We start from the raw sequence: 127635 nt of genomic DNA, 5'->3' as shown, positions 1-127635 counted from the left end.
TTATGGACCTTATTTTGTACAGTAAATATATATGGGGAACTGTGTCAAATGCTTTTTTTAAATCCAGATACACCACGTCCATTGGTGGCAGAATAACACACTCAGCCCCAGTGCAATGAGAGAACTTGTATTAAAGGGGTTGTAAAGGTTCATTTTTTTATTTTCTAAATACTGTAGGTTCCTTTAAGCTAGTGCATTGTTGGTTCACTAACCTTTCCCTTCTAAATGTTTTTTTTCTTTGTTTTCTTTGTCTGAATTTCTCACTTCCTGTTCCTCCTCAGAAAGCTGTTCTGGCTGACTAATCCCCAACCAGAACAGCTCAGATGATGGGGGCAAGCTTACTGAGGAGGAACAGGAAGTGAGAAGTTCAGACAAAGAAAAAAAACATATAGAAGGGAAATTGAAGGAAAAGGTAAGTGAACCAACAATCCACTAGCTTAAAGGAACCTATTTAGAAAATAAAAAAACAAACCTTTACAACCCCTTTAAGCATCATCTTGAATGCTAACTCGTGATCATAATTAATCTTTAAACTTGGCAATCCTAGTCAGACATAGAACTCTTAACTTTTACATTCTTATTGAATTACTTCATAACGAAAATGACTTCTACCAATCTCTAACTGTGACACTAACCCCAATCATCAATGTTACCTTTATGTATACATTGATATAAAAAAACATATAGCTGTGGTCTGTTAGCCAGTAACCTATGCCAGAACAAATTACAAGTTAAAGGTTGACCCTGACACAAAATATGCCAATAAAGCTGGTCCTGAAGTACAAGTGATCCGGGAACACGAAAAGTAAATACACAGTTCTGTTTACAGAGTGCATTTTCATTGGCATACCTTGTTTGAGAAAATGTACTTTGTATTTTACGTTTCGCTCTGATAATGACAGAAACCAGCAAACGGGATTTCTTTCTGCTGCAGGTTTTCTCACATATTTCAGTTCCAAGTATTTAAAATATACACAGCCGATAATGTATGTAATATTTATTTCATAATATTGCACTGAATTCCTTCCCACCGGATGCTGTTATAAAAATGTTTATTGAGTTTCCTTCTGGTTAATATTCTGAAACAGTAAAATCTTCACGAGTGGGAAAACATGTCATCCTGATGTTGAATGAAAAAGGCCACATTTAAATGGACCTGCTTTTAAATAATTTCTTTATTGTCATACATGGCATACATAACAATGTACGAAACAGCAATCATACAGCTTCCATCGCAGTTCTGCACATATATCTTCTTATGGTATTGCCCCAAAAAGTGTTCAAAGTGGGGTGTAAGGGGGATGAAGGGAAAGACCTTTAGTTCTTGAGCCTTTCTTTGGAAGGATTAAGGTAAGATAGGGGCAAGTGCAAAAAAGAAGGTATGATGCTGAATTTTACTGTCCCGTGCATGGCAACCAGACCTTATTAAATTTCTTCAGACAGTTCCTACTCATATAAGTAAGTTTAGGGAGGATTACGGTCTTAAATAATTTAATACACGGGATACCAGCAAATTACAACCTGTAACATTTTTAACACGTTTTACTTATTTATGTCTAGCCAAAACCATATTTTTCGGTTTTGGATTGAGCCCTGTAAGACAGGGTTCACCTTACTCACTGTCCCAGAGACAACAGCTTCAAAAGATGGAAAATTAGACATTCTCCACCAGAATCCAGGTGAAAATGCTATTTTTTTGTAGAGTAGGAGGTGTGTAATGGATTGTTGGTCTCCACCCATGCTCAGTACAGTATATATATATATATATATATATATATATATATATATATATATATATATATATATATATATATATATATATATATATATATACAGTCAGGTCCATAAATATTGGGACTTCTAATCTTTTTGGCTTTATACACCACCACAATGGATTTAAAATGAAAGGAACAAGATGTGCTTTAACTGCAGACTTTCAGCTTTAATTTGAGGGTATTTACTTCCAAACGAGGTGAACGGTGTAGGAATTACAACAGTTTGTATATGTGCCTCCCACTTTTTAAGGGACCAAAAGTAATGGGACAATTGGCTGCTCAGCTGTTCCATGGCCAGGTGTGTGTTATTCCCTCATTATCCCATTTATAAGGAGCAGTTAATTTCAAGTGTGCTATTTGCATTTGGAATCTGTTGCTGTCAACTCTCAATATGAGATCCAAAGAACTGTCACTATCAGTGAAGCAAGCCATCATTAGGCTGAAAAAAAAAAAAACATCAGAGAGATAGCAAAAACATTAGGTGTGGCCAAATCAACTGTTTGAAATATCCTTAAAAAGAAAGAGGGCACCGGTAAGCTCAGCAACACCAAAAGACCCGGAAGACCACGGAAAACAACTGTGGTGGATGACCGAAGAATTCTTTCCCTGGTGAAGAAAACACCCTTCACAACAGTTGGCCAGATGAAGAACACTCTCCAGGAGGTAGGTGTATGTGTGTCAAAGTTACCAATCAAGAGAAGACGTCACCAGAGTGAATACAGAGGGTTCACCACAAGATGTAAACCATTGGTGAGCCTCAAAAACAGGAAGGCCAGATTAGAGTTTGCCAAGCAACATCTAAAAAAGCCTTCACAGTTCTGGAACAACATCCTATGGACAGAGGAGACCAAGATCAACTTGTACCAGAGTGATGGGAAGAGAAGAGTATGGAGAAGGAAAGGAACTGCTCATGATCCAAAGCATACCACCTCATCAGTGAAGCATGGTGGTGGTAATGTCATGGCGTGGGCATGTATGGCTGCCAATGGAACTGGTTCTCTTGTATTTATTGATGACGTGACTGCTGACAAAAGCAGCAGGATGAATTCTGAAGTGTTTCGGGCAATATTATTATCTTCTCATATTCAGACAAATGCTTCAGAACTCAATGGACGGCACTTCACAGTGCAGATGGACAATGACCCGAAGCATACTGCAAAAGCAATTAAATATTTTTTTAAGGGAAAGAAGTGGAATGTTATGCAATAGCCAAGTCAATCACCTGACCTGAATCCATTTGAGCACACATTTCACTTGCTGAAGACAAAACTGAAGGAAAAATGCCCCAAGAACAAGCAGGAACTGAAGACAGTTGCAGTAGAGGCCTGGCAGAGCATCACCAGGGATGAAACCCAGCGTCTGGTGATGTCATCACGTTCCAGACTTCAGACTATAATTGACTGCAAAGAATTTGCAACCAAGTATTAAAAAGTGAAAGTTTGATTTATGATTGTTAATGGCATGGTATTGCATGCCATTGAAGTCAATGCAGAAATTTTTTTTTCTCCCTTCCATTGACTTCTATGGGGGAACTCGCTTTGATATGTAAGTGCTTTGGATTACGAGCATTCTACGGATTATGCTCGTAATCCGAGGTTCCACTGTATTTAAAATGGTTGTAAAAGCTAAAGGTTTTTTTACCGCCTTGTATTGTAAGCAGTAAGGTAAAAAACCTTCTGAATGCAGCTCCCCCACAGCCCTACCTAAATACATAGCTGAACACGATCTTGATCCATCAATGTGCATGAAAGCTCTCTCACTCCCCATTGGCTCATATACAGCAGCTGGAGCCATTGGCTCTCGCTGCTGTCAATCAGAGCCAGTGACAAGTAATAGGCACACAGAGCGGAGCTTGGGAGCAAACATGTAAAAGTGCCCCCATAGCAAGCAGCTTGCTATGAGAGCACTTGGCGGCGGGAGCCAGGAGTGCTGGCGGGGGCCCCGGAAGAGACGAATCAGGGCTGCTCTGTGCAAAACCATTGCATAGAGCAAGTAAGTATAGCATGTTTGTTATTTTAATAAAAATAAAAAGAAGCTTTACAATCACTTTAAGCTTCTGTTTTCACTAGATGCAAACATCAACTAGACCTTTCTTGTACATACAGTGGGGAAATGTACAAATCTTTTTACTGCTTAGTGGGGGGAAACGAATTACTTAACTACAAATTAGCACATTTTCACAGTTTTTTGGCCAATGAAAATGAAATTAATAATTATTAAGCTTGCAGTGAATCCAAAGATAAATGATTTTTATTTTCTGCAAACAGCTGATGTGAAAAAGAATGTAGCTAACAGCTGTTGGTCAGACCCTTCATGATCTTTAATATGCTTTAATACTTTGTAACTGACATTACTGGTGTAATCAATAGCTATATACAGGGCCGCTGATAGAAATCATGGTGCCCCGTACAGCCTACCTGATGGGGTTCCCTTCAGCTCCACCCCTGGTCCCTCCTTCTGCCCAACCCATGGCTCTGCCCCGGCTGGGGGATTTTTTCCCCCTACATTAGTTATCTGTTCAGGTTGCAGGCCCCCCCTGCTGGCAGGGCCTGGTACAACATGGCCAGTCGGACTGGCCTATCAGCCGCCCTGGCTATATAATGTGCACATTTTGCTTGTCATGATGTAGTAATGCAATCTTAATTTCCTGGAAAATACTTGTAATCTCTTGTAACACCAGCTAGCTGTTATGTGTAAAAGAGATCAGCTGACATGGGCCAAGGTTATACCGTAAATGCGTATGTTCTATACAGGAGATTTCCTGGATCTATTTTATAAAATGGATGATAAAACCAGAAATAATTCTGTTAAGCGCATCTGTACTAAATGTAATGCATGTGGCTATAATATTAAAATAAATAAACTAAACAATTCCATTTCATGGTGTCTTCTGCTTGTGACAAATTCCTTTTTTCCTGGGTTTGGTCATTCTTTTTCAGATATCATAGTTCAATCAGGAAAAAAGATTCATATGGGGCTTTCTCTGCCCTGCTCCTGCATGAACCGTGCTTCCAGTCAGCATAATGAAGTGGAGATGGTGGGGAGTTTGTGAGTGCTCTCAGTACTGAATAGCTGATATTGCAAGTTAGGAAGGTTACATTTGCTTTTGATAAAACATTATCCTGCTTTGTATTTATACTAGAGTGCGTCTTTAACCACATGGTGACCTTTGATGGTATATGCCCTTGAAGACTTAATTTAAGAATCCTGTGTGTATACACATACAGTATATACAGGTACAAGATAAATGTCCAAACCAGCTAACTCTCCATATGCTGTCATTGGAGATAGATTTGGGGTAGATGATCTACACTATATTGACAAAAGTATTAGGATGCCTGCCTTTACACACACATGAACTTTAATGGCATCCCAGTCTTGGTCCGTAGGGTTCAATATTGAATTGGTCCACCCTTTGCAGCTATAACAACTTCAACTCTTCTGGGACGGCTGTCCACAAGGTTTAGGAGTGTGTCTATGGGAATGTTTGACCATTCTTCCAGATGCGCATTTGTGAGGTCAGGCAGTAATGTGGATGAGAAGGTCTGGCTTGTAGTCTCCACTCTAATTCATCCCAAAGGTGTTGTATCAGATTGTGGCCAGGACTCTGTGCATGCCAGTCAAGTTCCTCCACCCCAAACTCCATCATCTATGTCATTATGGGCCTTGCGTTGTGCATTGGTACAAAACATTTGGTGGCACGGGATTATGGTGTGGGGTTGTTTGGGCTTGGCCCCTTAGTTCCAGTGAAGGGAACTCTTAAGGGGTCAGCTCACCAAGACATTTTGGACAATTTCATGCTCCTAACGTTGCGGGAACAGTTTGGGGTTGGCTGTTCCTGTTCCAACATGAATGTGCACCAGTACACAAAGCAAAGTTAATGAAAACATGAATGGGCTAGTTTGGAGTGGAGGAACTTGACTGGCCTGCGCAGAGTCCTAACATCAAGCCGATAGAACACCTTTGGAAAAACACATGCATGCTCAAAATCAAGTTGACACAGAAGCATTGAACTTCATTCTCTCGGCTCGTCGTACGTGTTGTACATCACCGCGTTTTTGACGGTCGGAATTTGGTGCGACCGTGTGTATGCAAGACAGCTTGAGCAGGATTCCGTTGGAAAAACCCGTTGATGTGTGCCTGGCTGCCTCTACACTGTTTTGGGAAAGAACCATTTCAATCTAAGTAGCTCCTTCAGGGGTAGGACTACAATAATTTTACATAAAATAATTCTAGCATAGGTGTCTGAATTTGTCTTGAGGTTGGCCTTTGTGTTCCCATGCATTGCAGTAATGGCGGGCAGCAATTAGAGTCAATGAAGCCCTGTACACACGATCAGTCCATCCGATGAGAACGGTCCTTCGGACCGTTCTCATCGGTTAACCGATGAAGCTGACTGATGGTCTGATGTGCCTACACACCATCAGTTAAAAAACCGATCGAGTCCAACGCGGTGACGTAAAACACAGCGACGTGCAGAGAAAAATGAAGTTCAATGCTTCCAAGCATGCGTCGACTTGATTCTGAGCATGCGCGGGTTTTTAACCGATGCTTTTGCGTACTAACCATCGGTTTTGACCTACCGGTTAGGCATCCATCGGTTGAATTTTAAAGCAAGTTCTAAATTTTTTGACAGAAGGATAACTGACCAATGGGGCCCACACATGGTCGGTTTGGATCGATGAAACGGACCTTCAGTCCGTTTCCATCGGTTTTGACCAACCGTGTGTACATGGCCTAAGACCTTGAATGTACATGTTTTGACTGGAGGAGAGCAGAGTGAGCAGAGTTGTCAAAGGAACAGTTTTTGATTCTCCTGCAGGTTTCTAGATAACATTACTATATTCCTTCAGTTTTTTTTTGTTTTGTTTTTTTTAAAGTGGCGTCACCCACCTGGTTATTCTGTCTGCCAGAGGTGAATAAATCACTAAAGTCAATGGACAGATATACAAATCCTTTTATCATAAAATAAAGTTTATACATTTATTTCAACTGTGTTAAGTGTTAAGTGTTAAGATACTTATGTACATTTTTATGCTACACTATTAAGATTGCAATGTCTTTAGTGCAGTGGTTCTTGAAGTTATTACTTGTATTTCATTTTTTAAAGGAAGTCATTCTTCAAACCTCTCCAATACAATTACATTGGAGCACACTAGTCAAAACAGCTCCACAAGCATTGCATCTTTCCTGTGCACCATTCTGCCAGTTTGAATAGGTGCCCAAAACCACTGCTGAGCTTTGTTCATGATACGATTGATGCCCTGGCTACCAACAATGGAGTAGAGTAGAGGGAGGTGCAATGCAATACTTCACATAGACTGCAGCGTAGATTTGGAAGATGGCTAGCAACCACCTTCTGCATGCTTGTGGACCATCAATGGTTTGTGAACCACTATATGTTGGAAATATGACTTTAAGGGGGACATTTTTTATGCATCTCTTAAATTACTATATAATCCTGCACAGATATTTCATTTCCCAGATACATTGTTCATCTAGTAAACTCTAATTTAGTATTATTTATTTTATTTATTTCAGGTTCTTTATATAGCCCTGTCAAGTTATGCATCGCTTTACATATATATTGTACTGTACGCTTACATCATTATAGTATTATAAAATCTTTGCTTGTTAAATCAAAGTCCATCAAAACAAGGCAGTGTCAGAACACATGAGAACGCAGTTATCCCCCAAAAAATATGTCACTATGAGAACATATGTATGTCAGTATACATAAGTATGAAGCATGGAAGATATAATCAGTAACAAATATGTTTCTTCACAGAATCTCTAAACACGTCATATGTCTCTGCCACAATACAGTGTGCAAGAACACATCACCTATTACACAGTTACCATATAGAGATATCCATTAGAGGACAAAGAACATTACGTTTCAAGTGTCCAGGAGGTAGGGGGTGGGTTCTGGGTACCAAACATTTATGGGTGGGACATACTTTGGGGAACACTGAGTGGCACAAAGACAGGTTAATATGTATAATGTTAGACTGGGCTTGTTCTATTAGATGTATAGCTATACAATATATACAATACATGTAGTAAGCCTCTTTACCCTAACTGCCTCCAGATGCCAGGCACAACCACAGAGAAAATCATATTATAAGAAAATAGAATGTTATGAAGTTGCTTGCCAGTCTTCAAGGTGTATGTCATAGAGGCTCTACATCATGAGGGTAGTTTGTGGATTAGACACTTGTCAATATCTGGTGATGTTCAAGGTCATGAGTGAGGGGGAATGAGATGAATTGCATGTGTTAGCCCATCTCTTGAGAGAAAGTGAACCCAAACAAATACATATTTCCCTGATGCTGAAGCTCCCTGTCAACTGAAAAGCCTCTCTATCAATGTGGATACAGAACACAGAAGAACAGATTTTCTCTATAAAACAAATTCTCAAGCCAGCAATGGCCCATTCATTGGTTGACGGATACCTGTTAAAATGGTAAATGGCTAGAAACATGTATATACATGCGAAGGCTTCTCCCTGGCGCATACCTGCAGATTTATTTTCCTGGGCAAAATATGGCAGATGCCAGATGCTGTTTCCTTCTGGTTACCACTATGGATGCCTAAATCAGTGGCAGAATAGGAAACCCACACCCAACATTAAGAAATGATTCTACACATGTATGACTTCTTGGCCTATTCATTATTCAGAGCTCCTTTGTACAAGACCTGATCTTTTTACTTTTTAAATTACCATACTCATGTGTCAGAATCCTAAAACATATCTTTTATGCTTTGTATTTTCTGAATCATTAGAAGGTAGTTATGTGTACTATACACATTGATAAATGGTATTTTCTCATTTCCTTGTCGTGACTTATTTTTAGATATAAATGTATTTTTGGATATTATTTCCATGTGGTAAGAGGATTGTAGAGATTGTCTAGAGCTTGTGTTTATGCTGCTTGCAGACATAGTAGCAGCTGCAGCCTGGAGTCTGATATCTGAGCATGGAATGACTGTATGATCTTGGTTTCTGCCTGGTCATTGCTGGGACGCCTTTACGGACTCTCTAGGTGACAGCTGGCTCATTTCAGTCTCAGTTACATAAATCCAGTTCATAAAGGGATTAACATAACTTCAGTAAAACCACGTAGGATCATATTGTGAATATGCCGTACCACATTACATTGCATCATAAATATGCAGTGAAAAATATAAACCATCTGGTGGTCTGAACAATGTTATTTAGAGTTAAAATGTTTCTGGAAAGAGTACAGTCACCTGCTCTTGTCTATTGTGTCAAGGTTGACGTATTAATGTTATAACTTTAAAGGAAGGAAATACCATTTTTACAATGTGCATTAAAGGTTGACATCATTCAAGCCATGGGAAAACACGATGCAGTTGCGCAGTCATCAGCACACATGTAGCACGGTCTCTTGAGGACTGCTTGGATTCACCTGCTCCTCTGCATTACCATGACCCTATGAACCTTCCAATCCACCTGACACTCTGGGTTTCCGACATCTTTTCACAAGCACCTTTAAATGACACATCACACAAGTCAATATATTTATGTTATCTCAGCTTTTACTGAAGTAGCAAGTAGTATTAGTTTGTCAAGAAGGGCATAAGATCAACCGAGTTCTGAATAACAGCACAGACTCAGTAAAGGAATTTCTCCAAGATAACTTAAGAACATTTTAACAGTAGGACCAGGGCTCAAGTCCTGCGGGAACGCGTGGGAACGGAGTTCCTGCACTTTTTTCACAGCAGGAACGCAGTTCCCTTTGCAGGACTAGAGCAGCCGAGCCGCCCGAGCCAATCCTTCACTAAGCGGGGCGATGCCCAGCTCGAGTCGCTATCAGGGGCATGCAAACCTTAGTAATCCTTTATGTTACTGGCCGCTTCCTGTATATGGATTCATCAGGTAGTGTGCGGGCATTCCATCACTTCTTTGATGTCGCAATGTCCCCTGGGAGCTTTTGTTATTGTTCCCAGGAGATATTGGGGAGGTCTGCCGCGAGTTATCGCGGGAATTAAAAAGAACTTTGCTTGATCGAAAAGAAAAAAAACATGCGGTTTAGTAATTATGCATATGAGCGTATCTTTTTTTTTTTTTGGTGGGGAAGTGGATCTTGGGTGGGAGTTCCCACACTTTTTTCCCCAGGACTTGACCCCTGAGTAGGACGATGCAAGATACATATATTTACAATGGTATACCACCTGTAGCATGACCTGAAGGACAATGAATGATTACGATTATGTAGTTACTCTCTAAAGGGGAACCCCAGGCCGAACTATTCAACCTTTAAATCCTAATGAGGGATCAGACAGAATAAGGATAGTGTAGGGCCCTTTAATTAGTGACAGCAGCAATGTTAGACCTGATAGTCTTCACCGGCAGTTGGTGAAAATACCCAATTATGTATATCCAATAAGGCACAGTGATGAATGAACAGACTGACTGGCTTAAACAGGATAATGGTATGTCTTGAAGCGTTTATAGGTAAAGGTGTCTATGTACAGTGTTCTAATAGAAGTGCAGTAAAGTGTTCCAGAGGTAAAGGTGTCTGTACACAGTGTTCCAATATAGAAACCAGGGAAAATGACCAAATTCACCAATGACTGGTCTGAACTAGATGTCTTGAAGTCAGCAACCCATGAAGAGACGTCCCTCGATGGAGCCGCCAGCAATAACACACAGATGCGGAGAGTGAATGAGCGTGGTGTCGAGCTGCTGAGTTGGTGCCGTGAAGATGTCTGGTGAACAGCCACAGAGATGGGCCCCACGAGGCCGGGCTTGAGTTTCTTGACACCGTGTGGTAGGCCACAACCTCTCTCTCTCTCTCCGTCACAAAGAGGTATTCATTACACCAGGCCCAGGAAGAAGAGACCATGTGGCGGAACTTCTATCTCATTTATAGTCTCTTCCAGAAGTCCCCTGGATGGTAGAAAAGATCCCTGGGATATGTAGTTCTGTTGTATAGTTATGCAATGGAACCACCGGCCACACAGACTACTAGTCCCACAATCCAGTGGGTTGGCTTGTAAATATGATCACAGTCACTGGCGTCCAACTTAATGGCTGCAAATATAGATGATGAATGACGAGGAGAGCACATAATGTTACCCTATAGTCCGCCATCGCTACACACATAAGGGAAGAATTCATCTCATTATATTTGATATATCTGCTGCCTATAAACAGTTTTAATTTGTCCAACTGAGACGTCACCTCTCTTCGATGGAAGCTGGGCTGATCTGCCACCGATTTGGTTATTAACAATGATAAATGTAACTAAAGTATGTGCCCCCCTATATTATTTAAAAAAAAACAATGGAAACAGTCACTGGAGAGCGACATGTTTGTGCAAATTATGTCTTCAGACAATTAGATCTACCATCTCACCCAAACAATATTAAACGGTGTATTGCTGGGAAAATAGGCAGCCCATACACAAGCTATTATTGGTAGAAAAAAATCTAAACTGAATCACAAATTTAGCAAATGAAAGGACAGACATGCTAAAATAAGCACTCATAAGCAATTGTCATGGCTTTTGCAAGCACTGTTTTCTTCATACTTTTTTGCCTCTCAGTGTTGCTGATCTTCTGTAGCTTCCTTAAACCACTTCCTGTCTACATGCCTGTGCTCCGATGTTGGCTGCATATCATTGTTCAAGACTGTGTACCACTCCTGCACAGTCTGTGTGTGTTTGCATGATTGCTTGTAGCCTCTTTGTGACAGGGTGACGTCTCTAGTGATGCTTAACATCCCATAAAAGAAGTGCCTTGGCAATTTTATGAGAGAAGCACCAGGCATTATTTAAAATCCTTTTAAAGCTGTGGATTTAAAATGGTTAAAACAACTTTTGAATCTACAAAATATTTTTATTTTATTTATTTTTTATTTATTTTTGTTCTCTTTAATAAAGTATTTCATAATACATATAAAAACAAATACATTTATCACCTACCAAAGGTGAACTCTCACATTAGCCTCAATACAAAAACTCTTCTAAAACATATACAGAAAGAATCAATAAGAGCTTCACCTATACCAATTAAAACCAGTACTATGGTGTGGCTTATATACCTATCCTCTCCATTAATCAAGAATCAAGCCTCGTACACACAACCGGTTTTCTCAGCAAAAGCCTCGTACACACAACCGGTTTTCTCAGCAAAAGCCTCGTACACACAACCGGTTTTCTCAGCAAAAGCCTCGTACACACGACCGGTTTTCTCTGCAAAAAACGGCAAGAAAACTGCTTCTTGCCGAGAAAACCGTTGGTGTGTACGAGGCTTTCAGGTTTCTCGTCTGGAAATCTGACCAGAATCTCGACGAGAAAAAAAGAGAACCTGCTCTCTTTTTTCTCATCGAGATTCTTGTCGGCCGGTTTCCTGACGAGAAACCCGAGAGTGTGTATAAAAAAAGAAACCTCTGGGCCCTTTAATAAAAAATAAATTGTAAAAAATATATAAAAAAGTAATAAATAAACATTTATATAAAAAAAAGGGGTTGCCATCCAGGGCCCTGGGGACCTCTGGGCCCTTTAATAATAATAATAATTGTATATATATATATATATATATATATATATATATATATATATATGAATAAAAAATAAAAGAAATAAAAAATATATAAATAAATATATCAAAAATATATAAAGGGGGTTGCCATCCGGGCCCCTGGGGACCTCCGGGCCCCTTACAGGAGTACTGCCTGTACCCCCCTGATGGCGGCCCTGCTCGTCATACGCGATGACATCACCGTGTTCTTGCCTTTCAAGAGAACCACGTTTTTTTTTGAAAGGTCAGTGTGTACACTCGGGCGGCAAGAGATTCTTGCCAAGAATCTCGTCAGGGAAAACAACATTTTTTTCCTGACGAGATTCTTGCCCGTGTGTACAGGGCCTCACTCCTTATACTATATACTTTACTAAAAAATTGAGGAAGGCTCCAATTAATCATTATCGATTCTCTTTAATGCACCTTATATATGAACTCGTAGACTATTCTAAGGCAGGTACAGGCTCTGCTAACCAACTAGACCATACCCTTTTATATTTCTTTGGACAGCCTCTATTAAAATACATATCATTATACAATAGTAGACTACTATTTACTAGATACTTCCAAAAGGCCAATAAAGGAGGGGAAGGCTTTCTATGAAATGTTAGTGATTGTGTTCACTGCACTCTAACTGGGGAAATATAGTCTGCTTCATTTAAAAATATGCTGATTTTTGTCCAATTTAATATGAGCTAATTATTAAAGACAGTACATAGAATTGTGTATTCATAGACTTGTGTTTGATTATTCGTGGAAGAGCGAGTCTTGTGATGAAGTTCTTTTTGTTCACTACATTTACACTAGAACTATACAAATATTCTTAGCTATGTAGCACTGTGTGCTGCTAAAAACCCTCTTGTACTGGTAAGTCACAAAATGGAGAAATATTTTTTTCCTGCGGGCTGGATACTGGGATGTTGCGATGTGCCTTGCAATAAATAAATGTTGGGTCCTTGTGCCTTTAGCCCTAATTTGGGAAAAAAGAAGTATATATTAACCTTGTATGACCCTGGCTAGGTCACAAGGTATATTGTTGATGAGTCCTGTCAGGCCCAAGGATGGACAGATGTCTTGTCACATTTTCTTCTCAGTATGGGTAGGCTAAACTATATTCCATAAGGAAACCAATTACATAAATTAGCTGTTGACTAGCCTACTGCTTACCCTCCTTTCCTTGGTAATCTATAAAAAGGCTAATAAATTCATCACTTTTATAAATGATGTTCTCAAACTTCAGAACTGAGATGGTGAACTCCTGTTTTTATTCAGCGTGATGACAAATGTATGTGAATAATACAGAAATGGTGTGAGAAGCTGAATGGATTGTGACATGCCAAGGGTGTGCCATGCTGTGCAAGTCCATGATCTCTTCATAATAGCTGTCTTCATATACCAGATTTGAATGTGACAGTACTGTGAAACAGTTGAAAGGCAGTAGGTAGGAAAGTCACAGTGCTGACTGAAAGTTGGTCTGTACTCTGCAATGTGTTTATTTTGGTGTGCTGCATACTTTCCTACTGATCGTCAGACTCCAGGTATTTCTAATAGACTTGTAAATATTGCCCAGCATAGTTAGGTGACATTAAAGTGAAGGAGATTACAAAACTGTAACCGGAGATTGTATTGTGATATAATAAGGCAGTGGATAGCTGAATAAATAAATAAATAAATGATTCAATGCTTTGTTTTAATCTGATCCTATTCATAATTGTATAAAATGGTTTCGGATAGCTATGCCATACAGACTTGTACATTCCCATGGTACAGCTATTCAGGCTGCAGCATTATTTTTATTATTTAATTATTGCTTTTTATATTATTTTTAAGTAAATTCTTATTTTTTATTACAGATAAAGATGTTCCCACAAGTATTGGATTCAAGCTTTCATGCAAAAAGGCCTTTCTTCCATAAATGTTTTATTTATCGTTAGTATAGGGCCCTACAAAGTGTTGTGGCACTTGAAATTTGCAAATTCCAACTGTTCAGCATCTGAAACCTGGGATTAAAAACAACTTGAACATGAGTACTTTTTGTTATGGAATGTATTTAAATACTTTTTATATGTCACTGATGTATTATGTATACGTATATAAGCTTTCAAGGTTTAATGCTAACTTCATTGCTTACCCATAATCCTAATTTATGGCGTTCCTACACTTATCCTTGGTAACTAGCCTTATGGTAACTCATAAACATGATGGGCCAGATTCAGAAAGGAGTTACGACGGCGTATCTCCAGATACGCCGTCGTAACTCTGAGTGTGAGGCGTAGTATCTTGGCGCCTGATTCAAAGAATCAGATACGCCAGAATTTGTCTAAGATACGACCAGCGTAAGTCTCTTACGCCATCGTATCTTAGTTGCATATTTACGCTGGCCGCTAGGGGCGCTTGCGTAGATTTACGTGTAGAATATGCAAATGAGCTAGATACGCCGATTCAGAAATGTACATACGCCCGGCGCATTGATATACGTCGTTTACGTAAGGCTTTTTTCGGCGTAAAGTTACCCCTGCTATAGGAGGTGTAGCCAATGTTAAGTATGGACGTCGGGACAGCGTCGATTTTTCCGTCGTTTACGTAGTTTGCGTAAGTCGTGCGCGAATAGGGCTGTGCGTAAGTTACGTTCACGTCGAAAGCATTGACTATTTGCGAAGTGATTTCGAGCATGCGCACTGGTATACGTTCACGGACGGCGCATGCGCCGTTCGTTAGGAGCGTCAATTACGTGGGGTCAAGGCTCATTATAATACAACACGCCCACTGCCTGGACAATTTGAATAAGGCGGGCTTACGCCGGCCCATTTACACTACGCCGCCGTAACTTAGGACGCAAGTTTGTTGTGAATACGGTACCTGCCTCACTAAGTTATCTGAGATACGCTACGCCCGCCTAAAGATAGGCAATTCTATCTGAATCTGGCCCCAAGACTTTTGCTAGATTTAGCTTAATCAGGTGACAAACGATTTAATAGGGTAAAAACCTATTCCAGTTGCGGAAACTTACTTCTCCACTTCCCTCCCCTCCTCATGGTAGCTGTTTGTAAACTCCTCCAATTATACCTTGATAAAGTGCTCTATAGTACTTTGATGATAGCTTGTCCTAATCAGATCAGAGATCAGATCGGCACAGTTTATCACCCTCTAAATTCTATATAAACCTTTACCGTACTAACTATAGCTAAACCTATCCTGTTTGGTGCATATAGATTTTAGAGGGTAATAAACTGTGCCGATCTGATCTCTGATCTGATTGGGACAAGCTATCATCAAAGTACTATAGAGCGCTTTATCAAGGTATAATTGGAGGAGTTTACAAACGGGATAGGGTTAAACCCTAACCCTATCCTTAACCCTGCTAGCCACTCTCACCCTAAAGCTGGGTACACACTACAGTTTTTTTTATCTATGCATGGTTTGAACGGCGATCTCCCCCACTGAGCTATTGTGTTCTGACAATTGGACAGCCATTGGCGGAAAGCGCTGATCTGGAGTCAGTCGGTCGGTCGGCTGCAGTGGCATGTCATCAAACGCAGCCACTGTGCCATCAATTGTCACCACTGTGCCATGCCATCAAACGCAGCCACTGTGCCATCAATTGTCACCACTGTGCCATGCCATCAAACGCAGCCACTGTGCCATCAATTGTCACCACTGTGCCATGCCATCAAACAAAGCCACTGTGCCATCAATTGTCACCACTGTGCCATGCCATCAAACAAAGCCACTGTGCCATCAATTGTCACCACTGTGCCATGCCATCAAACGAAGCCACTGTGCCATCAATTGTCACCACTGTGCCATGCCATCAAATGCAGCCACTGTGCCATCAATTATCACCACTGTGCCATGCCATGAAATGCAGTCACTATGCCATCAATTCGCACCACTATGCCATGCCATCAAATGCAGTCACTGTGCCATGCCATCAAACGCAGCCACTGTGCCATGCCATCAAACGCAGTCACTGTGCCATGCCATCAAACACAGCCACTGTGCCATCAATTGTCACCCTGTGCCATGCCATCCAACGCAGCCACTGTGCCCCTCAATTGTCGCCACTGTGCCAATTGTCACCACTGTGCCCTTTAATTGTCGCCACTGTGCCCATTGTTGCCACTGTGCATGTCACTGTGCCCTTTAATTGTTGCCACTGTGCCCATTGTCACCACTGTGCCCATTGATGCCACTGTGCATGTCACTGTGCCCTTTAATTATTGCCACTGTGCCCATTGTCACCACTGTGCCTTTTGTCGCCACTGTGCTATTTGTCACCACTGTACCCATTGATGCCACTGTGCTCTTTGTCGGCTCTGTGACCATTGTCGCCGCTGTGCCCTGTAAAATGCACTTACCTTTCTGCTTCCACGTCCCTCGATGTCTTCTCCCGCCCTCGATGACGCTTCAGCCAATCAGGTTACCGATAACCAGAATCAGTAAACCTGATTGGCTGAGACGGCCGTCAATCTTATCCAAGGAACGCACCCCCGTACATTCCCTGAATAAAGCATCCGGGAGATGAGGGCTGTACTCGGAAAGCCGCTGGCTCTGATAGGCACTTCCGCACAGCCAACCAGCTGCCGTTATTCAGGTATCCGGCGCCCAAGGTCCGGCCATCTGAATAGACCAGCGGAAGCTGGCAACAATAACATACATTCATGCAATGCATGAATGTATGTTATTTGTGAGAGCCAGAGGGGGCGGCGCTGCAGTCAATAGTAGTAAAAACGACATTCTTAAATTCTTAAAGGGCCCGTTTTTTTTTTATGACTACAGGAGGGGGGGGGGGCGGCACCCGGGCGCCCCCTATGGACGGGCCGCCACTGGTCGGCTGCTGTTTTTCTAGCATGCACGTCTGAATGGCCGGCTTCTGTCGGACAGAACGACATACACACTGACCGAATGTCGGCCATTTTTTGTGTACGGGGCTTAATTCTCTGGAACATACCAAAACATAATTTATGCCATTGTGCAAAGTAATAAGTTATCAGTGCCAAAAATATGTCAGATTTTTTGTTGTACAGTACACAGTATATCTGGACCAAAAGGAGCTATTTGAGGGTCTAAGTCCTGCAACATCAAGGCAGAACTCTTCTGCTGTAAAAGTATTGTTAAATAGTGTGAAACTAATTTCCCTCATTGTTTTAGCCAGTATGCTAAAAGTATTGTTGATTTTTAGCAGTTCAATCAACACATCAATAATTAGGATATGTTGAGCTTCATGAACCGACTTTAAACTCTGCTGACCCTACCTTTAGGAGGAGGACCAAAAAATATAGAACCAAGATATCATATGACTGACTTCAAGTAGCCTTTTGTGCAAAAACACACACATTGAATAATTTGAAAACTGCCCTTAGATGTCAGGGGACTGGTGCTGCGGTGGCTCAACACGATTGGCACTGCGCTGACAAGCCATTCACCTCTGCAGCTAGGGGTTGGGATCCCGGTCTCGGCTACATGTGAATTGAGTTTGGTGGTCTCAGCCCGGCTCCCGGTGGGTGTGCTATGCGAGGTAAGCCTGCCCTTAGTACGCCCACCCCCCTCCCACAAAAACCACCACACTTACACGCACTCGAAATTGGGTTAACATGCACGCACTTTGATCACGCGGTCTCTAAAAAGAGAGGCGAAGGACTAACTGGGCTGGTTGAGCAGGCTAGATCCTCTCACTCCCTTATAGGAAGTCCCTCTGCCCCGTTGGGCTTCAAAGCGGAGCAGGTAGGGTGGGCTGTGTGGGAGGACCCCCTCACACACCTGCCATTGCCACCCGGGGCATGGAGAAAGGTGGCAGATTGCCTCTGGGGGAGGCCTGCCTACTCCCAACTCCTGCAGTCCGGCTCCTCTCTCGAGTACACGCACAAAATACACTTTAAAAAAAAAAAAAAAAAGATGTCAGGGGACTGTCAGATGTGCGGCCACAATTCATCCATCTTCAGGGAAACCATAGGGCTCTTCAGGGTTCTTCAAAATTGTAATGGCTGGTGACGCTTTTCCCTTGGGAGAATAGTAGTTATTGAAGCTGTTTTACATGGGATGTTATTTCACAAAAAGAAATGAAAAATAAAAGCGTTCTTTTCAATAGAAGGTTACTTTCAAGGACAACCAACCAAAATACACAAGGTTAGTCTAGTTAGCACTTCATTAAAATCTCTCATGGAATGTATTTACATTAGTATCTGGTGCAGCTGTCCCTGCGGAGTCAACTTTTGGAAACCTCTTGTGTTGTTTCAAAATAACAGTCACTGTGAAGGTTTTAATGGTCCCCAACTTCAAACATTTTACTAAATGTAGAATTTGATGACCTGGCTAAGGGCTTATGAGTGGATCTAAATGCAATGCTTTTTTTGGGTACCCAAAGATGGGTTGACATCTTCAAGAGAATAACAAAAGATGACAAAGTATCTTTCCTTGTCATGCAAGCACAAGGACGTGTTGGACCTGATTGCTCCTTATACTTCTGACAGGCAGAGGCCCTCATTATTACCAACAGAAAGGTCAGAAGTGACCAATTATAGGAACAGGTGCACAAAAGTAGAATGGGATTGTAAATACTGGACAGTTTTAGTATATATTAGCATTACACTTCTTCCAGTGCTGAAAAAAATTAGCATAGACCTGAATGGGGGTCAAAAAAACATTATAGTGAGGAAATATTTATCCAATAACTCATTGTTTTCCCTTTTCACAAGTCAGAAAAGTACCACCAGTTCCAAAATTAACCACTAGCCGACCAGCCACCATCATTATACGGCGGCAGGTTGGCTCTCCTAGGCGAGAGCCCGTTGCTATACGTCCGCCTTTCTAGCGGCCACTCGGGGCGCGTGCGCGCCGCCGGAGGCGTGCGCGCGCGCCCCCCGCTCGCCCCCGACTCCCGTGCGTGTGCCCGGCAGGCTCGATCGCCACCGGGCACCCGCGATTGCTCGTTACAGAGTGGGGACCGGGAGCTGTGTGTGTAAACACACAGCTCTCGGTCCTGTCAGCAGGGGAAATGTTGATCTTCTGTTCATACAATGTATGAACAGAGGATCAGTGTTTCCCCTAGTGAGGCCACCCCCCCCCCCCACAGTAAGATAACACACAGGGACATACTTAACCCCTTCCCCGCCCCCTAGTGTTAACCCCTTCACTGCCAGTGGCATTTTTATAGTAATCCAATGCATTTTTATAGCACTGATCGCTATAAAAATGCCAATGGTCCCAAAAATGTGTCAAAAGTGTCCGAAGTGTCCGCCATAATGTCGCAGTACCGAAAAAAAATCGCTGATCGCTGCCATTACTAGTAAAAAAAATATATTAATAAAAATGCCATAAAAATACCCCCTATATTGTAAACGCTATAAATTTTGCGCAAACCAATCAATAAACGCTTATTGCGATTTTTTTTTTTACGAAAAATATGTAGAAGAATATATATCGGCCTAAACTAAGGAAAAAAAATGTTTTTTTATATATTTTTGGGGGATATTTATTACAGCAAAAAGTAAAAAATATTCATTTTTTTCAAAATTGTCGCTCTATTTTTGTTTATAGCGCAAAAAATAAAAACCGCAGAGGTGATCAAATACCACCAAAAGAAAGCTCTATTTGTGGGGAAAAAAGGACGCCAATTTTGTTTGGGAGCCACTTCGCACGACCGCGCAATTGTCAGTTAAAGCATCGCAGTCCCGAATCGCAAAAAGTGCTCTGGTCTTTGACCAGCAATATGGTCCGGGGGTTAAGTGGTTAAAGCTAAAACTTGGCTAAATTTTAATTTTTTTTTCTTCTACAGCTCTAGTCACAATACTGTAATGAAGTATGTCCCACAATGATCAGGCTGTAGGATACTGTAGAAATCGTCATTGTCGTGCTGCCTGTCCTCTTCCTGCTGCTACTCCTGGCACTGTGGGAGCTAACAGCTTCGGGTCAGTGAGCTCAGCAGCAGTAAAGATGGTATGCCAAGAACAAGCTCCCTCCTGCCCTCTCCTCTCTCTGATTATGCTTTCTGGAACACGATCTGCGAATGGGGAGAGAATCATGTGACCAATCAAACTCCCACATTCTCAGATCCAAAAATCCCAGATTACAAGCAGCAAAATCATTAAAAGAATGTTTATAAATATAGGAGAGATTAGGAGGGGGCTGTGTTCTTGTCAGATAACCTTTAGTGCTGCTGAGCCCAAGGAGACCCATAGCTGTTAATGCCCACAGCACTGGAAGTTCAGCATCAGGAAGAGGACAGGCAGCCCTGCAAACACGGGACATCCCTTATTACAGGTAAGTAATGTGATTAAAAATTAAAACCTGCACTCAGTGCCCAATAAAAATAAAAATAAAGCAATGAAGCCAAAAAAAATATAAAAGTGAATAAGAATTGAAAATATGTGCCAAGTAATCACAGACAGCAGCACTCACTGGCATCACAATACAATACCTCAAAAAGCATAAAGAAAAACATGTTTTAATGTCTCTTTCAATATAAAGTGTCATAATAATACAAAATCCAAGTGAAAAACAATATCACAAAAATCAAAATAGTTTGAGGGAAGTATCTATAAAACACCAATTGTGTAAAATTCCAGTGTGGGGTGCTCTTGGACAACGTTGTTGTGACAAAAAGTATCGGGCGTAGCTTAGTAGAAATATCATCACGCTTGCTTGGTGATGGTGGTTTGATATTGACATGCTGTTTTCTTAAAAATATATTTGAGTACCTTTCTTATACAAATAAATGATTTACTCTACATGCTACATTATGAAGTTCCTCTGCTATATCCCCTATTCTGTCATTCATCTGGTTTGAGCCTTATGGAGGTGTGAATGACTAAGGCCTCGTACACACGACTGAGTTTCTCGGCAAAAACCAGCAAGAAACTTGCTGGGAGATATTTTTTTGCCAAGGAAACCGGTCATGTGTACATTTCCGTTGAGGAAACTGTCGAGAAACTCGACGAGCCAAAAAGAGAGCAAGTTCTCTATTTCCTTGACGGGAATGGAAAAAATTGGCTTGTCGAGTTTCTCGACGGCTTCACAAGGAACTCGACGAGCAAAACGATGTGTTTGGCCCGTCGAGTTTCTCGGTCGTGTGTATGAGGCCTAAGACAGGGTGTACATTGGCTGTGTGAAGCGCTGGTGTATTTGAGGGTTACAAGACCTCCTATAATTTGGGGTCTTAGCATCTGGTAAGATGCTATTGTGTGTCATTGGAGGTGGTCACACCGAAGTAAGATATTGAAGATTCACATTATTGATTTAATGAGTTTGCGTTTATTTGCAGATGGTCAATATTCATGTTTTATATACTGTTGTGTTCATAAGTTTACATACCCTGGCAGAATTTACGAATTCTTGGCCATTTTTCAGAGAATATGAATGATAACACAAAAACTTTTCTTTCACTCATGGTTAGTGTTTGGCTGAAGCTATTTATTTTCAATCAACTGTGTTTGCTCTTTTTATATCATAATCAAAACAGAAACTACCCAAATAACCCTGATCAAAAGTTTACATACCCTGGTGATTTTGGCCTGATAACATGCACACAAGTTGACACAGAGGGGTTTGAATGGCTATTAAAGGTAACCATCCTCACCTGTGATCGGTTTGCTTGTAATTAGTGTGTGTATATAAAAGGTCAATGAGTTTCTGGACTCCTGACAGACCCTTGCATCTTTCATCCAGTGCTGCACTGAGGTTTCTGGATTCTGAGTCATGGGGAAAGCAAAATAATTGTCAAAGGATCTGCGGGAAAAGGTAGTTGAACTTTATAAAACAGGAAAGGGATATAAAAGGATATCCAAGGAATTGAGAATGCCAATCAGCAGTGTTCAAACTCTAATCAAGAAGTAGAAAATGAGGGGTTCTGTTGAAACAAACCCACAATCAGGTAGTCCAACTAAAATTTCAGCCACCACTGCCAGGAAAATTGTTCGGGATGCAAAGAAAAACCCACAAATAACTTCAGGTGAAATACAAGACTCTCTGAAAACATGTTATGTGGCTGTTTCAAGATGCACAATGAGGAGGCACTTGAAGAAAGATGGGCTGCTTGGTCGAGTTGCCAGAAGAAAGCCATTACTACACAAATGGCACAAAGTCATTAGGAGTGATGAGACCAAAATTTTGCTTTTTGGCCACAACCATAAACGCTACATTTGGAGAGGAGTCAACAAGGCCTATGATGAAAGGTACACCATTCCTACTGTGAAACACGAAGGTGGATCGCTGATGTTTTGGGATGTGTGAGCTACAAAGGCACAGGAAATTTGGTCAAAATTGATGGCAAGATGAATGTAGTATGTTATCAAGAAATACTGGAGGAACACTTGCATTCATCAGCCAGGAAGCTGCGCATGGAACGCACTTGGACATTCCAACATGACAATGATCCAAAACACAAGGCCAAGTCGACCAGTCATTGGCTACAGCAGAATAAAGTGAAGGTTCTGGAGTAGCCACCTCAGTCTCCTGGCCTCAATTTTATTGAGCCACTCTGGGGAGATCTCAAACATGCAGTTAATGCAAAACAGCCCAAGAATTTACAGGAACTGGAGGCTTTTTGCCAAGAGGAATGGGCAGCTTTACCATCTGAGAAGATAAAAAACCTCATCCACAAATACCACAAAAGACTTCAAGCTGTAATGGATGTTAAAGGGGGCAATACATGGTATTAAGAACTGGGGTATGTAAACATTTGATTAGGGTCATTTGGGTACTTTCTGTTGCGATTATGATTTAAAAAGAGTAAACACAGTTGATTGATAGTAAATGGCTTTAGCCAAACACTAACTATGAGTGAAAGAAATGTTTTTGTGTTTTTGTGTTATCATTTGTATTCTCTGAAAAATGGCCAAGAAATCATACATTCTGCCAGGGATTACGTTTAGTAAGGCCGCGTACACACGATCGGTTTAACCGATGAGAATGGTCTGATGGACCGTTTTCATCGGTCCAAACCGATCGTGTGTGGGCGCCATCGGTTATTTATCCATAGGTTAAAAAAAAAGCAATCTTGTTTTAAATTTAACCGATGGATACCTAACCGATAGAAAAAAAAAAACGATCGTTTGTAGGCACGTCCATCTGTTAAAAATCCACGCATGCTCAGAATCAAGTCGACGCATGCTTGGAAGCATTGAAATTCGTTTTTTTCAGCACGTCGTTGTGTTTTACGTCACGTTCTGACACGATCGTTTTTTTAACTGATGGTGTGTAGGCACGACTGACCATCAGTCAGCTTCATCGGTTAACCGATGAAAACGGTCCATCAGACTGTTCTCATCGGACGGACCGATCGTGTGTACAGGGCTTAAAACTGTCTCTGTGATAGCGCTATCTATCTATTTTAATAAAATGTTTTTATCTGCACTTATCAAACAAATATAACAAAATGCTTTCAATGGTATATTTACTGCACAAAAGGGGAGAAAGAATAAAAGTCCATTGTTAGGGTTTGCATGCACTTTTATTATTTACTTTTTTTATATAACATTTTTAAGCAGCCCTTTGACCTGCTTTAGCAAACATAAAGGAGGTGAAAACAGCCAGCCAGCCAGAAGAACTTTCTTGGATTCAACATTAGCTGTATGTCAGAAAATAATACCCACCATGACAAACCCTTTACTTTACATTTTTTTTTTTTGCTCAGGTGTATTCAGTGGTAGGCTGATGGGGAAAATGCTGCTTGGGTCTCGCTTGAGTTTGGCTGTGTATCTAACTGAAATCCGTCCCTCTTTAGATCCATTAAGCTAGATGTGGAATTTGATCTCTTGCTAGATCTTGTCAAAACACAGGACATTTACTGCATAGCAGTAAATAACTTTGCACAAATGCTGACTTCATCATGCCACCTGCTATCTGCAAGTGCTAAATATAATATATACATAGAATTATTCTTATTTTCCAGACTAAAACAAAAGCAACGTTAGAAAAAAAAATTGGGTTTTACCAACAACAAAAAAATTGAAAATATAGGATTCCAATTCTATACTTTCTCTAAACTCGGAATATGTAGCAATAAATAATACTAAAACATGCATAAACGTATGTGCACCATAAAAGTAAGTACGCATGGTGGTTAAAAAAAAAGTAAAAGCGAAACCCGCATTGTGAAGTTCCAGCAGATTGTACATGTAGACTCTACGGGCTAGATTCACATAGATCAGCGGATCTTTAGATCCGCGTGATCTATGTGATTTAAGATACGCTGCCGCAAGTTTGAGAGGCAAGTGGGTAATTCACAAACCACTTACCTCCAAACTTGCAGCAGCGGATCGTAAATCACCCGGCGGAATTCAAATTCCGCAGCTAGGGGGAGTATACTATTTAAATCAGGCACGTCCCCGTGCCGACTTAAATGAGCATGCGCAGTCCGTGAATTTTCCCGGCGTGCATTGCTCCCACTGACGTCGCTAGGACGTCAGTGGTTTTGACGCTTACGTAAATGACGTCCATCTGTATTCGAGAACGACTAACGCAAATGACGTGAAAAAAAAAGAAATTGACGCGGGAACGACGGATATACTTAACATTGGCTGCGCCTCATAGAAGCAGGGGTAAGTATACGCCGGAAAACCGCTACGGAAACATCGTAAAACCACTGCGTCGGGCCCGAGTACGTTCGTGAATTGGCATATCTCGCTGATTTACATATTATTCAGCGTAAATCAGCGAGAACGCCCCCCGCGGCCATTTTTAAATTGCATTTAAGATCCAACGGTGTAACACAGTTACACCTGTCGGATCTTAGTCATATCTATGTGTAACTGATTCTGTGAATCAGTCGCATAGATACGACTGGCCGAAATCAGAGATACGACGGCGTATCAGGAGATACACCGTCGTATCTCTTTTGTGAATCAAGCCCGATATGTACAATCTGCTGGAACTCCACAATGCGGGTTTCGCTTTTACTTTTTTTTTTTTTTTTAACCACCATGCATACTTACATTGTAGAGGAAAGAAGAAAACTGTTAGAACCATTTATTATGGTTGTAAAGAGAATATTCTCCCATCATATATACAGTATACATGACATAATTGAGCATGACATGATTTTTTTCCCAAGAATAAATCAACATTCCTTTCTCAATACATTCTTCTGTAGATTGGTGGCTGCCCCTACACTTTATTCCACACACAAGACAATATGCTATACACAATGTACTAACAGAAATAAAAACTCCGTACTGTTTCCATGGCGACAAAATTCAGCATTTGAAAATAACTGCATGCAGTCAACATGACTCACTTTAAATGCTCCATTTCACCAGTTATTTATTCTTATTTTTAATACAGCGTTGCATATATACTTTAACAAGGCAGATTATCCTTTATTACTGTATATCGCCAACGACTTTTCTGTCATACTGTAATATGTTAAGTATGACATCACTTGCATCACTGAATAAGTTTTGTTTTTTTTTGTACAAAGTTATTTTATATTTTTTGTTTCTACTACAGTAATTATCTTAGAACAAGAAATAGATGACTCAAAGAGGAATTAGGAACTGCAAAGTAACTTATAAGGCTGAATGTACACTAACCTACACTGACAAAACTTGAGTTTAGGAGCTTTTAGCCTCATACACACGATCGGATTTCCATCGGACAAATACGTGGATTTTTGACCGAAGGGCGTTGGATGTGAACTTGTTCTGCATACAGACGGCAGAACTTTTTCAGCCAACATACACGAAACTGCGTGATGTTTCAGCTCTTTAGCGCCATCCTTTGGGCAACTTTTGCTAATGTTGTCTGATGGTTAGCATGGTTTGGAGCATGCGTGTTTGTACTTTGGATTTTAGTCCGATGGATTTGTGTACACACGATAGGATAATCCAACGGAACACATTTGTTGTTGGACAATTTGAGAGCATGGCTATCCAACATTTGTTGTCGGAAATACCCTTCCATCACACAGATGTTGCCGGAATATCCGATCGTGTGTATGGGCCTTTAGGCGTGTTTTTTTTGCCAAAGCTCCTAAACTCAACACCATAAAAGCCTATGGGGTTTATTTACCAAAACTGTACAGTACAAAATCTGGTTCAGCTCTGCATAGAAACCTATCAGCTTCCAGTTGTTTTGCCAGAGATTAATTGAATAAGCTAAAGCTGATGCACAGCTGCACCAGATTTTTCACTCTCCAGTTTTGGTAAATAAACCCCTATGCTTCCAAGTACACAATAGGCTTTTAGCAGAGTTCAGGAGCTGCCACAATCAGAAAAGGAAAGTTTTGACTACCAGCTGTGGAAAACGGAAAACGTGGCAAAATCACAGTGTTATTTTGATGCATTTTCCCTCAGCTGTGGTAAATGTAGGCCAGTGTACATGAAGCCTTGAAGTGATTGTAAAGTTTTTGTTCATATAAAAATAATAAACATGTAATACTTACCTGCTCTGTTGCAGTGGATTTGCACAGAGCAGCCTGGATCCTCCTCTTCTGGGATGTCTCTTTGGTGCTCCTGGCCCCTCCCTCTTGTTTAGTGCCCCCACAGCAACCAGCTTGCTATGGGGGCACCCGAGCGGAGTCACAGCTCCCTGTGTCCATTCGGACATGGAATCCTGACCTGCCCGCCCTCTCACTCCACGGATTGGCTAGCTGACTTTGATTGACAGCGGGAGACTATAGCACCACTGCTGTGTCTCAGCCAATCAGGAAGGAGACTCTCGGACGGCTGAGACACTCATAGACATCGCTGGACAGCGAGGGAGCTCAGGTAAGTATTAGGGTGGTTGCTGCACAGAAGGCTTTTTATCTTAATGCATAGAGTATATTAAGATAAAAAAAAATGCCATTACAACCCCTTTAAGCTGGCTAGTAGAATTTTTTTTTAAATTGTTTGTTTTATGGATGATCGTCTAATATTCCAATCATTAGTAGGGTCAAACTGACGGTCTTTTTTGATTGTGTATGTAATTTTCATTTGGGAAAGTCTGTTTGTTCCAAAATGTTATATTGACAGCACACAAAATTGAAGTACTTTTGAATGACAGTCATCAAGTCATCAAATGTACTGAGAATATTCATACACATTTTCATATGAATTATTGTACCTTTGTTTGAAAATCTAACGTATTGCCAGCTTTAAAGTGTATCTAAAGCTCAAACTTTTTTTTTAGTTTTGGATAGTATGTGGATGGGTTGAAAATGTTGTCAGGTTTAAATAAAAGGCACACCTATATAGTGCTTACCCCTGGGAGATATTGGCAAATGAGCCCAACATGCGGTCTGCTGGCCCTTTTATGTGTGGCCCACTGGCTATTGGGCACCATTCAGATTGTAGAGTGCCAGCGCGGTGCTGAGAACTCAGTTGCTCTCTGTAAGTCTGTGCACTTTTTGAGAGGCTGTACTGTGGGCGAGTTATCTCCATTCACAGTACAAAAAATATACTGGAGTGTCACAGGAACCTGTGATAGGTAATTGATCAACAATGGGGCAGGGGCAGGGATTAACACTTCCACTGCCATGACCACCAATACAGAAGAGGAGGATGGGAGGGGGGGGCTAGTACTTTCACTGCCATGACACCCAATACAAGGGGGGGTCAACACTTTTATGGCCATGACCACCAATACAGGGGGGGGGGTCAACACGTTCACGGCCATGACCACCAATACAGGGGGGATGGGGAGGTTAACACTTTTACTGAGATGACCACCAGTATGGAAGAGTTGACTTTCACTGCCAAGATCACCAATGCAGGGGGGGAGAGGTGTTAACTATTACTACCATGATGATAAACAATTAAGGGGGCGATGGGGGGGTTAACACTTTCACTACCATGGCAACCAATGTTGGGGGGGTAACATTTTCACTGGCGTGACCACCGCTGCAGACGGGGCGGGGATTAACTTTTATTGCCATGACCTCCAATACAGGGGGAAGGATGTGAGGGACAAGTTGTCACAACGCCCAATGCAGGGGGGGGGGGATAGGATGGTTAACTTTCACTGCCATAACCACCAACATGGGACGGGGGTGGGGGTTATGTTTCACTGCCACTGACTAGCAATGCAGGGTAGGTGGGGTTTCATTTCAATGCCACTGACCACCAATGCAGGAGAGAGATGGGTGTTACCTTTCTCTGCCACTAACCACCAATATTTGATAATGTTAACAGCACTTATATCAATGTTAAGAGTTATTATTGCGCCAACTAAAACCAATGCTTTGGGTTTATTGTGCTTCAGCTTCTTCATTGTGCATTGTAAAACACTGCAAAAAAAAGTAGCAGGACCAAAATCTTTGAGGGTTGAGCTGAGAAAATCTGCTGCTATTGTGTGGCCCTCTGGAAGTGTCAGGGGCCACACTTCAGACTCTATAATTTTCCACTTGACCACCGATTAAGAGGCTAACTGTGCTATGTTAGTGAGCAATCTCTGCCAATCATCGGATATCACAGTAGTCCACTACAGCTGGGAATGTCTAACCTCTGAACTGTGTCTGTTCTGTTAGTTTGGTTATTTTAAAATCTTCCTAGAGATCTCCTTAAAAGTGGCTAGGAATATTAATCTGCACTGGAATTGGAACTTCAGCCAAAACATATTTTTAATTTGTGATAGCGTGGTTAATTATTCAAACCGTTGTGAGATTTTTTTGCCTATACTAGTTGGGGAGAGTTCCCATTGCTTTCTGTCTATGAGACAGGTGTAGAGGGGAAATCTCCCAATGGTTACACCTATCCTGATAACAACTGTGCTTGGAATTCTCCCATACTTCCTGTTCTGTAGCTGGGGCAGGAAGTAAAGGGAAATCTCTCCAGTGGGACCACAGACAGCAATTTCAGCCAACATACAGGCCAATGAGAGTGCCATAAAAGTCCAAGGTTTTTAATGATCAAATTGATTTATAACAAAAAAACTCAACATATTTTTGGGGCAAAACGCATTCTCCCTTCATCAAGGCTTTGGGATTTGACTGTGCTTAAATGGACCCATGTAACCAGATTCGAAATTGATCTACCTTGTGATTTACTAAGTTGGAACGGTTTCAGGAAGGCAGGTTAAGCCAATGTTGTGCATGCAGCAAGGGAGCAATTAAAACCTGACAAAGTTCTCACTTTCCCACACTCTATTCTAAGCAAACAAACAAACAAAATATATGCCAGATATTTCACTTTGAATAAAGGCATCCTCTGAATAGTGGGTTCTGGACATTTGCCATGGAGTATGTTTAATTGTCTACACCTGGGTGGAGTAATACTTTCAATCTAAATAATGTTTAGCTACCAAACCTAAAATAATACTTAGTTTAGTTGCATCCTTTGAAGGTAATGAAAGAGGTTCTGTCACTTCTCCTCTCAGGGAAAAATGGGGGAGTCTATTCAAAGGCCACCCCTTGACCAACCTATGATTATACCTACTCCCAACATCTCTAGATTTGTGTTTGGAATTATTGTATTTCTATGGAAGGCATTGGTGACCACAAAGTACCCTTAGAGGAGAATTTTGACAACTATGGCTTCTTGGCTCCCAAACAGTAGTCATTTATTGGGTAAAATCTTGCGCCATACATTATCATGCTCCAATGTAAAAAAAAACTCGGAAACCCGGACACATGTCTCCTATACCTGAGAGAGAGCACTATGTGTCCCAGCATTGTGGAGGCAGCCTCAATCACCAACCAGCGTCCTGTGGTACTCCAAAGTCAAGTATATTCTCCGTATTGAGGAATTGACAGCTACTCTCCATAATAGGGAAGAACAATTTCGAGATAAGTGGAGGCCCTGGAGACATTTCACATGCGTGGATGCTTACCTGCAGCTGCAGGAAGTGGCCCGCACCGAGTCCCAACGGAATTAAATTGTTTGCCGCACAGAGCAGTTTGCTGGGGCTTTTGTTAACTTTGCAGGAGTATGACCCTTCCGTTTTGTATTGCTTCCCCCCCATCAATTTATTTTCTTCGTTTGTCTCTGCTACCTTTCTGCACCTCAGCCATTGTTACAACAGTTATAAAATCATAGTGACCAAAGAAATTTGTGGACTTATGTTTGTTATGTGATATCATTGGATTCACTCTCTCAGTTGATGAAACTGCAATGTTTGATATGTATGGTATGTGTACTTACGGGCCCTTTAGGCCCCTTAGTGCCGGTTCACACTACAGCGACATGAAAGTCGGCACGACTTTGCGAGGCAACTTGAGGCAACTTCCAAGCAACTTCGAGGCAACTTCGAGTCACCCCCAGGACAGGCAACTTTGCCAGTGGCCAATTAAACAATAATCAGCTCTGTGGGAAGTAGGGGTTTGCCTTAGAAAATCATTTTCTCTTCCTGTAAAGTTGCTTCAGTTAAGACAGTGATCTGACTTTGGAGGCAACTTCCATTGAAATCAATGGGTACAAGTTGCCTAGAAGGCGCCTTGAAGTAGTACAAGAACCTTTCCTGAAGTCGGAGCGACTTCAGTAGTGTGCATTAAGACGGCTCTCATTCACTTCCATATGATTTGTCTTGTCGCGCGACTTGGGGCGACACAAGTCGCCCCCAGGTCACGGTAGTGTGAACCAGCTCTTAGTTTCACTGTTTATAAATACTACTGTATATGCAAAGTAATTCTTAAATTGTCAACAAACGCTTTCATATATCTTGTTTGTTTTTCGGTTCTTGGTATATGCCGATTGAGTGTTTTCTTATTTGTGAAAATGATGTGACTTGTTGTATCTGAGAAACTTTGCCATACTTAAGGAATTAAAAAAAAAAAACCTCTAGCAGCTTTTAAATTATACGGAAAATCACATAAACCTTTGCGGTACCTCATCTGAGAGGGACAACCAGTGATTTAGTGCTGGAGTCCGGGCCAATTTTTTTTACCCATTGCAGTCTTTTGGACCCAGAAAAACCCCACCAAGAGAAAACCAATGGTAAGTGCCCATCTCACCCAGGCAGAGATGTGGGTACCCAATAAAGGACCATCCTCCTCTGTAGTAAAGACATAGAAGACTGCAGAGACTGCGTGTTTGTGTGACTTTGAATTTGGGTAATTTAAAGGGGCTTCTAGATTATATTTGCTCTTTTTAACTCAGTGATTATTTGGAGTGGGTAAAGGGTGGGCTTGAGTGTGTTAACAGTCCAGACACTGACAGGCATTTGTATTTTCAAGGTTTCTTTAATTGATTTTGGGGGGGAGTTGTGTTTGGTCTACACTTTATGGGCCAGATTCACATAGGTTAGCGTAACCTATGTGATTTAAGATCCACCGCCGCAAGTTTTAGAGGCAAGTGGGTAATTCACAAAACACTTACCTCAAAACTTGCGGCGGCGTAACGTTAATCCTCCGGCGGAATTCAAATTCCGCGGCTAGGGGGAGTGTATTATTTAAATCAGGCACGTCCCCGCGCCGATTTAACAGCGCATGCGCCGTCCGTGAATTTTCCCGGCGTGCATTGCTCCCAATGACGTCGCTAGGACGTCATTGGTTTCGGCTTGAGCGTAACTTGCGTCCATCGGTTTTGTGAATCGACGTACGCAAACGACGTAAAATTTCAAAATTCAACAGGGAACGACGGCCATACTTAACATTGGCTGCGCCTCATAGAAGCAGGGGTAACTATACGCTGGGAAAACCCTTACGTAAACGGCGTAAAGTGACTGCGTCGGGCCTGCCTACGTTTGTGAATTGGCGTATCTCGCTGATTTACATATTCTCTGCGTAAATCAGCGAGAACGCCCCCAGCGGCCATTTTTAAATTGCAGTTAGGATCCGACGGTGTAACACAGTTACACCTGTCGGATCTTAGGGATATCTATGCGTAACCTGATTCTATGAATCAGTCGCATAGATACGACCGTCCTAACTCAGAGATACGACGGCGTATAAGGAGATACACCGTCGTATCTCTTTGAGAATCTGGCCCTCTGTTTTCTGAGGATTGCATGAATATATACTCATACAAGTTCCTGATTGATGCTACAATGTTCTACATTGTAAAAAGCAAAACAACAAAAACAGAAAAACGTGTGTTTGCAAAAAGACAAGAAAGCCAGCTGAACGAGTCTTATTTTTCTTTTGTTCAGAATGCTCCTGTTATTATAGACTTTTTGGAACAAAGCCTAGCGTTATACATACACTTTTGCATCTATTATTAAATCGGTGCTCTGCAATTTATCCTTCATCCCTTATTGATGGCTATATAAACACATACTGTAAAACACAACCTACTAGAATCAGTGTGATGTAACGCAAAAGTGCACGGGGGAAATACAATATCTTTGTACTTAAGTCAAAGAGCTGACAGCTTGTTAAGATAGGAACTTGTGCTGTGTGTCATTGCTGCCTGTCAGTAAAGCCACCAGTTATGTGAGAGGCTGCCTGTAGAGCACACCCTTCTCACATGAGCCTGCCTGGGCTGATCCATTCAGACTTGCTTCAACCCATTAAGAAAACTCTCCACTTCTCTCCACATTAATAGATCTCTCTTGGAACCTGCGGCTGCTCTCTTCCTTTCCTTCACTTGTGCTGCAGTTACTCTCCAGCTTGTCAGATCCTGAATGTTTTCTGTGTAACTTTACAGGATGGAAGAAGCAGAATTGCTGAAAGAAAGGCTCCTGGCCATTACTGTAAGTTATTTTATTTATTATTTTTTTTACACTATATAGAATATCATTGAAAGTTTGTATGATGAGTTGGTATATTAACTTGTTATAGCAGCTGTGAACATTTGTCAGGTCAAGTGTTACGCTGTTTACAGAGAAATCACCATTAGCGTAACACAGCGTGACACCCTGGCCACTTTGTACTCCATTCAAGGGCACTGGGTCATAGGCTGATAGGGTGACACTTACATTGAAAGAATGAATGGCATTGAAAAAATGTTTTTAAAATGTTCCTGTTAAAGATTTGGACTTGCAAGTGATTAAAAAAAAAAAAAAAAAAGTCTCCACACCTTATATGTTCATAAGATAAATGCTAATTCAGTATGTTTATGTCAGTACAGTATGTACCCTTAATTGTTGCAAAGACTAATACCCTGGCATATAGCCAACGACTGTCGTCGATACAACGGCTATTGTTGACATTGTATACTTTAAAAAATGGAATAAAAATCATAAAAAAAGTCTGTTACAAGTGTGCTTGGGCATAATTTTCTAATTATATAGCATTGTAATATCTTAAAAAAAATAACTATGGCTGGCCAGGGTACAACGTCTACAAATATATAGAAACTTTCTAAAATGTTGGGAAGGTCCTAATTATATAGCATATTTTACCGGGTTGATCAGTGTCCAGATTTAGGACAAGTGCATTGGTCATTCATACCATCTCCTGTGCCAACCATGAAGTCATTAGTCCCCCGAGTGCGGGGGGGACCACTTCAAGGGGACATTGAAAGAAACTGGTGCCAAAGCTAGTCAACTCTTCAATTGTTGGTGTCCAGGAAGTGCTTGGTTGGTGTGGTTGGATAGGCATCCAGCACCCTGTTTGATGGTTGTGAATAACTATATGTTACAATTTGATATTATAAGTTTGGAGACAGCTGTTATCAATAATCATATGCAAGGTTAAGAGTTTCCAAATCAAAGGAGCTTCCTGTTAAAGAATCAGAAAAAAAGCACCAAATAATACTTTGCAAATAGGGAATTACATTAGATATATAGTTAGATATATAGTTTGATTTGCTAAAGGAGTATAGGCTGTTCACTTATTGCAAAGTAAAAGGTTAACCAAGCTTAGTAAATAAGGTGAAAGCAGTAATAAATCAAAAAGCAAACATTTATTATATGGCACCTTTCCAATTCTTAAATGTGATGGCTGCATTAGTTTGTTTTTTTGGGCTTTCTTGTATTTTCACTTGATGATCTGACCAGTACATCTGTTTTTCAAAATACCGTATTTATCGGGGTATAGCGCGCTCCTGCGTATAGCGCGCACCCCTAATGTTGCCCCGAATTCCTGTGGAAAAAAGTTTTTTTGTACTTACAGTTTTGGTGTTTTGCGCGGCGTCCATCAGCGGCCTCGTCGGGTCCGGCATCCGTCTGCGGCTTCGGGTGTCCTCTTCGTCGGGTCCGGCGTCTTTCTGCGGCGTCCTCGCGTCTCCCCGCTCGTTTCCCGCGCCGAGTTTGAATACTGCGCCGACATATACAGAGCGCAGTACACTTGTGTATCGTCAGGCAGGCTCGGCAACTCTCGCGCTGACGTCCTGTACGTCCAGGACGTCAGCGCGAGAGGACCCGAGACTGCCCGACAATACACGAGTGTACTGCGCTCGGTATATGTCGGCGCAGTATTCAAACTCGGCGCGGGAAAGCGGGTATCGGCGTATACCGCGCACCCACGATTGCGGTATACGCCGATAAATACGGTAATAAGATCTTCCAGATCTATCAGTTTGCAGGGATGATACAAACCATTAAACGCTGTCAGGGGTGATTACAGCGATCAGCTTTTTTTTTTTCATGTAAAATCTATATCTCAAAAGGAAAAAACTGTTTGCTGTAAGTGCTTACAAAGTGTGAACCAAAGTTTGGCTTATTAGTGTAGCTGAATGTGCTAGTACATTTAACACTCCCCTTTCCCCCAGACTGACAATGCTGCTGTCTGCTGTGCCACTTGTGCTTCTTCATCTAGAGTGGGGGCACTTTAATACAGGAGGTGTGTTACTGGTCAGATCGCCAGGTGAAAACAGGGAAAAAAAAGAAGACGAATGCAACCACAACATCTAATGATGAGTAGGTTACAATATATAAACTTTTTGGATTATTACCACTTGAAGCTGTTCACTGCAATCAACCAACCACGTTGTAGCAAAAATTCCGTTTTTTAAATTTCCCTTACACAAGGACTAGATATTGAAAGTGAACATGAGTTCTTATTTTTGCTTGCATTTACTTTGCAGAGAACATACACTTTCTAAAATGAGCTTTGGCTTTTCATGTGAACAGTTTCCATTGTTTTAGTGAATGTTGAACATTGCACCTTAAAGTAAAAAAACAAGGTCCTGCCCAATTTTTGCAGAGCACGTGCACCTGTATGCTGCGGTGTACTACAACACAAATGCAATACAATGTATTGTGGGTGTGCATTGGTGTGCAATTAACTTTAAATGGCAACACCCTGCACATCTACAATGTGTTGCAATGTGTTACAGTAATAAATCTTTTCATGATGCATATTATGTGTGGTTAGGCAACCTCGGCCCTCCAGCTGTGGTGAAACTACAAATCCTATCATGCCTCTGCCTCCAAGAGTCATGCCTGTGATTGTTAGGGTCTTGCAATGTCTCATGGGACTTGTAGTTTCAAAACAGCTGGAGGGCCGTGGTTGCCTGCCCTAAAGTAAATCTACTTGTATCCACATTGGACAAGATACTGCAGATCATATGATTGTTAGAAGGTCACAGGTGTTTGTTCCGCATGCTAATGATTTACATAGGTGGATGTTTTCTGACCACTGTCATCCAAATTCCCATTTCACAACTATTTCATGTTTCTACAAATTTTAGAAGCAGAGGAAAAGTGTACACATGAGCCATAGATTTACTAAAACTGGCACAGTCAGAATCTGGTGCAGTTGTGCATGGTAGCCAATCAGGTTCTAACTTCAGCTTGTTCAATAAAGTTTTGACAATAAAACCTGGAAGCTGATTGGTTTCTATACAGAGTTGCACTACAGTAGGATTTGCACTAGCCATAGCGTCATCCTCTTCCAAAGTGAGAAAATTTGCAGATGTAGTTGTTGATTTGATCAAAACAACTTTAATTTCCTGCAGTTTTTATACTGCAGCCCAACAGGAAATGGGGCATTTGAAAAGAACAATGAAGAGAAACAAAGGGCAGTAAGTCCTAGCAGCTATTTAAATTATAGTTTAATGCCCAACTGAATTTTCAGTTTAAATAGGCTAAATAAGGATTGCGTTGGGATCAAAATGCAGGTGAAGCAGCTGCATATCAATCCCTATAGCAAGGGATATCAAAAGAATCCTCCAAACGTATACAGCGCTGACCTGTAGCATCAATATCTAAAGTGCAAACATTCCGTATATACCTAATCTATGTATACCAGTGCAATAAAATATAAAAAAGTGTGGTACCAAAAAGTCCATATAGAAGACAGGTGTGGGGCTTTTAACCACTTCAGCCCCGGACCATATTGCTGGTCAATGACCGGGCCACTTTTTGCAATTCGGCACTGCGTCGCTTTAACTAACAATTGCGCGGTCATGTGACGTGGCTCCCAAACAAAATTGGCGTCCTTTTTTCCCCACAAATAGAGCTTTCTTTTGGTGGTATTTGATCACCTCTGCGGTTTTTATTTTTTGCGCTATAAACAAAAATAGAGCGACAATTTTGAAAAAAAAAATGAATATTTTTTACTTTTTGCTGTAATAAATATCCCCAAAAATAGGCCGATACGTTTAGTCCGATACGTATTCTTCTACATATTTTTCATAAAAAAATCGCAATAAGCTTTTATTAAATGGTTTGCGCAAAAGTTATAGCGTCTACAAAATAGGGCATCGTTTTATGACATTTTTATTAATATTTTTTTTTATACTAGTAATGGCGGCGATCATTGATTTTTATTGGTACTGCGACATTATGGCGGACACTTCGGACACTTTTGACACATGTTTGGGACCATTGGCATTTTTATAGCGATCAGTGCTATAAAAATGCATTGATTACTATAAAAATGCCACTGGCAGGGAAGGGGTTAAAACTAGGGGGCGAGGAAGGGGTTAATTATGTTCCCTAGGTGTGTTCTAACTGAAGGGGGGGTGGGACTGACTTGGTGAAATGACTGATCGCTGTTCATACATTGTATGAACAGACGACCAGGCATTTCTTCCCCTGACAGGACCGGGAGCTGTGTGTTTACACACACAGCTCCCGGTTTTTGCTCTGTAACGAGCGATCGCGGGTGCCCATCGGTGATCGCGCCCACCGGGCACGCGCGTCAGGACCAGGGGCGAGCGAGTGCGCCCCTATTAGCTGATTCGCGAGATGACGTAATATTACGTGATCTCGCGCAGCCTAGCCGACCTGGTTGGCAAGCGGTTAAAGCAACTTAGTTAGAGAATCACAGAAGTATATAGAAAAAAATCATACATTTATTAAAGTGTTTATAGGAACATATGTCACCATATAGGACCCAAGAATGACAATAAAAACAGTACAGTTGATATAATTCAGAAATGTAGATCTCCTTTTGTGCTTTGTTATAGATTGTCATGTACATTGATCTCTCCTAAAAGAAATTTCCCTGATGAAGGGATTATACCAAGATCCTGAAACGCATTGGCCAAAACAAAAAGAAGATCTAAATTTCAGAATTATATCAACTGTACTGTTTGTATTGTCATTATTGGGTCCTACATGGTGACATTGTTTACTATTAGATTTTAAACAAACACTTTAATAAATGTATGATTTTTTTCTATATACTTCTGTGATTCTCTCACTAAGTAGCCTTAAAAGCCCCACACCTGTGGGGGGTATTTTGTCTTCAATAATCTACTTTTGGAGTGTTGGCAACAACCCGGTCTCTCTAGGGGAAACTCCCTCTTTCAAAAAGTCCATATACCACCCAATAAAGTGTCCATATACAATAATCTGTTGGAACAAAGATTGTCTCTGCACAGCCGCACTCTGAACAAATTGTAGCCTTTATTAAAAGAAGTACAGCACTACAAGTCACAGCAAAATAAAATAAAATAAAACCTGGCTGCTGACGCGTTTCGCACTGAAACTAGTGCTTAGTCATAGCTTAAAGTGGAGGTTCACCCTAAAAACGATTTTTTAACATTAGAGCCAGCATAGTAAGGGCATATCATTTTGACAGGTTTTTTTTTTTTCTCCGTACTTACCTTTATATTCTGATTTGGTCCAGGGCTTCCGCGTTCTGATGACTCCGGGACTGGGCGTTCCTATCCCTGCCTCAGGGTTCCGATGACTGCGGGACTGGGCGTTCCTATCCTTCAGTTCGATGATTGACGGCTTGTGAATCAGGTGACCTGTCGCACAACGCGCGTCACCAGATTTCCAGAAATAGCCGAGCTGCGAGTCGGCACTATATGGCGCCTGCGCCCGCCGTGTAGAGCTGACTGCACAGGCGCCGTAAAGTGCCGACTTGCAGCTTGGCTATTTCTCGACATCAGGTGACACGCGTTGTGTGACAGGTCACCTGTTTCACAAGCCGTCAATCATCCAACGGAAGGATAGGAACGCCCAGTCCCGCAGTCATCGGAACCCGGAAGCCCTGGACAATAACAGAATATAAAGGTATGTACAGAGAGAGAAAGAAAAAAAAAACGCCGAAAGTAAATGCCCTTACTATGCTGGCTCTAATGTGTGTAATATTAAAAAAAATAAATTTGGGTGAACCCCTGCTTTAACTCAACTCAACTTAATCTGTTGTTAAACAACTGAAAAATTGATATAGTGCTCTGCAAAAAAGTCCATCAAAGGTGTAAAAAAAATTCAAAACCATTAAGGAAAAGTGCCTCAGTGCTGTGCAAACAATATTTTCATAATGTGTCCCCAATCTTTCAAGAAAGTGCTTCGATGCTTCACCATCTTTGCCACACTAGATAACTCACCAGATCACCAGGACCACCCTCTACAGGTAAGTCATGTCTAGCCTGTTGTTATCAGAGGATCCAATGATTCTGATGTTCCTCCACTTCTCACAGAGCTCATTCAGACGTCACATGAAAAAGCAAGGGGGGATCTGCATAGTGTAAAACCTTTAGATGTTTATTTAAATTAAAAACTCAATTTTCCTACTTACATATGGTGGTGCTACATCTTACACCAAGGAAAACTCACAAAATCCACGGCAGTGTATTCCATGGTAAATCAACTGTGTATCGTGTATACCGCTCATATTGTGCATACCGCTCTTGCTGACTCCTGTCCAGACCACACTGAGACACTTTACCTTAATGGATTTTTGACACCTTTGATGAACTTTTTTGCACAGCACTATAGCACTTGTTCAGTATTACTGTATATAGACACTTTATTGAGTGGTATATGGTATATGGACTTTTTGGTAACATGCACTGGTATATATAGATGAAGTATATAAAGTATGTTTTCCCTTAAATCAGCTAAATACATTATAGTCGCGTCAAAACAAAAGGAGTGCAAAGATTTACTATGGGTTTTCTTTAAAAAAAACAGTCAAAGCTTGAGTAGAAAAGCCTGTCCTCTGCCTTGCTTCCAACCCTTGCTCTCTGTGTTGAAGCAGTGGTCTCTCTGATGACACATGACACGCCTTCTGCTGAGTCAGAACTAAGGCCGCGTACACACACGATCAGTCAAAACCGATGAAAACGGACTGAAGGACCATTTCATTGGTCCAAACCGATCGTGTGTGGGCCCCATCGGTCAGTTATCCTTCGGTCAAAAAAAAGAGAACTTGCTTTAAAATTTGATCGATGGACGCCTAACTGATGGGTCAAAACCGTTAGTATGCAAAAGCATCGGTCAAAAGGCCGCGCATGCTCAGGATCAAGTCGACGCATGCTTCGTTTTCATTTTTTTAACCGATGGTGTGTAGGCACATCAGACCATCAGTCAGCTTCATCGGTTAACCGATGAAACGGTCCTTCAGTCCGTTTTCATTGGTTTTGACTGATCGTGTGTACGCAGCCTAATGCCACGTACACAGGGTCGTTTTTTGTGATGAAATAAAACAACGTTTTTCATCATGAAAAAAAACTACGTTTTTCTAACTTCATCATAAAAAACGACGTTGCCCACACACTATCGTTTTCTGAATTCACCACCAAATTTTTTTTGGTCGTTTTTTAGAAGACAAAAAACGATGTGAAGCCCACACACGATCATTTTAAATGACGTTTTTAAAAACATCGTTTTATTTCATCACAAAAAACGACCGTGTGTACGCGCCATAAGAGTCTCCAATCAGCAGGGGGCTAGACTTTGCTGATTGTGGAGTAATAGGTCCGACTTTGCAGGGGGTATGTTGGACCTCTGCAGAAAACAAGGCTCATTCTCTGGCTGCAAACTGTTTTTTCAACTCTGGATGTGGCTGTTTTTTTTTTTTAAGAACAAACAGTAAAACAAATTTTTTAGATATAAACTGGAAAGTTCCTTTGGGCTTTAAAGTAAACAGTTATTAGATGGTTGCTATGGTTATTTTGCTTTGCGTGTCACCAATACTCATTGTGCTGCATTAATTAGCAAGCCCTGTCATCCATTATGTTGTATGTTAATAATTATTGCTTCAGTTAGTGCTGCATATGGCCAGAAAGATCCAGTAATGTAGGATGCTCAGCATTTATTTCTAATATACTGAAGAGAGTAGGCTACTTGTATTGTTCATCACAGCAAGAGACCAAAATAATGGAGTCTTCAAGTGATAACGCCAGCAGCACACATGCTAAGAGACCGTGCAGATATCCTTTGCTCAAAGGCAAAAACTCCAGCCATCTAATGGAACTTGGGTGTCAGGCTTAAAGGCCTCGCGCGCCCCCCAGTGGCCAGGAGGAGCGGAGGCCGTAAAAAGACGGCGGCTCAGAGAATTGCCCGGGACAGTCCCGCATTTTGTAGGTCTGTCCCGGACACCTTCATTCCAGGACAATACATGAAACTGACACAGTCACCCCCCGGGCCAATCTGATGCCCCCAAAAAAGGCCGCCACATCACTGCTTTACTCACTGACAGTACTTGTCCTGGCCGGGAATGCCTGGAGAAGCACAATCCCTGCCCCCTGCTTGTGATTTGAGAAATCATAAATCCCGCCTCTTGTGTCCAATCACTGTGCTGTGATTCGTTACAGCACAAGTTGATTTTTGGGAAGATAGGGTGTCCCTGAATGGTAGTTTGGAAATGTGGTCACCCTAGTCTCTAGTCAGGGGGGCTATGGTTGTTCATTTGTACCTCACTAGTGTGCAGCTGCTTTGCCATGTCCTGATAACAATACTGTCTGGCTAGTGACTCTGTAATGGTGAAGTTCAAAGTTGACGGGGGTTACGCAATGACGCAACGGGTGACCCCGCCCCGTGATGTCACGGGGCGGGGTCACCCGTCCACATCATTGGGTAACCCCCGCTTTTTCCTTACGCAAGGAGAAAGCCGGGGGTTACCCAATGACGTGGACGGGTGACTCCGCCCCCTCTTACGCGTCATGGGGGTTTCGTTCCTCGATGGGAGACTGAGTGCGTGGAGACTGGAGCATTGCTGGAGAATGGATCATCGTTGGACATGGAGAGGCAGGATTACATCACTGGAATAGACAGACATCGAGAGACCGGATTACATCGTTGGAATAATTTTTTTTTTTTTTCATTTTTAATAAAGGACTTTTCCCAAACCGTCTACTGTGATTTTTAACATTTTCACAATTTTTCTTTGTGAAATAATAGGGGTACACTGTACTCCTTACCAATTCACATAGGGGGGGCTGGGATCTGGGGATCCCCTTTGTTAAAGGGGGCTTCCAGATTCTGCCAAGCCCCCCGCCAAAAGACCCCCACAACCACCGGGTAAGGGTTGTGGGGATGAGGCCCTTGTCCCCATCAGCATGGGGACATCCTCCCCATGTTGAGGGCATGTGGCCTGGTACGGTTCAGGAGGGGGGGCGCTCTCTCGTCCACCCCCCTCTTTTCCTGCGGCCTGCCAGGTTGCGTGCTTGGATAAGGGTCTGGTATGGATTTTTGGGGGACCCCACAAAACATTTTTTTTTTGGTTCAGACCTGAAAGGCCTGGTAATGTACTGTGGGGGGAACCACTGCAGTTTTTTTCAAAGACTTTGATCTGTATTGACGGGAACCGAAAAATTCATGAATAGGCGCGAGTAGTTTTAAATTACTTTTTTTCCTTTAGAAATTACATTTTGTGCAGGGACAGTTCTAAACACCGGAAACATGCGCTACTTTACAGGCATACTATAGACACCCCCCAGGTATGAAATTTAAAGGAATATTTCACTTTTATTGTTTCACTTTAAGCATTATTAAAATCACTGCTCCCGCAAAAACAGCCGTTTTTAAAACTTTTTTTTGCATTGATACATGTCCCCTGGGGCAGGACCCAGGTCCCCAAACACTTTTTATGACAATAACTTGCATATTAACCTTTAAAATTAACACTTCTGATTTCTCCCACAGTCTTTTAAAGGGTGTTCCGCGGCTTTTCGAATTTGCCACAAACACCCCAAATTGTTCGCTGTTCACCGAACGGGCGAACAGCCAATGTTCGAGTCAAACTCATGTTCGACTCGAACATAAAGCTCATCCCTATTGGACAGGGTGGACATTGTAACTAAGATGGAGAATCCTAGCAGACATATAATATACATATCTAAGGTCACACAAAGAAATTACTGACATGTAACAACTGGTATTCCAAAAAAACACACTGAGCAGTCTGCTGCTTCATATCTAAAAACATAAAAAAATTACTATATATTCTCTCTAATGAATAAGAGAGTGCTTAACTTACACAACAGTTCAAATCAACATGTCAGTCTAAATTTCAGGAATTAGTAATCTTTATGTGGGTGGAGTAGAAAAGACTGAGAAACGTTGACTAATAATACTTTTGTGTATAGGGTTTCAGGTTAATGTAATTACTGTAAAGATTTATATCATAAAAACCTGGATTTTAAATGGCTACATTTGCATCTCCGACATGTTGCGCAATTTTGAGTATTAAATGTATATCGTCATTTATAAAGCTGTCAACAAAGATGTATAATGATACTCCTTTATTTCCGACTTCTGGCAATAGTGCTGGTTAGGTATGAAAACTGTAGAGGACAAGCTGTTGTCCATTTAAGATTTTTTTTTTTATTCTTCAACCCACAAATGAAAAATGACAGCTAGTATCTTGTTGGTTATTATTAGTAGCAAAGCCTTGTTTAATATATAAGGCCTACTGCTCTTTAAAGTGTTACTAAACCCACAACAGTGAAATCAGTCTGTATATGCAGTAAAGCATGCATGTTATACTCACTGTGGAACATAAGGGGTTAAGCCTGTACATTGTGTAAAAAGGCTGTCAGATCCTGTCTTTTCTGATCCTCCACTTCTTCCACTGTCCCCAATCTATATCCTATAACTACTCTGTATCCTCACCTGAGATTTTTCAACAGAACAAACATGCTGGAAGAATCTATATTGTTTCCATTATCCATTTCTTGTTGATAAATTGAGGTTTGCAGCTGGAGTATAAATGGGAAACAATATAATATTGAGTGTATCATCAGAAGTCTACATGAATCCTTCTAATGAGTTAATGAATAATTAAACAGTTACAGCCATCAAGCAAGCTTTCTTCAAGCACTACCTGAGCCTGTTGAATGCTGAAAAAGCAAAGTGGAGCTATTTATTCAAGTTTGTGCCTGCTCTAATGGGACCATGAAAACCTTACATCTAATTGCCTTAATCCCTCTTAAGATATTCTGTATAATGTTATAAGGAGGAGCCAGCTGGGATTTAAAGATACAACTTTTCACTGCCAGGATAAGTTTCTCTCTTCTTTTCGGCAATGTATTCAAAAGACACTAAACACAGGGCCTTTTATATACCGTATTTATTGCGGTATAACGCGCTCCCGCGTATACCGCGCAACCCCTAAAGTGACCCCCAATCCTGTGGAAAAAAAGTTATTTTTGTACTTACAGTTTTGGTGTCTTGTGCGGCGTCCATCGGCGGCCTCGTCGGGTCCTGCGTCCTTCTGCGGCTTTGGGTGTCCTCTTCGGCGGGTCCGGCGTCCTTCTGCGGCTTCGGGTGTCCTTCTGCGGCTTCGGGTGTCCTTCTGCGGCGGGTCCGGTGTCCTCTTCAGCGGGTCCGGTGTCCTCTTCGGCGGGTCCGAGTCCTTCTGCGGCGTCCTCACGTCCTCCCCGCTCGTTTCCCGCGCCGAGTTTTGAATACTGCGCCAGTATATACCGAGCGCAGTACACTCGGGCAGGCTTGGCAACTGTCGCGCTCACGTCCTGTACATCCAGGACGTGACCGCGGAAGAAGCCGAGACTGGCCGACTATACCCGAGTGTACTGCGCTCGGTATATGTCGGCGCAGTATTCAAAACTCGCGCGGGAAAGCGGGTATCGGCGTATATCGCGCACCCACGATTTGCCCTGATTTTCAGGGCAAAAAAGTGCGCGATATACGCCGATAAATACAGTATATATATATATATATATATACACAGTAACACCTTGGTTTGCGATGAATAACTTGTAATCCAAAGCACTTGTATATCAAAGCATTTTTTTTACAGGGTATAAAAGAGAAGAGAGGCACCTCTAAGTGTAGCAAAAAGTTGCTAAATGTTGTACCTTCATTAAATGTAACCGTATTGCTACACTTAGAGGCTCCTCTCTTCTTTTTTATATTCAGTTGTGACATGACGCTACTCTTATATCAAGACATCGCTTGTATACCAAGGCAAAATCTATTAAAACATTTTGCTTGTCTTGCAAAACACTCTCAAACCGAGGTTTTACTGTATATAAAAGGCTTCTGGAAGGAAATTGCTTGCTATGCACATAGTAACCGCATACAGGCGGTCCCCAGGTTACAAACAAGATAGGGACTGTAGGTTTGTTCTTAAATTGAATCTGTTTGTTTTTTGGAACAGGTACATTTTTTAAGTGTAGCTCCAGCCAAAAAGTAACTCGGATGTTTGTAACTAGGGGACTACCTGTAGTAGTACAATCAGAATGTTAAACTGTAACACAGGAGACCAAGACATCAGACACCCTAGTAAAATGTTTTTAAGATGGGGCTTTACCAGATCCTATTTTGGGGATCTAATCCATTTACTCTTACCACCCTTAATGGAATGTTTTAACCCACTCTGCCTGTCGATCCCAAATGCAGTGTGTTGGGTATCCTAGGTGATTTACAGGTTGATAACAGGTTAATAACAGGCTGATAACAGGAAGCTAATAAAGTGGTAGTAAACCACTATCTTGTTTTCTTTTAACCTTCTAAGACAATGGCATACTGTGCTAGTATGTATGGCATACTAGCACATTAGGAAATGTTTACCTTAGAACGAAGCCTTCCAGTGGTGTAATGTCACTGCTGAAGATGCTTCCATCTTCACCCAGTCTTCCATCCGGGTTCGCATCCTCGCGCAACAACGTCATTCCTATGAGTCTCGGACTGTGGCACGGAGCTCTGAAGGGACAGCACGGGTTTGTTGCCCCTTCAGAGCACATGAGACGGTGACGTCCCAGGCTGCATGCAGTGTGAATATCTCCTAAACCGTGCAGGTTTAGGAGATATTCATTGTACCTACAGGGATGCCTTATTATAGGCTTATCTGTAGGTATAAGATCAAAAAAAGGGTTTACTTCCACTTTAATAGAGCATTATTCAGGCCCGTAGACTGATTCTTATTCTTCTGAAATCTCAGGATCCCCCTATAAATTCCCGAATGAATTACGTCTATAGGTAGTATGCTCAGATTGGAATGCTTCATATAGCAGCACAGGGGCTGCCCAGGGAAATCTGAAAAGGGCTTGTGGTTGCAGACCTCAGGTCTTAGACCCACTGACCCTGTTATGGATAGAATATTATTGTGAGGTTATGGGTCCTAAATGATCTTTATTTTTTTAATGTCCTTTTCCTATTGCCATGGTACTGATGGTGACTTTGTGTCGTGTCAGATGTGAAAATTGTGCTGGATTGTTTTATTGAACTTACTTTCTCAATAAAAATGTATATTTTTTTGAAAAAAAAAAATATCTTATCAGAGGCCTTGTAGGTTGTTCCCCATAGAGAACACAACTGCAAAGTCAATACTTTATTTTAAAGGAGGAACATGAACACCATTGACATTTTGTTTGAGCTGACTGTTGTATTATAAATAATAGCCTTTTTTTCATAAAATAATTTTTTTAATGATTTTTATACTTTTTACCGTCTCAATGTTGCAAATATCCTCAGGCTCTTTCAGCCACTTCCTGTCAACAAGCACTCACTCCAGCCACTTCCTGTCTACAAGCACTCACTCCAGCCACTTCCTGTCTACAAGCACTCACTCCAGCCACTTCCTGTCTACAAGCACTCACTCCAGCCACTTCCTGTCTACAAGCACTCACTCCAGCCATTTCCTATCTACAAGTACTCACTCCAGCGACTTTCTGTCTACAAGCACTCACTCCAGCCACTTCCTGTCTACAAGCACTCACTCCAGCCACTTCCTGTCTACAAGCACTCACTCCAGCCACTTCCTGTCTACAAGCACTCCTTCCAGCCACTTCAGCTCCGGACTGGCTGCTTGATAATGACAACAGTGGACCAATGTGTCAACGATGCCAGTTGTAGTTACAACCAGCGAAGCATGTAACAAGATGACAACACAGGAATACAATAGGGAGACAATTGTTACCCTATTATAGGAGTTGTCTGAACAAATAACTGTATAGCAGGAACAGTGAGTATCCTTTTAATAATAAAAACTGCTAAATTTAAAACGATTGAAAACAACTTTTTAAATCACAATAAATATTAAAGTATAACTAAAGTCAAAACTCTTAGATAGAGTGGAGAGGGATTAGAACTCCTGACAGTTTTTATTGCTATCTGTGCCCCCCATTAGGGACACTTACCCCTCTCTATTTATCCTGTTTACCATTATCACTGAAAGTGAATGTAAAAGAAAATCACAAATTTTGGGTTGTCCCCAGTCCCCAGAAAAGTAATAGAGGGGAAATCCTCCAATGAGGACACTAGTTCTGGTGATCTGGAGTCCCCAAGAAATTCCCTTTGTTTGCAGGGATTTACCTTCACTTCCTGTTTGGCTATAGAACAGGAAGTGAAGGGAAATCTCTGCAATGGGACACAGATGGAGAAAAAATATCTGTCAGGGTCCCTTACTAAAAATAAACCAAAAAATTGCCTATAGTTCTACTTTAACCACTTCCCACCCGGCCACTGCACATATACGTCTGGGTGGGCGCCTCCTCCTTCTGAGTGGACGTTTAGTAACGTCACTCAGAAGGAAGAGGATTGCTTGCGTGCGTGCCTGTGCAGCGGCACGATCTGATACGCTCGTGTCACCCGGACACGGCGCATCGCCGATCGGCAGGAGGGCTCTGTGATTGGCCCTCCTGATCACATGATGGCTGTGTCCAATCACAGCCGTCATGTGATGTAAATAGAGAGCCAGTTGCTAGGCGATCGGCTCTCCTCTCCTCACACAGAAGTTGTTAGTGAGGAGAGCGGATCTCTGGAGCCGGCCGGTGATCAGTGAGAATGAGCTGTTTTTTACAGCTTTTTACAGGCTGATCACCGGCCCAGTGTCCCCACACATGTCCCCACACAGTGTAAGCACACAAAGTCCCCAAAAAAAATGACCCCAAAACACATGTCCCCACACAGTAAAAACACCTGTCCCCCACATATGTAACAGTAAAATCACATGTCCCAATGATCATCTGCACACATATATCCGTGATCACCTGCGCACATCTGTACATGATCATCTGCGTACATCTGTCCGTGATCACACAAACCAATTATTATACACTTAACAGGATTTTTTTTACCAAAGACATGTAGCAGAATACATTTTGGCTTAAATTTATGACAAAATTCGATTTTATTAGATTTCTTTTAAAATAGAAAGAAGAAAATATTGTTTTTTTTCCAAATTTCCACTATTTTTACGCTTATATCCCAAAAAATAAAAAACTGAGTCGTAAATAAAAAGAAAGCTCTATTTGTGTGAACAAAATGATGAAAATTTCATTTGGGTACAGAGTAGCATGACCGCGCAATTGTCATTGAAAGTGCGAGAGCGCTAAAAGCTAAAAATTGGTCTGGGAAGGAAGGGGGTAACCGTGAAAGTGTCTAGTATTGAAGTGGTTAAAGCATATATGAAGCTTTAGTGATTTGGTTGATATATATTCTTAAGAAATATTTTGATATGTATTTCTTAGATTGCTCCTAAGAGCCGGTTTACACAGGGGCGACCTGTCAGGCGACTCAGCCGCCTGACAAGTCACGGTCCGCAGTAGTCAATGGAACCGTTTTAATAGGAGTGACGCAAGTCGCTCCGACTTAGAAAAAGGTTCCTGTACAACTTTGGAGACGACTCGGGGCAACTTGCATTGACTTTAATACAGAAGTCATTTTGCAAGTTGCCTCTCAAGTCACCTTGAGATCGCCTTGCCGAGTCGCCCCCAAAGTCATGCTGCCTGTGTGTGAACTGGCTCTAATAGAAATAAAAAAACTTTGAAAAGTGGAAGCAGAAAAAGGCCAAGTGGTTCATCAAGTGGTCTGCCTATTCTTTCTTATTTTTATTTTATTTGTCTAAGTATGTCCCAAGCATTTTCAAAGTAACCTACTGGTGACTAACTAATGATAACTTTTATACACTTCCAATGAAGTCATTCTACTGGAGATGTGTGATGTTATACTGGCTATAATACATGCTTTGCGCTTGTTAACATGAAGTTCCTTGAATGTGTTTCCACTTGTTGTCCTCATCATAGCAATAAACATGATATCTCCTTTCATTTCCTGATTTCACTGGAGCAATGATACCAGAGCAATGACAATTTGATACCCATGAGTAACACAAAGTCCTACCATTTATTTTGCTGGATATGTTCCAAGTAAAGCTATTTGTTCAAATATAACCCCTTTTCCATTGACAAAAACTTTCCTGCTTGGAAATTGGCTCCCAAAACTACCAGTTTGGCTCATTATTCGATAAAACGTCATCTAACACTTATAACTGTGTTTCTTGCCAAGGCTCAAATGGCATCCTATGAAATTCTACATAGGAAGGAAATCCACTAAGCACTATTTGTATATAACCTACTTTATTCTTGTCAGTGTTTAAGATGTATTACCACACTCAGCAACGGATCATTTAGCATATACTGTAGCTATTGACAAGTGGACAATACCACAAAAACATATAAACCATTGGACTTAACAGATTTACTTGCATGAATATTGCCGTTACATTGAGCATCGCCCAAGGAAGCAACAAACTGTTTATCTATGACAAAATCATGTCTTCATTTAGGCAAAAATCTGCCTGAAAGTGGATGGAGCTTAAAGTGGTTGTAAACCTCAGACATGACATAAGAACAAAGCATATTCCGCTGTAGTGTTTACTTGTCTCAATTAAGAGCACTAAGTGTCACTTTCGTCTGCTGCTTTATTCCTCTATCAGCATGCATCACTTCCAACCAAGTTTTTCTGACACCAAAAGAAAAATGGTGACAGGGGAGGGAGCTCCAGAAGATTGACAGTCTCAGCTTTGTTCCTGTGTGCTGTGTGGATGGGCATGTGTCCCTTCCCTCCAATCAGCTCTTAGGCCTCGTACACACGACCGAGTAACTCGTCGGGCGAGACACATTGTTTTCCTCGACGAGTTCCTTGTTAGGCTTGTCGAAGAACTCGACAAGCTTTCTTTGCGTACACACTGTCAAGACAAAATCTCCTTGTTCTCAAACGCGGTGACGTACAACACATACAACGGCAGGGGAAGTTTGATTCCACTGGCACAACCCTTGGGGCTGCTTTTGCTAATCTCATGTTACTGCATGTTAAGTAAAAGTTTGGTCGGAGACGATTTGCACTTTTCAGTCTGTTACAGCGTGAAAAATGTGTTATCTCCATTACAAATGCTACTTTTACTCCCGTCTCATACTTTATTCTGAGCAAGCGCGGGTTTCTTAGCATACACACCATCATGTTTCTCGTCGAAAACCAGCCCGACGAGGAAATTGAGACTCCCGTTGAGGAAAAAGAGAACTTGTTCTCTTTTTTCCTTGTCGAGTTCCTCGACGGTTTCCTCGATGAAAAACATACACACGACCGTTTTCCTCGGCAAAAAAGCTCTCCCACCAAGTTTCTTGATGGATTCTGTCGAGGAAAACGGTCGTGTGTACGAAGCCTTAGGCCCCGTACACACGTCCGAGGAACTCGACGTGCCGAACACATCGAGTTCCTCGTCGAGTTCAGTGTGGAAGCCGCCGAGGATCTCGGCGGGCCGACTTTCCTCATTGAACAACGAGGAAATAGAGAACATGTTCTCTTTTCGGCCCGACGAGTTCCTCGTCGGCTTCCTCGCTGAAAAGTGTACACACGACCGAGTTTCTCGGCAGAATCCAGCTCCGATCGAGTTTCTGGCTGAATTCTGCCGAGAAACTCGGTCGTGTGTATGGGGCCTCAGAGCTTTCCTCACTGAGCTCTGCAGAGTGTAACTTCAGATCTCCAACTCCTTTTTTCTGACTTCTCAGACAAGCTTCATATTTTAGCACTTTGAACAGATGTAGAAAAGACTGGGCTACAGACAGAAACAACTTATGTAGAAGGATTTGTTTAATCTCTGTGTATGACCTGAGGCCATTGACTTCTCTGGGTATATGTAAGGGTTAACAACTACTTCATAGACAGAGGTTGTCAAGATGGTAGATGGCTATAACAATTACACTCTAAAGCCTCGTACACGCGATCAGATTTTCTGACGGGAATTGTGTGATGGCAGGATTTTGTCGGAAAAATCTGACTGTTTGTATGCTCCATCGGAAAATTGTTGTCAGATTTTCCGAAACAAATGTCTGATAGCATGCTTTAAAATTTTCCGACAACAAATGTGTGATGTCAGATTATCCGATCGTGTGTACACAAGTCCATCAGAAAAAAATCCAAAGTACAAACACGCATTCTCAGAAGCAATGCTAACCATAGCACAACATTAGCAGAAGTTGCCCAAAGGGTGGCGCTACAAAACTGAAAAAACACTTAATTTCGTATTTGTTGGCTGACAACATTTTGCCGTCTGTATGCAGAACAAGTTTATGGCCAACGCTCTTCAGAAAAAAGTCCTACACTTTGTCTGACGGAAACCTGATCGTTTGTACGAGGCTTAAGATTGCACCCTGCTGTGGGACAACAATCTAAGCACCAGCATACTAAGAGTGATTGTTACTGGGGAAGGATAACTACTAGGTTAACTCTTTCCACAGGCACAATAGCTATCAGCATGTTCTTTAATGATAATGCACAATGTGCACAGCATCTGCTGTTTCAATTATGTTTTTTTAAAAGGAATGTCTGCATCACTCACTGCCATGCCCAGAGAGGAATGTAACAGAGTTTACAAATTGGTAGTTTTCTACAGATGCAAAATACTTTTATTTCTGTTTAATGAAAGACAAGAAAAATTGTACGAGAAAATATTTACAGAAGAAAAATATTACAAAACAGAGAATAAGGAACTGTAAAACAAAAAAGGCTAAAAGTAAACTATACTTTAAGCGGAGCTCCACCCAAAAGGGGGAAGCTCTGCTTATCTGCCTCCTCCCCCCCTCCATTGCCACATTTGGCACCTTTTGGGGGGAAGGAGGGAACGGGTACATTATTTTGTACCGATCCCACTTCTGGGTTATCATGCCGCGCCCCCTCCTCCTTCCCCTGCCGCTGGGCCATTCTTAAAGTGCAGAGCGCTTCGCACATGCACAGTAGGGAACCGGCTGTGAAGCCACAAGTCTTCACTGCCGGATTCCCTTACAGGCAATGGCGACGGCAGCACCCGAGAGTCGATGAAAACATTGGCTGGGGTGCCGACATCGCTGGATTCCAGGATAGGTAAGTGTCCTAAAATTGTAGCTGCTGACCTATTGTAGCTGCTGACTTAAATTTTTTTCGTGGGGGGCTGGACCTCCTCTTTAAGCAAGGTTTGCTTGGTCTTTAGCTCCATGCAGAATTCAGTTTGCTTAAAGATTAAGTCCAATGTAATGTATCAGAGTCAGCAGTTTTAATGTTGAACAACAGTGCATATATGCAAATGCAGCCATCTTTTCTGGTCCCTGGGGAGGGCATTTATAGAATTAACACAACCAAGCAAAGAGGGGTGTGTTGAAGGGGTATTGAAGTGTTATTAGGCTCCAGCCAACTATTCCAATTATACTTACTGTATATTTGACGAGGTACCATCTGAAAACCAGAATGAAATTATGATTTAATAGACATAAAATATATGAATCCTATTTATGTCTCTCTTAGTTGGTTTAACGTGTCACATGAGCTTTCTGGACCTTTACTTCTTACATCAACCATTTAAGACTGGGCACATTAAGAATCGTTGCTGACATTGATAGAGGAGGTTTTATGACATATCCGCATTCTATCTTATCTTTCTGAAAATTGTGGCTAGGCTGGCTGTGTTCTGTCACCTTCTCTGGCTGCCAACCACAGGCATGAGATTTGAATCTGACAGTTTTTGTCACTGACTTGCACATTTTGGAGAAATGATGGTAACAATGTGTTCAATATGACTTTCCCATACTCTCTGCACAGTTTTAGCCCGATTCAGATACAAAAGTGTATCTGTCGGCGGGCGTAACGTATCTCAGATACGTTACGCCGCCGTAAATTAGGGCGCAAGTTCTGTATTCAGAAAGAACTTGCGCCCTAAGTTACGGCGGCGTAGCGTATGTGGTCCGGCGTAAGCCCGCCTAATTCAAATGTGGATGATGTGGGCATGTTTTACTTAAATTTAGTGTGACCCCACGTATTTGACGTTTTTTACGAACGGAGCATGCGCCGTTCGTGAAAGAATCCCAGTGCGCATGCGTCGGATAGAATCCCTAAGATACGTCGGCTCAATGCCTGTGACGTGAATGTAACTTACTCACAGCCCTATTCGCGTTCGACTTACGCAAACGATGTAAAAAGATAGGCCTGTTCCGACGTCCATACCTTGCATGGGCTGCGCCACCTAGGGAGCAGCTTTATCTTTACGCCGGCGTATCTCTTCCGTAAACGGCGTAACTAATTGCGACGGGCTTACGTACGTTCGTGAATCGGCGTATCTTGCTCATTTGCATATTCGATGCGGAAAACAACGGAAGCGCCACCTAGCGGCCAGTGTAAATTTGCACCCTAAGATACGACGGCGTAGGAGACTTACGCCACTCGTATCTTAGCCTAATTTAAGCGTATCTGGTTTCCAGAATACGCTTAAATTTACGACGGCGTACATTCAGAGTTACTCCGGCGTATCTACTGATACGCCGGCGTAACACTACCTGAATCCAGCTATGTGAGTTATCAGACTTTACTATCTCATAGTGGCCTTTGTTGTACCCATAGAAACCCTAGTTACAATGTAATTTGTAAAGACAGCAGCAAGTTCTCATATCTAAACCTGCCGATCATACTAAAATCATGTATACAGCCATACATTTTAAGGCAATCCATTCTATGTATGATTACTCTTTACATTTTAAGCAAAAATATTGTAAAAGTATTTAAGCAATAGTATTGCATTCATGTACCTGTAAGGATATAAATAAAAAGTGTATCATATAACAGCTCAAAACTACATACAATTTGTTTGAAAACGACCTAAATAACTAATCTAGACGCCTGAGGCTTGTCTTGTTCTCTTGTTAGAAAGGAAACCATGACATTAATTAACCTTTGTTGTTACAAATGGTATTTAAAGAGCTCTTAAGACATATTGGGTTAAATATTACTGCTGCTGAGGACTACATCTAAGTCATTCTACACTTGCTACAGTCTTAACCTTCAGATATTTGCCATACAAGTGTAGGGTATGTTAGGCACACTTCTGTATGCTAGTAAAACTATCCTGGAGGAACATTTAGATGTAAAACTCAGTGGCGGCTGGTGCTCAAAATTTATGGGGGGGGAGCAAATAAACTGAAAAATTCTGAAAAATACTGGAAAAAAAAATCAATTGCAGCCTCACTGTGCCATCAATTGCAGCCACTTTGCCCATACAATGCAGCCACTGTGCCCCATAAAATGCAACCACTGTGCCCATAAAATTCAGTCACTGTGCCCATCTAGTACAACCTATGTGCTCATCATATGCAGCCTGTGCCCATCGTATGCAGCCTCTGTGCCCATCATACAGCCTCTGTGCCCATCATATGCAGCTTGTGCCCATCATATGCAGCTTGGGCCCACCATATGCAGCTTATGCCCATCATATGCAGCATGTGCCCATCATATGCAGCATGTGCCCATCATATGCAGCCACTGTGCCCATCATATGCAACCTGTGCCTATCATATGCAGCCTGTGCCCATCATATGCAGCCACTGTTCCCATAATATGCAGCCTGTGCCCATCATATGCAGCCTCTGTGCCCATCATATGAAGCCGCTGTACCCATCATATGCAGCCTCTGTGCCCATCATATGCAGCCTCTGTGCCCATCATATGCAGCCTCTGTGACCCCCCCCCCCCCCACTCGCCGTCTGACCAGCACACACTTACCCCATCCTGGTGGCGGGTCAGGCGCCGGGTGACAGCAGCGATCTCCTGTGTCCTCCATGGTTCTCTGTCCTCCCGTGTGTGTCTTCTTCCATTCTATTAGGCTTCCAATCAGGACACCTGTGCCTTCAACCAATCAGGTGATGATATTAGATCCGCGCCTCCTGATTGGCTGAGAGGCACCTCATTGTTAGAAAAGCAAATACTCATTTGCTTTGCTAACACACCTGGGTTCATGTGGTTGTTTTTCAGGGGTTGGGCTTGGCCCTTTAGTTCCAGTGAAGGGAACTCTTAAGACATCAGCATACCAAGACATTTTGGACAATTTCATGCTCCCAACTTTGTGGGAATAGTTTAGGGATGACCCTTCCTGTTCCAACATGACTGCGCAGCAGTGCACAAAGCAAGGTCCGTAAAGACATAGATGAGCGTATTTGGGGTGGAGGAACTTGGCTGACCTCAACCCAATAGAACACCTGAATTAGAGTGGAGACTGTGAGTCAGGCCTTCTCGTCCAACATCCCTGCCCGACCTCCTAAATGTGCTTCTGGATTCTTGGTCAAACAATCCCATAGACACCCTCCTAAACCTTGTGGACAGCCTTCCCAGAAGAGTTGAAGCTGCAAAGGGTGGGCCAACTCATTATTGAACCCTATGTGCTAAGACTGGGATGCAATTTAAGTTCATGTGCATGTAAAGGCAGGTGTCACAATACTTTTGACAATATAGTGTATTAGCAGCCATCTTATACTTGTCTATATCAATGTTTTGTCTATATCAATGTTTTTTTTTTTTTTTTTAAATAATACATTTCATGACAGTTGCTCTTTTCAGTATCAGATAGATAATTTCTGGTTGATAAGGGGTATGACACTTTTACAACATCACTCATTGCACCCTAATGCCGCATACAGACGATCGGACATTCCTACAACAAAGCCGTGGATACATTTCCGACAGATGTTGGCTCAAACTTGTCTTGCATACACACAGTCACACATTTGTTGTCGGAAATTCCGAACGTCAAGAACGCGGTGACGGACAACACTACGACGAGCCGAGAAAAATTAAGTTCAATGATTCCGAGCATGCGTCAAATTGATTCCGAGCATGCATAGAATTTTTGTGCGTTGAATTGTGTACACATGGTCGGAATTTCCGACAACAACTTTTGTTGTCGGAAAATCTGAGAAGCAGCTCTCAAATTTTCGATGGAACATACACATGGTCGGGTTTTCCGACAACAAGCTCACATCGAACATTTGTTGTCGGAAATTCTGACCGTGTGTACGCGGCATAAGATCCCATACACACTATACAACTTTTGTTGTCAGATTTCCATTAGATTTACCAAAACCATGTAGTGCAAGGGCCTGCCTAATTGCATACAAATTTAAACTCTTAGGCCTAGATTCACGTAGGGCGGCTTTACGTTGTGCGGGCGTAGCGTATCTTATTTACGCTACGCCGCCGCTACTTAGAGAGGCAAGTGCTGTATTCACAAAGCACTTGCGTCCTAAGTTACGTCGGCGTAGCGTAAATCGGCCGGCGTAAGCGCACGTAATTCAAAGTAGGCAGGTCGTGGGCGTGTTGTATTTAAATTAAGCATGACCCCATGTAGATGCATGGGCGAACGAACGGCGCATGCGCGCGCATGCTCAGTATCACGTCGTATTTACGCCCAAAGATACGCCGGCTCAATGCCTGTGACGTGAACGTAACCTACGCACAGCCCCATTCACGTACGACTTAAGTAAACGACATAAAAAGATACGCTTGTTCCGACGTCCATACCTTGCATGGGCTGCGCCACCTAGAGACCAGCTTTATCTTTACGCCGGCGTATGTCTTACGTAAACGGCGTAACTAATTGCGACGGGCGTACGTACGTTCGTGAATCGGCGTATCTTGCTCATTTACATATTCGCCACAGAAATCAACGGAAGCGCCACCTAGCCGCCAGCGTAAATATGCACCCCAAGATACGATGGCGTAGGAGACTTACGCCACTCGTATCTTGGCCAAATCTATGCGTAACTGATTCTATGAATCAGGCGCATAGATACGACGGCGGCCATTCGGACTTACGACGGCGAACCTGGAGATAAGCCGTCGTAAGTCTTTGAGAATCTGGGCCTGAAGGTTTGACTTCATATTATATGGTTTTGGTATATCTAAGGAAAAAAAATCGACAGAAATTTGTATAGTGTGTATCCAGCTTTAGAGTAAAAAACTTCCAGAACTTTGGGCCAGATTCACAGAAGAGATACGACGGCGTATCTCTGAAACGCCGTCGTATCTCTCAGAGTATCTATGCGACTGATTCATAGAATCAGTTACGCATAGATAGCCCTAAGATCCGACTGGTGTAATTGTCTTACACCGTCGGATCTTAGGATGCAATACTTCGGCCGCCGCTGGGTGGAGTTCGTGTCGTATTCCAGCGTCGGGTATGCAAATGAGGATTTACGGCGATCCACGACGGTTTTCGCGTTCGTTACGTCGTCGCTAGTAATTTTTTCCCGTCGCAAAGTTACGGCTGCTTTAACATGGCTTAACTTTAGTCGAGCCATGTTAAAGTATGGCCGTCTTTCCCGGGTCGAATTTCAAATTATTATTTTTTTTTGCGCAAGACGTCCGAGGAAAAAAATGACGTCACTTCGCGCAAAGCACGGCGGGAATTTCAAAACGGAGCATGCGCAGTATGTCCGGCGCGGGAGCGCGCCTAATTTAAATGGTACACGCCCCATTCGAATTAGGCACTTGCGATGAAAACTTGCGGCGGTGTACCGTATATACGATACGTTACCCCGCCGCAATTATATGTGAATCTGGCCCTCTGAGACTAGATTGCCAGGTCTCCGTTAAGTGAATCTGTTGCTATGAAACCATTTCCTATGCTGAGTAATATTGTGGCGTGAGGTTGGAAGAGATACATAATGTATTTTATTTAGTATGTGAATTATAGAAAACAAATACATCATGTATTCCCTATTATCTGATTTACAGATGTAAAGAGTAATGATAAAGTGGAAAGTGCAGTAACCATAAAAAACAATCAGATTTCACCATAAATCAGTTTAGAGCACTCAGTGGAAGGTGATTGGTTTCTGCCGTATTAAATAAGCCAAGAGGAGTCTGTGCAATGCTTTATCCTTTTATTAGAAGTCTATTAGAAATGCACAACAATTACCAGCAGTCAGTCTGCCCACCAGCCACACTTCATTCATTTCTGTCTCTGCATAGTTCAGTTCAGTTCAGAAGAGACATACCATTTTAACAACTATCATAAAAGACGCAACACCCACAAAATTACACATAACTAACACAACGTGCCAGTGAGTGCCTTTTTAATTTAACATATGCCTGTTTTGGCTTGCTATATAATGTTGGCTGCTACAAAGTCAAGCTCAGCCAACAAATGACCCACATTTAGGAGTAAAAGGAAAGTTGAAGTATAAACTGATATAAATGTAAAATGGGCAACTTTCAGCAGTAACTTTCTGTTTAATCAATTATATTTATAACTAGCTGAATACCCGGCGTTGCCCGGTCTTCCTATCTTAACCTTTTGGGGAGGAAAATCATAGTAATATAACTATACCCATCTTTTATATAAGGGTGTAGGTAAGGGTTTATTTAACTGTCCTATATTTTTATTTGGCATATAAGTAATATGTGTAGCAGGTATTATTGAAATATCTCCAGGCGTACAGAAGTTATGTGGGAACATACATTTCCCATTGATTTGCATGGGACTTTAAACAAAAACCCCGACCCTCACAAATGGGGGTAGTTAAGGGATAAATTAACTATCCTATAGTTTAAGTGGACATATAAGTAACATGTGACCAAGTGTTATCGAAATATCTACAGCCGTTTGGAAGTTATGAAGTAACATGTATTTCCCATAGAGTTGAATGGGACTTTAAAGGAAAACCCCGACCATGGCAAATGGGGGTGGGTAAGGGTTAAACCACCTATCCTATGTTTGTTGCTGACATATAAGTAACATGTGTGCCAAGTTTCATGTTAATATCTTTAGCCGTTTGGACGTGATGCTGGAACATACATACCCACACGTTGAGTTTTATATATATAGATTTATTGGGATAGAATGTGAAGGAAAATACAAAGTTGTACAGTTGTCACTTGGACGGGAAATTTGAAAAATATTCAATAGGGACAACTGTCTGAATTTGTGGATAATTTAGCTTCCTGTCGTACCTTAAAGCGGAGTTCCAACCACAATTAGCATTTTTTAAATGCATGTCCTTTCATCATGCGTTTTTATAATATAAATCCGGTCACTTACTATTTTACAATCCGCCGCCGCTCCGCATAGATATTCAAAAAAGATCGTTTATAAAACTATGTCTACACCGTTGTCATTTTGCTTGTGGGCATTGTGAAGCCTACAAGCACTTACTTCCTGGAAGTCTTGGATGGGGAGTGATAATTGGGTAGCGCACTGCATCCTGGGAAATGATGACACACATTTCCCAGGAGCATTAGAGGGAGATGATGTCAGAATCCTAGGTGATTTCATAGGCAGATTTCGTGGGACCGCATAGCAACAGGCATTTCCAGATGAGTAAAAAAAAAAAAAAAAATGTTCTACTTTTTTAGGTCTAATGAGCACAATAATGAAAAAAAAATTTGGGATGGAAACTCCACTTTAAGAACAAAAAGTGAAAGACCCCCCCCCCCCCCCCCCCATGGGATACAGAAAGTATAATAAACACCCAACAGAGGTAGCAACAATTCCCTACTGTATATAAAACGGAAGAAAACATTTAGGCATTTAGTAAACTTTAATGAACGCTCATAACTATGTGTTATGTGGGATTTCAGCCGCTCCATATCATAGTTCCAAAATAGCGTAACTGTAGGACATGGCCATAATAAATGTATTATGCTTAGTCATTATTAATGCAACTGAGAATTGCATGGAGAGTATAGGAAGGGTAGTTGTCTTTAGTAAACACAATGGGCTAGATTCACAGAGAGTTACGCCGGCGTATCAGTAAATACGCAGTCGTAACTCTGAATCTACGTCGTCGTAAATTTAAGCGTATTCTGGAAACCAGATACGCTTAAATTAGGCTAAGATACGAGTGGCGTAAGTCTCCTACGCCGTCGTATCTTAGGGTGCATATTTACGCTGGCCGCTAGGTGGCGCTGCCGTCGATTTCAGCGTAGAATATGCAAATGAGCTGGATACGCCGATTCAGAAACGTACATGCTCCCGGTGGATTTTTTTACGTCGTTTGCGTAAGGCTTTTTCCGGCGTAACGTTACTCCTGCTATATGAGGCATAGCCAATGTTAAGTATGGACGTCGTTCCCGCGTCGAATTTTGAAAATGTTACGTCGTTTGCGTAAGTCGTTCACGAATAGGGCTTTGTGTAAATTACGTTCACGTTGAAAGCATTGACTATTTGCGACGTGATTAGGAGCATGCGCACTGGGATACGTTCACGGACGGCGCATGCACCGTTCGTGAGAAACGTCATTTACGTGGGGTCATGTTTTATTTGCATAAAACACGGCCACCTCTGGACAATTTGAATTTGGCGCGCTTACGCCAGCAGATTTACGATACGCCGCCGCAACTAACGGAGCAAGTGCTTTGTGAATACTGCACTTGCCTCTCTAAATTGCGGCGGCGTAGCGTAAATAACATACGCTACGCCCGCACAAACTTAAGTCTCGCTACCTGAATCTAGCCCAATGACTTTGTCAAGATGTCAAAGACACAAGATGCATGGACGTCAATAGGAAATTGTCACAACCTATGAAAATCGTCACCTTTATAATAATCAAGAGCCATTGTCAACTTTGCTTGGGTACAATGATACAAGCGCTTTCTTTTGTGTCTTCATACCAAAGCACAGTTAAGTGAGCAGTAGCAAGCTCCAGAGATCAGTTTCTCTAAACATAAGATGCCGGCTTCATTATTTATCAGTCATATCATTCTAAGTCAAAAGACATGTACTTGAGCATGGGGTTTTTCACCTTGTAGCAGCTGTAAACATAAAGAATGCCATCAGAATTCCTGTGAGGTTGCAGCAGTGTCCGGTTATAATTCTTTAGCTCAGATCATGTTGCAGTAACATGCTTGGTGTCAAAAAACAAAACAAAACAATGGTCAGTTAGGGGATAGGAGGATTTTCCACTGGAACTGGTATTTTTGGTAGTGGTTGATGGGCAAAAAGAAATCAAATGTTATAAGTCAAGCCATCCTAGAGTGCAGATAGCAGGATTCGGAGCACTGTGACTGGCTGAGCAATCATTCGGGACCTGTGACAATGATTTCAGAGAGGGAGGGTGGAGAGATAAACTTCCTTCTGTCACCGGGAGGAAGGGGGAGCCGGAACCTTCTAAAAAGAGGGTTTCCGCTCCCCTCCAAAAAAATTACATGTCAAATGTGGGATGTCAGGGGGTCACCTTCCCTTAAAGCGGAAATTCCATTTTTGGGTGGAACTCCGCTTTAAGACATTTGCATGAGAATGCAAATATTGTACTGGCAGTACAAATTTTCTGGAACCCAAAATGACATTATATATCCAGATATTTGTGGACATGTAACCATCACACCTGGATGAGCTTGTTGGACATCCCATTCCAAAACCATGGGCATAAATAAGTGAATTGCCAGTCCATCTCAATGTTGCTATAGAAGCCTACATTCCCCTGCGAAGGCTTTCCACAAGATTTTGGAGTATGTCTGTAGGAACTTGCGCCTATTTAGCCAAAAGAGGATTTGTGAAGTTAGCTAATGATTATGAACAAGAAGACCTAAATTGCCTAGTTCCAATTCATCACAGAGAAGCTCATTGGAGTTGAAGTCAGAGCTCTATAAAAGTCACTCAAGTTCCTTCAAACCAAACTTGGTTTCGTTCACAGGGGTACAGTCATGTGGCCACAAGGTTGAAAGTTCACAATTGTCTAAAATGTCATTGTATGCTATATATAGCTTTAACAGAACCTTTCACCGGAAAAACACTTAAAGTGGAGGTTCACCCTAAAAACAAGTATATACCACTAAATCCAGCATACTGCCGAAATGTACAGTATGCTGTTTTTTTTTTTTCGGTTTACATACCGTAGTATAGGTATTTCTTCCCCCGGCTTCCGGGTAGTGAATCCCGCGGGACTGGGCGTTCCTATTCGAGACTAAGTGATTGACCTATGACAAAAGCTTGCCCCCCGGCGCATAATGCGCTTCACCAGTTTCCGAAAGAAGCCGACTGCTAGTCGGCGCTATACAGCACCTGCGCACCGTCGTTCGGCTTTTTTCGGAAACTGGTGACACGCCTTTTGCGGCGGGGGGGAAGCTTTTGTCATAGGTCAATCACTTAGTCTCGAATAGGAATGCCCAGTCCCGCGGGATTCACTACCTGGAAGCCGGGGGAAGAAATACCTATACTAAGGTATGTAAACCGAAAAAAAAATGTCGGTAGTATGCTGGATTGAACGGTATGTACGTGTTTTTAGGGTGAACCTCCACTTTAACCTTAATAATTTGGGGGGGCGGTCTAAACACTTTTGGCCATATCGCTGTAAGTGTGATGATCACGTGCCCACAAACATTTGGCCATATAGTGTATATTTACCAATGGACTGTGTGCCAAAATGGCAAGCAATGAACCTTGAAAATATACTGTTTAACATGTTTGGGCTGTGTATCTCTACCCTAAATGATAATAGATCAGAATGCCACTGTTAAAGGCAGTCTAACACAGGGATGGGCAGCATGCAGTCTTACATCATGTTGGAACCTGCTGTTGTTACCCAATCCTATCCTCTACTCGCCAACTGCTCTAGAGAACATCAGAGATAAATACTTAAATTGTACCTCAAACAGACAGTTATGTAAATACAGGAGCTGAACACTATAACCTTGGAGATAACAAGGTGCATAGAGGCAACTGCTCCTCCTGAGTACTGACTACTGTACTCTTCAAAATACAGGTGAAAGAAAATCATGGATGGAAAGCTTATTCGCCCTGCAACATTCCCTTTGCTCCAGCAGTGTCATAGTCTACTTTAGTTACAGTTCTTGGCCCGGATTCACATACATCGCCGCATATTTATGCCGCCGTAGCGTATCAAAGCCAGTGCTGCCAATCTGCGCTGGGTTTCCAAGTCGTAAGTCGTCGTAAGTGGAAGTGGACGTGAGCCATGCTAATGAGGCGTGACCCCATGCAAATGATGGGCCGAGCACCAGACAGATACGAATCGCCAACTGCGAATGCGCCGTGCCGTGGACGCATCCCAGTGCGCATGCTCATAATCAAGTCGGAACTACTCCCTAAGATACGCCTGATCACTGCCTAAGACATGAACGTAACCTACGCCTAGTCATATTCACGTACAACGTAAACGACAAAAGATACGACGGCTTGTGTTCCCTGGTCCATACCTTTGCATGGGTTGCGCCTCATATATGGGGAATAACTTTACGCCGGACATACGACTTACGCAAACCGCGTATATTATGCGCCGGGCGCAAGTACGTTCGTGAATCGACGTATCTCCCTCATTTCCATATTTGAATAGGAAATCAGTGGGAGCGCCACCTGCGTCCAGCGTAAATATGCGCCCACGATACGCCGGCGTAGGCAAGTTACGTCGGTCGGATGAAGCCTATTTTTAGGCGTATCTCAGTTTGTGGGCATGGCGCATAGATACGACGGCGCATATTTGCACTTACGCGGCATATCTCGAGATACGTCGGCGTAAGTGCTTTGTGAATCCGGGCCCTTGTGTTTGGGTAAAACCATCGTAGATGTCAACTTTTATTCATTCTTTTAAAATAATTACAATGCAATTACATGTTTCAAACTAGCGTCCTTACTCTTGACAACTCATACTCACTATGGCTTCACTTTTCATAAAACTATTTTGGAGCTGATGGCTATTGTTCATTGATTCAACCTCCTCTTACGTAGGAGCTAATCCTTTTAGCTGGGAGCAATACGCTATTCTTTAAAAATGAATTATAATCTCTCTGCTACCTAAACAAAACACAGCTGTACAATGTCATTATCAGAGCCCAACATAGGAAAGTGACTAAGCTGCTGACAATGCCACCTGTGCAACCGGGAAAGTCTGATTGAAATGTTATTGTAATGTTGAAGTCTTCATGCCTCAGTAATACCCTGCACTCTCACACACACACACACATGTACACAAAGTGGAGTTACCATGGAATTGTCAGATGGATTTTTGTAACTACCTACACCCATGTCTGTAAATCTCCAATTGCATCAGTCGTCTTTGTGGGTGAGACGCTGGAAAATTGGCCTGTTGGCTTTGGCACTCTCAGGAACAGCTGTGTTACCAGCATAAACTTGAATTACCAGTTGCTGGATCCTAGATTCACAGTCACTAGTGAGATGTCTCCTTAATCTACAGTTAACCCTCTATGTGGCGTGAATGAGTAAAAGAAAAAAATCACGTTTGAATTGATAGAAAATATATTGCTACATAAGCAATTTTGTAAATAATGGTCTTAACGGGGTTGTAAAGGTTTGTTTTTTTTATTTTCTAAATAGGTTCCTTTAAGCTAGTACATTTTTGGTTCACTTACCTTTTCCTACGATTTCCCTTCTAAATGTTTTTTTTCTTTGTCTGAATTTCTCACTTACTGTTTCTCCTCAGTAAGCTTGCCCCCATCACCCCCTTAGCACACAGAACACACAGAACATTGAAGTCAGTGGCATGGATGAAAAAAAAAAAAAAATGTCGGAGACACAGGCAATTTGTTTCCCAGATATTTGCAAAAATGGGAAATCCAAGATTAGTTATTGGGTTAAAATATAATATAGTGAATAAAGCATTTTGGGGCAAACAGGGTGCTGTCATCGCTGCTGTAGAGTTAGTGGATTTTGCTAACTTTTAAGCACTTCTGACAGCAGTCTAAGAAAATGGTGTTTGATTTGTAACCTATCTCACCAAATAAGTGGGCAGCCATTTACCACAAATGCACCATATGGTTATTTGCACTGCCTCATTAAATTAGAACATGTCCTGTTTCAGGTCAAAAGTAGTGGAACTATAGACAATTATAGTACAGTTTAACAAAGGATTTTCTTGCTACAGGAAGGAAGTTTCTTGTATGATTCCAAGTAATGTTAAAGTACATTCTGTTGTTACTCAGTGCTGTTGGCCTGATACATCTGAGAACATTCATCAAATATTTGGATTATTGTGCTGCTTAAACTATTGTGGTATGCAATAAATGCAATAAAATATATATATATATATATATATATATATATATATATATATATATATATATATATATATATATACAGTGATGAAAATAAGTATTTGAACACCCTGCTATTTTGCAAGTTCTCCCACTTGGAAATCATGGAGGGGTCTGAAATTGTTATCGTAGGTGCATGTCCACTGTGAGAGACATAATCAAAAAAAAAAAATCCAGAAATCACAATGTATGATTTTTTTAACTATTTATTTGTATGATACAGCTGCAAATAAGTATTTGAACACCTGAGAAAATCAATGTTAATATTTGGTACAGTAGCCTTTGTTTGCAATTACAGAGGTCAAACGTTTCTTGTAGTTTTTCACCAGGTTTGCACACACTGGAGGAGGGATTTTGGCCCACTCCTCCACACAGATCTTCTCTAGATCAGTCAGGTTTCTGGGCTGTCGCTGAGAAACACGGAGTTTGAGCTCCCTCCAAAGATTCTCTATTGGGTTTAGGTCTGGAGACTGGCTAGGCCACGCCAGAACCTTGATATGCTTCTTACAGAGCCACTCTTTGGTTATCCTGGCTGTGTGCTTCGGGTCATTGTCATGTTGGAAGACCCAGTCTCGACCCATCTTCAAAGCTCTAACTGAGGGAAGGAGGTTGTTGCCCAAAATCTCGCAATACATGGCCCCGGTCATCCTCTCCTTAATACAGTGCAGTCGCCCTGTCCCATGTGCAGAAAAACACCCCCAAAGCATGATGCTACCACCCCCATGCTTCACAGTAGGGATGGTGTTCTTGGGATGGTACTCATCATTCTTCTTCCTCCAAACACGGTTAGTGGAATTATGACCAAAAGGTTCTATTTTGGTCTCATCTGACCACATGACTTTCTCCCATGACTCCTCTGGATCATCCAAATGGTCATTGGCAAACTTAAGACGGGCCTTGACATGTGCTGGTTTAAGCAGGGGAACCTTCCGTGCCATGCATGATTTCAAACCATGACGTCTTAGTGTATTACCAACAGTAACCTTGGAAACGGTGGTCCCAGCTCTTTTCAGGTCATTGACCAGCTCCTCCCGTGTAGTCCTGGGCTGATTTCTCACCTTTCTTAGGATCATTGAGACCCCACAAGGTGAGATTTTGCATGGAGCCCCAGTCCGAGGGAGCTTGACAGTCATGTTTAGCTTCTTACATTTTCTAATGATTGCTCCAACAGTGGACCTTTTTTCACCAAGCTGCTTGGCAATTTCCCCGTAGCCCTTTCCAGCCTTGTGGAGGTGTACAATTTTGTCTCTAGTGTCTTTGGACAGCTCTTTGGTCTTGGCCATGTTAGTAGTTGGATTCTTACTGATTGTATGGGGTGGACAGGTGTCTTTATGTAGCTAATGACCTCAAACAGGTGCATCTAATTTAGGATAATAAATGGAGTGGAGGTGGACATTTTAAAGGCAGACTAACAGGTCTTTGAGGGTCAGAATTCTAGCTGATAGACAGGTGTTCAAATACTTATTTGCAGTTGTATCATACAAATAAATAGTTAAAAAATCATAAATTGTGATTTCTGGATTTTTTTTTTTTGATTATGTCTCTCACAGTGGACATGCACCTACGATGACAATTTCAGACCCCTCCATGATTTCCAAGTGGGAGAACTTGCAAAATAGCAGGGTGTTCAAATACTTATTTTCCTCACTGTATATATATATATATATATATATATATATATATATATATATATATATATATATATATATATATATATATATATATACCGTATATAAGTGTGTGTGCATATGTATTTCCATATTTTAATAGTTGTAAAATAGCAGTAATTAAAGCAAGAGCAGGTAGAATATATATCGGGAGGAAGGGGGGAGAGAATATAAATATTTAAATTCTCTCTCACCCCATCCAGCTCCTCTTACTAAATGTTTTCTTGTGTACATTATATTGCACCCAACTGTCCCTTATTTGAGAAAGTGTTCCTTTGTTGGAACCAAAGCCCTCTGTCCCTTGTTCCTTCTTTAAATGTCCATCTTTTACCTGTGATTTAGAAATAACAGGTAAATCAAGTTTAGATAAATGTACTGTTTAAAAATGTATCACCACAATTTAAATATTCTTGTTGAATACTTTAGGGCACCAAGTGCATGTAGCACTGTTCCTGTTCTGACCCAATAAAAGCAAATGTTTACGTATGTGTGTGCTGGCTGTCAGCTCCACCCCAGGCTGAAGTCCAATTTATGGGCATTCCTATGGTGGAGTTACAGCACAGCACTGTAGTGACAACCCCCTCTCTTATCTTGCCATATAGCAAAATATAACAATAAAATAGAGAACTAGATCACTCACTGTGAAGCAACACACACACACACACACACACACACACACACACACACTGTGTGCCCTGGTTAAGCTATTGCTAGTCATGCCTTCACTGACTGATCCTGTGCTATTATGAATGCAATGGATGTTTACTAGCTGCCAACAGATCGCTCACACAGCCCTTCCAATGCTGACTGAGCCTTTATTATTATTAGAACCAGTAGAAGCTGCAACTCAACCCCCACCCTACAAGATCTATTCATATCACTGACGCATGCAACCCCCTAGAAAGTCAGCTGGAGGGGGGAGACAAACAGGGAAACATCACCATCTCTATGTAATTCCGGAAAACAAGCTGCTACTGTGTATGTATGCCCGCTGCAGGTGAAGGTGGTGTTCATACATACTTCTCCTGGATAGAGAGGCTACTGAGGAACAGAGGAGACATACTGTACACTTCCAGGTGACTCCACAGATGTTACTCCTATTGCAGCACTAGTAGCTAGATTTACAGGAAGTTGAAAATAAGGTGTAGTGGCAGGTGGTGCCCCAGAGCAAACACTTGCAGCCAATCTCCAGTCATCATCTCTGTGATCCAGCTTGGCCGTAGATTGCATGATCTGAGAAAACTGACAGCCTGCAATGACTGTACTACTGACGATCATGCCTGGGTGTATGGCTGTTACCTGAGGAAGTTATATCAATAAAGACAAGCACATGGCAGTGAGGGTGAGATGTACATATGTGCCTGGCTATATGCAGAATAAGGTCTGCATTTAAAGAAGTCAATCAGTGTGATCGATCTGCTGGCTCCTAGTAAACTTCCACTGTACTGTGCAGTGGATGTTTACTAGCAGCCCACAGATTGATTACACAGCCCCACCACAGCTGACTAGGCCTTTACTATTGTGAGTGCAGTGTATGTTTACTGGCAGGCAGCATATACTGTAGATTACACAGCCCCGCCAACTCTGACTGTTACTTAAGAGGGGTTAAATAAGCAAAATTTTCAGCGGACAGTGGGCTAAATCCACAGGCTTAGGAATATCCCGACCACATGGTTGGTATCCCTTCAGATGCCTGGACCGACACCTGGCTCAGCCTCTCAGTGATGTGCTGAGAGACTGAGCCAGCCCCTCCCATCACTGCAGAGTTGTCGGGGGACCTCACCTAGCTGAGTATAATTGTCTGTCCTTTATAAATCCCAAACTTCTCGTGGTCCATGTCACAGAGACCTGTCTATTCCCTAACTATTCAATCCTACAGGATGTCCCTCTTTTCCATCTTAGAATTATGGAATGTGTGTACAGTATATATATATATATATATATATATATATATATATATATATATATATGAATGAATGAATGAATGAATGAAAAAACTTATAAAGCGCGGCGCATGCGAACTGAATCGCTTCTGGGCGCTAGTTGTTCGTGTCTCATGACATCAAAAGAGCAGAGTTTTGATCTGTCTTCTGAAAGTCAGGTGGTTTTCCTCCAACCGAATGCTGGTTGGTAAAGCGTTCCATAGTCTAGGACCCTGAAAAGCAAACCTTCTTTCTCCTTTGGACTTGTATTTGGTTTTTGGTACCCTGACCAGATTTTGGTCGGTGGATCGCAGAACGCGATTCGAATTGTGAGGTTCTATCTTGTCGCAAAGATATTGCGGAGCCTTCCCATGGATGCACTTATGTGTCAGGCAGAGTGCTTTAAATGCAATTCTGTCTTTTACTGGCAGCCAGTGAAGGGTTCTCAACGAAGGTGAGATTGATTCCCATTTTTTTTTCCCAGTCACCAGTCTGGCGGCCGTATTCTGAACGACTTGCAGACGGGAGATTTGGTACTTTGGGAGTCCGAGGTACAGGGCGTTAGCATAGTCCAGTCTGGAATTCACGATTGTTCCCACCACGACTGCTACATCTTCTTTGGGGATAAATGGAATAAGTCTGCGTAGTAGGCGCAACAGATGGTGCGCTCCGCTGACTCCTGACACTATTTGTGCGTCCATTGTCATGAAGGTGTCGAAGATGACCCCGAGACTTTTGACTTTGGAGCTAGGGGTGATGATTTGGCCCAGAATGGGCGGGGGTGTCCAGGTTGTTGCCAGTTGACTCTTTCGGCTGGCGTGAAACATAAGGAGTTCTGTTTTTGAACTGTTGAGTTTAAGATAACTCTTTGTCATCCAGTTTTCTATCAAAGAGAAACATTTCTCTAAACTGGGATGATGATCCTTTTTGTTGCAGATGCGAAAATACAGTTGCGTATCGTCTGCATAAGAGTGATAGAGTAGTTCTTGGCTACTGATAATATCAAAGAGAGGGCGAAGATAGATGTTGAAAAGCACCGGTGACAGGGGGGATCCTTGGGGGACTCCACATGACACCGTGCGCTTTTCCGACGTGAAAGAACCCAATTTAACTGTCTGTGATCGGTTTTCAAGAAAGGAAGAAAACCATGGTAAATCACCTTCTGCGACTTCTGCTACCTTGGCTAGTCGCATCAGTAACAGTTTGTGGTCTACCGTGTCAAAGGCTGCGCTTAGGTCCAGCAGAACCAGGAGACAAGATTCTCCTTCGTCTGCGGCCTCGAGGGCATCGTCCCATATTTTGAGTAAGGCCGTTTCTGTCCCGTGTCCGGGACGGAAGCCTGATTGTAATGGATCCAGTAGATTGTGGGTATCTATATATATATTAGTATATACTGTGAATATACAGTATATATAAATATTTGGTATGCCAACCATTATCTGTTTTTGTATGCAGGAATATGTCCCACTGCAAAAACTATAATCTTAAGAACTTCCAGGTTAAACCTTAATATTAATATTTTTATTTTTGCTGACTGTTTTAGGACATGTTTTCCCCTGCCAGAATTATAGTGCAGATTCTCAAACTTAGGTGTTAGTTGTTGAATGTTACTAAATCACATACACAAAACAACATAAATATCTAGTATGTGTTTTTGCAAAGGTTTCTGTATTTTTTAAACGTGTGTTTCCTGCATGCTCAACACAATTAGTTCTTGGTGTTAGGTTTATGGAAATTAAAGTGGTTGAAAACCCACTTTAAAAATAAAGGCAAGACAAAGGCATAATGAGCTAGTATGCATAGCATTATGTAATAATCACCTGGAATTGAAGCCCCCCGTTGCGGTGCCCGACATGTCGTCCTGGAGTTACTTCCGGTATCGCGGCTCTGTGATTGGCCGGAGCTGTGATGACGTCACGGCATGACCTCCTTTAGAAACGGCACGATCGCCGTTTCTAAAGTGCGCCATTGTCTATTGTAAGTGTAAGTTTAGGAGATATTTCTAGCACCTACAGGTAAGCCTTAAAGCGGATGTGCCACTAAAACAATATATTAAAAGCTAGCAGCTACAAATACTGCAGCTGCTGACTTTTAATATAAGGACACTTACCTGTCCTGGAGTCCAGCGGTGATCGCAGCAGAGGATGAGCCGATCGCTCGTCACCCTGCTGCTCCCCCCTCCATCCACGGTGAGGGAACCAGGAAGTGAAGCGCTGCGGCTTCACTGCCCGGTTCCCTACGGCGCATGCGCGAGTCGCGCTGCGCCCGCCGATTGGCTCACACGCTGTGTGCTGGGAGCCGAGTGTTCCCAGCACACAACGGGCGACAGACGGGATGTGACGGAATGCCCGTCTTTCGCCCGTAGCGTGTGGCCGGAAGTGGGTGCAAATACCTGTCTTTAGACAGGTGTCTGCACCCCCCTCCCCCCTGAAAGGTGTCAAATGTGACACCGGAGGGGGGGAGGGTTCCGATCAGCGGGACTCCACTTTAGGGTGGAGGACCGCTTTAATCTAGGCTTACCTGTAGGTAAAAGTGGTTGTACAGGGTGTACAACCACTTTAAAAGAATAAAAAAATATATATGTCCAAAACTGTCCTCTTGCATAGTACTAATGAGACCCTAACACATAACCCCAATTCTCAAATTAATCATAAAACCTAGCACAATGTATTAAATTACCATAAACACTTAACCAGAAGCTTAACTCTTACTCAATGAATTGTTAGTTTTAATTCCATTTTAACTATAAAGTTAATCCTGACCCCTAAAGTAGAACTATAGGCAAAACTTTAAATTCTTATTTTGGATAGAGTAAGGGAGGATTATAATCCCTGTAAGGTTTATTCTCGCCAATCTGTGTCCCATTGCGGAGATTTCCATTCACTTCTTGTCCCATAGCAAAACAGGAAGTGAGAGGAAATCCCTGCAAATTAATGGAATTCCTTGGGATTCCCAGGTCACCAGAACTAGTGCCCCATTGGAAGATTTCCCCTCTATTACTTTCTATTACTCTCTATTACTGGCGGACAACCCAAATGTTTTTATTTTACATTTACTTTCATTGATAATGGTAAACAGCACAAATAGTGAGAATAAATCTCCGTAACGGGGGCACAGACAGCAATAAAAACATGACATCTGTTCTAACCAATCTCCACTCTATTCAAAACCAAAAATTAGTTATACTTTAACCCTCTATCTTTTATCCTAACCTTAAAGGGGTTGTAAAGGAATTATTATTTTTTTTCATAATAAGCATCCTTTACCTGCAGACATTCCTCTTTTCACTTCCTCATTGTTCGTTTTTGCTCAGAAGTTGCTCTATTTCTTCTCTGTTCTGTTCACTTCCTGCTTGTCTGATTTTACTGACCACCGTTAAGGGAGGCTTTACTGCGGTGGTCAGTAACATGCTCACCCCCTCCTGGGAACTACATCTGTGCGGCAGGACGCTCTCTACGTGTTAGAGACTTCAAGGAGGTGTGAATTACTGGGCGTGGCGCAATTCATACTGGGAAATGTAGTTCTTACATGAACGAGCACCGCAAACCAGGAAGTCAATGAGAGAACAGAAACTAGAATGCCGGAGGTGATATAGATGAAGGAATTTAATAGGTATTTACTCGTTTTTTAACAGAATCATTACACTATTCTGTCTGTCTACCTTGCAGACAATAATTTTAGGCAAAAAATGTTTTTTCTTTACAACTCCTTTAACTTTTTTCATAAAGTGAACCTGTGCTTTGCCCATTAAGAGCAAAGCACAGCTTCACATCAATCACCCTCCCCAGAAGCATGTTCTCACCTTATTATTTTTGCAGAAGCTGGAGATGTCTGTGGTGTAAACTACAATTTGCTCAAAGAAGAAGTCCAGCCTGAGCTTTTTAGGCTGGGCTTCTCCTCTGGGTCACTGGAGTGCAATATGTTTCGCACTCCTGTGACCCGTTTTCAGCGGAGAGCGGTCTGAAGTCTGCTCTCCGCTGACTTCACTGCCATCAGTCGAGGCAGGGCGTCATCGTGACTTCCAAGTCTGGATCTCCCAGCTGCCCTGATTGATGGCAGTCTCAGCGAGCCACTGAGATGCTGAGACAGCCTCTCCCCACCCCTCCAATGTTCGGCACGCCAATGAGCGTGGAGAAGCAAAGAATAAAGACGCTGACTGACAGTCAGCAGCTTTCCTCTCTGGTAGCTGTGAGAACCCAGCCATCGGCGATGTTCGGTGGCTAGGTTCTCAGTTCAGATACGGCGGGGGGACAGATGGAGCATCGGTCTGATGCTCCATCCACCGAGGTAAGTATGAGACAAAAAATAAAATAAAACCCATACTTCTCTTTTAAGTCATAGCTTACACTAGGCTATGGATTCTCCACATGTGACAGCGCTTGGGGATTGGCCATGGCTGTCAAATACTGTATATATCTCTGTCCTCCTTGTAAGCTGAACCTTTGACTAAAAATGTTATAATTAACTATAGGAAAAACTTTTTTTTTCATTTTGGATAGAGTAAGGGAGGATAATAACCCCTATTGGTTCAGATGGTTTTGCCATCTGTGCCCCACTGGGGAGATCTACCTTGCCCTCCTGTCCCATAGCCAAAACAGGAAGTGAGAGGAAACCCCGTAAATCCATTGGGAACCCCTAGACCACCAGAGCCAGTGTCTGCATTGGAATATTTCCCCTCCATTACTTTTTTGGGGACAATCCAAAATTTGTGACTTTCTTTTATTTTCACTTTCAATGCTAATGGTAAACAGGACAAATCGAGAGGGTGAATCTCCCTAATGGGGGCACAGGCAGCAATACAAACTGACAGATAGTCTAATCTCTCTACACTCTATAAAAATCTAAAAAAAAGTTTCACTTATACTTTACATTATTTAATGCTTGTATAAATACATGTGATAGAATTTAGCTGGTTTAAAAATTAAAAACTTTTCCTCTGTATACTTTGATTATGTATATTTATGGGGCAGCCCTTCAATTATTTTTATCTAATCTTTGCATAAAAAAAACATCAATTCTCAATAGTAAACACCAAAGGACCTTGGTTGCAATTTGGGAAATTCTGGGGGTAATCCACAAAGATCCGGCGTAACTTAATTTTTTCCATTTAAGTTACACTGCCTTAAAATTTCTACCTAAGTGCCCGATCCACAAAGCACTTACCTAGAAATTTTTGGCTGTGTAACTTAAATTCCGCCAGCGCAAGGCGTTCCTACTTTCATGGGGGCGATTCCCATTTAAATTAAGCGCGCTCCCGCGCCGGCCGTACTGCGCATGCTCGTGACGTCATTTTCCCGATGTGCATAGCGCGAAATTACGTTATGCCGAGCTTTGTGGATTGCGACGGGTCAATAAAGTTGCGTCGGGAAAAAAAAAAGATACGGCGCTGGACAGAAGGGTCTGTTTTCACAAGGTGTAAACAGTTTCCACTTTGTAAAAGCAGCACTAATTTTGCGTTTGCAAACTAAAACTTACGGAGAAAAAACGAAGCTGAAAAGCTTAGTGGATCTCCGTAAGTGCTAATTTGCATACCCGAGGCGGCATTTCGACACGAAATGCCCCCAGTGGCGGATGCGGTACTGCATCCTAAGATCCGGCAGTGTAAGTCCCTTACACATGCCGGATCTTCTCCCTAACTATGGAAAACTGATTCTGTGGATCAGTTCCATAGTTAGAAACAGGGATACGACGACGTAACAGCAGTTACTCCGTCGTATCTCTTTTGAGGATCTGGCCCTCTGTTTTTTTTTTGGGGCATGAATGAGGGTCTTTTTTCCATAAAATACTGTGATCTGGCAGTGTTGAATTTCGGCACAATTGTCCCTTATTTAACCCCCCTGAGCACAGATAACCAAGTCAAATACCTATCTTTTTTCCCATTCTAGTATTCTTGACAATTTGGCTCATTATTGACACTGCACGCTGCACAGCCTTTTCAGAAAAACATCTCTGTAGGGCTCTTTTCTCGCTGTGCATGCACACCCATTCATTTCTTATGGCTGGTACACACAATGAGATTATTGGTAAAATTATTGTCTGTTTTTTTTTGCTTTTTTTTTTGCATGCTAGTTTCATATCGAAAATTAAGAATTTACTAAAGTGAAGAAATATCTCATATGACAGAATAAAAATTCAGAAGTGATGTAATGTGATGTAATGTATTTGTATTGTATTTTTGAACAACTATACCGGTTAATTTCCAGCAGGTGATGTTCTCATTATTGCTCCCTAAATAGCAATAGAATATCCCTAAATAGCCTGTCCTTTAAGTGGAGATCCAACCAAAAGTGGAACTTCCGCTTTAAGGAGTCATTTTTTTTGGTTGGGGGGGGGGGTACCTGGTTTTGACAGGTACCCAGCTCCCACTTACGCTCTCACCGCCTAATCAACTCGAGTGGAAGTTCTGCTCTCCCTTCCTCCCTGCAATCTTCTGGGACATGCCACAGGTCCCAGAAGATTGCTCAGTCATTCAGGAGGTGCAGCGCGACTCTTGCATGCGCAATGCGCACCCAGGTGTGAAGCTGCAAGCTGTCACAGCCGGGTGCCAACACTAGAAATGCCGTCGTGGGGGAGAGAATGGAGGATCCAGGCGGCCACATCGCTGGACCGTGGGACAGGTATGTTTGTGTTTATTAAAAGTCAACAGCTACACGTTTTGTAGCTGATGACTTTTAATAAACACAGAAATGGCTGGAACTCCGCTTTAACTGTGCAACATTGGGCCATTACTGAAGGTGGGGACTTTTATGACCATACCATACTTAGACTTTTCCATAAATTATTCATCCATTGATTTATATATATTTTTTGCTTCAGGATAAAAGGAAGTTGCAAGAAGAAATTGCACAAAGACGCCTTAAAATTGAAGAAGGAAAATTAAAACTACATCATTTAAAGGTACGGCAAATTGCACTATATCGGTATTTGAAAATAGTTTCTTTGTATCTCCATAATTTGCTTATTTGGAGCATTTATTTTATGGATAAATATTATGTTATTTGACTTGATTGGCTTTACTATTATGTTGTGCGAATTTATCTGCTTTCGTTGATAGATATCATGTTATGTGGGTTTGTCTTCTTTAATTTTTACATTTTGTTAGTCGTGTTTATCTGCTTTATTTTTATGTTTTATTTTGTTTGGAGCATTTTAAAGCATTTATAAGTACTGTGCAGTTTAATATAAACTAAAACACCCTCCCCCACTACATATGCATGCTTACTATAGCCTCTTGTGATTGTTTACAGGTCTTGCTCTCCTAGCCCAGTTTTTATAATAACCCAAAAGACTTCTAAAGCCCTGTATACACGATCAGTCCATCCGATGAAAACAGTCTGATGGACCGTTTTCATCGGTTAACCGATGAAGCTGACTGATGGTCAGTCGTGCCTACACACCAGCGCATACGTTCGTGGATCGTCGTAAATCGATAATTTGCATACCCGACGCGGAAAACGACGCAAACTCCACCCAGCGGGCGCCAAAGTATTGCACCTATGATCCAAAGGCGTACGAAGCCGTACGCCTGTCGGATCGAACCCAGAAGCCGTCGTATCTTGGTTTGAGGATTCAAACTAAAGATACAACGCGGGTAATTTGAAAGTACGCCGGCGTATCAGTAGATACGCCGGTATACTCCCTATGTGGATCTGGCCCAAAGTTTTTTTGTTTTTGTTTTCCACAACAAAAAAACATTATTCTTCCAAAAGGATTGGATTGCTTTAGGAGAGTCAACTTGCACATTCTCATCAAACACTTCATCTTTGTCAGGCGAGGAAGTGTTGTCTTCTTTGGCAAACGGAAATATTCATTAGCTCTAATCTGTCTGGCCTCCATGCAATCAAAGTAGGCTAGACAGAAGATCTTTAAATAATTTTTTTGTGGAATATTATTATTATTGTACATTTATATAGCGCTGACAGTTTATGCACATCTTGCGTAAAAAAAAACTTGAGGGTAGACAGTACAACTACAACACACTAATGAGTCACATGACACCGGGGAGGAAAAATGTCTCTTTGGGCCCAATTTGGACTTAGGGGTGTACTCACTTTTGTTGCCAGCGGTTTAGACATTAATGGCTGTATGTTGAGTTATTTTGAGGGGACAGCAAATTTACACTGGTATACAAGCTGTACACTCACTACTTTACATTGTAGCAAAGTGTAATTTATTCAGTGTTGTCACATGAAAAGGTATAATAAAATATTTACAAAAATGTGAGGGGTGCACTTATTTTTGTGAGATACTGTAAGTACATGCCACCTATTATTTTCTCTGCTATCACTGGGATTAAAACTTCTCAGCAGTTAGCTGATACTGGATTTTTGTCACAATCCGAGTTATCTGGTGAATATCAAGCACTAGCCGGAATGTACATCTCAGGCCCCGTGGACCAGTTTCAGCAGACATGTTCGGTCGTGTGTAGGCCCGAGCGGACAGGATTCCAGCATACATTTGCCCACCGTGCCTTTTCCCAACGGGCAAATATTTCTGAACTTGTTTTAAAACAGCCCACTGGAATCCTGTCCCCTCGGACATGTTCGGTCGTCTGTACAGACCTACCGTACATGTCCCAGCGCCCGCCATCCCTCGCATGCGTCGAATGACTTTGACGCATGCGTGGAAGCATTGAACTGGCAGGGCCGCCCACGTTGCGGCGACGGCACGGCCACGCCCCGTGTATTGTTTACACGCGGATTTCTGTATGATGGTGAGTACAGCCACCATACAGAAATCCCCGGGCAGACATGTATGGTGAAAACGGTCCGGCGGACCGGTTTCATCGTACATGTATGCTCGTCTGTACGCGGCCTCAGTTTTACATATGCACACATTCTGTTCTCATATTCCAAAATTCCTTCATGACGGCAGAGTACAATATTGCGAAGCCTGCAAAGAATTATATAACTGCACATACCACAGAGATAGATTTGATTTACTTCTTTCAGTAGAGAACTGGGAACAATGGAGTGCATGCCATGTGGTCTGCTGAAAAATAAATACAGCGCAGGCACAGAAAGACATCCTTTGTGCATAACTATGTTTGCTCTGAAACACGTGCATTTGGTAAACAGAATGTGTTGAAATGCCTTTAAACAATGTTCATTCCAAACTTGGGTTACATCAGCCCGACACTTCAAGATAGAAAACAAAGCTTTGACCTTTAGAGCCGGTTCACACTGGGGCGGCACGACTTTGGGGGCGACTCGGCAAGGCGATCTCAAGACGATTTCAGAGGCAACTTGCAAAATGACTTCTGTATTGAAGTCAATGCAAGTCGCCCCGAGTCGCCCCCAAAGTCGTACAAGAACCTTTTTCTAAGTCAGAGCGACTTGAGTCGCTCCTATTAAAACGGTTCCATTGAATAGAGCAGAGCGCGACTTGTCAGGCGGCTAAGTCACCTGATGAGTCGCCCCTGTGTGAACCGACTCTTAGGGAGCCAAGATGAATTTTGATTAAAGTGGCTATACAGGAGATGAGAGTTGGCAATTTTTATCTGATTGATTGGACAAGGCTGACAAACCTTTAATTCAGGGTTGTCTTTAACAGAGGGCAAAAGGAGAAGCTGCCCCGGGCCCAGTCATTGTGGTGGAGCCTGAAAACAGCTGCCCTTTGAGCCCGCACAAGCCCTCAGATAGTTGATAAGTGGATTCGGGAGGGCCCAAGAAAATGTTTGCCCAGAGTCTAATCAATATTAAAGCGGGAGTTCACCCGAAAAAAATTTTTTAACCTTAGATTGATGCTCATTTTGTCAAGGGGAATCGGGTAGTTTTTTTAAAATCGAAGCAGTACTTACCGTTTTAGAGAGCGATCTTCTCCGCCGCTTCCGGGTATGGGTCTTCGGGACTGGGCGTTCCTATTTGATTGACAGTCTTCCGACAGTCTTCCGACGGTCGCATCCATCGCGTCACGAGTAGCCGAAAGAAGCCGAACGTCGGTGCGGCTCTATACGGCGTCTGCGCACCGACGTTCGGCTACTTTCGGCTACTCGTGACGCGATGTATGCGACCGTCGGAAGCCTGTCGGAAGACTGTCAATCAAATAGGAACGCCCAGTCCCGCAGCCCATACCCGGAAGCGGCGGAGAAGATCGCTCTCTAAAATGGTTAGTACTGCTTCGATTTTAAAAAAACTACCTGATTCCCCTTGACAAAATGAGCATCAATCTAAGGTTAAAAATTAACTTTTCGGGTGAACCTCCACTTTAAAGACGGCCCTGCTTTTACTTGCTCCTCTCTGATGTATGCCAGCACCAGCAGTGACTCTTGCTTGCTCCCTTCTCTTTGTGCCACCCTATACCACAGGCATAAGGACTAATGCGCAAACCAAACTAAAATAAATAACTAAAGTAAAATACAACAGCTGCCACAACCATATATGCGCTCTCACACTAGACAGTTGAATAAAGGGGGTGTTTGTGGCGCTTGCTGAAATGAAAATAACAATAGAGTGCTAAGTGCAATCAAAGTGCAAATAACAATTATGTAAATAAATACACAAAATAACAGTGCGTATTTACAATAGTGAAAATGTGATCAAACAACCACAATGAGTGCTTTGGATTAAATTTCTAGCCAGAGCGTTCTATATAAAGCATGGCATTGCCATAATGCAGTGGATGAGATAAAGATCCCAGCAAATCCATGAGCCAAGCTGTCCCTTATTAGTTATAGGGGCAAAGCTTGGCCAAAACTGATAAGCAGGGGTCAAGTCCTGGGAAAAAAAGTGTGGGAACTCCCACCCAAGATCCACTCCCCCCCCCCCCCCCCCCAAAAAAAAGAAGAAGATACGCTCATATGCATAATTACTAAATTGCATGTTTTTTTGTTTTTTTTTAGCACGTTCTTTCTAAATACCACGATAACTCGTGGCAGACCTCCACAATGTTTCCTGGGAACAATGACAAAAGCTCCCAGGAGACATTGCGGCATCGAGGAAGTGACGGAATACCCGCACACTACCCGATGAATCCATATACAGGAAGTGGCCAGTAACATAAAGGATTACTAAGGTTCGCCTGCCCCTGACAGTGACTCGAGCTGGGCATCGCCGCTTAGTGAAGGATTGGCTCAGGCGGCTCGGCTGCTCTAGTCCTGCAAAGGGAACTGAGTTCCTGCTGTGAAAAAAGTGCAGGAACTCCGTTCCCACGCATTCCCGCAGGACTTGAGCCCTGGTGATAAGCCAGTTTTATTTTTTTCTGTTTGATAAGATTTTCTACCACCTATAGCTTTTCAAATGCCATTGGACCAAAGCTGGCCCATTAATGATACAAAACTGTAAGTACTCCTGATCTACCTCACCTAAAATGTAAGCAGCTTGGATTGCATTGTCTCTTGCCAATATATTGGATTGCATGGTCTCTTGGGGGGTCTCATTATGAACATCACATTCTTGAGGAGACTGGTTGTGAATGTCACATTCTGGAGTAGTCTCATTGTGAATGTCAGACGTGAATATAAACTCTAAAAAATATTGTTTTACATTTCTACCATTTTAGCTTTGATATGATCTTAAAAAAGTTAAATGAAGTCTTACAAAGCTCTCCATGACAACATAATGATTGCCCTGGTTCCTCCTAAAGTCACTTGTAAGTTTTGAATGAATTCATAGTTGCCGTGCAGTGGTGGGCACAAACAACAGTGGGCTTCTGTGCAGCAGTGCCTGAGTCAGCAGAGCAGCCGCCTACGTGCCTGATATATACATAATAACTCTTTGCCTACCCTAATGGGCAAAAAAATAAATAAAGATATTAAATAGAATCATGGAAACTTTGAAAGAACTCTTTGTAGTATCTACTGCAGATATTGGTATTATAATACATATGAAAAGGTTTTTATTACATTTTTAGAAAAAAGCCACGCGGGAAAAATGGCTGCTGGATGGATTAGATACAATGAGCCCAGAGGAACAGCAGGACATGCTGAGACAAAACCAAGAGGACCAGAATCAGATCAAAGACCTGGAACGTAATATTGGCAGGTTTGTAATGTAGCAATAGTTGTTGGCTTTACTCAGAGCTGTTTCCCTGTTGATGCAAGCATTTTATGTTTTGTTTTTGGCAGGGATGGTTAAAAGGACGCTGCTAATAAAAATACACCATTGCACATTTTGCATTACGGCTGCTTTCTCACTTTCGCACTTCAGTTTAAAAAAAAATAAAATAATAATAATTGTCTAACGATATAAATAGACAACTACATGTGACAGATGTTTAGCTGTTCTTCCAGTTTTTTTGTAATTTACATTCACACCTACGCTCAGTGGTGGCCAGTCAATTAGGGGCACAGGGTCCATCAGTCTGGCCCCTAATCTACATGCAGGGCACCAGACGCATGGATTCCAATGTTTTTTGTTATTGTTTAGGAGCACATGATTAGAGCCAGAGGCTCTAATTGGCTTCCAAATAGGCGGGCTCTGGGCGTAGAGTACTGCGCCCTGAGTCCACCCAGTTGTTTGATATTAGCAAATTAATATTCACTAAAGAATTCCTGTTTCTCCTCCCGGCCAATCAGGAAGCTGGTCCTGAGTCCCGATTAGCCAAGAGTCCTAAAACTTGATTGCCGGGAGGAGAAGCGACCACAGGGGTAAAGCCACCACCTGGATGGGGTAAGTGCAGGGGCTGGCAGGGGGGCCTGGCGGGCGACCGTCGATCGATCGTTTTAGAGGCGTATTACAAGCATTTTAAAGCTTCAGGCATTTTAGTATAGTCAGTAGAAAGCACTAGGAGGATGAGATGGAGGAAAGCTGCTGAGCAGAAAACGAGCGTCAAAAAGCTTGTAAAACGCTCAAGTCCGGTGTTTCTATTAAAGTCTATGGGACCAAAAACGCTTGTAATCTGCTGAATAGAAACTCACTTTTTTGAGCTTTTAGGCTGGATTCACACCTATGCAGTTTTAGTGTTTTTTGCATTTTGCAGATTTGGATTACAGTCCATTTAACATGGTTTCCTATGGAACATGTTCTGGTAGTGCTGCAAAAATGCAAAAAGCACTAAAAATGCATAGGTGTGAATCCAGCCTTAACATTTTGCTTTAGGTGATAGAACACTCAGATGTGAACACAGCCATTGAAATGAATGGAATTTGGCATGTTGAGCATTTTAGAGCTACAAGCTTCAAAAATCGTTCAGGTGTGAATGGGTCCGATCTTTCAGGATTGCTGGCAAACACTAAAGAATAAAACACCTGTGTCATTAAGGCTCCATTCACATCTAGGCGGACGAAATCGCGGCGTTTTGTCGCCGCAAATCACGGTACAAATAGCAGCGTTTTGTACCGCGATTTGCGGCGACAAAGCGCCGGTATTGTCCGCCTAGATGTGCCCCAGATTGACCCCCTCTATGGAGATGCTTCCCATCTCCTAGCCGAACGCCGAAAGACGCCTGAAAAAAACGTCCGGGACCTTTTTTCAGGCGGCAGGCGTCAGGCGTCTGGCGTTCGGCGTGGAGATGTGAACCATCTCCATAGAGGGAAATGTGTTTCCAGCCCTCTGGCGGCAGCGGCGTAGCGCTACAGGCGTAAAAACGCCTAGATGTGAATGGGGGCTAAGTCATGCTGGCTCTGGCCGAACACTAAAGTCTAGTACACATTATCAGTTTTTTTGTCGTTCAGTAAGAAAAAGATTCTGTATTAACAATCCGATGTTAGTACAGTGATCCCCTGCTGAGCCATTGTGCTCTGAAAGGGGGACGCCGGGGGAAGCCCCCCACCCACCAGAACACACCAGTCAGCAGTCAGATACTGATCTGCGACCTTTTTCGGTCATGCCCCTTCGACAGAAGTCGTATGTTTGGCCACCTTCTGTCATAACAGCTGCCATACACACTGGCCAAATGTTGGCTTCTATTGAATCGGCCAATACCACCCGATATTCGGCCTTTCTCTACAGGGCTTTAGGCTGCAAGTGAGCAACACTGTGCAGGATAATGTCACCTCCAATAAGTCCCGAAGACGTCATCTTGACGAAACACGTTGGTTGGGGCTTATTGGAAGTGACGTTATCCAGCCGCTTGCAGCCCTAATGTGCAGCTGGATCCGACACAACTTAAAGACCTATGCATTTTATTCTGTAGTGCCAGGAGTGGCACTTTAAACCATGTAAACCATGTAAGTGCAATGTATTGCTTTTAATGTTCTTAAAAATAGAGAGTTTTACACTATGGAGCCTTTTGTTGATTTCCACCGGTATCCTTGAGTTTTAGAGAAATGGGAGATCATTTGTTTTGGAAGAGAGCTGGACCTGTGCAGTATTGTGTTTTGAGCGAGATCTAGTAATTGCCTCTGGTGAGGTATTAGAGTGGAAGGTGGAAGATTCACAGGGGTGTGTGCACTTTGAACCAAGTTGCATTTCTGCAAGTGAAGATTTTGCACTTTATTGAAGCACTGGACACTTTCGAATGCACTGGATACTTTAATAAGCTTTATTTATGATACTTGGATTCCTTTTCTATTACGCATTGCTATGAGTTTGGAGTGTTATATTTATAGGTTTTGATATTTATTGATGTCACATATGAATTTGGAGCACATCTATTTTCTGGCATATGAAATAAGATACTGACATTGCTGTCATATATTTACCTTAATACCTGGGGAATGCCTATATTGTATGCGATTTAATCAAAACAACTGAATTCACAATTAATTGAACTTAACTTTAAAAGGGCTTATAAAGGTACAATTTTTTTTCCCTAAATAGCTTCTTTTACCTTAGTGCAGTCCTCCTTCACTTACCTCATCCTTCCATTTTGCTTTTAAATGTCCTTATTTCTTCTGAGAAATCCTCACTTCCTGTTCTTCTGTCTGTAACTCCACACAGTAATGCAAGGCTTTCCCCCTGGTGTGGAGTGTCGTGCTCACCCTCTCCCTTGGACTACAGGAGAGTCAGGATGCCCACTAACACACAGCTCCTTTCTGTATCTGCAATGTAGAGAGCGTCCTGACTCTCCCGTAGTCCAAGGGAGGGGGCGAGCACGACACTCCACACCAGGGAGAAAGCCTTGCATTACTGTGTGTAGTTACAGACAGAAGAACAGGAAGTGAGGATTTTTCCCGAAGAAATAAGGACATTTAAAAGCAAAATCAAAGGATGAGGTAAGTGAAGTAGGACTGCACTAATTAAAGGAAGCTATTTAGGAAAAAAAAATTGTACCTTTACAACCCCTTTAACCACTTAACGACCCCTTCACGCCGATATATGTCAGCAGAATGGCACGGCTGGGCACATCAATGTATAGGTACGTTGTCCTTTAAGCCCAGCCGTGGGGTCGCGGGCGCCTGCCCGCAGCACGCTCCAGCGACCCGATCCGAAGCTCTGTGGTTAACTCCCAAACTGCAATTGTCATTTTCACAATAAAGAATGCAATTTAAATGCATTTTTTTCTGTGAAAATGACAATGGTCCCAAAAATGTGTCAAAATTGTCCGAAGTGTCCGCCATAATGTCGCAGTCACGAAAAAAATCGCTGATCGCCGCCATTAATAGTAAAAAAAAATAATAATAATAAAAATGCAATAAAACTATCCCCTATTTTGTAAACGCTATAAATTTGGCGCAAACCAACCGATAAACGATTATTGCGATTTTTTTGCCAAAAATAGGTAGAAAAATACGTATCAGCCTAAACTGAGGAAATTTTTTTTTTATATATATATATATTTTTGGGGGATATTTATTATAGCAAAAAGTAAAAAATATTGAATTTTTTTCAAAATTGTCGCTCTATTTTTGTTTATAGCGCAAAAAATAAAAAACCACAGAGGTGATCGAATACCACCTAAAGAAATCTCTATTTGTGGGAAAAAACGGACGTCAATTTTGTTTGGGAGCCACATCGCACGACTGCGCAATTGTCAGTTAAAGTGACGCAGTGCCGAATCGCAAAAAGGGGCAAGGTCCTTTAGCTGCATTTTGGTCCGGGTCTTAAGTGGTTAACAATTAACTTGTCCCTGATTGATTTAGTCTCAATTTAAATTGGATTTGTTTTAAACTGAATTGATTGACCAGGGTGGAACATTTTTGATTGAGAACATCAGCACTGAAATACTTTGTTCATGAATGCGATCGATCAGATTATGACATTACATCACAGAATCAGAGATGCGATCGATAATTTATGATCATAAGTTATGATCGTATTTTAACTACGAATTGAATGCCACTTCCTCCACGTGTGTTATATCGATTAAATGAGTTGTCAATTATAGATCAAGTATTTCTATCGGAGGAGATTAATCGGAAAATAAATCGATCGTTTCACGTAGCATGTATGGCCACCATAAGACAGATTGAATATCTTCATTGAAGTTTTATTTTTAAAATGAAGACTGTCAGAGACTAAACTGTACTATATAGCATGTCTAAAACATCATGGTTACTTTTTCCTTTAAGAAGTAAGGTAGATACCCTTTGACACAATGACACAGATATTGTAGCACCGTTGAGCTTTAAATAGAAGCAATTACTTAGAACAATGCCTTAACTGCTAATATGTGCTAAGCTGATTTCTTAGCATGGTTTTACTCATCTGATTAGAATACTCCTTTATGCTAGTTAAGGTCATGCCCCTTCTTTGTTTCTCACCTTTCCTTGTAGTTAGGCACGTTTCAGTCCCTAGTAGGCCATAACTTATCTGTATGACTGCTGACAGAGGTCAGAGCGTCTTGTTAGCCTGGCCGTGTTATTGCACATTCTATGATTACTGATAAAGGGATGTTCTTTCTTAGCTGGGGTCACCCTCCCATTTCCACTGAACCTATTTAAGGGACAAAATCTAGGCAAGAAGAAAAAAAGAAATTCATATATGTAACACTATAAATACTTGTATTAACCATGTTATTGGAATGCAATGGAATTGATTTACTAAAATTGGAGAGTGCAAAATCTGATGCAGCTCTGCATAGAAACCAATCAGCTTCCATGTTTTTTGTCAAAGCTTATAGGGGTTGTAAAGGTTTGTTTTTTATTTTCTAAATAGGTTCCTTTAAGCTAGTGCATTGTTGGTTCACTTACCTTTTCCTTCGATTTCCCTTCTAAAGGTTTTTTTCTTTGTTTTCTTGAATTTCTCACTTTCTATTCCTCCTCAGTAAGCTGTTCTGGCTGACTAACCCCCATGGATGATGGGGGCAAGCTTACTGAGGAGGAACAGGAAGTGAGAAATTCAGACAAAGAAAAATAACATTTAGAGGGAAATCGAAGGAAAAGGTAAGTGAACCAACAATGCACTAGCTTAAAGTGGTTGTAAACCCAACCACACATCTTGCACCTACACGTAAGCCTAGATTAAGGCTTACCTGTAGGTGCAAGAAATATCTCCTAAACCTGCATGGTTTAGGAGATATTTACAGTAATTACAAGCGCCGATGACGACTCATCTGTCCCACCACTGTACCCCCCTGCACATCTGGCCCACCACTGAACACCCCCTGCTCATCTGCCCCACCACTGTACCTCCCTGCACATCTGCTCCACCGCCGTGCCCCCATGCTCTTCTGTCTCACCGCTGAACCCAACACTGTAATCCCCTGCTCATGTGCTCCACCGATGTACTTCCTTTCTCCTCTGCATCCCTCTGCACATCTGCCCCACTGCTGTAACCCCCTCCTTTCTCCTCTGCCTTGCCACTGTACCCCCTGTACATCTGCTACACCTCTGTACCCCCTGCTCATCTGTCCCACGAATGCACTTCCTTTCACATCTACCCCACTGCTGTACCCCCTTGCTCTTCTGTCCCACCACTGAACCCCTTCTCATCTGCCCCAACAGTGAACCCCCCTGCTCATCTTTCCCACCACTGTAACCCCCTGCTCATCTGCACCATCTCTGTACCTCCCTGGTTTTCTGTCCCACCGCTGAACCCCCTTCTCATCCCTCCTACCACTGTACCTCCTGCACATCTGCTCCACCACTGTAACCCCCCCTGCTCATCTGTCCCATCAATGTACCACTTTTCTCATCTGCCCCACCAATGTACCTCCTGCACATCTGTCTCACCTCTGTTTCCCCTGCTCTCTTGCTCCACCATTGTAACCCCCTGCTCATCTGTCCCACCAATACACCTCCTTTCGCATCTGCACCACTGCTCTACCCCCTGCTTTTCTGTCCCACCAGTAAACCCCCTTCTCATCTGTCCCACCAATACACCTCCTTTCACATCTGCCCAATTGCTCTACCCACCTGCTTTTCTGTCCCACCACGAAACCCCCTTCTCATCTGCCCCATCACTGTACCCCCCTTCTTTTCTGTCCCACTGCTGAACCCCCCTCTCATCTCTTCCACCACTGTACCTCCCTGCTCATTTCCCCCACCGCTGTACCCTTCTGCTCATCTGCCCCACCACTGTACCCTTCTGCTCTTGTGTCCCACCTCTGAACCCCTCCTGCCCATTTTCCCCACCGCTGTACCCTCCTGCTCATCTGCTCCACTGCTGTACCCTCTTCTCATCCATGATATGTGTGATATGCAGAGTGGTGAAAGGAAGCTGAGATGAGACACATCTACCTGTCCAGGCACACTCATCCTGCTGATCCACCACTCGCATCCAGCCCGTGTGTTTGTTTGGGATGTATGTGATGTATGTGATGTCACAATCAAGTCTCTGGAATGGAAAGGGGCATTTTCTGAAAGCAGTGGGCTTGTGTGCAGGATCATAAGTTGGGCCCCCACAGCTGAGGAAAAGTGTGGCGTGAAGCGCTGCAGCAAAAGTTGGGTGAGATTTTCATTGCGCTGAATACAGGGGTTCAGTAGTAATGGATACAAAGGTTCAGGTATAATTTCAACAAAGTTCCCAGAAGCTCAAGACAGTGTCATCTTAAGAGCATTATAGGCCCCCGGGCAATACAGTGCACTGGGGCCCTGTCTACACAATCACGCACAAGAATTTACTGACAAAAATCATAAAATTTACTGGCAGAACCACATTTTTTACTGCCACTGCAAAAAAAGTACCTAAAATTACAGTTTTCAGTGCCGAACAATGCACATGTCAGTATTTAAACTATAAACATATAGCTAGTGCTATTAGCAATGTGTTTAAGTTAAACAAAAGTAAAAAAAAAAAAAAAAATGTCTTCATTGACATGAAGGTCAGGTTACTATAACCCAGCCAGCACAGAGTTTCCTCTTACATCAGAGTCTGCAGGATTCCCCCTTACAGTGAAAGGGAACTCTTATGTAAAGGGGAACGCTGCAGATCATGATCTAAGGGGGGAACTCTGATGTGGAGGGGGGCTATGGTGACCAGAGACAACCTTATATCAGAGTCCACTGCTTTCTCTTTCCCACTTACATCAGGGTCCGCAGACTGAGTTCCCCCTTGCATTGTAAGGGGGAATCCTGCAGACTCTGATGTAAAGGGGAACTCTGATGTGGGGGGCACTCTGGTGACCAGAGACCACCTTCCGTAGAGTAAATACACTAAGGTAAGGGGGGTCACAAATATAGGAGGGGGAACCTTTATATCAGTGCCCCCTTACATTTTTGCATTCACTCCCCCCTTACATCAGCAACCCCCCGCACTCGTGGAGGACTGGATCTTCTCTGTGATTTCCACAATTTTTTACTGGGGTTGCTGGGCAGCCGGTGGGGCCCCCAGGCAAGTGGGGCCCCCGGGCAACTTCCCAGCGTGCCCAATGGAAAAGATGGCCCTGGCTCAAGAGTAATTCCACAAACTGTCACCTTATTGTGGTTTTCTCAATCACAGTGAAATTTCTTCTTTCTGAGATTGGTAGTGGCAACCAAGTGAGTCAGCTTCCTCCAGGTGGTGGATGGGGCTTGCAGGCCTGTGATTGGCTTGCAGGCCTGTGATTGGCTTTAGCAGTGACCAATCACAGTCATCCTCTTCCTGGAAACAGAAGGGACCCCCCCCCCCCCTTCCCCTAGCAGAACTGCACCCAATCTCTTCCCCATCACAAAAGCTGACGATCGCAGCTACAGCAAAGTTAGAGAACCAAACAGTGTTTCCTATCTTTTACAATGTGTGGGGGCACAATGCCTCCTCCTCAGTGCAGGTGCGGTGTGGGGAATTCTGAGATTGAAATGCATTAGTGTCTGATTGACACTTCCCTGACTGCTCTGCTGAAGGGGAGGGAGTCGAGTGCCGGTAAAAGAGGCTTTGAGTGCCGATGGCGGCACTAGTGCCGGGGGTTGCCTACCCCTGTACTACAGTATATACACACAGCTCAGCAGGCATTCCCAGCACACTCCAGCTGTGTCCAAATGACTGAATCCCGTGTGCATGCGCAGGATGATGTCCCTGTAATCTGTAAATATAGATGTTATAAACAAGGAATTGTTTCAATTAAAAAGATCAAACTATTGGTTGAGCGTTGTCATCCTACAACATATTAGTCACAGCACTCATATTATTACTACCTTATTTGGAGTTATATAATCCTTCCAATGGACACATTGATTGCTGAGCAACTGTAAAGTGCAATGACCTTTTCATCATCCACCCTATTTGTTAGCCTTTTATTGTTGTTTCATGTTTTCATGCAGTCAGAGTACACATTGTTCAGCATTGAGCACTGATTAACTCCTCCATGTAGATATGCAGCAGGCAGAGCCGAGCAAAGAGTTGCCCACGTTGTATATATCTTGTGGCCACACACATTTCACATCAGTTTCTTTAACCACTTGCTTACTGGGCACATAAACCCCCTTCGGTCCCAGGCAAAATTTCAGCTTCCGGCACTGCGTCGCTTTAACTGACATTTGCCGGTCGGTCGTGCGATGTGGCTCCCAAACAAAATTGACGTCCTTTTTTCCCCACAAATAGAGCTTTATTTTGTTGGTATTTGATCACCTCTGCGGTTTTTATTTTTTGCGCTATAAACAAAAAAAGAGCGACAATTTAAAAAAAATATATATATTTTTTACTTGTTGCTATAATAAATATCCCAATTTTTTTTTTAAAAAACTATTTTTTTTCTCAGTTAAGGCCGATACGTATTTTTCAACGTATTTTTGTAAAAAAAAAAAAAAAATCGCAATAAGCAACTGGTTTGCGCAAAAGTTATAGCGCCTACAAAATAGGGGACAGAATTATGATTTTTTTTCATTATTTTTTTTTTACTAGTAATGGCGGCGATCTGCGATTTTTATTGGGACTGCGATATTGCGGCGGACGTATCGGACACTTTCGACACAAATTTGGGACCATTCACATTTATACAGCGAGCAGTGCTAAAAAAATGCCCTAATTACTGTATAAATGTGACTGGCAGGGAAGGGGTTAACACTAGGGGGTGAGGAAGGAGTTAACTGTGTAGCCTGGGTGTGTTCTAACTGTGTGGGGGGAGGGGGGTGACTGGGGGAGGTGACTGATGCTGTGTCTCTATGTACAAGAGACACAGATCGGTCTCCTCTCCTCTAACAGCACGTAGAGCTCCACGTCCCTGCTGTTACCGGCTGTGTCACCGACGATCGCGTGTACCCGGCGGACATCGCGGCCGCCAGGTACACGCATCGGGTCCCCAGCAATGCGGCGGCACAGTGGTTACCCGCTGCGCACCCCCCAGTGGCGAGCGCGGGTAATGCATTTCAAATGACGTCCAAAGACGTCCAGTTGGCACCTGAGAACCGCGCTGTTGACGTCTTTTGTCAATAGCGCGGGTCTCAAGTGGTTAAAGTAGATCTAAAGCCAAAACTTAGTTCTAAGCCCCACACACACTATCAGTTCTCCTGCAGGTTTTTCTCTTCAGGTTTACCAAAACCATCTAATATGAGGTCAAACCTTAAGGCCTCGTACACACGACCGTTTTCCTCGACAGAATCCATCAAGAAACTTGGTGGCAGAGCTTTTTTGCCGAGGAAAACGGTTGTGTGTACGAGGCCTCAGGCCTCACACACACGACCGAGGAATTCGTCGTAAATGAAACATCGTTTTCCTCGACGAGTTCCTTGTTAGGCTTGTCGAGAATCTTGACAAGCTTTCTTTGCGTACACACTGTCAAGACCAAATCTCGTCGTTCTCAAACGCGGTGACTTAAAACATGTACGACGGCACTATAAAGGGGAAGTTTGATTCCACTGGCGCCACACTTCTGAGCATGTGCGGGTTTCTAAGCATACACACGAACATGTTTCTTGTCGAAAACCAGCCCGACGAGGAAATTGAGACTCCCGTCGAGGACAAAGAGAACTTGTTCTCTTTTTTTCTCATGGAGTTCCACGACAGTTTTCTCGATGAAAAACATACACACGACCGTTTTCCTCTGCAAAAAAGCTCTGCCACCAAGTTTCTTGATGGATTCTGTCGAGGAAAACGGTCGTGTGTACGAGGCCTCGGAGTTTCAATTTGTATTCAATCAGGCAGGCACTTGCATTACATGGTTTTGGTAAACCCGAAGAGAAAAACCTGCAGGAAAACTGATAGTGTGTATGGGGCTAGAGTAAGGAATGGTTAAAGCTGGATGCCACTAGAAGGTATGCTTGGTATCTGGCACCAAGCAGTCAGTAGCAGATCCTTTAAGTTCTCCATGGTTTGGACTTGTGTTTCTTACACATCCTACAGATACCCGATTGGATTGAGATCTGGAGAATTTGGCGGTCAAGTCAACACCTCAAACTCGTTATTGTGTTCCTCAAACCATTCTTGGACCATTTTTGCAGTGTGGCAGGGTGCATTATCCTGCTGTAAGAGGCCAATGCCACCAGGAAATATTGTTTCCAGGAAGGGGTGTACTTGGTCAGCAACAATGTTTAGGTAGGTGGTACAAGTCAAGTAACATCAATGGCAGGACCCAAGGTTTTTCCAGCAGAACATTGCCCGAAGCATCACACTGTCTTCCCTAGCTCCCCTTCTTCCAATACTGCATCCTGGTGCCATCTCTTCCCAGGTAAGCGAAGCGCACTCCCCCGACCATCCACATGGTGTAAAAGAAAACATGATTCATCAGACTGCTGACCTTCTCCTGGGGTATACAGGAGTTCAGTTCGTTCTGCACTTCTTATGACCCACTTTGAGCCAACAGTGGACTAAAGCCTGCTGTCAGCTGACGTCACAGGTTCTGAAAAGATCTCAACCATTTACTGTAGATGCCTGGACCAGCAGCTGGCTCAGCCTCTCAGTGATCTGCCCAGAGCCTGAGCCAGCCACTCCCACCCCCTCCACAGCCCAGCATTCCAGTGAGCGCTGGAGGGGCATAGCAAAGAGCCGGTGACTGGCGGTCACCATCTCACTACAGCCTGCAGACCAAGAGCTGAGCGACCAGTAGTGTTTGATCGTTCAGTTCTCATAGAGCCCGCGGAGGACAGATGCAGCTTCGCATCGATGCTGCATCCACCTATTTCTTTTTTTTTTTTAAGCCCAAACTTCTCTTTTAATCTGTCAGTGGTCATACATTTATGGCTGCTGTATGTCATAGTAAGAAAATGTATAATGTAACAATTCAAAGAGAGAAACAGTGGTCACTTTTATTTGTCCCATCAGCAATCTCTAGAATTGTTATTTTGTATCTGACATTATGTCTTTCTTCATGCTCATCAGCTCCATCTAGTGGCCACAATGCAATATTTTACTACTTTAATTAGTTCAGAAGAGAAAATAGCATCTGTTTCAGATTCCAAATGGATGAATGGCTATGCAAATTATTATTTTTTATAAATAGACCCCTAAGTGTTATATATATTAAGCACACATTATAGAAAAAATAAGTTGTAAAGCTAATAATGTTTTTAAATGAAAAGCCTTACTCACAGTCTGAGAACTACGATTGTAAATAATAAAAGAGCGGTATTTGTATAGGCACCTAAACTTTGGACTCCATCTAAAAAACTTTTTATCTCCTTTGGAAAGTGTGGGAAAGGGTTAAAACTTTTGTCACACTGATTTTCTGTAGTGTCCCTGTTGTAGAGATTGCCCTGACTTTTTGTCACAGTGATAGTGAATATTGGTTCAAATCCCAACAGGGAAACAACACAGTAGAACTTATAATTATTTCCTATTCTATTTAAAATGGAAAAAAAAAAGATGAGTTTGATTCACACTTTTATGGACACATTTACCTTAAAGAGGACCTGCAGTCTGCTCACATAATTTGAAATAACAACATCTTTGCCATTCTGAAGCTTCCCTCCAACCACTTTGCATATTATTTTATATATACTGTGATTCTGTACTTGCCAAATATGCTGCAGAAATCTCCCTCCACCAAGTCTGGCTGCAACCATTTTAACTGTGGGCAGCTGAAGCTGCTGCCTGTTCACTTCCTGGATTTACACAGACACACAGAGGCAAACCTCCCGCTCTGTAGCTCTCATTGGCCCTCTTATTACTCATCCCCCTTCCCTTTCTGGCAAACTCTGACAAGAGTGAGACTGAGAGCTGTGCATGATGTCATAAGCCTAGGCTTTTTACCAGACAAGAAACAGGAAGAGGGCTGTATAAGGTATTTACTGGCAGAAAAAAACTGTTTTACTATCCAAATATAAAACAACAAGGGAAGAAGATTTACTAGATGGAAAGTTTAAAATATGACTGAAGTTCCACTTTAAATGAAGTGCATCAAGACACCACAATTTCTGTTCATTCCCATGGATATCTAGGAAATATCATAGGAAATCATGTTAAATGGACTGTAGTGCATTTCTGCAAACTGCAAAACGCACTAAAAAATGCATGGGTACGAACCTAGGGTAAAGCACCAACCAGGACCGCTTTGAAGAAAAAAGGCTGTTTGTAAAAGTCCATAATGAAGCTCTCAGGAGCAGGAGAATCGATTATAGGGGGAGGGGTTATATAAAGAACAAGTTCACTAAAAGCAGATTTGTCTTTGCGATTGGATTGACACTGTGGCTTTCTGTTGTGATGCGTTAAAACACACGCCTATGAATGGGCTACCAATATACCACAATAGAGAAAAATAACCACAGTGCTGCCCATCAGTGCCACCTATCCATGCTGCCTATCAGTGCCACCTATCAGAGCTCATCGGTGCTGCATGTCAGTGCTGCCTATCAGTGCTGCATGTTAGTGCCTCCTCATCAGTGCCATCTCATCAGTGCCCTTCAGTGCCATCTCATCAGTGTTCAACAGTGCAGTGTAGCCTATCAGTGCCCATCAGTGCAGCCTCATCAGCGCACATCAGTGAAGGAGAAAAACTACCTATTTACAACATTTTCGAACAGAAACAAAGTGAAGAAAAATGAACAGTGGTGATTAAATACCACCAAAAGAAAGCTCTATTTGTGTGAAAAAATTATAAAAAATTATTTTGGGTACAGCATTGCATGACCGCGTAATTGTCAGCTGAAAATTGGCCCGGACAGGAAGGGGGTGAAAGTGCCCTGTATTGAAGTTGTTAATCTAATCCAATGGCTTCCATATTTTCTGAGTCATAGACCCAGAACAAGTATTTTGTGGTTCTTGGGGAATCCTACTACTAAAATTTATTTTTGTTCATCTATACACAGGAGCGGACTGACAACTCATGGGGCCCCAGGACAATAGGAGATTATGGGGCCCCCGGGCAATAGGAGATTATGGGGCCACCGGGCAATAGGAGATTATGGGGCCCCCGGGCAATAGGAGATTATGGGGCCACCGGGCAATAGGAGATTATGGGGCCCCCGGGCAATAGGAGATTATGGGGCACCCGGGCAATAGGAGATTATGGGGCCCCAGGACAATAGGAGATTATGGGGCCCCTGGGCAATAGGAGATTATGGGGCCACCGGGCAATAGGAGATTATGGGGCCCCCGGGCAATAGGAGATTATGGGGCACCCGGGCAATAGGAGATTATGGGGCCCCCGGGCAATAGGAGATTATGGGGCACCCGGGCAATAGTAGATTATGGGGCCCCCGGGCAATAGGAGATAATAGGGCCCCCGGGCAATAGGAGATTATGGGGCCACACAGTATACACACACACACATACGGTATGCTCACACAGACGCACAATATACACACACAGAATACACATACAGACACACAGTACACACACACACACACACACACACACACTGAGAAGGCACGGGAGAGGTGGGGCAGCTATAATCTTGGCATTTTTGGACCAAAAGGTTGTCGGTAAGGGACATTTTAGGGACAGATGTAAAAAAACACAGATTTTTACATACTGTCCCTGGTTTTACTGAGGCTGGCAACCCTGATGGTGCCCCCTAGTGGCATGGGGCCCTCTGGCAATGCCCGAGTGCCCAAATGGTCAGTCCGCCCCTGTCTATACAGTATTACAGGTCAGTAAAGCACGGTGCAGATTTCTATTACTATCTAACTTTATATAGCTGTTCTAGGGTCTTTGAAATGTGTTGGTCATTAGGTAATATTTCCATTCAATGTAATTGTTTTCTGACTATTAGCTCTTGACTATGGGTTACAATTGAGGTATTCATTGAAAGAGTAGTGAGCTTAATGGCCAAGACAAGAACTTTATGATACCACATGTTGGTCAGTTAAAAGTAGCATATTTGTATATAACCACAGTGGCCACTATGATTGTGTTTTTAGTATTGATATTATTTCATTCAGGTGCAAACCAAGTAATTCTGCACTTACTGTATATAGAAAAATGTACAAGAGTAATGCATGGCCAAGCATGTCCCTCGGTTGCAATGGTGGTTGGGGTTGGAACTGAAATCTCCCTCTTGGAGTTGAGTTGAGTGTCAAAGATTTTGGTTTCACAAAGAGATCAGTTTTGGATGGATCCTTCCTCCCTACAGTGTTTGCTTTACAGACTGAATTCAGACAGAAAAGGTGACATTCAATGAGAATCACTGTAAATCACAATAAACTGTGAATCACAATAAACGAATAGGACAGATTTCAGAATTAACAGTAGACATACGCAGTGCCGATCCTGACCTCCCTGGGGCCCTAAGCAAAATGACATGTCACATACTAAAGTTGAGAAGCGGGGGTGTTCTGCTGTCGGAAATCATACATTAAAGTGAAAAGTGGGGGGTGCTGACTTCTTAACTCTTCTCCCATGCAGCCAGCGAGTTGAGAAGCGGGGTGAGGGGCCCAAAATGACTTCTCACCAGGCGGCCTCTAGTAATTTGGGGGGCCCTCCGTAGCTTTGCGGGGCCCTAAGCGGCTTGCATAGTGAGCCTATAGGGCGGATCGGCCCTGGACATATACGGTGGCTTACATTTGGTTTTAGAAAATGGTTAACCCTTCCATGCTATTACATGAAGAGGACAGTCTCTGTCCTGGGTGAACGATTCCTAATTTCAAGAAATACTCATTTACCGATTTCTGAGAATATAAATGTATTTACATACTGTGTGGCATTAGCAAACATTTAATAGCTTGCAATCCATTACTCTTATGCAAAGGTCATCTTGCGCTATTACGGCTTGATGTCAGAACTAATTGTGTTGTCCCTGTACTGTAAATCAACTTGAAGAAATAAATCAAGGTACAAATTGGAGCAGATGCTTCCATCCAGAAAAGTGGGTGTTTACTGTATGTCCGCAGCTCCCGGCCGGACATTGAGACTCAGTGACTCTCAACTACCATTAATAACATGTTCTACTTTTTTGCAGTCTCACAACGGGTGTTTAACCACTTACCCCCCGGACCATATTGCTGCCCAAAGACCAGAGTACTTTTTGCGATTCGGGACTGCGTCGCTTTAACAGACAATTGCGCAGTCGTGCGACGTGGCTCCCAAACAAAATTGGCGTCCTTTTTTTCCCACAAATAGAGCTTTCTTTTGGTGGTATTTGATCACCTCTGCGTTTTTTATTTTTTGCGCTATAAACAAAAATAGAACGACAATTTTGAAAAAAATGAATATTTTTTACTTTTTGCTGTAATAAATATCCCCCAAAAATATATAGAAAAACATTTTTTTTCCTCAGTTTAGGCCGATACGTATTCTTCTACATATTTTTCGTAAAAAAAAATCGCAATAAGCGTTTATTGATTGGTTTGCGCAAAAGTTATAGCGTTTACAAAATAGGGGGTATTTTTATGGCATTTTTATTAATATTTTTTTTACTAGTAATGGCGGCGATCAGCGATTTTTTTTTCGGTATTGCGACATTATGGCGGACACTTCGGACATTTTTGACACATTTTTGGGACCATTGGCATTTTTATAGCGATCAGTGCTATAAAAATGCATTAGATTACTATAAAAATGCCACTGGCAGTGAAGGGGTTAACACTAGGGGGCGGGGAAGGGGTTAAGTATGCCTGGGTGTGTTCTTACTGTGGGGGGGGGGGGTGGCCTCACTAGGGGAAACACTGATTTTCTGTTCATACATTGTATGAACAGAAAATCAGCATTTCCCCTGCTGACAGGAACGAGAGCTGTGTGTTTACACACACAGCTCCCGTTCCCCGCTCTGTACCGAGCGATCGCGTGTGCCCGGCGGCGATCGCGCCCGCCGGGCACACGCACGGGAGTCGGGGGCGAGCGGGGGGCGCGCGTGCGCCCCTAGTGGCGGCTAATAGGCAGGACGTCCATTTACGTGGTCTCGCCTAGGAGAGCCACCTTGTGGACGTATTTCGGCGGTGCAGCGACGGCAAGTGGTTAATAATACATCTCTCCAAATACCAGCTACATTAAACTGACACACGAAGGCAGCTAAAGAAAATATTACTAAAAGGCCCATATCAAAAAAATATTATTATCTGGTACCTGTATGGGGTTATTGCCCACAACAAAAGTATTCAGTAAATTAATTCAGTTTTGTATTCCACTTTTTTTATATATATCACTAAAAGTGGGTGATGTCATAGCTAGAACACAGAGCCTTAAAAAATTATCTTAGTTCCTCTATAAATTGCTCTCACGCCCACAAGATCTACTTGTCATACACAATACATCAAAACGTGGGCATTTTTGTCTAGTTTCAGGCAATGTGCTCAGTTTTGTGATAAGCCTTTTACTTTTGGCTGGTTGAGCTTTCAAATGACAATAGTTCTACACTTTCTTTCATTGACTGTTCTGTATAAAATTCTTTAAAACCTTTAAATATTCCACATATTTTATAAATTAGTGGTGTTGTTATTTATTTATTTTTTTATGAAATTCATGTTTATTTTAAAACCATTCCTACTTTTCCAACTATTCTCACTTCTTCAACTTTTTCTTACGAATTTAAAGCGGGGGTTCACCCTATTAAAAAAAAAAAAAAAAAATTTTTATTCTAGCATTACATTCGGCATCGTAGCGCGAGCTACAGTATGCCGGTCTTACATTTTTTATCCCCGTACTCACTGTGCTATTCCACATTGAAGATTCCGGGGAATGGGCGTTCCTATGGTGAGAGAAGGTGATTGACGGCCGGCCCTGGCACGTCACGCTTCTCCGGAAATAGCCGAAATAGGCTTGGCTCTTCACGGCGCCTGCGCATAGCCTGTGCGCAGGCGCCGTGAAGAGCCGAGACCTACTCCGGCTGTCTTCGGGGAGCGTGACGTGCCAGAGCCGGCCGTCAATCATCCTCCCTCTCCATAGGCACGCCCATTCCCCGCGGGAGTCGGAATCTTCAATGATCAATAGCACAGTGAGTACGGGGATAAAAAATGTAAGACCGGCATACTGTAGCTCGCGCTACGATGCCGAATGTAATGCTATAATGATGTTAAGGAGGGTGAACCACCGCTTTAAGCTATTCATCCAGTTAGATTTAGCAATTCAGCTATTCAGCATTCCCACACATTTTCTGCAGGAAATGCATTTTCTAGTTTGGTTTAAACCCTTTTTTAAAAAAATAAAAATTATTCACCGGGTGATAACACTGCATATATACACTAAAAAACCGCGCTAACACAACACCATAAATATAGGCAGCGGCTAGCGTGTGATGACAAGAAAAATAAACAATAACACTGCATGATTTCACGGCAACATGAACAGTGTTTTCGCCCCAGTAATAGGATATGAAAAAATAACAATTCTACTGGCAGGTTTAGAAAGTAATACAACTATTTTATGGAGAGATATAGAAAAAGAAAAGCCACTGTGATAATGCTAGTGGCAGAGTACATCTTAAAAGACATTTTTGATATTTTCCAAAGTTAGATTTAATTACAAAGTATTGTTTATGTTCATTTTTGCATGGCTGATTTCTCAGTTCTTTTTTTGTCTTTATTTTTTTAGTACATTTTTTCTTTAGTAGGCATAGATTTTGATAGCTATTTGATGCGTTCCCTAATATGAGATAAGTGGTGGCGCATGTATCACTGATTTATCCTATAAAGCCAAAGCTTCTATAATCCTGTGATTTAGCAGGCTGATTGTTTCAGTCTCCAGGACTCATGAGGATTATTTGTTCATACTCCTGGCTGTTTAATCTTTAACCAGAACTGTGCTTTCCTCGCTGAGGGTAACTGGTCAGCATGTGAAAGGGAACAATATATAATACTTTTTCAGTTGTGGGAAGAACAAGGCAGGTTTTGATTACAGCCTTAATTGCAGTCCATTACTCTGGAGATATTCCCATATACAGGTGAAACTCGACAAATTTGAATATCGGGCAAAGGTTATTTTATTTCACTAAGACAACTTAAAAGGTGAAACTAATATTTTAGATAGACTCATTACATGCAAAGCAATATAGTTCAAGCCGTGATTTGTCATAATTGTGATGACATACCACACCACAGTGACAAATCAATCTCCTTACCAGAAAGAGATAAGAAATAAGAGCATATACCAATTCTGTCATCAACTCCAACATCGGGCTCAATTGATGGATGTATACTGTGGCAGCATCATAGGGCAGACGGACATGTCCGATGAAAACGGTCCGCGGACCGTTTTCATCAGACATGTCCGCTGGCGGATTTTGGTCTGATGGCTGTACACACCATTAGACCAAATTTCCCGCGGACAGCGAACGCGGTGACGTGGCCGTGCCGTCACGATGACGCGGCGACGTGCGCGACCCTGGAAGGTCAATGCTTCCACGCATGCATCGAATCACTTTGACGCATGCGAGGGCTTTCGGCCGAGGGGACATGTCCGGTGAGTCGTACAGACGACCGAACATGTCCGACGGACAGGCTTCCAGCGGACATGTTTCTTAGCATGCTAAGAAACATTTGTCCGCTGCAAAACGGTCCGATCCGCCGGAAAATTGTCCGGTCGGCCGTACAGACGACCGAACATGTCCGGCCGTACAGACGACCGAACATGTCCGCGGAAACTGGTCCGCGGACCAGTTTCAGCAGACATGTTCGGTCGTGTGTACGAGGCCTTATGCTACACAGTTATGTAAAGAAGTGTAAACTTCATCAACAGGAGAAGAGTTGTTCTCTAAGGGCAGCACAAAAGAAACAAGAAGGTCACATGTGTCCCAAAAACACCAGTTTAACATGTCTGTGCTAGATGACACAAGTGCCTGAAGCAGTCAGATTGTGCGTACCCAACCTCCTTCCGTATAAAGTGTTGCTACAAAAAATGGGTCAGGGCACTGCCTAAAATACTTAAAACACTTTTGGGTAGGGCTCTTTCCCTGTTGTGGGAAAGAGTGTGATTCAGAATTCTCACTTATGTAAAACATAGAAGAGTGATGGCAGGAAAAGTGGTCCATTAATGCCTCTTACACACGGTCGGAATTTCCGATGGAAAAAGTCAGACAGAATTTTTTTATCGGATATTCAGTCCGTGTGTATGCCCCATCGGACTTTTTCCGTCGGAAATTCCGACTGACTTAGTCTTCCTAAGTCAGTCGGAATTTCCGACGAAAAAAGTCCGATGGGGCATACACACGGACTGAATATCCGATAAAAAAAATCTGGGAAAGCTGCCATGACAGCTTTTGGCCTGGAAAACTGGCCGTGTGTATGCTCCATGGCAGTTTCCCCCGACAGGAAAACCGACAGGAATCCCAGCGTGAAAAATTAGTGGTCTTTTTCCCAGCAGTTTTCCTATAGGAAACACTGCAGTGGAGCATACACACGGCCGGGTTTCCCAGCCGAAGCTCTCATGGCAGTTTTCCTGCCAGGAAAACCGGCCGTGTGTAGGGGAAAAAAGCTGCCGAGCCGGTTCTCAGCTTTCCCCTCGGGTATCCTGGCGGTAAGAAGTCCACCGGGAAACTTGTACGTCTGTACGGGGCATCAGAGTTTTTGCAATATTGGCTTACAGTATATATTCTCATAAAGCAAATTTCACACTTATAATAACAAGTTGCATTTTGAGAACACTAGTTGAGCACAGTTTTTATTGTAGATTTTCGAGGCTTTATTAGTTGTAGCATCAGTACAAGGTTCTGAGAACCGAGATACCTTAAACAAGCAGTGTTATTATTTATATCATTAGGATATAATTATAAAGACTCTTTTGCAATAAGTAGTTTGTTGTGAGAACAAACATATTCATGAACATACAAGGTTTGTCTGGTCTTGTTAGTAGCTTATGATCCCTGTTTCCTCAAACAGAACAATAGAATGCCTTTGTAGGCTTCAAAAGCTGTCCTGTTTAAAAGTGTGATCTTTGGTAGGGAGGTACAAATGCTTATGTATGAACAAGACAAACTGGGGTGTGTGCAGGGAAAATAAAATGATTCTACTCAGATGATGTTTTTTTGTGACTTTGCTGGTGGTCACTGCCTCAGCTCATGCAGAGAAGTCACAAATTGTGTGAACTTAAAGGGGTTGTAAAGGATTTTTTTTTTCATAATAAGCATCCTTTACCTGCAGACATTCCTCTTTTCACTTCCTCATTGTTCGTTTTTGCTCAGAAGTTGCTCTATTTCTTCTCTGTTCTGTTCACTTCCTGCTTGTCTGATTTTACTGACCACCGTGATGGGAGGCTTTACTGCGGTGGTCAGTAACGTGCTCGTCCCCTCCTGGGAACTACATCTGTGCGGCAGGACGCTCTCTACGTGTTAGAGACTTCAAGGAGGTGTGAATTACGGGGTGTGCCGCAATTCATACTGGGAAATGTAGTTCTTACATGAACGAACGATGCAAACCAGGAAGTGAATGAGAGAACAGAAACTAGAATGCCGGAGGTGATATAGATGAAGGAATTTAATAGGTATTTACTTGTTTTTTAACAGAATCATTACACTATTCTGTCTGTCTACCTTGCAGACATTAATTTTAGGCAAAACATGTTTTTCCTTTACAACTCCATTAATTTGACTACTCCCTTCTGTTACTATGTACTATTTACTGGTGAAAACAAGGCTCTTTCTGGGAGCTATGCTTCTCTTAGGAAAGGTTTTGGGATCTTGCTCTTAAAGAGGCGCTCCAGGCTCTCCCCAAAAAATTTAAGTCAGCAGCTACAAACACTGTAGCTGCTAACTTTTAATATAAGGACACTTACCTGTCCAGGGATCCAGCGATGTCGTCATCCAAGCTGGTTCTTCAATCAATTTTAGGTACAGATGCCAGCATCTCTAGTAAGGGAAACAGGAAGTGAAGCCATGCCGTTTCACAGCAGGTTTTTTACTGCACATGCACAAGCCGCGCTGCGTCTTGTGAATGGTCCCATAGTCTTCTGGGACTGGTGATGTGTCTCAGAAGACTGTGGTGGAAGGAGGGGAGACCAAACTTCCGGCTCAAATTGCCGTGGCGATCTGAGACAGAGGTGGGAGCGGGTACCTGTCAAAACCAGTGCCAAATGTGGCGGCGGAGAGGGGGAGAGTGCAAATAAGTAGAACTTCCCCTTTTGGGTGGAGCTCCGGTCACAGTAAACCATAACAGTCCATCCTATATTAGATCATAACAATTTAATTTTAAGCAAATGTAACTGTAATAATAATTTAATTACAACTAATTTAATTACCTTTGAAAATCTTAATTGCTTTTAACTGTTGTGTTTACAATGTACTGTAGTTTTGAAGAATATTGCACATGCTATGTGACAAGCAGGGCCGATCCTAGGGTCACAGGCGCCTGGGTGCAGAAATATTTTTGGCGCCCCCACATGGGCGTCGTCATTTTACTAACTCCTCCCCTTTACAAATGTTTCAATGGCAATGACACAACCACAGAGATGCTCCCCCCACAAAGTCTTCATTACCCTGGGATCCTTACATGATCTCTTAACAATAAACAAAATACAGGAAGAGAAGCAGAGCACTTTATTGGGAGATGGAGGGGGCCTCTGTGATGGACACAGAGAGGGCTTCTGTTAGAGAGTCTGTTGGATGTTCGGCGCCCCCACCTCTGCAGGCGCCTGGGTGCAATGCACCCTGTGCACCCTGCCTAGGATTGGCCCTGGTGACAAGGTGGGGAAATAAACCTACCAAATGTCCTCTAGTTACCTTTCTAATTTAATAGATTTTTTCGGAAAATACAATAATACTCCAACTTAACTTCATACAAGCTACCAATTTATGTGTCCAATGAGAGCTGCTGACACCTGAAGCCCCGTACACACGACCGTGTTTCTCGGCAGAATTCAGCCAGAAACTGGATGGGAGCCGTATTCTGCCGAGGAAACCGGTCGTGTGTACACTTTTGGCCGAGGAAACCGACGAAGGAACTGTGTTTTGCTCGTCGAGTTTCTCAGACGTGTGTACGGGGCCTAACACGTTCCCATATATACAGTTGTGCTCATAATTTTAAATTCCCTGGCAGAATTTATGATTTCTTGGGCATTTTTCAGAGAATATGAATGATAACACAAAAACTTTTCTTTCACTCTTTTAATGGTTAGTGTTTGGCTGAAACTATTTATTATCAATCAACTGTGTTTACTCTTTTTAAATCATAATGACAACAGAAATTACCCAAATTACCCTGATCAAAAGTTTACATGCCCCAGTCCTTAACCTCCCTGGAGGTATTCCCGAGTGTTGCCCGGGGTGAATTTTCAGTACCAAAAGCGGTAACCCTGAGCCACACTTGGGATCGCATCGCAGGATCCAGGCAAAGATACTTACCTTGTACCCTGGATCTTGCGATGTCTCCCCGCTGTGTGTGCGAGCTGTCTCCTCTGCTCGATTCATCACAGTGCCCGAGTGCCGAGCTCCGTTCCCTGCGAGTGTCGCGATGCACGGGGATGGAGCATAGCACCAAATTCAAAAAGTTAAAAACACACAATACATACAGTACACCGTAATCTTACAGATTACATTACTTTATCAAATTATTTCACATCTCTTTTGTCCCTAGTGGTTTGTCCAGTGCCCTGCATGCAGTTTTTATTATAAATACTGTTCTTTCTTACTAGAAAACTGGATTGTCCATAGCAACCAAAAAGCGTCCCTTTAAATCAAAAGTGGTTTTAGACCAGCTAGAAAACAGCGATAATAAATTAGAATCACTTGCAGAATAGAGGGATAGTGATTTGTGGGGAAATTTGTCATCAAACACTGAAAGTAATGACAGCGACAATTCTGTAACTGGGCAAATTTCAGTGTTTTTGATTTGATTAAATTGTTCATTCATTAATTTTTATTATTATTATATTATTATTTGTTATAATTATTTATAGTTATTTATGATATTATAATTTATGATTTCGTGTTTCAAACTTTATTATACCCGGGATGTCTACTAGACTCTTGTTTGGACAGATTTAAGTGAGTTATTCCTAAGAATTACAGGCCTACAATATAAAACGCCAAATTTCCATGCAAAACATTGTACTGCTTTAAGCATCAAAAATATAATCATACCGCCAGGGAGGTTAATACTGTGTATTGCCCCCTTTAACATCAATGACAGTTTGAAGTATTTTGTGGTATTTGTGGATGAAGCTCGTTAGCTTCTCAGATGGTAAAGCTGCCCATTCCTCTTGGCAAAAAGCCTCCAGTTCCTGTAAATTCTTGGGCTGTTTTGCATGAACTGCATATTTGAGATCTCCCCAGAGTGGCTCAATGATATTGAGGTCAGAAGACCGAGATGGCAACTCCAGAACCTTCACTTTATTCTGTTGTAGCCAATGACAGGTCAACTTGGCCTTGTGTTTTGGATTATTGTCATGTTGGAACGTCCCATGCGCAGCTTCCTGCCTGACGAATGCAAGTCTTCCTCCAGTATTTTTTGATAACATACTGCATTCATCTAGCCATCAATTTTGACCAAATTTCCTGTGCCTTTGCAGCTCACACATCCCCAAAACATCAGCGATCCATCACCGTGTTTCATAGTATGAATGGTGTACCTTTCATCTTAGGCCTTGTTGACTCTTCTTCAAAAGTAGAGTTTATGGTTGTGGTCAAAAAGTTAAATTTTGGTCTCATCACTCCAAATGACTTTGTGCCAGAAGTTTTGAGGCTTGTCTCTGTGCTGCTTGGCGTATTGTAAGCGGGATACTTTATGGCATTTGCGTAGTAATGCCTTTTTTCTGGAGACGTGTATTTCACCTGAAGGTATTTGTGGGTTTTCTTTGCATCCCAAATAATTTTCCTGGCAGGTGTGGCTGAAATTTTAGTTGGTCTACCTGGCCGTGGTTTGGTTTCAACAGAACCCCTCATTTTGCACTTCTTGATTAGAGTTTGAACACTGCTGACTGTCATTCCTTGGATATCTTTTTATATCCCTTTCCTATTTTATACAGTTCAACTACCTTTTCCCACAGATTCTTTGACAATTCTTTCGCTTTGCCCATGACTCAGAATCCAGAAATGATAGTGCAGCACTGGATGAAAGATGCAAGGGTCTGTCAGGAGTCCAGAAACTCATTGATATTTACACTCACACACTAATTACAAGCAAACAGATCACAGGCACGAATGGTTACCTTTAGTACCCTTTGTGTCAACTTGTGTGCCTGTTATCAGGCTAAAATCACCAGGGTATATTAACATTTGATCAGGCTCATTTGGATAATTTCTGTTGCCATTATGATTTAAAAAAGAGTAAACACAGTTGATTGATAATAAATGGCTTCAGCCAAACACTAACCATGACTGAAAGAAATGTTTTTGTGATATCATTCTTATCATATTCTCTGAAAAATGTCATATCATATTCTCTGAAAAATGGCCAAGAAATCATAAATTCTGCCAGGGTATGTTAACCTTTGAGCACAACTGTATATGTGCAACCTTAATAAATAAAAATATTGTGTTGCGCTATTAAATTAAACACTCTTAATTGCGTTCTAAATTAGTGAATAAATTCCCCCGTGTATTAATTACACCATCTCCTATTAGATAATGTGCTCTTGGCTATGTTAACATTGGTGAAGTATTAGTAACAATCCTTGGCAATCATCTTGTGATCCAAATAAACATATATGCCAATATATAAATCAAATAATAAATAAAAAAGTATAGAACATACGGTATATTAAAGAAAAAAGTCCAAACAACAATATCACACAAATAGTCTTTCAAACAATGCCTTCTCCTCATACAAGTGTCCTCCTTGTGTGTATGCCCTTGCAGTGTAAATTTAATATAATTGGCTCGTGCTCCCCCACCATCACATATTGGTTCGCCTGATAGCATGTGACTTTACAAGTACTTACAGGACTTATAGGTATATTTTAAAGGTTCTCCTTCTTCCTATGTATAGATCCCCTCATAGAATGTCAGTGTTAGCCGTGGCACAATAGAAAGGAAGAAAATCACCACAATCGTCCTTATAACGTTTAAAAGAATTAAATATTTTTATTTAAAATCCATACAATTTACTCACAATTTGTAGGTGCTTACAGTGCACTATACTACTCCTGCATAGTTTAAAATCATCTGTGTCCAAGTCACTGAAACACGACACCAGCTCAGCAAAATGTGTTAAGTATCGTCTCCTTCTGATACTCAGCGTTGTGATGTCAGTATGCCCCTCCCCTACGTGTTACGCCATATGGTCACATGGCTTCCTTAGGGGGATTCCTCCAAATAAAGCTTGTTCTAACCAATACAGGAGATGGATATTACAGGTTAATAATGCAGATATATATATATATATATATATATATATATATATATATATATATATATATATATATATATATAGATATATATATATATATAGATATATATATATATATATATATATATATATATATATATATATGTAAGGATATTAAAACACAAGCATAGAGGAGAGGTAGGGATCCCTCTAGAAGAGTAGGGAGCTTAGTAGGTGTACTTATGGCGCTGCTTGTACTTCTATATCTTCCAAAGTTGTGGCATCATAATATGCTTAAACCACACAGGAATGTACCTAACAAATCTTTAAATATGGAGGCAAGAAATGTATCTTACGTACTTGCTGTGTCATGTTTATGACAGTGATAAATGCAGTGTGTTCTAGGAGCATGCTTTAACCATTGATACTGATATGCAAACTTCCTCTGAGAGTCAAGTTCACTGCAGGTCTCTTTAGGCCAATCTCCAGGAATAGCAGGAATGCAAGAGCATTAAATATCAGAATTTAAAATATTTGAATACATTTGTCTAGCACATTACATGGGGATTCACTGCTATCTATTTACAGACTAGATCAAGAGATTGACAATCTTGAGACGCAAGAAACACAACTGTCTGCCAAGGAAGTACAGGTCTTACAGAGACTGAAGTCTGTGGAGAGAACTACAGAGGATATCATAAAGGTATGTAAAGGCTTACCAGTAAAATGGTATGGTCAATCTAAGCTTTATGCCCAGGGTTACAATTCCAATTGTTTGCATAAAGCCAGAAAACTGCAGGAAATATTTCAAATATGAGCATCCATGGATGGGGGGTGGTAGGGGACTCTTAGCTCATAGAAAACAAAGGCGCCACCAAGTGGAAATATTTCAAGTATAGCCTTTCCCCTTGACCTCTCACCCTAATATGTGTGTAGCCAAGAGCCATGTTACCACATCATGAGCAACCATCAAGTTAACTGCTCCATTCCAGCAGGAAGGGTATATTCACTGGGTCCATCTGATTGGCTGTTGCCCTCAATTTGAAGTCAAAGGAGGATCCAGCATGCAGCCAGACTTTCAGGATAGAGTTCTTATGGTTCTTGCCTACACAGATATAGGTATGTGGAAATGTGTGTCCATTCAGCTAAAAGAGCTTTTGTGAAGTCAGGTATTGATGTTGAATGAGAAACCCCTGGCTCACAATTCATCCCAAAGATGTTCAGTAGGGTTGAGGTCTTTCCAAGCCAGTCGAGTTCCTTCTCACAAATTCATCAAAATATGTCTTTATGGCTGGCTTTGTGCACAGTAATGTTGAAACAGGGACAAAGTTGTCCACATTTTACAAAATGCCAATGTTCTGTATGCTGTAACATAACACTACCCTTCACTGAACACAGGAACGAAAATATAGATGTTGCCACAGCTTTTATATTATTAACATAACTTCCCAATATGGATCCCTTTAGGGTATTTTATCAAAATGTATTATTTTCAGAGACTTGATTTGGAGAAACAAAACTTGCAGGATTAATTTGAGCTCCTACGGTACCCCAAAACGTCAGGAGGCCTTGCAGCCCCAAATGCCAGAGGGTATTTTATTGCTGCCCAACTACAGAATCTGACAGGCTGGCACCGTGGGAACCACTGTACCCCATCTTTCAAAATACAGTAAAACCTTGGTTTGAGAGTAACTCGGTTTAAGAGCATTTTGCAAGACAAGCAAAATGTTTTAATAAATTTTGCCTTAAACAAGCAATGTCTTGATATAAAGGTAGCGTCGTGTCACAACTGAGTATAAAAGAGTGGAAACACTCTAAGACAGGAAGTGTGTTAGGCCTTGTACACACGACCGAACATGTCCGCTGAAACTGGTCCGTCGGACCAGTTTCCGCGGATATGTTCGGTCGTGTGTAGGGCCGTCCGGACAATTTTCCGGCCTAGCGGACAGGTTTCCAGCGGACAAAAGTTTCTTAGCATGCTAAGAAACTTGTCCGCTGGAAGCCTGTCCGTCCGACATATCCGCTGGTTAGTACACCTAACCAGCGGACCGAAATCTCCCGCATGCGCCGAATGGATTCGACGCATGCGTGGAAGCATTTTACTTCCTGGTTTGCGGACGTGGCGGCGTCTCAACGTCACCGCGCAGTCTGTCCGCGGGGATTTCGGTTTGATGGTGTGTACAGCCATCAGACCAAAATCTCCCATCGGGCATGTCCGATGAAAACGGTCCGCGGACCGTTTTCATCGGACATGTTCGATCATCTGTACGAGGCCTTACTGGCAGTATCACCAGATGCAAAGAAAAGAAAAAAAAGACCTAAAAGAAGAATACAAATGCAACCACCACATCTAAGGACTAGCAAGCTGTAATATATAACTTTTTTGTTTTTGGGTTTAATACTGATTTAGTAAACTTAAAAAAAAGCACACAAAAACATGATTTAATACAATACCTGTTTTATTAAAAAATAAACGTCACAATATAGAAGTTTTTTGATCATCTTTTTTTGTCAAAGACATTTTTGCTTATAAGAGTGAAACTGTTTGTGGACAGGGCTTGGATATACATTTTAATCTAGCTATCTTAATTATTGCAGGCGGTGAAAACAGAAGCTCGAGAAGGTATGTACATGGGTGGTATTTAGTAAATAATATTATTTGTAATGTATGAATGACATTTGTAAGCAGGTGCTTAATATAGTACTGTTGCTGCCTTTGTTAATTATCTCTTTGGGTTAAGTGTATTTTCAGCTGAATCAGTTTCACTATTTAGCTAATGTTGCCCAGCAGAAGTGGTGCTGCCTGGGAGGTAAGGGTTAACACTGTTGCACTGGTTTTCCCGGGCTTTTATGAGAGGTACTGCCCTCTGCTGGAAAACAGATATAAAATGGAAACTGTATCTAGGTCAGGGATTTTTGGTTGCTCTGTGCATGGGTATAAAAAGGAGAGTGGTGATAGGAATGTATTTGCCCCTTGTGGAAGCCTAGTCAGTGTTCCAAGAGATGTGGACTTTGCTGTTAAATGGACTAATGGACTTTTTCACCTGTTTAAGGTATGACCACCTTATGGAGATTAAGGGAGCATCAGGGACACATCTAAAAGGGCATTTCAATGACTTTGTACAGGAATGTATATAGAAAAATGCCTTTGAGAACTGTTCACAAGTTATGTTTAACTACTTCAGTAAAAGAACTTTGATGGTACTTAAATAGCTTGATCTAAAGTCGGATGCAAGCATGGTGCATCCAAGGAACAGGGCTTAGCAAGGGATGGAGATGAGTTAGTAAAGATTCTGTACAATGGTCTAATGAGCAGAGAAGTTGTCTGGAGGAGGCTATATTGCCATTGCTAATGACTACAGAAACAATTTTGTGTGCATATGCAGCCAGCCAATTGACAAGCGGGTGACGAGGCCCTGGTAGTGAAGAAGCTTGGTGCTTAGGCTCCTTCCTTGGCAACCAGTTCCCCTCATAGTCGGAACAACCTCACGGCACAGGGCATTCCAGGGACCTAGCCTGGGAGACATGGAGGAAGATGTAAGGAGGCCTCAGTAGATGGATAAGCACAGACAATACACACTTGAGCTTCCTAGAATTCAAGTGAATAGGATTACTGAATAGGTCAGCGATACTGGCTTGGAAACGTTGTAAAACTTAGGTGAAGGAGAAGTGTTCTGAAGTGTAATAAGGAATTGTGTCCATAGTGAACAAGGTGAAGTGTTACAAAAGTTACCCACAGATTACAAAGAATTAACTGGAATTTGGAGTACAAAGAGTTCTGGAGGAGAAGCCTCGCTTTCAAGTTGGAGTGCTGCCTTAACTCTGTATCAGTGTGAAAGTTGGCCTCACGCAGCCATTGGGAGCACTAGTGAGAGCACGATCCAGGTCCCACATTTGGGCGCAGAAAGCCTGGCCCACACAATGCATTGGTATTTTTTTGGGCACAGTAATCTTAGGAGTGGTAAATGATAGTTTGAGCCCTCGATAAGGTAACTGCAGCACTGGATCAGTAAAATGTAAATAGAAAAGGATTGATGCTACTTCAGACCAGCCCAGTTAAATAAACGATAGAGAGCTGCCTCTGCCTACATGTCTTCATTAAATAATAAACACATCGGGGCTTAGTTACCCTATGGATTTCCTATTTACATTTACTAACCCCCTGGATTGGTTTTAGGACAAGCCTGCACTGGGGGTCCAAGGTCATCTCTATGGTCTAGGTGATCAGAAGCGAAATCATTACGTGATTTCCTGTTAGGGCAGATGTAAACACTGCCATTTTTATTTTATCTCAAGCTTTCCAGGGTAGTGGAGAGATCTGGGGTCTTATAGATCAAGTCAAGCAGACTACGGACATAGATTACTGGAACCATGTCCTGTGGTCCTGTGTCCTGTGGTCTGATGAAACCAAGATAAACTTATTTGGTTCAGATGGTGTCAAGCGTGTGTGGCGGCAACCAGGTGAGGAGTACAAAGACAAGTGTGTCTTGCCTACAGTCAAGCATGGTGGTGGGAGTGTCATTGTCTGGGGCTGTATGACTGCTGCCGGCACTGAGGAGCTACAGTTTATTGAGGGAACCATGAATATACATATACATATACTGTGAAATACTGAAGCAGAGCATGAGTCCAAGACGACCACTGCATTGCTAAAAAAGCTGAGGGTAAAGGTGATGGACTGTCCAAGCATGTCTCCAGACCTAAACCCTATTGAGCATCTGTGTGGCATCCTCAAACAGAAGGTGGAGGAGCGCAAGGTCTCTAACATCCACCAGCTCCGTGATGTCATCATGGAGGAGTGGAAGAAGACTCCAGTGGCAACCTGTGAAGCTCTGGTGAACTCCATGCCCAAGAGGGTTAGGGCAGTGCTGGAAAATAATGGTGGCCACACAAAATATTGACACTTTGGGGCCAATTTGGACATTTTCACTTAGGGGTGTACTCACTTTTGTTGCCAGTGGTTTAGACATTAACCACTTAAGGACCGCTCACTGTATATACACGTCATTTTTTTAAAGATGGATATCTCGGTAACGGCAGCAGCTGCTGCCACAACCGTGATATCCATCTCTTCAGTGAGCGGTCCTGTCAACAATAACGGTGGTCTCTGCGGCGGACTCGCCGCAAGATCACTATTATCGGCGGCGGGATAGGGGCTCCCGCCGCTCTCCCGCGCCCTCCGCGCTTACCGGAGCCGTCGGCAGCGGTGGAGGTGATCGGGTCCTCTCCCCTGCTCGGCTGGGATACGAGTGAGGGCAAGATGGCCCCCACCTGTCCCCATAGCATAGCAGGGCGGAAGTGACGTCAAAACGTCACCTCCGCCCATGCTTCCTAAAGCAATATTTTCTGGTTGTGATTTTTTCAAATTACCATTTTTTTTTTTAATTTTAGATTAAATATGAGATCTGAGGTCTTTTTTACCCCAGATCTCATATTTAAGAGGACCTGTCATGCTTTTTTCTATTACAAGGGATGTTTACATTCCTTGTAATAGGAATAAAAGTGATTCATTTTTTTTTTTGTGTAAAAATCAATAAAAATAAATAAGAAAACAAACAAGTGTAATTTCTTCAGTGTTGTCACATGAAAAGATAAAATAAAAAACAAAAATCTGAGGGGCGTACTCAATTTTCTATATATATATATATATATATATATATATATATATATATATATATATATATATATATATTATATATATGTTTCGGGATTCCAAGTAATTTTCTAGCAAAAAAAAAATGCAGATTTTTAAATTGTAAACAAAATGTGTCAGTATAGGCCTCATCTTCAAGTGGGTCATTTTCACCCCAGCGCTTCATTTTTTTTTTTTTTTACAATGCTTATACAGTAGATATGGAGATGAACAAGGATTTGTTTTAAAGTGGTTTTACTTCTTGTGCAAAATATGTAAATATTTTAGCATGCATGATCTTTGCACAGGTCCATTTTAATCGTTTTAGAAGGAAGAAAGTCAATGGGGTCAGGTTAAGAATTAGGAATGGGATAGATGTCATGGCATTTTTTAGGCACATGGTTTGATTTTACCATATTTTTGTCACCAAAGACTTGTAACAGTTCTATATATGGAAGCCATGTGGGCAGGGTTTTTTTCAGGGGGAACTTGGGGGAACTCAGTTCCACCACCTCAGACCCTTTGGTGCCTTCTCACCACAATCACTTGTAAACACAGAAGGCTGGTTTCTGTGTTTACAAGTGACAGCTCTGCACTCTGTGTGTAACCCCCCTGAACTCTGTATTCTGTATGTAATCCAATCCTGGTATTTAATGCCCCTTTAAGACCCTTCTACTGTTTGTGAAATCTGAACGGGGTCGTGGTTGAGTTCCTGCACCTATTTTCTGAGAAAAAAAGCTCTGCACGTGGGTAATTGTGACAGATCAAATATCAAATAAAGACATGTAATCTCATTTTTTCTTTCACAAGGCTAGCCTGTACGATGGATTTCAATCTTTTTTTAACAAGAACAATTTTTTTTATCAAGTTGTAATTTGGATGTGCAGATTTTACTGTCTATAATGCCTGGACCTTTATTGTTATATATTATATATGTTTTATTTTCTCAATAATGATTTCTTTCACAGAACCCATAAAGGATATATATGCTGGCATACCCGACCTACCACCTTCTTATAAGCCAAAATTTGGCAGAAAAATGGAAAATGCCCATGTTGAGAATGGGGAAGAACCAAGAAAGGGTATTTTTATTTTATGTATCACTTTCCTGTTAATTACTTTTTGCTCTGCTAACAGACATAAACTGGAACTGAAAAACTCACACTATCCATTGACTTGTCTACATACGGTGCTTGGAAAGAGCTGCTTATGCACAGTTTATTCATAGTATTAAAGCACATTATTATGTTATTAGTGAAGAATTATTAGTATGAATAACTTTACTCTCTTAACCCCCTTCCCTGCCCTGATGTCCCTTTACATCTTTTGGAACCGTTCAAGGGTGGGAAGAAAGATTGGCACTGTCACAGTGGTCACATGATCGGAAGCTAGTTCCTCTGGCTACTGATCTGCAGCCCAGACAAATAGCTGACTGTGAAAGCTCAGTCTTTGTGCTAACAGCGTGCACTGAACGCAGCACATAAACAACGGGCTGTCCGGCAACACATACACGCACATTAACTTTTATGGCATCCCAGTCTTAGTCTGCAGGGTTCAATATTGAGTTGGCCCACCCTTTGCAGCTATAACAGCTTCAACTCTTCTGGGAAGGCTGTCCACAAGGTCTAGGAGTGTGTCTGTGGGAATGTTTGACCATTCTTCCAGAAGCGCATTTGTAAGGTCAGGCACAAAGGTGTTCTATTGGGTTGAGTGGCCTGCACCTCAACCCGATAGAACACCTTTGGGATGAATTAGAGCAGAGACTGCAAGCCAGGCCTTTTTGTCCAACAACAGTGCCTAACCTCACAATTGTGCTTCTGAGAGAATGGTTAAACATTCCCAAAGACACACTCCAAAACCTTGTGGACAGCCTGCCCAGAGAAGTTGAACCTGGTATAGCTACTCGGATGCCATTAAAGTTCATGTGCGTGTAAAGGCAGACGTCCCTATACTTTTGACAATATAGTATATATATATATATATACATATATATATATATATATATATATATATATATATATACACTTGGGTTTCAACTAAAGTTTATATCTACATAAAATGTTTGTTCTTAAGGTGATCACTCAAAAAAAAAAAAATATATATATATATATATATATATATATATATATATATATATGTATATATATATTGTTTTTTTTGTTTGTTTGTTTGTTTTTTTGGTTTGTTTTGTTTTTGAGTGATCACCTTAAGAACAAACATTTTATGTAGATATAAACTTTAGTTGAAACCCAAGTTGAATCCCAGGCTATTGCACAGCAACTCTATCCAAAGTGGTCTCTGATTGGAAGTGGTGGGGGCAGGCCCGTCGCTACAGGACAGGCAAAACAAACAATTGCTTGGGGCCCCCGAGCTGGCCTGGGGCCCCCAACTTCCCCTTCCCAAGCTGTAGCGTGGCCGAGCTCCTCTTCCTTCCTCCTGGAGTCCTGTCAGTCCGGCCGGGTACCGCACGTGGTACAGGAGATTCAGTTTTCTGTTCCCGGCCGGACTGACAGGAAGTGCACACTGAGTGCACACTTCCTTTCAGTCCAACCAGGAACACAGGAAACTGAATCTCCTGTACCACACGGTACCCGGCCAAGCCCGGGCACTATCTGATTGGGAACTGGGGACCCATAATGATAGAACACCTGACTGACAGGAGGAAGAGGAGCTTGGCCACGCTACAGGGACAGCCTACAGGGAAGAAGGGGAGGTGAGAATAGAAAAACATACGGACTAGGGAGGGGGGGGGAGTAAGAACGTTGGTGTAAAAATGTGTGTATCGCTAACGTAGGCTTTGCGTGCGGGGGGGGGGGGTGCTTGGGGGCCCCCATTTTGCTTGGGGCCCCCAAATTCCTTCAAATGGCCCTGGGTGGGGGCAGGGTGGTGACGCCATGATCTCCACATATTTCAATCAGAGAACGCTTTGGATTGTTTGAGAAAATGTAATGTGTTATCTAAATGGCGCCTGTGCTGAGCAAGTGACGTCCTGTGTTCACTAAGCAGCACGGCATCCACTTGGGATGAGACCCAAAAGCCAATGCCATCAATGTAGCAGCTGTGCCTATTACAGTGATTTCCAGGTTTATTCATAAGTTGTGTTTAAAAAAACAAATCAAAAACAGAATATTCTACATAAATAATGTATTTTTGTTCCAGCATTATTTGCCATGGAAATTAAAGTTGAAAAAGACACAAAGACTGGAAAGAACATAGTGTTATCCTCAATCCCGGTCCCCTCCAGTGAGTTTAAAGATACAGGAGTTAAAGTTTATGATGATGGCAGGAAGTCTGTGTTTGCTGTAAGCTCTGAAGGCAAGACAGCTAAAAATGACATAAACAGTCTTGCTCCCATTGAAGTAGAGGAACTCTTGAGGAAAGCTACAGAGAAGAGCACACAGTCTCCCACAGAATACCACGCACCTGTGTTCTCCAACCCTTACAACAATTCCACCCTCCATAAAGGACAGGTTCAACAAAATGGAAATGGTCACAACTCACCCGTCACCGTGAACCAGCAAAATGGTCACAGTCCAACAGTCGTGGAAGATATATTCCCAAAAATTCAACCTGTGCCAAAAGCCCCAGTTTATTCACAGCCAAAAGTTATCATGCAAAATGGACAATCAAGCCATGTAGAACCGCAACTGAAAGAAGATTACCATCAGGCAGTGTTTGTTAACTCAGAAGGATATACCACCAAACACTCTCCTGCTGCTAATATGGAAGATGACGTGCAAGTGCAACACAGTGTTGTCCATGCCACACCATGTTACATAGATGGCTCTGAGCCAGTTACTATGATTTTCATGGGCTACCAGCAAGCTGATGAAAATGAAAGCAGACCACTTACAGATTACGAGGGAGTCATTCGAGCAGAACTGGTCATCATTGATGATGACAATGACAAAGAAGAAGAAGCAACCGTGGAAGGACTGATTAAGCAACCGCAAACCAAAGCAGAACCCATTTCCAATCCTCCTTTGCCAAATAACGTTGCACATAAACTACCCAAACACAATGTCACGCTGCACGGTCCTCAACCCTACAAGAACTCAATATCCTTACAAGAACAAGAATCTAGCCTGGGTCCTCATAACTATGTTCCAGTTTCCAAACAGATCCCAGATGATGGAACTGAGGACCCATCATTAACAGGTGAGATACGAGTGAAGAAACGCAACTGCTGTTCTATAATGTAACATTCCCGCTTTGTTCTTACCAATTTGTACTAGCAGAATTATCATGCCAGTTTAATGTGGCTTCATTTGGAGTCATTATTATTAGAGTTGCATGATTTATTACCTCAGGTGTTGCTAAATTTAGAAATCAAGGGCCAGATTCACGTAGATCTGCGGCGGCGTAACGTATCGCATTTATGTTACGCTGCCGCAAGTTTTACGGGCAAGTGCTTGATTCACAAAGCACTTGCCTGTAAAGTTGCGGCGGCGTAGCGTAAATTCCCCGGCGCAAGCCCGCCTAATTCAAATGATCCGGGTAGGGGGCGTGGATCATTTAAATTAGGCCCGTTCCCGTGCCGAACGTACTGCGCATGCGCCATCCCTTAAATTTCCCGACGTGCATTGCGCTAAATGACGTCGCAAGGACGTCATTAGTTTCGATTTGAAAGTAATTGACGTCCAGCCCTATTCACGAACGAGTTACGCAAACGACGTTAAATTTCAAAATTTTGACGCGGGAACGACGGCCATACTTAACATAGGATACGCCACCTAGGGGGCATGTTTATCTTTACGCCACGTATCTCTTACGGAAACGGTGTAAAGTTACTGTGACGGGCAAGCGTACGTTCGTGAATCGGCGTAACGACTCATTTGCATATTCTACGTTGACCGCAATGGAAGCGACACCTAGCGGCCAGCATAAATATTGCACCCTAAGATACGACGGCGCAGGTCGTCGTATCTTAGGCATGTTTAAGTGTATCTCAGTTTGAGAATACATTTAAACATACGACGGGCTTAGATTCGGAGTTACGTCAGCGTATCTACTGATACGCCGGTGTAACTCTTTGTGAATCTGGCCCCAAATTTCAAATATAATAGAAACAGGACTTGTTTATCAGTGAGTCACAACCACCAATCCGATTCAAATCTGCTATGGGAACTGACAGTTGGAAAGTGAAAATTGCGATCTGACTGGTTGGTTTGGGCAATTTAACTCTTATATGAGATTTACTGATAAACAAGGCAAAACATGTAGGACTTGATTTGACCTCCTATTGACAGAACAACAGTTCATACTTGCACTTACTGCAACAACTCAGGGAAACCGGGCAGGACTTTTGTGCACACTGATATCAGCCTACATATTTATTTTTATACTGCATCTGAATTGCTTTTATTCCCCATTCAAGTCAATATGAATGCAAAAGCAACAAAAAGCAGTTCAAGGCAACTCAGAAACTGGTCCATGCAGTTTAGGATCAACTTCTCAAGCAACTGGAGGTCAAATGAACCACTTGCTTACTGGACACATATACCCCCTTCCTGCCTAGGCGAAATTTCAGCTTTCGACACTGTCGAGCTTTGAATGACAATTGCGCGGTTGTGCGACGTGGCTCCCAAACAAAATTGATGTCTTTTTTTCCCACAAATAGAGCTTTCTTTTGGTGGTATTTGATCACCTGTGCGGTTTTTATTTTTTGCGCTATAAACAAGAATATAGCAACAATTTTGAAAAAAACACAATATTTTTTACTTTTTGCTATAATAAATATCCCATTAAAAAAAAAATATATAAATATATTTTTTTCAGTTTAGTCCGATACGTATTCTTCTACATATTTTTGGTAAAAAAACTGCAATAAGCGTATAGTGATTGGTTTGCGCAAACGTTATAACGCCTACAAAATAGGGTATGGAATTATTACTTTTTTTTCTAGTAATGGCAGCGATCTGCGATTTTTGTCACAACTGTGATTTTACGGCAGGCACATCGGACACTTTTGACACATTTTTGGGACCATTCACATTTATACAGCGAACAGTTCTATAAAAATGCACTGGTTACTGTATAAATGTGACTGGCAGGGAAGGGGTTAACACTAGGGGGCATCAAGGGGTTAAATATGTACCCTGGGAGTGATTCTTACTGTGGGGGGAGGTGACTGACTGAGGGAGGTGACCGATGGTTATCCCTATGAACAAGGGACACAGCATTGGTCTCCTCTCCCTAAGGCCTCGTACACACGACCGAACATGTCCGCTGAAACTGGTCCGGCGGATGGCCGACCGGACAATTTTCTGGCGGATCGGACAGGTTTCCAGCGGACAAATGTTTCTTCGCATGTTAAGAAGCCTGTCCGCCGGACATGTTCGGTCGTCTGTATGACTCACCGGACATGTCCGCTCGGCCGAAAGCCCTCGCATGCGTCGAAGTGATTCGACGCATGCGTGGAAGCATTTACCTTCCAGGGTTCGCGCCCGTCACCGCGTATCCTGTCCGCCCGTATTTCTGTTTGATGGTGTGTACAACCATCAGACAGAAATCTCCGAGCGGACATGTCCGATGAAAACGGTCCGTGGACCGTTTTCATCGGACATGTCCCCTCGTGTGTACGGGGCCTAATAGGACGTGGAGCTCTGTGTTTACACACAGAGCTCCATGTCCCTGGCTCTGTGACTGCCGATCGTGGGTGCCTGGCGGACATCACGGCCACCAGGCACGAGCATTGGCACCTGTGTAACGTGCGGCCGGAGGCCGTATATCGACGGCCTCCCGACAGATCAGAGCCACCTTGCGGCCGTAAATAGTTGGCCTGCAGGATGGGAAGTGGTTACAGTAACACAAACATTTGGCAACACTTCGCAAAAGTACCTAACTTGCATATAAGCCTGAAACTTGTGTATACAAGTCCTGGTTTACATTAACTTCTTATAGACCAGAGCTAGTTATGTGCCTTTATAGTGATTTTCAGACGACTTTTATGGAAGCTTGTTCTGAAAAAAATATAGTTGGCTAACATTGCCATAGTTGCCTTCTGAAAATGCTTGCTTCCTGCTGTCAGCTGATCCAGCTGTCCTTGGTCTAAATTGCTTGCTCCAGGCCACTGGTGTAAAGTATTGATTCCAGAGACAACCAGGTAAGTAGCATTTTCAGAAGGAAATCAACATATGGAGCCTACATATTTATTTCATTATTAATGTCCTTATTTTCTCTGTTTGCCCCTTGACACAAAGGGCATGGGGCGGTAATCTTTTTTGATGAAGCACTGTCTTTACGACACTGCTTTTATCAGTGTGGAGTACACGTCTTCAACTCTCAGGACGTTTACCGTGTCTTTGCTGTAGAGATTGGATCACAGCAAGTATACAGCACACCTATGGATGTATACTTTGTGCACACACTTCTTTTCACATTTTAACGTCTAAAATATTAAACACTCTGGGCCAGATCCACGTACCCGAGGGCATTGTTGCGTCCGGCGCAGCGTATCTCTGATACACTACGCCGCCGTAACTTACAGCGTAATTTCCTGATCCTCAAAGAATTTGCGCCGTAAGTTACGGCGGCATAGTGTAACTTTGGCGGCGTAAGGGCGCGCAATTCAAATGGATGTGATGGGGGCGTGTTTTATGTAAATACGTCTTGACCCGACGTAAATTACGTATTTTTTTAACAGCGCATGCGCCGTCCGTGGGGGTATCCCAGTGCGCATGCTCGAAATTAACCCGCAACAAGCCGTGACGTTACGACGTGAACGTCATTCTACACAAAGCCCTATTCGCGAACGACTTACGCAAACAATGTAAAAAATAATTGGACGCGGGAACGACGGCCATATTTAACATAGGATATGCCTCATATAGCAGGGGTAACTATACTCCGAAAAAAGCCTTACGGAAACAACGTAAAGAAATGCGACGGCCGGACGTACGTTTGTGGATCGCCGTATCTAGCTAATTTGCATACTCGACACGGAAATCGATGGAAACGCCACCTAGCGGCCAGCGTAAATATGCACCTTAGATCCGTGGATACAAAACAAAGATACACCGGAGCAAATTAGAAGTTACGCAGCGTAACAATAGATACGCCAGCGTAACTTCTTTGTGGATCTGCCCCTCTCAGGGAACTTATATATATATTTCTTAAACTTGCTTTTCTTATTGCAAGACATTTTCACAAGCTATACAGAAACTACATTACACTTGTAGACTACAAATAATATGACCATTATTACTGTGATAAGCGATATGCCATGGAAATGTATGCAATCTTCAAGTGACGGTTAATGATTGTTTATACTTTTTTCCATTGAACAAGTACTGTATATTTTTTTGAATATTTACACATTCAACACATATCCTGATTTTTATGTAGGATGAATTACTTATGACATCGGCACAATCATTTGATTAGCCTTACGTGTAATCATACATTTTAACAATCAAAAGAATGATGCTATTCAAATCACTGGTAAACAGCCTTCTTTCATGATGATATTAATATTTTGTGCGGTTTAAATTTACAATATACAATTATTGTATTTTAATTTAAATAGGAAAATATTCTTGGGTATCTACCAAACCGATTGCAACAGAATGAATAATGTCTACCCAAGTATGGTATTCAGTTTTTGGCAAAATTAAAAAGAAACACCATAGGGTTTGCTATGGTACTCAGGGACTCAGATCAGAAGACCTCTGACTTTAAGCCTAGGTTCACACTAGCCTGCATGGTAAAATGCAGTGTTTTATTTTTTAGGTTTGCACACCTGCTTCAGCCAGTAACCCCTTTCCACCCACAATTTGTATATTAGCTTTCTCCATGCTGGGAATACGTTTATAACCCCATTCCTCTTAAAAGCCATTAGCCAACACTTTGTGTGGCTGGTAGCCCCTTTAATCAGCCACAGAACCTGTGAAATTAACATGTGTTCGGTTTTAAAGGAATTAGGTAGCAACCTTTTTATAATGAATCACGCGTGCAGCATCATGGCAACTGAACTGCAGATCAGACAGAGGCTACGATGGCAGCTTCCTTGTCTGTAAAGGATAGGAGGATTTAGTTCCACTTTAAAGGATAGATTTACATTTACCAAAATGTTACACCCATGTTTAGGGCTTGTAATCACCAGCCCCCTTAATCCTAGAGCCCCTGTAACAGCAGGGGGGATCTTCTCTCCACAGCTGCTGTTACATTTAATTTGGTACGACTGTGAATGATTAAACTACAAGTAATTTCTGCCACTGTGGCAGATGGACTTGTAGTTCTCAATGGACTAATGCCGCGTACACACGATCGGTCAAACCGATGAGAACGGTCTGATGGACCGTTTTCATCGGACCAAACCGATCGTGTGTGGGCCCCATCAGTTATTTATCCATAGGTTAAAAAAAAGCAATCTTGTTTTAAATTTAACCGATGGATTCCTAACCGATGGATACCTAACCAATAGAAAAAAAACGATCGTTAGTAGGCACGACCATCGGTTAAAAATCCACGCATGCTCAGAATCAAGTCGACGCATGCTTGGAAGCATTGAACTTCGTTTTTTTCAGCACGTCGTTGTGTTTTACGTCACCGTGTTCTGACACAATCGTTTTTTTAACCGATGGTGTGTAGGCACGACTGACCATCAGTTAACTTCATCGGTTATCCATCAGACCGTTCTCATCGGATGGACCGATCGTGTTTACGCAGCATAAGAGTGCGCCAATCAGCACCCTATTATAGCTCATTGACACTTCCTGCAGCTCAGTAACTGTCTGCCCATACAAAGGTACTGGCAGAGAGGTATAGGTAGTAGTAGTACTAATTTAAAAGGCTCCTGTAAAAAAATTCAAATAAATGCACATATTTTTACCTGCAAAATCATGTGTATTTATTTATTTCTATCAAAGGTGAACTTAGCCTTTAACCTCCCTGGCGGTCTTCCCGAGACTGACTCGGGGTTAGATTTTCCTGCTACCATCGGTAACCCCGAGTCAGTCTCGGCTCGCCTCGCTGAATCCACAGGCACTTTTTACTTACCTTGTCCCTGGATCCAGCGATGCCACCGCGCTGTGTGAGCGAGCGGGACCTCGCTCGATTCACATAGTGCCTCCGTGTGACGCCGATCTCCGTTCCCTGCGACGTTACGACGCACGGGAGTGGAGATCGGCGCCAAATTCAAAAACGTAAACAAACACATTACATACAGTATACTGTAATCTTATAGATTACAGTACTGTATGTAAAAAAAACACACCCCCCGTCCCTAGTGGTCTGCCCAGTGTCCTGCATATCATTTTATATAATAAAAACCTTTTTTTCTCCCTGCAAACTGTAGATTGTCCATAGCAACCAAAAGTGTCCCTTTATGTCAAAAATAGTTTTAGATCAGCTAAAAAACAGCGATAATAAATTATAATCACTTGCAGAATTGTGCGATAGCGATTTGTGGGGAAATTCGTCATAAAAAAATAAAAATAATGACAGCGACAATTCTGCAACTGAGCAAATTTCAGTGATTTTAATTTGATTACATTATTGAATAATTTTTATTATAATTATATTATTATTTGTTATAATTATTTATAATTATTTATTATATTATAATTTATAATTTTGTTTTTAAAAAAATGTAATACACGGGATGCCTATTAGAATCTTGTTTGGTCAGATTTAAGTGAGTTATTTCTAAAAATTACAGACCTACAATATAAAACGCCAAATTTCCTTGCAAATAATGGTACCGCTTTCAGCATGTTTTTTCTGAAAGAATCATACCGCCAGGGAGGTTAATGAGAGTAACACATTCCTCATGTTATTATCAGCCCGCCACAATTAAGGAGTGAAAAGAGGTAAGGCACTAAAGTCTATTGGGGGGAGGGGGGGTTAAAATGCTAGCTATCAGTGTGTTCCAGCTATCCCATTTTGGTTGTGTATGTATATAAACATGAAAACTTGAATGGGCAGAGCATGCCTGTTTATGGAAAGATTATTCCTCAGATAGATCTTTCAGCAGCTGAATTGTGCCTGCTGAATTGACTGCAGTGTAATATAGGATAGGGTGACCAGACATCCCAGGTTTCCGAGGACAGTCCCTGGATTGAGGACACTGTCCCCAGACCAAGTCTAGCTTAGGGGGGTGTATTTTTTTCCATTACCTGCGCCCCTTTCTGATGATCATGTGCTGGTCGGAGCGGAGGGAATATTTCTTCAGTTTCAGGTGCATGTCCGTTGCCGTTTCGCTCGCATGTCCTTCTGCCTTCGCTCAAGTCCCAGGCTGGCTGCGTGCCTTGCCTGGCAGAGTGATCTTCCTCCACTTCCCACCCAGTAGTAGCCGGGGGCCCGGAGAGTAAGACTTGACAGGCTGTGAGGCGGGCGGCGACGGACAGAGAGTCGCTTATTGCAGTCATTACAAGTAAAAAAAAAATATGTCCCCGGATTTCATTTTAAAAATCTGGTCACCTTAATCTAGGAAGGAATGTGGGAGGGAAGGGCGTACAAACTAGTGTGACGTTGCATTTAAAAATGGATCTGATACTTGTGATGGCTGAGGCTCCTAACCAAAACTAGTGTCACATCTATAAAAGTCCTACGTAACATCATGCACAGTCAGTAACTGCCGTGTACCTAACACCATTTCTGGAATACAGCCAATGCCATTGTCCTGCTAAGATAGGAACCTCTGCTAAGCTTGCCAACAACTACCCTGACAGATTTCCTTTCAAGAAAAACAAAACAAAAGGAACATTCTGATGTCTTATGCGATCACACTTTGGAAGTTCTTTTAACTTTCCATTTTAAAAAAATCTCAACAGTTGGCAAGCCATCTTTTTCCTTTTTTTTTATAAATTACATAAAGAAAATATGGCTCTGATTCTGTTCTTTTTGTCTACAGCATTGAGGATTAGAATGGCCAAGCTGGGGAAAAAAGTGATATAAGACTCAATACTACATAAAGAGATATGGATGAAGAAGATCCCCAGAATTTTTGTGTATACTAGTTTTTCATGGACTTTCTTCTTGTTCCTGCGACAGACAACCCATTCATGGAGCTCCAGTGGTTCAACGATAGCTGGAGAGTCACTGGTGTTCATCTCCTATACTTCAGCTTTCTGTCTATTGCTATGCAAGCTCATGTGTTTTTATATAGGAATATATTATTTTGTTCTGACAATGGAAGGCGATTGCTTATGTAACAAGGAAGATACATGCCGTCAGTGTCATTTGTTATTGCATTTAGTTAGTCATGTAAACAGAAGCAGATCCAGGCAAGATTTGTCTCAATTTTCCACCTATTCACAAGCTTGGTCTTACATCATGAAAGAATGCTGGCAAATTAAATATCAAACCTGCATCATATTAACACTAATTGAGAGTTACATAATTACTGGTGAATTTTTCTTTTTGTGTGTGTCGGTGAAGCGGACAAGTACTGCACTGCCAGTGGTGATGGGTTCATGAATGTTGCCTCCCGAATGCTGTCTGTTGTACTGCATCAGATTATATATTCAGACATAAAGCGTGCGTAGGCATCTGAAGTTCCAGCCACTCGACCAATGTAAAGGTTGGAAGGGCTCTTAAATGTTTTGGCCATACATGTATATTGGCATGTCTGAAAACTCAAATGTTTAGTATTTAAGTTGAACAGGAAACGGATGCAACAGCCTTGCACAGGAAATGGATGCAACAGCATTGCACAGGAAACGGTGGCAACAGCATTGCACAGGAAACGGATGCAACAGCATTGCACAGGAAACGGTGGCAACGGATGTAGGATAACTACCGTATTTATCGGCGTATAACACGCACATGCGTATAACACGCACCCTAACTTTAAGAGGGAAGTTTCAGGAAAAAACTTTCCACAACCCCCTGCGTATAACACGCAGGCAAGTTTATTTTTAGGGTAAAAAAGTGAGTGTTATACGCCAATAAATACAGTATATATATACTTGACAAATGTTGTATAACCAAATCTTTTATTCTGTCTAGTTAATGTCTGAATGGATTTTGACAAGTCATGGGAATTGTTTTCATCCCATATACTGTTTGATTATTTGTGTTAAAACAACTCTGTGAGCTACCATGACTACCATAAGAGTTTCAAGAAGCCCATCATAAATTCTCAGAAGTACATTATCAAGTTACAATTTTCAGCAATGTTTATTTCTCAATAAATTTTCAAAATGCCCAAATAGTGATAAAGGTAAAACTACTACATAAAGTATAGTAGTGCTGAAGGCAAAAAGTAAATGGATAATTCAATTTATTGCATTTCATTACCACCATGAGCATAATCTTTAGGGCAAAACTGGAATGTTGGTGGCTGTAGATCAATATAAGTGATAATCCCATTATCTTTACTGTAGCTACTGCTTTTATTGGCTTCCCATATAATATGATGTCACTGGAAAGACAAGTATCAAGGTGACCACACATAAGTGCAATTATTTTAGACCTTCTCTGTTGACAACTGAAACATATAGATGATCCCTCTTTTTTTATGTCCTGTACACACGACCGGGCTTTAGCCCGACCAAACTCACATCAAAATTCTGAAGGAATTCCATCGGAGGAAAAGAGAACATGTTCTCTATGTAAACCCCAACGAAATTCCTCGGAATATCAGATGGAAAAACTCAAATGGGCATACACACGGTTGGAATTTCCGATGGAAAAAGTCAGTCGGACTTTTTCCATCGGAAATTCCGATCGTGTGTATGAGGCATCAGAGGAACTATAGACAGGATGAGATTTAAGAAGCGTTTGTGTGAAGGTCCACAACAGCAAGTGGATGCAGTTAAATGGGAATGTAGCCAAATGTATTGTAACTTGTCTATTCATAACCGAGAAGCAGAAGGGGTACATGACCCTTGAGTACCAACAGCTTCAGAAAGTATTTCTGATACCTGACTGTCCCTCCTTCCTAAAATATTTTCAGACACCTTTCCATTCAGGCATTGACCTCTTTTTTTTTTTTGATTGGTATTCCCACAGCCACGCACACAAATATATTGTTACCCAGCTAATTCATTAAATAAGAAGAAGACATGGCTGCTGTACTGGTATTTGCTTTAAAATTCAGCATAAATAGGAAGATTATAGGGGAAATTAGTTTCGATGTGTATCTAGCATGACAGGCATTCCACTTTTTCATGAGACAAAGAGATCAAAGCATGGTGGAACATATTTGGATGAACCCATCACTAATGCCTCTTACACACAGTTCGATTGTTGGCAGTGGATTGTCTGTTGACAGACTGTTGTCCTAAAATCTTACCATTAGTATGCTCCTTTTGACAATTGTTGTCCAATTTTCTGCCAACAAATGTTGGATGACAGGCTAGTAAATATTCAGCGGACAACGGTTTGACATCAGATTTTCGTATGGTCAGTACACAAATCCGTCAGGCCTCGTACACACGACCGAGTTTCTCTTTTTCGTCGAGGAAACTGTCGAGGATCCCATCGAGCCAAAAAGAGAGCATGTCTTCTTTTTCCTTGATGGGAATGGAGAAACTTGCCTTGTCGAGTTCCTTGACAGCCTAACAAGGAACTCGATGAGGAAAACGATGTGTTTCGCCTGTCAAGTTCCTCGGTCGTGTGTACAAGGCTTCACACAAAAGCCGAAAGTACAAACATGCATGCTTGGAATCAATGCTCACCAAACACAAAATTAGCAGAAGGGGCCCAAAGGGTGGCGCTCAAGAGCTAAAACTCCTCAAAGTACATCACTACGTTCATGTTTGTTCCCCGACAATTATGTACCGTTAGTATGCAAGACAATATCCTGGCACATGCCCTTTTGACAAAAATCAGACGCTCGTTTGGCCAACAATCATACCGTGTGTACGAGGCTTAAGACTCCGTCATTCCATATTCTCTATGCAGTTGCATTGCAAACAGGATTATTCCATGTATAAAACAACTTGCTCCAGACAATAATCAGTATGGCAATGGGCATCTATCATTACCATTCCTCTTATGTAACTATTACTGACTATAGACAGTTGCAATTGCAGAAGATTTCACTTGACAATTAAAACAATTTTCTTTCTTTTGTTCTGCTTTCATATTTTAGCATCAGTGTTAAAAATTGTAAATGTTAATGACTCCATTTTCTGCTCACAAATTAATCCAAGCCCTCGTATGGCATACAGGATAGATTGCTCTTTTTACTTGGGTTAAATAAACAATAAAGCCTTATTGTCACAGAAGAACTCCAGACAAAACTACTCATACATATTTATTGTGAATCACAATTTTCAAGATGCACCGTTGAAACGAAAAATAATCTCAAAAGCCTGAGACACAAACTTTCAATTGCACAAAATGTGGATTAATTCAACAGCAGATCCTCCTATATTCACAAGTGCCATTATGGAAAATATCCACATTTCATCCAGGAAGTGACTTGAACCTTGAGCGTGGGTATTTCTGCATAGTAGTTAATAAAAAACTGTTAGGCAGTTGCAAAACAGCACATTAACATAAGCCTGGAACTAAAGGAAGGGGTTCAAATTGATCTATAAAGTATAACTAACGTTTTTTGGTTTTGGATAGAGAGAAAATGGTTTAGAACACTTGTTCGTTTTTATTGCTATCTGTGTCCCTGTTAGGGAGATTAACCCTCTCTCTTTGTCCAATTGACTATTATCATTGAAAGTGAATGTAAAATAAAATCTCATATTTTGGGTTGGGTGGTCCCCAGAAAATTAATAGATGGGAAATCTTACAATAAGGACACTAGATCTGGTGACTTAGGGGTCCCCAAGAGATTTCCTTAATTTGCAGAGATTTCTCCTGTTTGAGTATGGGACAAGAATTGAAGGTAAATCTTCCCAATCGGACAAGGATGGAAAAAATAAACCCTATAGGGGTATAACCCTCCCTTGCCCTATCCAAAATGACAAAATAAGTTTTTGCTATATTTCTTGTTTAA

General features: G+C 42.1%; 1 protein-coding gene and 1 long non-coding RNA gene across 2 annotated transcripts; both read left to right on the top strand.

Moving 5' to 3' along the window:
• The first annotated feature begins 13232 nt into the window (after window positions 1-13232).
• LOC120945644 lies at window positions 13233-14353 on the top strand. Its single transcript, XR_005750612.1, has 2 exons — window positions 13233-13864; window positions 14180-14353. It is a non-coding gene; the product is annotated as an uncharacterized LOC120945644 (long non-coding RNA).
• Window positions 14354-32596: 18243 nt separating this feature from the next.
• On the top strand, window positions 32597-124062 carry PALMD (palmdelphin). Its single transcript, XM_040359963.1, has 8 exons — window positions 32597-32867; window positions 75187-75267; window positions 80221-80351; window positions 106691-106805; window positions 108701-108725; window positions 112703-112816; window positions 114894-115892; window positions 123589-124062. The coding sequence occupies exons 1-8, from the start codon at window positions 32823-32825 to the stop codon at window positions 123630-123632; spliced, it is 1554 nt and encodes a 517-aa protein (XP_040215897.1). The 5' UTR covers window positions 32597-32822; the 3' UTR covers window positions 123633-124062.
• The last annotated feature ends 3573 nt before the right edge of the window (window positions 124063-127635 follow it).

Source organism: Rana temporaria, chromosome 7 (assembly GCF_905171775.1).
Source record: "Rana temporaria chromosome 7, aRanTem1.1, whole genome shotgun sequence".
NCBI lineage: Eukaryota > Metazoa > Chordata > Amphibia > Anura > Ranidae > Rana > Rana temporaria.
Note: the sequence above shows the minus strand (reverse complement) of the source record. Positions and strands in the feature narration are given on the sequence as shown.

What these genes read in the sequence shown, in the direction of transcription:
- PALMD (XM_040359963.1), top strand. Translation starts at nt 32,823, where the DNA reads ATGGAAGAAGCAGAATTGCTGAAAGAAAGGCTCCTGGCCATTACT. An exon ending in AAAGGCTCCTGGCCATTACT is followed by an intron (nt 32,868 to 75,186) that starts GTAAGTTATTTT and finishes TTTTTGCTTCAG; the next exon opens with GATAAAAGGAAGTTGCAAGA. An exon ending in CTACAGAGGATATCATAAAG is followed by an intron (nt 106,806 to 108,700) that starts GTATGTAAAGGC and finishes TAATTATTGCAG; the next exon opens with GCGGTGAAAACAGAAGCTCG.